General features: G+C 48.3%; 2 protein-coding genes and 1 long non-coding RNA gene across 8 annotated transcripts; 1 reads left to right on the top strand and 2 right to left on the bottom strand.

The window, feature by feature from the left end:
* Nucleotides 1-34217: 34217 nt before the first annotated feature.
* TOM1 (target of myb1 membrane trafficking protein) lies at nucleotides 34218-75719 on the bottom strand. 2 transcript variants are annotated; one of them, XM_061417253.1, is made up of 16 exons: nucleotides 74798-75719; nucleotides 56884-56968; nucleotides 54230-54308; nucleotides 52946-53095; nucleotides 52531-52665; nucleotides 52274-52420; nucleotides 48955-49071; nucleotides 46621-46754; nucleotides 44583-44616; nucleotides 44095-44188; nucleotides 43315-43435; nucleotides 40745-40820; nucleotides 37457-37510; nucleotides 36202-36261; nucleotides 35231-35270; nucleotides 34218-35152 (listed from the first exon to the last, which is right to left on the bottom strand). In XM_061417253.1, the coding sequence occupies exons 1-16, from the start codon at nucleotides 74847-74849 to the stop codon at nucleotides 34998-35000; spliced, it is 1533 nt and encodes a 510-aa protein (XP_061273237.1). In that variant the 5' UTR covers nucleotides 74850-75719; the 3' UTR covers nucleotides 34218-34997. The 2 variants fall into 2 exon arrangements, with proteins under 2 accessions (XP_061273237.1, XP_061273238.1); XM_061417254.1 differs by lacking the exon at nucleotides 37457-37510.
* LOC133247883 (uncharacterized) lies at nucleotides 75157-79474 on the top strand. The gene is made up of 2 exons (XR_009736546.1): nucleotides 75157-75217; nucleotides 75651-79474. It is a non-coding gene; the product is annotated as an uncharacterized LOC133247883 (long non-coding RNA).
* On the bottom strand, nucleotides 78259-113974 carry HMGXB4 (HMG-box containing 4). Of its 5 annotated transcripts, XM_061417249.1 has the most exons (12): nucleotides 113868-113934; nucleotides 113247-113356; nucleotides 109022-109121; nucleotides 108229-108377; nucleotides 107894-107972; nucleotides 106150-107108; nucleotides 91846-91927; nucleotides 90820-90884; nucleotides 89498-89603; nucleotides 88873-89042; nucleotides 80852-80974; nucleotides 78259-80382 (listed from the first exon to the last, which is right to left on the bottom strand). In XM_061417249.1, the coding sequence occupies exons 3-12, from the start codon at nucleotides 109050-109052 to the stop codon at nucleotides 80338-80340; spliced, it is 1809 nt and encodes a 602-aa protein (XP_061273233.1). In that variant the 5' UTR covers nucleotides 109053-109121; nucleotides 113247-113356; nucleotides 113868-113934; the 3' UTR covers nucleotides 78259-80337. The 5 variants fall into 5 exon arrangements, with proteins under 5 accessions (XP_061273233.1, XP_061273231.1, XP_061273235.1 ...); XM_061417247.1 differs by lacking the exon at nucleotides 113247-113356 and having other exon boundaries at nucleotides 113868-113965; XM_061417251.1 differs by lacking the exons at nucleotides 109022-109121; nucleotides 113247-113356 and having other exon boundaries at nucleotides 113868-113974.
* Nucleotides 113975-134395: the final 20421 nt, after the last annotated feature.

Below are 134395 nucleotides of genomic sequence, written 5' to 3'. Positions count from 1 at the left end.
GTGACATGACCAAGGATACACATAAAGCAGGAAAACGGGACCCAAACTTCAAGTCTCTGCCTGTCTCCTTCAGGCCCTCTTAGCACTTGGTTCCCAGCTGGACAATGATGTTGGTCATCCAGACCACCTCCCTGCTCACCTGCATAGGAGCTCATTGAGTCTGAGTTATCTCATCCTCATGACTCAAATGATAAAGAATCCGCCTGCAATGTGGGAGACCTGGGTTTAATCTCTGGGTTGGGAAGATTGCCATGGCAACCCACTCTAGTATTCCTGTCTGGAGAATCCCCATGGACAGAGGAGCCTGGCGGCCTACAGTCCATGGGGTTGCGAAGAATCAGACATGACTGAGTGACTAAGTGCATATGTGGTACCCACCCGGGCCTGGAACAGAGCTGGTCCTGTGATCAACTATGGAATTGATACTGCATGAGATTGATCACTTAGGATCAGGGGAAGCAGGTCACTGGGCAAGCCCAGATGACAATGCGAATGACAATATCAAAGTCTCTTCCCAAAGTTGCAATTCTGGATTCTAGATTAACAAAACAAACAAAGAAGTTTAACTTTGACTCAGGACAAGGATGTTGTTTGGAAAAGAGGTAGCAAGTGCTCCACTTCTGAAAGAATGTGAGTACAAGCTTGAGGCCGGCCAGCCCAGCCTTCAAGCACGGATTCTTGGATTGAGGGACTACAGCGGCTGAGGCGGTCCTTTCTGGGGGTAAGTAGAAGTCTCTGATGCTTGGAGACAGTCTGGAAGAACCAAGCAGGTACTGGAGGTCAGTGTGTCCATCTGACCCAAGGTCAGAGCTCTGGCCCATGATCCATCCTCTTCCAGGATCACTGACCTGAACTTCAACCACCAAATCAATCTAGAGACATGGGGGCTGCTCAGTCTTCTAGAGAGGGGGGGCTATGCCAAAGAATCTAGCTCTTGGTATAAATTATATATCGACCTTCTGCTTCGATGAACAATGATAACAATACTAATAGCTAATATTCATTGAGCCCTTCCTGTGCGTCAGATACTATACTAAACACGTGTATTAACAGATTGCTACTGCTACTGCTAAGTCACTTCAGTCGTGTCTGACTCTGTGCGACCCCATAGACGGCAGCCCACCAGGCTCCCCCGTCCTTGGGATTCTCCAGGCAAGAACACTGGAGTGAGTTGCCATTTCCTTCTCCAATGAATGAAAGTGAAAAGTGAAATTGAAGTCACTCAGTCATATCCGACTCTTAGCAACCCCATGGACTGCAGCCTATCAGGCTCCTCCATCCATGGGATTTTCCAGGCAAGAGTACTGGAGTGGGGTGCCATTGCCTTCTCCATTAACAGATTAAATCCTTGTAATAACTCCATAAGGCTGTTACTGTTATTGTCCCCATCTTACAAATGAGGAAACTGTGGCAGAGAGGTGAAGATAACGGTTTGAATCCAGGCAGTCTAACACAAAGATTTCAAAAGTTCAAGGTAGGGTCTTGAACTTTTGTTCTTGGTCTTGTCTCAGAATCCAGTAGAAGGTGAAACAAGCCAAAAAACAAACCATGGTTTTTCCCGCTAGAGCCCAGAAGTCACCTCCATGTTTGTCCTTGAAAGCCTCATTCTACAGAGGATGGCATTTACCGGTTCACAAGATTCACAGAGGTAAGGACTAGAACTGGAGCTGCTAGCAGATTTCAAAAAAGAGTTGCCAGGAACTTTCTAGAAAGAAGGATTATTAGAAACAGATATCTCCATTAGAATGTAGGCTCCAGGACGACAGGGGTTTTGTTTTGTGAATCTCCAGAGCCTGGAACTGTGCCTGGTAAGTAGCAGACAATCAACATTGAATGAATGAATATATGCCACAAGATCTCTTTCTGGTAAACATGATCATACAGCTAGGTTGCCAGAAAGAGTTGGAATCAAGCTACAAGTTTTGATCTTAGTCTGACTTTACTGATCACTTACTGTGTACAGAACCCTTATGTGTAAGACTGCATTTAATCCTGGCAAAAGCCCTGTGATTTTCATCTCTGTTTTGTCCACGTAAATACTAAGGTACAAAGAGGTAAAGTCGTTTTCCCAAGTCACATAGCTAGTAATAGCCAAGCCAGGATTCAAAGCACAGCACTTGGAAGCCAGAATCCATACTTCTGACCCCCATATCACATGCCCTTTTATGGGAGGCCAGTCTATCTTCCAAGAGTTTACAGGATAAGAGTGGGAAAAGTCTGAATGCTTGCCGTCAGCCTGTCCATTCAGAAAGCCCAGAAGGTAAAGCTCATATGATCTGCCATTCTCATACTTAACATGGGGGAGCAGAAGATCCAAGAGGAGAGTGACTTCGCCAGGCTGTGCCCCACACAGAGCCTTCAGTGGCCCAGGGGTCCTGGTTCCAAGTCCAGGCTCATTCCTCACTACAGCTTCTTCCGTGGGAGCCCCTGACTTAGCCAGAACAGACCCCCCCACCCCACCCCACCAACACACACACACAAACACACACAGACAACCCTAGGGCGGAGGGGGCTGGATAGGGCTGATCTAGTATCTTCTGTCCCAGTGTTGAGCCTGTGACCTTTCCCCATGCTGATTCAGCTTCCTGACTTCCTCTTCTCTGTTCTCAAACAACTGGAATGATTTAAATATTTCTCCTCCTGTGGTAGGCTAAATAATGCCCCCCACCGTGTCTACATCCTAATCCCCAGAACATCTGAATATGTTACTTATTTTACATGGCAAAAAGGATTTTGCAGATGGGATTAAGTTAAGCATCTTGAAATGAGAAGATTATCCTAATAAGATCAGAAAAGTCCTTATAAGAGGGAGGCTGGGAGGTTACAGATACAGAAGGTGATGTGATGAGGGAAGCAGGACAGAGATATTGGAAGATGCTGTGCTGCTAACTTTGAAGACGGAGTTAGGGGCCACGAGCCGAGGAAAGCTGGTACCCTCCAAAAGCTGGAAAAGTTGAGGAAGTAGATTCTCCCCTAGAATTCCAAAAGGGATGCAACCCTGCCCACCCATTTCAGGACTTCTGACCTCAGGAACTCCAGAGAATAAATCTGTGTTGTTTCAAACCACTGTGTTTGTGATATTTGCCACGACAGCTTCGGGAAGCAGGACGGGGTGGACAGAGAGATCCTTCCTGCCATCTCCCTGCATGATGCCTAGCATTCCACCATTAAAGTGTTGTTGTTGTTCTTTAGTCACTAAGCCATGTCCAACTCTTTGTGACCCCATGGACTGGAGCCCGCCAGGCTCCTCTGTCCATGAGATTTCCCAGGCAAGAATACTGAAGTGGGTTGCCATTTTCTCATCTCGGGGATCTTCCTGACCCAGGGATCGAACCTGCGTCTCCTGCACTGCAAGCAGATTTTTTTACCACTGAACCGCTTGGGAGTTCCCTGCCCCTCAAATAAAGCTTAATTCCATCAGAGAACCCACCACCCTCTCTCTGGATTCCCTTGCAGAGTCAAATACTTGAGCAGCTGAAATGGGCCAGTTTTATTATGTGTGGAGCTGGAGGTACAAAGCTGAAGAGGCTAGAACCCCACTTTGACAGAACATGGGTGCTCAGTGTCCTCATGAAGTCTGGGCCCAGGGAAATTATCCAGAAAGGGGGTAGGTAGCAGCAAAGCCATATTTAGATGGAAATGGGAAAGAAACACTGGAGTTTGCTCTGAGCCAAGCTTTCTCCCAAGCAGGGTCCCATTTCATCCTCCCCATACCCAAGAGGTAAGCATTTATCTGTGGTAAGCAGAATCATGGCCCCTCAAAGATGTCCTTGCCTAATCCTTACAACCTGTGAATATGTTCTGTTATCGTCGAATAGGATCATTACCCTTTGCAGGAGGCCAGTTGTAAATGTCTAACCTGAAGCCTATCTCCTCCTCAATCACCCTTTGCACATGTAATTAAGGTCACAGGTCTCAAAGTAGGGAAATCACTGCAGAGTCTCTGGAAGGGCCCAGTCTAGATGGGCCCAGTCTAGCCACATAAACCCTTGCAAGCACAGAACTTTCCCTGGCTGGAGATGTCAGAGAGATGTGAAGTATGGGAAGCAATAAGTGATTGTGATGCTAAGTCAGTCAGGTCAAGGTGGGCTCCACAGGCTGGGAGGTGTGGGAGGATCATTCTTTGGGACCACAGGAAAAAGTCAGAGTTGAGACCCCAGGTGGCCCAGACCTGGCAGGGACAGGCAGCAGCCTGGAGGTCAGCATGGCTGCAGCAGAGAGCGGGAGGGGACAGGTGGAAAATGGGAGCAGGAGAGACATGTAGCCTGTGAGGCCTGCAGGCCATTGCTAGGACCTTTGTAAGTAGGGGAGACCCAAGGGCTGGGAAGGGAGGAGTGCTGGGGTCTCACTGGGTTTTCCTGGGATCAATCACTGGCTGCTCTGGGTGACACAGGACATTGGCAGAAGGCAACTGACCACACAAATCCAAGGAGAGATGATGCTGGCTTGCAAAGAACAGAGAGGTAAGTGGCCTAGGGCATGCATATTGTAAAGGCAGAGCTTTACATGTTAGGATTAGAATAGGAAGTGAGTTGTGAGTAAGAGGAGCTGTCAAGGATTAACTCCAAAGTTTGAGTTCAACCATCTGGGAAGATGGAATGATCAGTTGGCTGTGATGGGAGACCTTCAGCAGCTCAACCTTGGACACATCCCTTTTGAGATGTATGGGACAGGGCTTTGCAAACGCGGTGCAAAAACTGGAGTGAAATGGGAAGCGTCTACCCTTTTCTAGAAGTTTCACTTCCTCCTGCCAGCAGGGAAGACTGCCCTTACCTAAGCATCCAGCTGGAGGCTGAGGAAGCAGCTGGGGTGACTCAGCAAAATCTGCCTTTCCTGTCTCCGCCAGTCCCCCTCCCAACCATGACACAGCAGAAATGGCACGAGGGGAACGTGGAAACCGAGACTCAGCCTTCCGAAGGCGCCACCCCTCCGCCCGCCTGGAAAACGGAAGCGGCATGGGCTGCAGGGAGGGGCTAGGGCTGCGGCTCCTCAGGCACGAAAGTGAAAAACCAAGGCGAGGCCTCCGCGGAGGCTGGGAGAACACAGGGTTGGGGGTGAGAAATCTTTAGCTTCAGCTGGACCGGTTTTCCAGGCGAATCAGTGGACTCTTTCCTGGGTGTCCTCAAGCAGGGGTAGCCAGACCGCATCCATGCCCCGCACGGATCAAAGAGAACAAGCAAGTCCTTAACCCAGGGAGTGTAGGGGGATGGGGTGGAACGGGGAATGCCACGGTGGTGTGCAGGCTACATAGAGCCCAGCCTTGGTCTCCGCAAGGTAGACGAGCCCCAAATCATGAAAACCATCCTCAGTCTGGACTGCAAAACACTGAATCTTTCTAGGTTGCAAGAGGCCTGATAAACAAGATTGACACCCCAGCGACAGAATGGGAGAAAAACGTTTGGACTTCTTGTAACAGACAAAAGATGAACATGGCTAATAAAAGGGCTCCTTATAGAGATGTATAACTGAATCACTTTGCTGTCCACTTGAAACTGACACAACACTGTAAGTTAACTGTACCTTAATATCAATAAAAACAAAGCGGAAAAGGAGAGGGGAGGGAGAGCTCCCAGAAGCAGGAAGACAGTCACCAGGAAATGTTAGCATTTAATAGGAGTTGATTATCATTTCCCTTCTGGGAGAACTGGGTACCCCCATGAAAGAGCAGGAGAAGAGGGCCTGCCCGGGCGCAAGATGAAACACTTGTTCATTCCTTATCTCTTCTTCTCCTCCTCCTTCTGATTTGGCTGATAAGGCAACTGAGGTGCTGGCAGCACTTCTCTGGTTAACACTCGTGATTAGCTCCACGTAGCCCTTGGGATAAAGTGCAAGCTTTTCAGTCTAGCCCTCTGCCCTCAGCCCAGGCCACGTCTCCAGTAGGAGGGATCCCACCCGTCTCGTTTCCTTACACCCTGTGTGCTAGTTTCAGGAATACCTGACTACTCCTGAACTACAGAAGCTCCCATCCCTCTGGGCCTTTGCTCCAGTGGTCCCTCTTGCCTAGAATGTTCTTTCCGGTGCTTTTGCTTGGCTACTCACCTTTCAAGACTCAGCCCAGAAATAGACCTCCAAGAAAGAGGTAAACCTATAAAGCATACAGAATAAAGCATAAAGGAAAAACTTACTGACCTCAGATTTGGCAAAGATTTCTCCAATACAACCAAAAGAAAAGAGCAGAAAATATTAAAAAAAAAAAAAAACAAACAAAAACCAATAGGACTTCATTAGAATTTAAAACTTTTGCTTTTTAAAAGACACTGTGACCGGGACTTGCCTGGTGTTTGAGTGGCTAAGACTCTGTTCACACCGAGTGTAGGGGGCTGGGGTTCCATCCCTGGTGAGGAACTAGACCCTGCATGCCACAACTAAGACCCAGAGCAGCCAAATAAATAAATACTAAAAAGAAAAAGATACTGTGATGCAAAAAAAAAGAGGTGTCTTTTAATAGACACCTATTCTATTTAATAAAATAGAAGAGAATATTTGCAAAAATACATTCAACAAAGGATTTGTCTATAGAATATGTAAAGAATCAATATGATTCAATAACAAGGCAAATAAGTGAATCTTTTAAATAGGTAGAAAGTTTCAGCAAATAATTCACCAGAGAAAATAGATGGATGCTAACTAAGCACATGAAAAGACATTGAAGTTCATAGGTCATTTTGTTGTTGTTGTTGTCCAGTTGCCAAGTCATGTCCAACTCTTCTCAGCCCCCCAGATAGCAGCACAACAGGCTTCCCTGTCCCTCACCACTTCCCAGAGTTTGCCCAAGTTCATGTGCATTGAATCAATGATGCCAACCAACTATCTCATCCTCTGTCGCCCTCTTCTCCTGCCGTCAATCTTTCCCAGCATCAGGGTCTTTTCCAAAAAGTTGGCTCTTCACATCAGGTGGCCAAAGTATTGGAGCTTCAGCTTCAGCATTAGTTCTTCCAATGAGTATTTAGGGTTGATTTCCTTTAGGATTGACTAGTTTGATTACCTTGCAGTCCTAGGGAGTCTCAGGAGTCTTCTCCAGCATCTCAGGTCATTAGGGAAACGAAAGTTAAAACCGGTATGACATACCACTATAAACCGATTCGAATGGCTAAAATTAAGGGCTGACTCTTCCTGCTATTGAAAATGCAGACAAAGGAGAACGTTTACTGCTGGTGGGAACATGAAATGGTACTTGCCAGAGGCCAAAGGCCAGAGTGTGCCCCACCACACTCTGGTGTAAGGGTTATGCTACTTTGGTATAAGGGTTGTTTTGAGCTGAAGACAACTGAGAAACAACAAATGTCAGAAAACCACTTCTCTGCTTTTCCCCTGATTTGTCTGAAAGCAGGCTTAGACAACTCTAGACTCTTAGCCTAGGGATGGCACCCCAAAGAACGGGCATAACAAACCTTTCCAAATTAACCCTTATCTTCCACGAGTTTCCCCCGTATGCTTACCTTCCCGCTGCTTGCTGCCCCCAAAGCCTAAACTCTTTTTTTTTTATCTTGTCACCTCTCTACACCCTTATTCTGTTAAGATGCTACATAAGCCTCAGTTCTAAGGATCTTCTGACTAATTCACCACAGTGTTTCTCCCACATGAATGAACCCTCTGCGTTTTAACACACTCTGCTTCTCTTGTCAATTTATCTTCCCTCAGTTTAATTTCCAGGGCCCCAGCTGGAGAACCTAGGAGGGTAGAGGGAAAGGTTTTCTTCCTCCTATACAGTACAACCACTTGGAAAAACAGTCTGGCAATTTCTTAAGAGCCTAAACATACACCTGCCATTCAACCCAGCCATTCCACTCCTAGGTATTTATTTGCAAGAAATGAATGCATATGTCCATACCTGTACATGAATAATCACAGTAGCTTTATCTGCAAAACCCCAGACTGAAAACAACCCATCTACAGGTAAATGGGTAAACAAACCGTGGTACGAACATGCACTGGATTATCAGCAATGAAACAGAATGAGCCACCACTGATCCATACAACATGAAAAAATCTCAAAAGGATTCTGCTGAGGAAAAGAAGTCAGACCTTCCCCTAAAAGAGTACTTACTGTATAATTTCTTTTATATAAACTTATATATAAATAGGGCATTCCTGGTGGCTCAGATGGCAAAGAATCTGCCTGCAATGCAGGAGACCTGGGTTCAACCCTTGGGTCAGGAACATCCCCTGGAGAAGAAAAATGGCAACCCACTCCAGTATTCTTGCCTGGAGAATCCCATGGACAGAGGAACCTGGCAGGCTATGTCCATAGGGTTGCAAAGTCAACACGAATGAGTGACTAACACTTATATATAAATTATATATGAAGTGTATATATAAATACATAAAATTCCGGGAAGTGTAAACTAATATAATCAGCAGTTCTCTTGTTGCAGGGGAGGATAACAAAGAACGGTGAGGAAACTTTTGGGACTGATGAATAAGTTCATTACATTGATTGTGGAGATAGCTCCCCAGTATACTCATGTCAAAATTCATCAGTTTGCATCCTTTAATATATAGAGTTCATTGTATGTCAGTTACATCTCAATAAAGCTGTAAAACAAACCAACTTGGCTCAGACTTTTCCTGAAGTTCTTCCCCTTGTCTTATGGGTCCCTGGCTGAGGTCCCTGTCCCCCAGTAGCCTCCATCCTGACTGTAAGATCCTTGAAGATAGCAAGGATCGTGACACTCCCTATATCCAGTCCCTTCATATTAAATGATCTTTTCATATTAAATGAAGGAGGCTTAGCAGGGTTAAATTTCCTGCCCGTGGTCACATAGCTCACCTGAGACATGAGGGAGGCCAGGTGTGGCTGGCTGTAAAGCATACTGGAGTTCTACAACAATGAACTGTCTAGAAATCCTGGGCCTGAGGTGGTGAGGAATGAAGAAAGACTAATATCTTTTTCTAACATTGCCCAGTCTCCATTAACACAGGTCCAGGGACTGAAGACCACAGCCAGACCAGGCAGCAGTCCAGTGTTAGGGAGCTCAGACTGCTAAAAAGCTTGGCCAATATGGAGCCTGACTATGGCTCCAAGACCTGGTTGGACCCGGTTCAGTCTGATCACAGCACTTCCACAAAGGACTGTAGTCATATCTGGGATTCATGACTTATCATGTATATATTTTTCAACACTAAGCTTTTATTTCCTTGTCTGGCAAAACAAGGAGTCATAACAGCATCAGCTCAAGGGGATGTGGTGAGAATTAAATCAGTTCAAGATCTGTAAGAAGCTCGAAGCTGGGCCTGGCACAGGAAGCCTGAAGTGAGTGTTAGCTGTTGTTTGGTCTGAGAGTGGCATCTAGTTCCCCTTTCAGGGCCCCCAAGAGCCTTTTTCCTATCTAAAAGTTTCTGGATGGTTCTGAATAGGGTCAGGCTCACTAATACCTGACAAACTTTGCTGTCAGTTGGGAGTTTTGAACAACAGATTTCTCATCTTTTTTCTCAAAAAATCATCTTTGAAGTAATTCCAAATACACAGAAGTTGCAGAAATACTACAGAGAATTTCTGTATGTTTTCACGGAGATTCACTAGTTGTTAGGTTAGAATTTGGTCCCTTTTGTTTAACCATTCATTCTCCCTCTCTTTCCATTATATATATGCTCTTTTTGACATTCATCTATGAATTTTTTTTTTCCTGGCTCATTTAGCATGTAGTATATCCAGAAGACTGTCTCTGGTAAGCTGCGATCCAATTATAAACATCAGGAAATGTGACTTTCACACACATTCATTATATTAAAGCTATGTTCAAATTTCAACAAGTGCCCTCAAAGGTCCTTAACTGCCCTTTCCCTCAGTCCAGGTTCTAACCCTTGCATTTAGTTGTCCTGTTTCTTTGCCCTCTGCCTTCCTGTGTTCCATGACCTTGTCTGGCCATGATCCGGACCAGCAGTTTCGCAGACGATCCAGCTTTTGACTAGAGCCCCATCTCTTAAAGAGGACCATCCCGCCGACCCCACTGGGCTCTGCAATCTAAAGTGTGAAGCCCCCAGAGCTGTTCCTGGCCGCAGGGAAGTGTTAAGTTTCCTAAAACAGGGATGGGAGGGAGGCGGGCTGGGGAGCCGCGGGAGGGGGGAAGGGGAAGAGGGCTTGCTGGGGGCGATTCAGCCGTCAGCCAGGACCGGCTTGATCCTGGGAGTCGCCGCTGCCTGCCTAGTAACTGGGACTTTGCCCGCAGGGATTAAGGCGGGAGCAGTTGGAAACCGTGACTCGGCGAAAACAGATCTCGGGACCGTGACTCAGCGAAAAGCTGCTGGGGACCGTGACTCAGCAAGACGTGCTGGGGAAAGGATTGCTCAGCAGGGCAGGCGGAGCCCGGTCACGTACGCTGGCGCCCAGGCCGTCCGCAGGAAGGGGACAGCGTTCTGCCCTTGACCCCCTGACCCCTCCTTACCACCTCACCTTCCTGAGCTCAGCTAACACCATCGCCAAACGCACAGGCCTGGCTACTGGGAGGCTTAAATGAGCTCAGAATGGCAGGGGTTCACAGGGTACCTTAACAAATGACCTGGAGACAGTAACTTGGCCATTCACTGCCTCCAGCAGCGTGGGAACTGCTGGAGCCCTGGGAAGGTGGGGTTGGCACAAATGAGTGATCAGCGATTTCCTTCTGCCCAGTTCAGTAAACACTTGGTTGTCTCTCTGGGTCTTCAGTTCCTCCATTTTAAAACTGAGGAACAAAGATAAACTCCCTTCACTTAATGCCATTTCATGAATCTGTTATCATCTTTGAATTTTAAATAAATACATTTTTTTAAAGAATCTGTTTTTACCTATCAGTTATGAAAGTACTGAGCTTCCCTGGTGGCTCAATGCCTGCAAAAGCTGCCTGCCATTGCAGGAGATGCAGGTTCGATCCCTGGGTGGGGAAGATCCCCTAGAGAAGGAAATGGCAACTGTCTCCAGTATTCTTGCTGGGAAATCCCATGGACAGAGGAGGCTGGGGGAGCTACAGTCCATTGGGTCACAAAAGAGTCAGACACAACTACAGCAACATCTGAAAGCACTGCACGGCCACTTGGCTCACTGAAGTTTATAATTTCACACTTGGAGAAAATTAGAGTTAGTATGCTAGGCAAAGTGTAGCATACTCACAAAGGAGTAAATATACAATATGATGAAAGGTAAAAAACAGTGACCACAGTTTAAGAAGTAGGTGTCTTTCTTTACAGCCTTTTCCTATGCAAATTCTGTATGTTGTGATAATGTCTATTTTGTGCCTCCCCCCTTTAATTAACTGCTTTCTCAAATTATCACAACCCGCTTGTAAGCCTCATTTCAAAGGCTACACAAAAATCCACTGAGTGGACATATTCATTCCTTCAAAATATAGTTAATCTAAATAGCCAGCACCTACAATAAACCTTTGGGTTGCTTTCTGTTTCTTTTCTCTTTCTTCCTCCCTGCCTCCGTCCCTCCCTCCCTTCTTTTCGTCAGAAGGGAAAGATGAATATTTAAAACAAACAAAAATAACCTTAGTGGATTTCACATCCTAGAGGAGGGGCATAATTCATATCAGAGATTTGCCTTTTTGATTTTTGAGCACACTTTGCCTGCCTCACACCCATCCCACAGGGTCTGAAAGGAAAAGGTGAAACAGAAGGAGAAAGAGTGAAGAGGGAGGGGCTTCTGAGAAGGTCCTTCAGCCTCAGCTGGAAAGTCAGCCCACGAAAGTCAGAAAACAGTCCTGCTGCCACATTGAGGTTTAGGGTGAGAAAGTGGTGAGTGGCCACTGGGCTTGTGGGCAGAGGCAGCAAATATGCAACTTTAAGGCACTGCCTATGCTGTGTGCCCTGTAATTCTCTACCACCACCACAGATCCTCAGGCACAGGTTCAGGCACAGGTCTTGGTAGGAATGAAGGAGAAGAAAAGAGATGGCAGTCGCAGAAGCAGGAAAGAAAGGCAAGAAGGCTGGCTAGGGGGACTGTGAGCTCCCCCAACAAGCAGTGCCTTGGGTGGAGCGGGGCGGCGCTGGGAGCTTTGCATTTGAAAATTAGAAAATAGGGTGCTTCCATATAATCCAAGAAGTTGGGGTGTCAGGGAGGTACAGGCTGGGTTACCTAGCATTGTGAATATCAACAAAAGGAACATCTTTAGGCAAAGTGTTTCCTTATATAAAACAAGTAAATGACAAGGCCCGTGAAGCACAGGGACAAGTCCACACTGCAACTAGAGTAGCCCCCGCTTTCCACATCAAGAGAAAAGTCTGAATGCTGCAAGACCCAGCACAGTCAGAATAAATAAAGGAAAGAAAGATACCTGAATTATAACTAGGCTAAGAAGGTTCTTTGGGACACCATCTCGTCTGCTGGATTTTCAAGTAAAGTCACTATTCCTTGCCCCAGCAACTTGCTTCTTGATGTACTGGCCTGTTGTGCGGTGAGCAGTATGAACCTGGGCTTGGTAGCACGTGGGGAATGTTGTGTCCCTCCAGAATTCATATGTTGAAGCCCTAACCCCCAGTACTCAGAAGATGACTGTGTTTGGAGATGAAGTTAACACGACGCCTGTAGGGTAGCTGTAATCACTGTGACTGGCGTCCTCCTAGGAAAAGGAGAGATACACAGAGCCCTGGGGGCACACAAAAGGAAGGGTCACCTGCAAGCCAAGGGAGAGGCCTCAGAGGAAACCAGCCCTGCCGACATGCCCTTCCAGCCTTCCGAACTGGGAGAATGAGTGTTGCCAGCCAGTCTGTGAACCACGGTCCTGGCATCCTTAGCAAATGAACACAGGGTCCCAGACTCTAAAACCCAAGGGACCCTGAGAGATCAGGCTTGTCCAGTTCCACCTTCCTCTACCTCTTCTCTCCCCATGCTCCCCCTTGAAATTTTTTTAAAATGTATTTGGCTTTGTTCTGTCTTAGTTGCAGCACGCCAAATCTTTGTTGCTGTGCTCAGGCTTCTTTAGTTGTGGCAAGAAGGCTTCTCTCGAGTTGTGGCGTGCAGGCTTAGTTGCGTTGTGGCATGTGGGATCTCTGCTCCCTGGTCAGTTATCGAACTTGTGTTCCCAGCTTTGGAAGGTGGATTCTTAACCACTGGACCACCAGGAAAATCCCTCTTTCTCCCTTAAAAAATTTTTTTAAGTCTATTTTTTTAAGTCTTTATTGAGTTTTGTAAGTCTTTATAATATTGCTTCTGTTTAAAGTTTTGGTTTTTTGGCCAAGAGGCATGTGGAACCCTGGGGCCTTAGTTCCTGAACCAGGTGATCAAACCAGCACCCCCTGCATTGGGAGGTGAAGTCTTAACCTCTGGACTGCCAGGGAATACCCTCTTTCTCCCCTTTCATTGTGGAAGCATTTCAGACCTCTTAAGAAGCTGAATAGAACAGCATACCCTTCCCTGAGGTCACACACTGGTGACACTTTGCTGCTTTTCTTTCTCTCCCTCCTTTTCTCTTCTACAGCAGAACTTGGGAGATCTTTGCAGGTTTGGATCCGGATCACCACCATAAGGGAAAGATTGCGATCATGGGAGTCACGTGATTTTTTGGGGTTTTCCCAGTGCATATCAGGGGCTTCCCCGGTAGTGCTAGTGGTAAAGAACCTGCATGCCAATGCAGAAGACATAAGAGACATGGGCTTAATCTCTGGGTTGGGGGGATACCCTGGAGGAGGGCATGGCAACCCAGTCCAGTATTCTTGCCTGGAGAGTCCCATGGACAGAGGAGCCTGGCAGGCTACAATCTATAGGATCACAAAGAGTTGGACACGACTGAAGTGACTTAGCCCGCAAGCTCGCACAGTGCGTATCAGGTTCTAGTTACACTGTACCGTAACCTGAGTGTGCCATAGCATTATGTCTTAAAAAAAAAAAAGATGTATAAACCTTAATTTGAAAATTCTTTCCTTATCACACTAAGTGAAATAAGTCAGAGAAAGACAAATACCATATGATGCCACTTAAACGTGGAATCTAAAATATGACACAAATAAACCCATCTATGAAACAGAAAGAGACTCACAGAGAAAATGGACTGTTGCCAAGGAGGGAGAAGGTGTGCAGGAGAGATGGAGAGAGAGGTTGGTGTTAGCAAAAGTAAGCTTGTACATAGAGAATGGATAAATGGCCAGGCCCTACTGTACAGCACAGAGAACTACATTCGATATCCTATGATACTGACATATGTACACTACTATGTATAAAATATGTATAAAATTTCCCCTGTATAGCACAGGGGAAAAAGAAGAAGGTACAATCTGTCTTTAGGACATAAATTCAGTTAACCTTAAAAATGCACTCCAGGACTTCCCTGGTGGTCTAGTGGTTAAGACTTCACCTTCCACTGCAGGGGGTGTGGGTTCAGTCCCTGGTTGGGGAGCTGAAATCTTACATGGCCAAAAACATAAAACATAAAACAGAAGCAATATCATAGCAAATTAAATAGAGACCTAAAAAATTGCACTTCAATAGACTCTGAAATTGAATGTGTTAGTCGAGTCAGTTCAGTTCAGTTCAGTTGCTCAGTCGTGTCCAACTCTTTGCAATGCCATGGGCTATATAGCCTGACAGGCTTCTCTGTCCAATGGATTCTCCAGGCAAGAATTCTGGAGAATTTCCTTCTCCAGGGGATCTTCCTGACCTGGCCTTGCAGGCAGATTCTTTACCATCTGAGCCACCAGTGAAGCCCATAGACGTTAGTTGCAGACAAATACCGTTTGATTCCACTTCCACAAGATTCCTAGAATAGTCACATTCATAGAGTCAGAAAGTACACTGGTAGATGCGGGAGGCCAGGGGTGGGAAGTTAGTGTTTAATGGGGACAGAGTTTCAGTTTAGGAAGGAGATGGATGATGGCAAGAGTTTCACAACGGTGTGAATGTACTTAGTGCCACTGAACTGTACAGTTAAATATGGTTAAACAGTATGTTTTATATTATGTGACTTTTACCACAATAAAAAAATTTTTAAAAATCCTGTGATAAACCATAATGGAAAAGAATATTTAAAAAGGAATGTATATGTGTGTATATTTATAATGCTAATTTCTTAGCTTTACAAAAAATATATAATATATATAAAATATATATATAAGATATATATATATATATTCACTCTGCTGTACAGCTAAGAAATTCACACAATATTGTAAATCAACTATACTTCAATGAAAAAAACACTTTCTTTCTAAAAAATGCTAACCATCACTTGACAACACAGGGTTGACACAAACCTTCAATTTGAAAAAAAAAAAAAATGCAGTATCTGCAATCCCAGTGAAAAGAGGTATGCCTGTACTTTTTTCCAGCACTGTTTATAAGTAATTGAAGATCTCATGACCCTTTATCTGTGAGAGCAAGGGGTCACAGTATCATTATCGCAATAAAGTGACCACTGACTCTGTGACGTCCTTCGTCTGTCCACATTCCATTTCCCCAGGAAGCCCCCAAAACAGTCCTTTAAATTACAGCTTCCTCCCTTCTAACCCAGTCAAGGTCCACGTCTTCCTCTTGGTTGTCTTTTTAGTGTCTTTTGTGACATTAACTCACAAAGAATTGTTTTGAAGGGTCAGGTCAGTTGCCTTGAAAATGTATGTTTCGTGTTTTAGATTTGTCTTTTTTTCTCCTGATTAGATTCTGGCAAGAAAATTACAGATACCAAGGGAACATTTCATGCAAAGATGGGCTCGATAAAGGACAGAAATGATATGGACCTAACAGAAACAGAAGATATTAAGAAGAGGTGGCAAGAATACACAGAAGAACCGTACAAAAAGATCTTCATGACCCAGATAATCACGATGGTGTGATCACTCACCTAGAGCCAGACATCCTGGAATGTGAAGTCAAATGGGCCTTAGAAAGCATCACTACGAACAAAGCTAGTGGAGGTGATGGAATTCCAGCTGGGCTATTTCAAATCCTGAAAGATGATGCTGTGAAAGTGCTGCACTCAATATGCCAGCACATTTGGACAACTCAGCAGTGGCCACAGGACTGGAAAAGGTCAGTTTTCATTCCAATCCCAAAGAAAGGCAATGCCAAAGAATGCTCAAACTACTGAACAATTGCACTCATCTCACATGCTAGTAAAGTAATGCTCAAAATTCTCCAAGCCAGGCTTCAGCAATACGTGAACCGTGAACTTCCAGATGTTCAAGCTGGTTTTAGGAAAGGCAGAGGAACCAGAGATCAAATTGCCAACATCCACTGGATCATCAAAAAACCAAGAGAGTTCCAGAAAAACATCTATTTCTGCTTTATTGACTATGCCAAAGCATTTGACTGTGTGGATCACAATAAACTGTGGAAAATTCTGAAAGAGATGAGAATACCAGACCACCTGACCTGCCTCTTGAGAAACCTGTATGCAGGTCAGGAAGCAACAGTTAGAACTGGACATGGAACAGCAGGCTGGTTCCAAATAGGAAAAGGAGTACGTCAAGGCTGTATATTGTCACCCTGCTTATTTAACTTATATGCAGAGTACATCATGAGAAACGCTGGGCTGGAGGAAGCACAAGCTGGAATCAAGATTGCCAGGAGAAATATCAATAACCTCAGATATGTAGATGACACCACCCTTATGGCAGAAAGTGAAGAGGAACTAAAAAGCCTCTTGATGAAGGTGAAAGAGGAGAGTGAAAAAGTTGGCTTAAAACTCAGCATTCAGAAAACCAAGATCATGGCATCTGGTCCCATCAGTTCATGGGAAATAGATGGGGAAACAGTGGAAACAGTGTCAGACTTTATTTTTGGGGCTCCAATATCACTGCAGATGGTGATTGCAGCCATGAAATTAAAAGACGCTTACTCCTTGGAAGGAAAGTTATTACCAACCTAGATAGCATATTCAAAAGCAGAGACATTACTTTGCCAACAAAGGTCCATCTAGTCAAGGCTATGGTTTTTCCAGTAGTCATGTATGGATGTGAGAGTTGGACTGTGAAGAAGGCTGAGCACTGAAGAATTGATGCTTTTGAACTGTGGTGTTGGAGAAGACTCTTGAGAGTCCCTTGGACTGCAAGGAGATCCAACCAGTCCATTCTAAAGATCAGTCCTGGGTGTTCATTGGAAGGACTGATGCTAAAGCTGAAACTCCAATATTTTGGCCACCTCATGTGAAGAGTTGACTCATTGGAAAAGACTCTGATGCTGGGAGGGATTGGGGGCAGGAGGAGAAGGGGACGACAGAGGATGAGATGGCTGGATGGCATCACCAACTCGATGGACGTGAGTTTGAGTGAACTCCAGGAGTTGGTGATGGACAGGGAGGTCTGGCGTGCTGCAATTTATGGCGTCACAAAGAGTTGGACACGACTGAGCGACTGAACTGAACTGAACTGAACTGAATAATTTTGGGCATTGGCAAAAATACCATGTGGTCTTGTTAAACCCATAAGGTAACATAAGGAAACTGAGACCTGGCTAGTTGGTGTCAGAGTTTAGATACATCTTATTATCAGATTCTTAATTTGCCTTTACTAGCTCTATGATTGATTACATAGGACTTTCAGGAAGAGTGCCTTTGTGTCAAGTGGGAGATGCTCACTAAGCAAAGGAAAATAGGATCTATTACTATAAACGATGCTATTGCTTCCTTATAAAGCCTGATGGTTAAACATATCTAGACCATATTACCAATTATGAATTCCATTAGTGATAAGCTGCGTGATCTAGGCAAGTCTTTTATGTCTTTGTGCCTGGGTTTTTTTTAAATCCGTAAAATGAGGATACTAATAGTGTCTACCTCTTAGCTTGTGTGAAATGAAGTTATCCATGTCAGATATTCAGCATTGTGGCTGACTTGTTGCAATTGCTCAGTAAAAAGTAATTATTTCTGTGGATGTGTTTTTTTTTTAATTTTTAACTATTTTCTTTTTAATAAAAAATGACATTAAAAAAAGTTTTTAAAAGAAGCTTTTCCACATGATGGGTCAACTATTTTTTCCCTCAATCACCTCATTCTGGGACTTCCCTGGTGGTTCAGTGGCTAAGACTCGTCGTTTCCAATGCAGAAGACCCAAGTTTGACCCTTCATCAGGGTATTGGATCCCATGTGCTGCAACTAAGACCTGGCTAAGACAAATTAAAAAATCACCCCATTCCTTTAAGCTATTTTTTTTAGGTTTAATATTTTTAATTGCAATATAGTTGACTTACAGGGTTGTGTTAATTTCTGCTACACAGCAAAATGATTCAGATATATATTAATATATATATAAATACACATTCTTTTTTAAATATTGCTTTCCTTTATGGTTTATCATAGGATATTGAGTATAATTCTCTGTGTTATACAGTAGGACCTTGTTGTTTATCCATTCTATATATATGTGTGTGTGTATATATATATATATATATATATATAAAATGGTCACATTGTACACCTTTAATACAAATGTCTGCCAATTATATCTAAATAAAATTGGGGGAAAATAAGTAAAACAGTGGAGTGGCTGAGAGGAGGGGTTGTTTCTTACCTCAGCGTCACCTGGTCCATCCTGATACCCCCATAAACATCGACACCCTTTTCCCAGGGCCTCTCCTCCTGGCGGCTGCCTTGTCTCTCCTTCCTCTTCGTCCTCTTCAGCCCACTTCTCTCCCATGCTGCTCCCCAAGTGCCTTTCAACCTTCACACCTGCAGCTTCCCACACACTCAGGGGATGGGACCTCAATTCTGCCTGCCACAAGGAGGACTCCCATGTTACAGAGGAAGAACCTGGTGAGGAGAGATGGAGACAGGAGACCAGGGGAGACAGGGGGTGTGGTGAGGGGCAAGGACCACGTTGCATTCGTCTGTGTCCCCCACAGAAGGGCACGTTTCTGACTGGACAAGGCACCCGACTGGCCATCTCCTCAGTCTTCCCAATGAACCACCTGCTCCCCTCCCCACACAGGAGGGCCCATGTTGCTGCGCATCAGCAGAGCCCGTAGGGAGGTTCTTTAGAGGATTGGGGTGGGCCCTGGGCAGCACCCCTGAGATTCTAGATCTTTCTGGTCCCAGATGAGTTACTTACTGGGAAAGTCACTCACCTTTTGGGCTTCATTGAACTCTTCTGTGACACAGAGATTTTGGATTAGATGAGAAAACCTGAACTCAGAGGCCTCCAGGGGCCCGGGGGCGGTGCCAGTAAGGGAAGCTAAGGGTTGGGATGATTGCCTATCCAAAGCGAGATGGAACTCAGCTCCAGCCAGCTCATCATGAGAGACATCCTCATTTATGTATTAATTTTTCAAAGACGAATGAGAATTTTCACTTTTTCATGTGTGTGTGGGGGGAACATTGACAAAAAACCCAGTTGAAAAAAAAATCCCCCTGTAAAAGTTGACAAGGCCTACAAATTGCCAGTGTGAACCCCGAGTTAGCTGGGTGTTTCATTTCCTCTGGTCTCCATCCGGTTTTTTGATTGTTTTGTGGGTCTGTGATTCCTGGGGGGGTCAGGTGGGGTTGAACTTAGATAAGATTTCAGAGATGGCAATTCCTGCCTCCTGTCCTTCGGCACATCCCCAGGCTGTCCTGCGTCACCCATTTCCAGGAGGCCACAGGCTGCACCCCACAAACATTCCAGGTGCTTAGTGTTCAGGAACCAGAATTGTCCTGTGCCGTTGTCATCATTTCAGCTAGGTGACGTCTTCAGGGCTGAATCATCGTGGGCCAGCCTTGCAGGCCTTTAGGGCTGGGCCAGGTTTCCTGTGGACTGGAGGCCTGTAGCTTTGTACCGAAAAAAGGAAAAAAAAAAGAAGTCCTAGTGTTCTCTGTGTGTCTGGGACGACAAGGGCTCTGACTTATTCCTTGAGGCATCTTTAGAGCCTCAGAGCCTAGCGCATAGTAAGCTCCTTGCCGGGGAGGGTCACAGTGACTGTACTCCCTTCAGGGCAGAGGCAGGACTTGAAACTGGAATTATAAGCCCAGATTTCTTAGCTGGGGGGACAAGACTGAACGAAAACAAATCAGGATCAAAGAGGGTGAGGTGCACCTAAGGGTTTGCCTTAACTGTTAATTAGATTTTTTAGAGTAACCTTTAAATGGTCACTTTAAAAGTACTCCAAGTCACACAAGCTTATAAATTGTGAAGCCCAGAGGCAATGCACTTTTAAAAATTCTGATAAAAATACATAACATAAAATTTACCATTTTAACCATTTTAAAATATATTTACTTATTTGTCTGTTTTGGGTCTTAGTTGCAGCATGGGGGGGATCTTTGATCTTCGTAGTGGCATGTGGGATCTAGCTCCCTGGCCAGGGACTGAACCGAGGCCCCCTGCAGTGGGAGCGAGAAGTCTTAGCCACTGGGCCACCAGGGAAGTCCCTTTCAACCAATTTTAAGTGTAGCTTTTAATGGCATTAAGTACATTCACATTCTAGAGCAACCATCACTACCATCCATCTCCGGAACATTTTCATCATCCTAAACTGAAACTTTGTTTCCATTAAACAATAAGCCAATCAGATTTTATGGCTTAATGGTGGGTCAGTGTTGGAGATCTGGCCAAGTGACATGGGCTTCTGTGGGAAGTGGCAAGTGTCCTGTTACTAGGGTGAGCAAGCAAAGACTAGGTGTCAGATTAGGGCTTAGCTGATGGCAGTGGTCTATGACTCCATACTGGTCTTTACCAGGATTCTGTCTGAGGATGAGATGAAAAATCTTACTTGTTGCTAACTGAGTTGGGAGGTTTTGTTGTGTGGGGTTTTTGTGTGTTCTAGGGGACGTGATTTCACCTGCAGTTTTGTTGTTGTTCAGTATCTAAGTTGTGTCCGACTCTTGGATACCCCATGGACTGCAGCACGCCAGGCTCCCCTGTCCTTCACTGTCTCCCGGAGTTTGCTCAATTTCATGTCCACTGAGTTGGTGATGTCATTTAACCATCTCATCCTCTGCTGCCCCCTTCTCCTCCTGTCTTCAGTATTTTCCAGCATCAGGATCTTTTCCAATAAGCCAGGTCCCGATGTTCAAGCTGGTTTTAGAAAAGGCAGAGGAACCAGAGATCAAATTGCCAACATCCGCTGGATCATGGAAAAAACAAGAGAGTTCCAGAAAAGCATCTATTTCTGCTTTATTGACTATGCCAAAGCATTTGACTGTGTGGATCACAATAAACTGTGGAAAATTCTGAAAGAGATGGGAATACCAGACCACCTGATCTGCCTCTTGAGAAATTTGTATGCAGGTCAGGAAGCAACAGTTAGAACTGGACATGGAACAACAGACTGGTTCCAAATAGGAAAAGGAGTTTGTCAAGGCTGTATATTGTCACCCTGCTTATTTAACTTATATGCAGACTACATCATGAGAAACGCTGGACTGGAAGAAACACAAGCTGGAATCAAGATTGCCGGGGGAAATATCAATAACCTCAGATATGCAGATGACACCACCCTTATGGCAGAAAGTGAAGAGGAACTAAAAAGCCTCTTGATGTTGGTGAAAGTGGAGAGTGAAAAAGTTGGCTTAAAGCTCAACATTCAAAAAACGAAGATCATGGCATCCGGTCCCATCACTTCATGGGAAATAGATGGGGAAACAGTGGAAACAGTGTCAGACTTTATTTTTCTGGGCTCCAAAATTACTACAGATGGTGACTGCAGCCATGGAATTAAAAGACGCTTACTCCTTGGAAGGAAAGTTATGACAACCTAGATAGCATATTCAAAAGCAGAGACATTACTTTTCCAACAAAGGTTCATCTAGTCAAGGCTATGGTTTTTCCTGTGGTCATGTATGGATGAGAGAGTTGGACTGTGAAAAAGGCTGAGTGCTGAAGAATTGATGCTTTTGAACTGTGGTGTTGGAGAAGACTCTTGAGAGTTCCTTGGACTGCAAGGAGATCCAACCAGTCCATTCTGAAGGAGATCAGCCCTGGGATTTCTTTGGAAGGAATGATGCTAAAGCTGAAACTCCAGTACTTTGGCCACCTCATGTGAAGAGTTGACTCATTGGAAAAGACTCTGATACTGGGAGGGATTGGGGGCAAGAGGAGAAGGGGATGACAGAGGATAAGATGGTTGGATGGCATCACTGACTCAATGGACGTGAGGCTGGGTGAACTCCGGGAGCTGGTGATGGACAGGGAGGCCTGGCGTGCTGTGATTCATGGGGTCACAAAGAGTCGGACACGACTGAGCGACTGATCTGATCTGATCTGATCTGAGCCAAAGTATTGGAGCTTGAGCTTCAGCATCAGTATTTGCAATGAATATTCAGGACTGATTTCCTTTAGGATTGACTGGTTTGATCTCCTTGCTGTCCAAGTAACTCTCAAGTCTTCTCCAACACCACAGTTAAAAAGCATCAATTCTTCGGTAGTCACCCTTCTTTATAGTCCAACTCTCACATTTGTACCCTACTACTGGAAAAACCATATCCTGACTATACAGACTTTTTTTGGCAAAGTGATGTCTCTGCTTTTTAATATACTGTCTAGGTTTGTCATAGCTTTCCTTCCTAGAAGTGTTTTTTAATTTCATGATTGCAGTCACCCTCTGCAGTGATTTTGGAGCCCAAGAAGACCTGCAGTTTACCCATATGAAAAACAAGCTGTCCAGTAAGGCTCCGTTATACCTCACACAGCCCACAGTCTCCTCAGGCCAGTCTGAGTCCAGCCCTCAGACATGGTGAGTTCATTCATGCTCTTATATTGGAGTGGGCCATTTCCTAAGCCAAGGGACCTTCCTGACCCAGGGATCGAACCTGAGTCTCTTGTGTCTCCTGCATTGGCACGCAGATTCTTTACCACTGTGCCACCTGGGACGCCCGCCCATTCCCTCCCCTTCCAGAAATAGATGCTAGCCCCCTCCACCCTGCAAGAGGGTGCAGTGTATGGTAATACAGCAGACACTGTTGACCGTCTATTCAACAGCCATCCCCGCCGTCCCCTCAAAGACAGACCTCCACTTTGGGATTCAAATGAAAACATACTCAGGGAAGGTGTGCCTAGCACCAGGACATGAATCATGATTATTCTAAGGCATGGATTCCAAGCCATCTTGTGATTATTCCATTCCTCTTTGCCAGTGTAATCGGTGTGGTAAATTCCACAATGAACGGATGACTTGGTCAGGACTGGCTTGTCTGAGGTGAGCGCTGAAGGGTGAGTGAGTTAACCCGGGGTTGGGGTGGGGTGGGGCAGTTCTAGAGAGGACAGCATGTACAAAGGCCCTGTGGTCAGTAGGGTGTGAAACTGCTGAGATGAGAAAACCAGCCTGGGTGTCAAGAATGCAGAGGATCTGGAGACTGTGGCAGGGCCCAGACCCCAGGGGCCTTGCAGGTCAGGCCAGGAAGTGGGCCCTAACCTGAGAGCAAGTGGAGGGTTTCGTGTTTGTGTTTTGGGGTTTAGGAGTGCAGGTGTTATAAAACATGGACAGATTTGCCTTTTACAATTTATTTTGGCTGCATATGAGGAATTCACTGGGCGGAAGGCAGAGCTGCTGGGTTTAACACTCTAACTTTACGTCCAGTAAAAGTTCAAAATCCTCCGAAGTTTCAGAGATTCTTGGACGCTTATGTTTTCACCACTTCCCCTGTCGTTCTCGCTTCTCCCTGAATGATTTCTCCTCAGTATGGTGCTGACTCAGACATGAAACTTGGTCCCTTCTCCATTTCCATAAAAATCCCATCTTGACAAACACTTGTGAACGGAACATAAAGATCTTGGGATCACAAAGAGGGGTGAAGTCCCACACAGAAGGCACTGCAGAGGGCATCTTAGATAGGTCTGTTCTCCTGGAACTTTCAGGGATACTCTGTTCCTTCCCCTCCCCCAGTCCAGTAGTTCATCTCCAGACCTTCCTCAACCCTTTGTCTGGTCACCCTGGCTCCTCTCTCCTCCTCCCCTCCCCTCACCCTGGGCTTCCCTTCCTCTCCCCCTGGGCTCCCCTCTCCTCACTCTGGGCTCCCTCCCCCTCACTTTGGGCTCCCCTCCCCTCACTCTGGGCTCCCCTCCCCTCACTCTGGGCTCTCCTCCCCTCACTCTGGGCTCCCTTTCTCTTCACTCTGGGCTCCCCTTCTCTTCACTCTGGGCTCCCCTCCCCCTCACTCTGGGATCCCCTCCCCCTCACTCTGGGCTCTCCTCCCTTCACTCTGGGCTCCCCTTCTCTTCACTCTGGGCTCCCCTCCCCTTCACTCTGGGCTCCCCTCCCCCTCACTCTGGGCTCCCTCCCCCTCACTCTGGGCTCCCCTCCCCCTCACCCTGGGCTCCCTCCCCCTCACTCTTGGCTCTCCTCCCCTCACTCTGGGCTCCCTCCCCCTCACTCTTGGCTCTCCTCCCCTCACTCTGGGCTCCCCTTCTTTTCACTCTGGGCTCCCCTCCCCTTCACTCTGGGCTCCCCTCCCCTCACTCTGGGCTCCCCTCCCCCTCACTCTGGGCTCCCTCCCCCTCACTCTGGGCTCCCCTCCCCCTCACCCTGGGCTCCCTCCCCCTCACTCTTGGCTCTCCTCCCCTCACTCTGGGCTCCCCTCCCCCTCCCCCTGGGCTCCCTCCCCCTCCCCCTGGGCTCCCTCCCCCTCACTCTGGGCTCCCCTCCCCCTCACCCTGGGCTCCCTCCCCCTCACCCTGGGCTCCCTCCCCCTCACTCTTGGCTCTCCTCCCCTCACTCTGGGCCCCCTCCCCCTCACTCTGGGCTCCCCTCCCCCTCACCCTGGGCTCCCCTCCCTGTCACTCTGGGCTCCCTCCCTCTCCTGGAGCGGGCTGTGGACATTGGAATGCGGGATTTGTCTTCCTCTGTTAAACAGAGCAGCTCTGCTCTCCCCAGGCCGCCCTCCAAGCTTGCAGATCGGTCACAGTTCACAAACCTGACTGTGACTTTTGCTCATTTTCTCCAACCCCTGCCTTTGACGGTGCCCAAAGTCACCTTTGCAGCCTTTTCGACACTTCCAGCAGTTTTGTTAACTTTTTTACTTTTTATTTTTTGGCCAAGCCTCTGTAGCATGTGGGAGCTTAGTTCCCCAACCAGGGATGGAACCCACCCCCCTTGCAGTGGGAGCTTGGAGTCTTAACTACTGGAGCCCCAGAGAAGTTCCTCTTGTTACTTTCAAGCATGAAAAGGTTCAAAGTTAAATTTCTCATCCAATTTCCACTCCGCTCCTGCTCATCCCTCAGCTCCAAGGTCCTTGCTGCAGAGATTTGGAAGGGGTGAGGTGGCCTGCTCCTTCACCCCCCACTTTCCTCTGTTCTCTGGATCCCTTTCTTCTCTGGTGGGCTATAGTGGAGATGAGAAAGACAGAAAGGTCCTCATCTCTTGTCAGTGGCTGCTGCCGTGGTCCTTACCGTGTGATGTCCCTGTGTCTGTGGCCCTCACTGGGGGCCCTCGATGTCCCCTGTGTGGCAGGCATCTACGCAGTCTGGATAGACGGTGATGGAAGCAAAGAGGCTATGCTGCCATTTGTGTTGGATGAACAAATGGAGCGATGGTGTACGGACCAGTGGTGCATGGCTAGAGAGATGGAGACGAGGCTGGACGGCATTGGGCGTTCTCACCTGGAGGTCTCTGACCACCTGCCTGGTCCTCAAGCACCTTGGCAGCATCTGAGAAGGCTCAGCAGCTTCAGTCTTGATCCTCAGTGGGTGGGCAATGGGTGGAGCTCTTGGTGGGAGAGTAACTGGAGAGGGGCAGAAGGGGTGGGGCTTCTCACCACAAGTCCTGGTCTAAATGCGGAGGTTCCCGAGTGTCACGGAGGGTAGGACAAATGAGACTCAAACAATTTGATAGCCTGGGTTTGCAGGTGTCATGTGTATACGTGTGTTAAGCTGCTTGTCCAACTCTTTGCGAGCCCATGGACTGTAGCCTGACAGGCTCCTGTTTATGGGATTCTCCACACAAAAATACTGGAGTGAGTTGCCATGCCCTCCTCTGGGGAATCTTCCTGACCCAGGGATTGAATCAAAGTCTCTTATGTTTCCTGCATTGGCAGAAGGGTTCTTTACCTCTAGCGCCACCTGGGAAGCCCCTGCAGGTGTCAGAGAACAAATCTGACTCCATATTGGATCTGTTTCTTCAATTTAACCTCTGTGTTCTATTGCTTTTGCTACAAGTTAGTCACTAAAAGAATGCTGCCTGTAGCCTGAAATATGGGATAATCCATTCTCAAGACTCTGACCTTTAAAGGTATAACACTTTTCCATTCATATAGAGATAAAAAGCTGCAGAACAGAGAATACATTTGTCTTGGGACTTCCCTGGTGATCTAGTGGCTGCTGCTGCTGCTGCTGCTAAGTCGCTTCAGTTGTGTCCGACTCTGTGCGACCCCATAGACGGCAGCCTACCAGGCTCCCCGTCCCTGGGATTCTCCAGGCAAGAACACTGGAGTGGGTTGCCATTTCCTTCTCCAAGGCATGAAAGTGAAAAGTGAAAGTCAAGTCGCTCAGTTGTGTCTGACTCTTAGTGACCCCATGGGCTGCAGCCTACCAGGTTCCTCCGTCCATGGGATTTTCCAAGCAAGAGTACTGGAGTGGGGTGCCATTGCCTTCTCCGGATCTAGTGGCTAACACTCCTCAATCCCAATGTAGGTAGGTGGCCTGGGTTTGATACATAGTCAGGGAACTAGATCCCACATGCCACAACTAAGAGTTTGCATGCTGCAACAAAGACCAGCAAAGCCAAACAGATAATAGATATTAAAAAAAAATTATTAGCAAGAGACAGGCCTGGAAAGAAGGGTCAGGAACATAGTCTCTGATGACTGGGTCTGGAGGCAGGTGAAGGAGTACTTCCCCTAAAATACAAAATACACACAAAACAAACAAATAAGCACATTTATTTTGTTGGAGGTTTATAGGAACATCGTGACCAGATGCATAAGCTAGAACAAAGGATTCCAGTACCAAGAAGTTATCAACACTCAAACACACCCCCTTCTCTTTCACTAAAAAAGAAGTCTGAATTCTAACTCAGGTAAGATGGTTCTTTGGGACACTAGTCACCACCTTCTTGGTCTGCTGGTTTTACAAATAAAGTCACTATTCTCTGTCCCGACAACTCCTCTCTCAATTCATCAGCCTGTTGTGCAGTGAGCAGTATGAGCTTGGACTCAGTAACAGAGTCGAGGAGGGAGGTGGGGAGCAGACTGTGTCCACGAGGGACGGGCCAGTGCAGAAGCTAGGGGTCAAGAATGGTCATGTGTGGCAAAGGTGAAGGCCAAGACCTGTGGGCGCCTGGCATTGTGCAGTAGTCCTCAGCTCCTGCTCTTCGGGTGGTGGGGCTGCCCCAAACAGTGGATGGGCCCCGGAGGGCTATTTCTGACTGGAATGAGAAATTGCCTCACTATGTGACACAGTCTGATTATGACACACAAAAGGTAAAGCATTTACTCCTCAATGCATTGCAAAGTGTTTTGTAGGCAAAAAACCGAGACCAAAAAAACTTGCAAGTCAGGTCCTGGAGAAGCAGTGATAAAGGAAGTCCTTGGTGAGTGGTTTTGTACAACCTGCGGCCCAGTTGGTCTCTGAGGTTTAACATTCTGTGGGAGCTGGGGTGCAGGGAGGGTCCAGGAGGTGTTTCCACGGAAGGACTCCCAACTGTTGTCCTCTCCCCACTTCCTGCTGGGCCCGATCTGTGGGCGACCTGATTTCTAATCCTGGTTGTAGCACAGATTTGTTTTGTGACTTTGGCCAAGTTTCTGCATCACTCTGGGCCCAAGAGACTCTGCCTCACCCTGGCAGCCCCCTTCCCACAGGTGACCAGGACACTCCTGCAGACTAAATGGTACATCCAGCCCACTTTAGGGGCACATAGACATTTATTTGTGCAAGCATGCACATGTGATGCACACACACTTGCACACAATGACTCTTCTAGTCCCAAAGCAGCCCTAGGCATTGCCCCAGTATCAGAATAAAATGCACCTCATATGACCCCCAGTAGGACTCTATCCTCCAAGAAGAGGAGGACTCAGTGGGGGCAGTCCACTTCCCAGCAGTCTAACCCTGGATTGAGTAGTTGACCTTTGAGTCACTTCTCTCCTCCACAAGATGGACATTCTTTTTTTAAAATTTATTTTTGTCCGTGCTGGGTCTTCACTACGGTGTGCGGGCTTCTCACTGAGGTAGCTTCTCTTGTCACAGAGCATGGGCTCTCAGGTGCGAGGGCTTCAGTACTTGCAGCATGCGGGCTCAGTAGTTGTGGCTCCCGGGCTTCAGAGCACAGGCTCAACAGTTGCGGTGCACGGGCTCAGTTGCCTGGATCAGGGATCGAACCCGTGTCTCCTGCATCAGCAGGTGGATTCTTTACCACTGAGTTACCAGGGAAGCCGTGATTCCTTTCCTTTCCATCTCAGGAGCCCCAGGACTGGGCTGCTCCCACCCCTACCCTGTGCAGCCCAAGGGCAGGTTGCTCTGCTGCACCACTAGCTTCCTCTTTTCAGGGGCTATCCCAGGGCTGGGGCGGTGGGGGTGGGGGTGGAGGGAGGGTGGTGAGTGCAAAGAGGTTTGTCGCAGCTCGCAGCTCGCAGCTTGGGTTTCACTTCCTTTCTGCCCCTGGGGCTGCCAGCTCCTGGAGGGCAGTTAGCTTGGCCCAGGGCCTCACCTACCTGCTCTGCTGTCCTGGTCGGCAGGTGTTTTCCCACTCGTGTGTGTCCTGGAGTAGGAGAACCCTGAGACCCCATGTGGCTACCTCTGTTATTAGGATTTCTAGCCTCATATATGTATTTTTTTTCCTTTCAGAGGGAGGATTGTGGAGTCTGGGGGTTGAGGGAGCAGAAGAGCAGAGTGGGAGGGAGTCCCAGGATCACTTAGTCAGTCTCTTGGGTTGACAGCTGGGGATACTGAGGCCCTGGGAGGGAAGGGCTTGCCTCAGACCACACCGTAAACCAGTGGCGGTGTGAGCCAGCCACTGTGTCTGCTGACTTCCTGCCAGGGTTAGCCCTGCGCAGCCTCTAGCCTGACAAATAAGGCCTCCTGCCCTGGCCTTCCTGAGCTCCTGCGGTGGGCTGGGAGCTGCCTCTTCCTGGACAGGGAGGCAGTACACCTACACAGACAGGCCCCCTCCCCTCTCTTGGCTGCTGTTTCCCTGTCGGTGATAACACAGTGGCCCAGCCAGCTGTAACTCGGCATGAAGCCAGCTGGACTACAGGGGAAAGAGGTGCAGGCTGGCCTCGGGCAGGGGCTGGGAGAGGCCACGAGTCCTGAGGCAGAGGCAAAGGGAGAAGAAGGGGCCTGGTCCAGGGCCCCCAGGGTGGGTGGAAGGGAACCCCACCAGGTCACTCCCTTGGATCTGCTCTAAAACACAGCAGGTGGCAATGGGGCCCAGGACAGCCCCTGGCCTAGGCTCTGGGTGTCTGTGGTCTCCTTGCTTCCAGCTCCTTCCCGCTCTGCTCTGCCCCTGGCCCCCACGGCTGCTTTCTTCGACCCTCAAGGCCAGACCGGCCCAAGGATGGATTAAACTGCCTTCGAACCCCTACCAGGGGAGGGGACATGAAGAGGGTGGAGGTGGGCGTGACACATGGTCACCCCTCTGCAGAGCTGGTGTGGGTCATGGGTGATCCTGTTCTGGGACAGGGGCCAAAGCAGAGCAGGCATGCCCTAGGAAGATGGCCAGAGGGACTCTGTATATCTGAGCACGTGGATTGAATTGTGTCTCCCTCAAATTCATCTGTTGAAGTCCTAGCCCCTAAGACTTCAAAATGTGACTGTATTTGCAGACAGGGTCTTCAAAAAGGTAATTAAAATAAAATGAGGTCACTAGTGAAGTGTGAGACAGATTCATGCCTGACTTTTTGCGACCTCATGGACTGCAGACCTCATGGCCCTAATCCAGTATGACTGATGTAAGAGGAGATGAGGTCATAGATACACACAGAGGGAAGATGGCTGTCTGAAAACCAAGGAGAGAGGCCTCCAGACAAACAACCTGTTGGCACTGTAACCCCCACGGCCTGAAACTATGAGATAAAACACTTCTGCTGTTTAAGCCCCCAGTCTGTGGAACTTTGTTATGGCAGTCCTAGCACACGAACTCACTAAGGATTTTTGTGTTTTGTGATATAAGAGGTAGGCAATGGTAGTTTGGAGGTGTAAATTCTAGATTTGTGCAAACTTTTGGATGGTTTGTGGGGACAATGGGACTCACACATCACCTTGGAGAGGCTTTCTCTGACCATCCTTTTTTTTTTTTTAAAACCTTTTTGGCTGTTCTGCGTAGCATGCAGGATCTTAGCTCCCAACCCAAGATCAAACCCGAGCCCCTTGCAGTGGAAGCAGGGAGTCTTAACCACTGGACTGCCAGGGAAGTCCCTGACCATGCTTCTTAAAGTGAAATCCCCTCTTTCTCTTCCGTCCTGAGTAATTGATCCAAAGTCATTAGTATCAGGCAAGGCAGGAAGCAGCCGTGATGGGGCTGTGCTGCGGTGGCCCCAGGTAGGGTGGAGTCTGAGCAGGGGTTCTGGTGGTCCATCCAAGGATGTCCGGACGCAAGGAACGTGAGGACACCTTCAGGGCTGGGCTGGTGCGGGCAGAGCGTGATTGGCTACCAATGGGCCTGAGCAAATAGGTCTGTACATGAAGGGCAGTGGGAACCAGGCTCTGCAGTTAAAGGGGGTGCACAAGGAATAGAAAACTGGAGGCTATCTGTGGTGTTGGGTTGTGACTGTATAAACTTGTGCTATCATGCGTATACTGGTAGAACTAGAAACACACGTGGATCTGCATGCTGCGTCCACTGAGCATCCACACAGGAATGAGCGCACCCTGTAACTTCGTAGGAGGTACTCACAGCCTTGGGGAGCTCAGAGGGCCATGGCTCTGTGTTGCCCACCCAGGGCTCTTTTGCGGGTTCTTCCTCTTGTCAACTCAGAGGCGCTGGCCCCACTGGCCCTGGGACATGGAGTACTGCTGCCACCTTGTGGTCACTGTAGGACACTGTCCCGAGCCACAGTCACTCCTGGAGAGGGCGGGGATGAGATGGGGGGAGGGCTTTCCGAAGTGCCCGCCATGAGTCAGCAGGACCATCCAAGACCAGTGGGCAGATCCTGCTTCTCTTCCACTGCTGGCATCAAGGCACCATGGCCCCACTCAGGGGCAGCAGCTCAGACCCAAGAGAGGAGCCCGAGGGCCCTGTTGTGGGAACCCAGGTTGTCTGGGAGGCAGCCAGCACCTTTAAGAGCTGGAAAGGCAATACTGGAGGCTGAACTGGAGTCTCTGAAATTACAGGGCAGTGCGCCTGGCTGAGTGTCTGATGCAGAGGCCATTCTGGATGGAGGTGGTACCATCCATGACGACATGTTGGAACACTTCCTTGACAGATGTTATGCTACTGGTCCTCTTAATTAACCCTCGTGTAACAGCCCTATGAGGGAGCAACTGCCCTTAGCCTATTTACAAGTGAGAGAACCAGAGCACAGGGAAGTTAAGTTATTTGCCTAAAGCCACACAGCTCAGAAGGGCTGCACCGTGACTGGCTATTGTATGACAATTGGAGAGGTTAGATGTTGACACTGGGAGCGGGGAAGTGGGGTCACCGTCCAGGCTCAGGGTTGGGTCTGGTGGGTCAGGGAAGCCAGGAGGGAGCAAAGGGGGTGGAGGCTCTGCCAGTGGGCTTTGAAGGCAGCTCTGGTCAGTACTTCCCCTCTCCCTACCCACCTAACTGGGCTCCACTCAACCTCCCCAGGCCCCTGGCTGGGTACCATTTCCGAGGCAGTTGGGCTCAGTAGGAGCCACTGGCGCCTGGATAATCCTGCCCCCACCCGCAGGTCAAGGCCCCCCCTGCAGATGGTCCTCATTTAAGTGGGGCCCCGCGGCTTCCTGCTGCTGCGACTGACCTGGGGCCTGCGGCCTCAAACAACGCCTGGTGCCAGGAGACCCAGCCTGGCCAACGCTGGTAGCTTCTGCCAGGGTTCCCTCACCCATCGCAGCCCCAGACACCTTCTCTCTGGAGGGGCCCTTAAGGTGGGGCTGCCCTGTGCTGCCCCCTCCAGGGGAAGCCTGGACACCTTTGAGGCCAGGCTCTCTAGGGCAGGCCTCGGGCCCTGACCTCCAGGCTCTGTTCTTGGCATCGTTTTCTCCACGTCAGAGTAGGTGGTTCGTGTGGAGCTTACACCTGTGTCTACTGCCCCCTGCCCTCCCGTGGCCTGGCACATTCACCTCTGAGTTCTAAGTACACAGAACCACATCTGGTGTGCCACTGGGGGTACCCACACACAGGAAAGAATAGGTGACTTTAGCCATGCACAGGCCATGAGCCCCTGGAGCTCCCACTGAGGGTTTCCTGGCTCGCCGTCACTCACCTGGAGCAGCGGGGGCAGAAATGAGCAGAGGCAGCAGCGCCCAGAGCACTGGGTCCCACCCTTCACTCCTGGCTGACTCCACAGGACCGTTGTGAGGGGTGGAAAGGCCCAGGCCAGGGGAGGGCCCCAGCCTCTGGGGGACCCAGGTCAGAGGCCTGGAGGCTCAGTGAGCAGGTGGGACACCTGCCAGAGCTCAGCAGCATAGCTTCCCGCCCCCACCCAACCCCGCTCCGCCGTGTGTGTGAGTGTGCCTGGCAGCAGTCTCGTCAGGCCAAGGGTGGGGGGTAACCCACCTATTATCACCACAGTCCTCTTATCTGACCACCAGAGGCTCCCAACCTCATGATACAGGTGGGTATTATGAAAAAGATGGTCATAAAACGCAGGTGCTTTGGGGCCTTCCTTCCACACAGAATTCAGCTACCACCCCAGAGGCTGGTGGTCTGGTGCACTGCTGCTGACCACTGGCCAGAATAGTCCAGTAAGGGGCCTCTGGAAGCCATCTGCTGTCCTGATAGCTGTCGGGGGGTGGCAGCCCGGCGAGTCGGGCTGCGGTCCCCAGCACCCGGCCACCTCTGCGTGATGTGAGGCAGAAGATGGAGAGGTGCTGGGGACTGTGTGCCGGCATGGTACACCAACTCTGGCTTCTCCCCCATTCTGAGTCTGAGCATCCTTGGGCAGGGCTGGCATGGGGGTCACTGCCAAGTAGCCAGGCAAGCCTGGACTGCATCCAGGAGATGCTTAATATTAATCTTTTGAGAACCAGAGCCTTCCCACTACCTGGGCGGACACAACTAATTTATGCAGGATGCAGGAGGTAACCTTCAGACCAGCTGAGCTTGGTGTGACTGAAGGGTGGGCGCCTCCATCTCCTAAAAAGTTGCCAGACCAGGCTGACACTGGTTGCCCAGGGACTGGGACACAGCTGCTCCCCAGGGGGTGGTGGGGAGAGAAAGGTGGTTCAGGCTGGGGAGACGGGTCAGAGGTCACATTCAACCGTCTTTCTCCAGGCTGGCTTCTCGTCACGCTCTGAACCGTGGCTTGGACAATGAGCCCCCTCCTCCCTGCCTGGAGTATGGACAAGCCTTTGGTCCCATGTACCTGCTTTGCAGCTACTCCCCTTGCCCCAGCTCCTCATGAAGGGCTGGCTGGGCCTGGTTTCCTGTGCGTCCAGCTCCAGGCCACACCTCAGAACACACAGCCTACCTGTTGCTCATGGGAGATGGGGGCTACTGAGGCCCCTGGACCCACTCTGGTCACTCAGCCCCCAGGCCCAGGCATTCCAGCTTCTGTTCTTCTCCACAGGCTGACCTTTCAGGCAGGTCAATTGTTCTAGCTCCACACCAGCCCCCTTCCCTTCGACCACCGAGGGGTTGCTGGGTTGGGGGCTCCCATGTGCCTCAAGCAATGACTCTTGGAGAGCCTGGTGTGAAGATTCCAGACCGGAAAAGGCTGTGCTCTAAGACCAGGGCACCTGAGCTGCCACAGAGATGAGAACTGACACCAGCACCTGACCTGTGGCCCAGCTCCTGAGCCGTGTGCCAAGGCCTCCACACTGAGCCTCAGTGTTGCCATCTGAAAAATGGGGATGATGTACTGATGCATGAGGAAGTGCCCAGCACCTGATAAACAAGTGCATCTGGGACGGTTCACAGGACCCACTGAGTCAGAGACTCAGCCTCTGGAAAACGAGATGCAACTTTGCTCCACCCAGGATTGTGGATTAGATGCCATGAGCTCACGGAAAGCCTTGCACCCAGGCCTTGGACAGGATGGCTGCGTCCTCCCTGCAGGCCGTCGCCTGCCACACCCACACCTGCTCCGTCTGTGATCACAGAGCTCCTGCTGCTGGGCAGGGGCTGGCCTGAGGATGCGGACAGGTCACCCACAGAGAGCAACGGGGCCGCCTGGCGGGCAACTGGTGGCGGAGCCTGTGCTGGTGCAGTGTGGCTGGGTGCCCAGTCCTGCCCCTGCATCTACCCCATCTGCAGATGTCTGTCTCGTGGGCGGCCCTCAGCCCAGCCCAGCCCAGCCTTGGTGAGGCCAAGTAGCTTCCTCCTGGAGACTGAACACTTTTAGGGTGCTCTTCTACCTTTATTGGGGATACGAAAGGCACCTCTCCCAGTCAAGAGGATCAACCGACAGGTGGGGGGCCCAGTGCCTGGTGGAGCCCTGTGAGGGAGAAAGAGAGGAAGGAGGGCAAGGCAGTGGAGGTCACGGCGGGGAAGGGGGGGGGGTCCCAGGAGCCACAAGCATCGGTGGAAGCCCCCTGGCGGCCTCGGGCTGGCGAGGTCTCCCCCTGTCACATGCAGCTTATCTGGACAGTGCGCTCTCAGTAGAGAGCCACAGGCCCTGCCCTCAACAGCTGGCCAACCCTTCAGGCTCCATGGCAGGCACTGGGGAACGGGCCTGAGGCTGCGAAAGAGACTTCTGCTGTCTCCAGCCTCTGGCCAGGCTTCGACTGGCAGTGTGGGCTCTGAAGAGGGCTCATCTGGGGGGGGGTGGTGGGGTCCCAGGAGGGGATCACCCAGGACAAGGGGAGTCACGTTGGGCCACCAAGTGACCAGCCTCTCCAGCCTGGGGCATTCCTGTCCTCAGCAAAGTTGCAGTGGTTGGTGGGGGTGGGAGGGGAGGCATGAGTGCCCAGGGCCCCTAAGTAGAACTGACTCACTCCCCCAGTTCATCCATCTGCCTCCCACACTCCCAGGCAGCACGGCCCCAACCTCAAGGGGAAGAGAAGGACTTATGTGACAAGCCACCCCCAAGCAGCCTTAACACCAAAGGAGGGACTGGCCCCCGCAACGGGGTGTGGGAACAACCAGGGCTCGGGCAGCAGGGCACCAGGCCCCACACTCATAAGGCAAACAGCATGTCGTCGTCTTTCTCCTGGGTCTTCTTTCTCAGGGCAGTGCCAGGTGGGGGGCCTGGGGGCCCCTCGGTTGAGGGACTGGAGAGGTTGGGCAAACGATCGGCCACTTTGGCACGTTCTTCCAGGAACTTGTCGAATTCTAGAGCAACGAGAGGGAGGCTGGGGCTGGGCTCCGAGGCTGGAGCAGGGGAGGGGGGGCAGGGCCAGGGTCTACTACCTTCACTGGTGACGCCCTTGGGCTCCTCCACGTCATTCCCCTGACAAGGCAGAAGGAGGGAGGTTAGCTGCGCGCACGGCGGGGCAGGGCTCAGCTGCTGACCCAGAGACCTCGGCCCCACCACTCTGAGCCAATGGGCCTTGGGTGTCACTTGGCTTCTCTGAGCCTCAGTTCTCTGCTTGGTGACACTCACGGGGTTGTTGGCAACCTAAGGCGGAGGACTTCCGGAAGAGTGCAAGGTGCAGGGTGTGGTGCCCTTAAGGGCACTAGTTCCTCCTCTTCCGGTGTTCAAAGAGATGGGCAGACTCGCTCATGGTGGAGAGGCTGACACCCAAGTCTGTGTCAGCTACACACGCTCAACTGGGGGCCGGGGAGGGGGTGAGCCTTCACCCAGTAGGCAAAACAGATGGACCATGGGCAGAAACATGGTCTTGGCCACTTGCAGAAGGCGGCCTTGGAGCTAGGAAGTGCCCAGGCACTTGGTCCTTGGTGCTCAGGATGAGGGGTGGGCTGGCAGAGACTGGGGAAGAAACCTGGAAGGGGGCCTGGACTGACTGCCCCTCCTGCACACTGGGGGCTCTGGAGGATGCTGGGCCCCCTTCTCCTGGCATAGCGCTCCTGACAGTTGCCCATCAGTTTCTGCTCTGCACAATGGGGCTCCCTCTGGCACCACTCCTTAAGCTACCCCAGGTGCCGAGCTCAGGGCTCTCATGTCCCTGCTGCCCTTGGGCGGCCCGTCTTGCCACAGTGGGCCCTCATGCGGGCAGCAGGCTTGGGCAAGGGGAGGCCCCAGAGGCTGCGAGTGTGAGGCTTCCCCCTCTAAGGCGAAGTACTGGGGAAGCAGCAGGGGAGGGGACACTGACCCTGCTGACGCTCTCTCACCAGCTGCTCGCCCTGCCCCCACACCGGTCACTTCCTCATGGGAAAATGGGAGCCCCAGGTGAGGTGGGTGAGGAGCGGGCCCCACTTACCACGTCCGTGGACAGCCACTTCTCGATATCCTCCATGAGGCAGGCCTGGGTGACGGGGATCTGGAGGGGAGGGCAGGGGTGAGGCGGGAGGGCAGTGCCCCTCACCACCCTGAGTCCACCGGCTATGGCCCCAGAGGAGTTACCTAAACTGAGCCCCTCACTCATGGGATGGGGCCAGTTGACCTGCCCAGCCCCCTCATGGCAGTCCCTCCAAGACAGCTCCGGCCCAGCTGCCTGGGACGCTGAGGTCTCCCTGAGTTCTGCCCACTGTGCCAGGCTGTGGGCGAGGAGGATGGGGGTCAGCAGGCTGAGCAAGGGATGGAGAGGGGCTCCTGACAACTGGCACATTATTCAAAGCCCAGGAAGTGGGCAGCCAGCCAGAAAGGCTGGGGCAGGGGCACGGCCGCAGGCTGTCCCCACAAGCCTCCGCAGACTTGGAGTTCCTGGTGGAAGTTGGCAGAGGAGGGCCAGTGAGGAGGCAGGGGCCGAGCCGACCAGAGGAGGCCAGGCTGGTGGGCCCAGAGGCGATGTGTCACTGTGAGTCTGCCACACAGCCCTGCACAGGGTGGGGGCTGAGGGCTGGTGTGGGGTCTTCCCATTCGAAAAACATCTGAAGAATCCAGCCGGAGGTTAGGGGCAGATTCCGGGGTCAGAGAGACCGGAAGCTGGCTGGGTCCCTGCACCTGGAGCAGGTGACTTAGCTCCTCTCACCCTCACTGCTCATCGTTAGAGAGGATGACAGCACCTACCGTCTAGGTCCAGGTCGTTGTGAGGATTAAAGAGACGAGGAGATAAAGAGTGCACTCTGCGCCCAGCACAGGGCAGACGCTTGGGAAATGCAAGCTACCACTCAGCTACTCTGAGAAACAGAGGGAGAGCGAGTCCTCCTCCAACCAAAGCCAGCTCAGGCCCCAAGCCCCGTACTCAGCACCGAGACCCCAAGGGGGCGGGGGTACCAGAGAAGTGGCAGAGCTGACTTCCCAGCAGCACCAGCAGCAGCAGCAAGTTCTCTGGGCTGCACCTTCCAGCTCCCTCTGCCGGCACTTAGCCCAGACCCAGACATGCCCCGGGTACCTCCCAGCTGCCAGAACTTGCTGCGAGGCAGCACCGAGGGGCCGTGGAAGCGAGAGCAGAGGGAGTGGGACTGTGCTGGGCGCTGGGTGGGGCCCGCAGGCCCTCAGTCGACCCTGTGCTCCTCTGGTTGTGATGCCGGCGCCACTTGGGCCCCCTGCGAGTGCGCCTGGCCCATCCTCACCATGCCTTGTCTCACCATCCAGTCACTGAGGCTCTTCTCACTGCCGCCTCCCATCTGGGTGAGAGAGAGTCGCGCTGAAGGTGGTGGGGATGTCAGGCCACTGGTGTACTGGGAGCCTCATCCAGCACAGGCCTGCTACTGCCTCAAGAGGGGTGTGTGTGTGTGTGTGTGTGTGTGTGGTGTGTGCGTGTGTATGTGTAGTGTGTGTGTTTGTGGTGTGTGTGTGTGTGTGGTGTGTGTGTGTGGTGTGTGTGCGCGTGGTGTGTGTGTGTGTGGTGTGTGTGTATGGTGTATGTGTGGTGTGTGTGCGCGTGGTGTGTGTGTGTGTGGTATGTGTGCGTGTGGTGTGTGGTGTGTGTGTGTGGTGTGTGTGTATGCTGTGTGTGTGGTGTGTGTGTGTGTGTGGTATGTGTGCGTGTGGTGTGTGTGTATGCTGTGTGTGTGGTGTGTGTGTGTATGGTATGTGTGCGTGTGGTGTGTGGTGTGTGTGTATGCTGTGTGTGTGGTGTGCGTGTGGTGTGTGTGTGTGTGGTGTGTGCGCGTGTGGTATGTGCGCGCGTGGTGTGTGTGTGGTATGTGTGCGTGTGGTGTGTGTGTGTGGTGTGTGCATGTGGTGTGTGTGTGTGTGGTGTGTGCGCACATGTGTGTGTGTGGTATGTGTGCATGTGGTGTGTGCGTGTGGTGTGTGCATGGTGTGTGCGTGTGGTGTGTGTGAGTGTGGTATGTGTGCGTGTGGTGTGTGTGTGTGTGGTGTGTGTGTGGTGTGTGTGTGTTTGTGTGTGTGTGGTGTGTGTGTATGGTATGTGCGTGGTGTGTGCGTGTGGTATGTGTGCACGTGGTGTATGTGTTTGGTGTGTGTGTGTGTGTGTGTGTGTGTGTAGTATGTGTGTGGTGTGTGTGTAGTATGTGTGTGTGGTGTGTGTGCACGTGGTGTGTGTACATGTGGTGTGTGTGCACGTGTGTGTGTGTGTGTGGTGTGTGTGTGTGTGGTGTGTATGGTGTTTATGTGGTGTGTGTGTGTGTGTGTGGTGTGTGTGTATGGGGTGTGTGTGTGTGTATGGGTGTGTGTGTGTGTGTGTGGTATGTGTGTGGTGTGTATGTGTGTCCATGTTTGTGTAGGTGTGGTGGCCGGGGAAAGGGAATAGGAAAGGTGTCTTCCTGTGGGGACACGCACACACATCCCTGGATGGGTGGGGCAAAGCCTGGCCACCTACTTTCACCCCACAGATCCCGGTGGGTGTGCTGAGTAATCCTAGGATGGAGTAGGCAGCCCTCCACTGGCTCTCAGGGGGGTCTGATGGGCACCCAGTGTCAGGAGCACTGCTGTACCTGTTTCCCGTCATGTTTGTTGATGGGCAAACAGGAGATGCCCAGGGCACCAGAGCAGACGGATGGTGGAGGAAGCCCAGGGTCCTGGCTCCTGGCCCATCAGCCTGTGATCGTCTTCCCCAGCCAGACAGACCCAGCCTGGGGCCTGGCACAGGCCGTCCAGCATCCTCACCTCCCAGGACTCATCAACCCCTGGGGGCAAACACCGGCGGCCACCTACAGGGTCGACGCTTGATTCCTTCGGTACTTTGCTGCCTGGAACCTGCCTGGAATTCCTTCGGTACTCAGCTGCCTTTGACAGCTGAGAGGGAGAAAGCCTTGGCCCTCAGCCAGATCTGAGTATCTTGTGAGCAGATGTTTATGATCTGCTTTATTACTTCCTTTGGAGGAAGTCGTACCATGATTGGTAGAACTCACTTAAATCTCAAGTCACCAAAGATGACCGGGCAGAACTTGTCAGCATCTGCTTTTCTGCAGGCAGAGGTGTGTGTGTTTCCGCCCCAAGGCTGACGGCAGGTGGGGCAGCAGCCAGGAGCCCTCGTCCCAGTGCTCGTCAGGTCCCTGAGCTGCTCTGTGCCCCTAGCAGGTGACATCTGTCCCCCACTACCCCAATTCTGTAACAAGAAGGCACAGGGCTGAAAGGCCAGTCTCTGCCCACGAGGACCAGGTGGTGGCGGAGGGATGTGCTCCCTACTGTCCGCACTCATCTGGATTCTTGGGAGCCAGACTGATGGCCCATGGAAAAGGAAGATTGAGCATCGGAGCAACTCTGTTCCTTGGAGCTCTGCAGGTCATCTGGGGCTCTCATTACCAGCACTGGTTTCCACGCTGGACAGACCAACGGCTGTGAGATCGTGGGCAAATGACCTTGATTCTAAGCCCTGGTGTCTCCTCTGTAAGTGAGGACGACCACACTGCAGTGCTCTGAAGGTAAAACGTTTCACTATATGCCAGGCACTGTGCGAAGGACGTGAGATCTCTGGTTTCACTCACTCCTCTCTGGGACCTGGCTTTCTCATCTGCAAAGGGGACCCCTTCAGGGTTTGGGTAATGACTTAGTAAGTGGGGGACACAGAATGCTCACTCAGCAGGGGACATAGGGTCCAAGTGGGAGGCTCTGAGACTCAGGGCATAAACGCACTCCGCGTGGTGGCAGATCTATAACACACCCAAGGAGGCATCTGAGCCCTTTGCTGGTCCTGCCCTGTTCTGACTTGGGAATGACTCCTGGGACACTGGGGATGCAGCTGGGAATCCCTCCCGCATCTCCTGTGCCCCCCTTCCCACTCCAGAGGAGAGGGCAGCTTCCACAGCCTCCTGACTGCTCTCCAAGCTTCCAGGCTGGGTCCTTCTAAAATGAAGCCAGATAAACGTCCCCCTGCCAACCCCTGCTCCAGACTGCCCAGGGCTCCCACCTCAGGCAGAAGCCAGTCCTCCCAGTTGCCCCTCAGGCTTCACCTCCTAGCACCCAGTCCCACCTGCACCTCTGAAGCCCTGGGCTGTGACCAACCCCCTCCTTGGCCCTGCTGTTCATTGCCCCTGCCTCTCCAGCACCCGGGTCCTGCACGTTCTAACCACCGCTCTCTGCCCAAAAGGCGCCCAGAAACAAATTCAAAGGCAAGGGAACTGTCCTTGGAGCTCCTGCCGAGGGGGCAAGTGGCTGGCAGAGCATGCTCAGGGTGGGAGGTGGCTTTCATTCCACATATGCCAGCAGTTAAATGGATACAAGTGGCACCTTTGGGTGCCTCCCTATGGTTTTAGGGTCTGTCCTCCAGCCCCTCTCTGTCCACATTCCTACAGATAACAGGGCTCTGGAGGGGCAGTGAGGCTGAATACTAGCTCAGCTCCAAGTCAGTGCTGAGCTTCTCCCATCCACACTCTCACACCTCCTGTCATAAACCAAGGGCACCACCAGGCAAGCACTGCCTAGCCTTCCTCTGGACAGGCCCCTCTGCTTACCGCTCCAGTGCTCTGCTGCCGGGCGTCCAGGGCTCCAGCCAGGCCATCTGTTGCTTGAGGGGCTTCATATTTTACCCTGAAATACAGAGGCCACTGTGGCCATTACCTGCCACCCTCACCGAACCAGACATGCCAGCCGATGTGAGGAGGGAAGGGGTTGGGTGGGCAAGGGCTGGACCCACATCCTGTGTGGACTCAGAATGTGCCTGGGCAGGGGCCCTAGGAGGGGCACCAATCTGTAGGCCTGCCTTGAGATGGAGGAAAAGGTCTCCTTTCCTGCCTTTGGGAACCTGGTCAGACATGTGACCTGCATGACAGGCAGAGCAAGGCTGGAGAAGCGAGGTGTTGGGGGCCAGAGACCAAGACCACCGACCTCCTATTTCCGGATTTGGCCACACTACAGGGATGAGCACAGCGTCCCAGACTCCGTGGTCATGGAGAGCTCGTATCTAGACCCTCTCCAGAGCAGCTCCCACAGCGTCATTTCAGAATCTGTGGTTCTGTGAAGGCTGTGTGTGAACGGGGGAACCCCACTCTGCAGCTGAAAACAAACCTGCAGACGGCGGGTGAGGATCTGCATGTGCTCGGGGTGCCAGCCCTGGCGACTGGGAGGAAACGCAGTGGACACTGTACCCTCAGGGCAGAGGAGGATGGGGAGGGAGGGATCCGCTGTGTCTCCAGTGAAGGCTCAGGGGGAGTGGGAGGAAAGCCCGTGCTAACAAGCGGGCTGGTGTTTCTCTGGCTACTACAGAGGGGGATATCCAGGGAGGCTTGGGGACGTGGTCCAGCAGCTTGGGAAGAGCTGTCATTCTTGCCCTGAACTGCTGGCAGAGAGGAGGTGAGACTGGGTCAGTCATTTTTTTTCTGGTGGTCATCCTGTGATATGTGGGATCTAGTTCCCTGACAAGGGATTGAACCTGTGTCCCCTGCATTGGAAGCATGGAGTCAATCACTGGACCATCAGGAAGTCCCTGGGTCAGTTGTTGAGGCGAAGATGAGAATCTTGGAATTCTTGCCTCAAAGGAAGGCCCTGCGCCATTGGGGAGGAGGGGTCTTTTTCCAGGTGGGGTGGGTGGGGAGCACCTCACACTCTGCTGGAGCTGGGCTGGACCAGCGCAAGCACAGCACATGTAGCTCTGATAGCGCCAACCTGCCTCCCTGTGGACTGGGTAGGCTGGCACTTAAAGGGGCCTCTAGAATAAACCCCGAAATTCTCAGGCAGCCTCTCTGAAGAACGGAGGTAGCCAGGAGGGCACGGGAATTGGCGAGTTAACCCTGTCACATGGCTCACCACGCAAGGGGGCTGCAGCCAACCGGAAAACTGGGTGTCTTGTGCTACCCCTGCCTCTGACCCTTTGCACGAGCTGATCCACAGCCCAGAGCTGCACAGCAGCAGTCCACAGGCAGGCTACCTCCCACCCCCAAGAGACTGCAGGCTCTGGAGGCAAGCTCGGGGTGTGCTTTTCTCTGGCCTTCAGGGCTCCCCAGAGTAGGGACAGCATGGCAGCAAACCTCAGCCGGGCCGGGGCTCTCAGGTGGCCACCTTCTGGCGGCAAGTCCCACCAGGCTCATTAGCCTCCAGTCCCCCAGCAGCCTCACCGCGCCCTACCTCCAAGGTGACCGTGAGCCGCTGGTCCCAGAGCGCCTGGGCTTGGGAGCACAGACTCCGCCCCAGACTCATGGTTCGGCTCACAGTGCAGGGCTGGTCGGCCAGTGGGTGGGGCTGTGAGCAGCCCTATGACCCAGGCTGGCTACCGCCTGTCAGGTTTCACTGGGACTGGCCAGTGTGGATGGCGGACCCCTGGGCCCTCTGGAGGCCCATCAACAGTTCCCAAGGAGACCAGAATGGAGTCTGCCGAGAAGTTCCCTTAGTCCAGTGCTTTCCTTGGTTGTACATCCTGGTTGCCCCGGGGTTACAAGCAAAAGGCTGACAACAACCCCAAGCAAACCCTGTCCCCTGACCAACTTGTATGGAGCCAGTCCTGGGAAGCCAGCCTGGTGGACACTTGGCCACATGGCCTCTGCTGCTGAAAGTATCTCCCTGAAAATGGACAGTCCCAGGAAGCATAGAGCCCCAACTTGAGAGCAGGGCAGGCAGACTCGAGTGGGATAATGCGACTTCTGTGGAAATTAAGGCTGGTTGCAGAATAGCAGAAATCACTGGACCAGTCCCTGAGGGCTTGGTACATGGTGTACAGTGCAGTGGGGAGCTGGGCTGGGTTGGAGACACTGTGTTTTAGAACCAGACAGTCTGGGATTCCCAACTCTATCAGACATTAGCTGTCTGAGCTGGGGCAAATGATCAGCCTCTCAGAGTCTCTGTTTCCTCATCTGCTTGGCTTGTGTAAGATTCTGGAACAAAGCTGGTCATCACCCAAAGGGCGTCCCTCCCTCATCCATCCCAGGCCATGTAGGACTGACTCAGGGGGAAAAACTCTGCCATCCTGAGGGGGTGCAGGCAGGGGCTGGTGTGCCCACCCACACACCGAGCTCAGAGACCTGGAGAGAGGCCCTCCCCCGACAGCGGTTGACCCAAACTGCAGGAGCCCAGGGTGGGTTTCAGCACTCACTCTTTGCGTTGGTCAGCCAGTGAGCTGCCCCGCGTCAGCGCAAACATGTCAAACTCATCTTCCAGTCGGCCAGAGGCCTCCAGAGACTGCAGGCCAGCCCTCACGCTGCTGGAGCCCAGGTCTGTGGGGACAAAAAGACCACATGAAGGGTCTGCCTGGCTGTCCCTGGACACTGAGTTGCGGCTGGGCTGTTTCCTGGCAGGCCCAGGTTGGTTCTGGAGAAGCAGGGCAACTTGGAGTGGGGGCAGGGAAGGGCAAACGGATGGGACAGGCCACCTGCTGGCTGAGGGACACCGGGCACCTCACCTCCTCTCTCTCAATTACTTCTGAGCAGGCAGCCGATAACACTTAACAGATCAAGTGACGATGGTGCTGATGGCTGACGTGTACCAGGAGCCCATTCTGGGCCTGGCCTGGTCTAAGCCCACTCTGTGCGTAAGCTTATTCAGGAGAAAAGGGGCCCAGGGTGTCCACGTGATGTGTCCAAGTTCACCAGATGATCCAGGGGCAATCACACAACAGCAGGGTTTCTGAGATCTAAGAGGGCTCAGGAGCTATGGGGCTGGGAGGGAGAGTCTCCCATGTTTTATCCCAGCTGTGCAGCAAGATTTGAGACCCACACCAAGATTCAGCAGGGGACCCCGGGGAGGTGGGGGCTGGGCCAACATTCTGCTGTGGGCACTCCAGCCCCAACTGTGGAATGAGAGGGCACCCCAAGAGCTGCAGGGGTACCCATGGTAGGTAGCATACCCTGGCCAGAGCCCCCAGTGCTGCACTTACTCATTTCTGCCAGCTGGGATGAGAGATTGCCGGTGGCTACAGGGTCAGGGCCCATGTCGATCAGGTCAGGGGCCGCCTCGGCCTCACTTGGGGCCTGTGGGGAGGGGAGAGGCCACCATCACCCTCTGACCGGAGGTGCAGCCTCATTCCCTTCTGCCCTGAAGCACTGGTGCCTGCATTCTTTGCCTGAGGGTGTGTCATTAGACTCCCTCCTCCCCTCCTCACCCCCAGCAGCTATGACCGGGAGTCAGGGAGTCTTTCTTCCTCCCCTTGGCCTCTAGTTCAGCTGGACCTGCTGGGAGGTTCATAAGACCCTGGGGCATCAGCTGGTGGCAGAACCTTGTTTACCCTAAAGGGACAATGACAAAAAAACTTAGAAGAAGCCTTTTCTAAGAGCCTGGCTAAGAAGACACATTCTGGCCAGGATACCTGGGGAGGGAGGTGGGCACAGCCCTTCCTGTCATTAATATGGAGAAGCTGCCTCTTACCTTGGTGGTCTGGCCTGTTCGGAGGCGTTCAAACCTACGGGACAGAAAAGACCTGGGTCAAGGAGACAGACCAGGCCAGAGCTTTGCCCACTGCAGGTCTCGAAACCCACGGAATGGGTCACAAGCAGGATGGTGACTGGTCAGGTTTGCCCCGGACAATCCAGTGTATGCCCTAGAGGAGTATTAGCAGGGTGCCTCTTACACTAGCAACTGTCCCAATTAGATGACCAATTATTTAGTTACAACTAGCATTAAACAAACAACAGGCATAGACTACAGAGGAAAATGGAGAAGGCAATGGCACCCCACTCCAGTACTCTTGCCTGGAAAATCCCATGGATGGCGGAGCCTGGTAAGCTGCAGTCCATGGGGTCGCTAAGAGTTGGACACGACTGAGTGACTTCACTTTCACTTCTCCCTTTCACGCATTGGAGAAGGAAATGGCGGCCCACTCCAGTGTTCTTGCCTGGAGAATCCCAGGGACGGGGAAGCCTGGTGGGCTTCCGTCTATGGAGTCGCACAGAGTCGGACACGACTGAAGCGACTTAGCAGCAGCAGAGAGGAAAAGGAAAAGGGGGTGCATGCACATAGTAAAGGTATGGATTTTTTGGGGGACTTTGTTTGATAACATACATTTGTGCATGTGGTGAGTGTCTAAAGTGGGGTAAGGAGGACACATATCTCTTACACTATTTCATGGAGACACTTAAACCACCCTAGACAGGCCAAGTTGCTGCTGGGTGGGCTGAAGACCTCGGTCTGGGATCTGCTCTTGTCCTGGTTCTGTCCCTTCCTGTGTGACCCCAGGTGAATTACATCACCTCTGAACAATTAACAAGGGGGTGACAGTGCAACCTGCCTCCCAGGTGTGAGGATCAAGCAAAGACACTGAGGAGTGATTATAAACCGGAAACAACCAGACACGAGGTCCGATGAGTGAGTGTCAGAGGGGTCCTGGTCACCTCGAGATTGGGCCCGTGGGCCACCCCCCAGCCCACACCCTAGTAGCAGGGGCTCTTAGCGCCACTGGTCCAGTGAGCAGGAAAGGCTGGGCAGATGTTATCTGCTGCAGTCCCATCCCCATCACTTGATTCAGAATCACTGAGCAAGTGTCTGCTGATGGATAAACATATGAAATGAACCGGGAGCTGGAGGCAGCAGGCTAATTAGCACCCTGTGCAGACAGCCTGACTGACAAGGCCCTTACAGGAATAACTGCATGGGCTGTCGGTTATCTACAAGGGATCACAGCTTCGTTGTACAGACAGAGAAAAGAGTGGGGGTGTGCTGTCTCTGCAGGCCCAGCACCTACATGCTCCTCTGGGGAACTGCTTCCCATTTCCTGTGCCCCTGGTGGGCCTGCCAGGATCAAGGGGGCCTCTCCCTCCTACTGTGGGCACAAGGAGGCTGAGCCAATCGGAGTGTCTCCCGGGGTTCTGACTCTTGGACAGAATGATACCTCCCAAGGCGGCAAGTGTTTGGAGCCCACGTATTCAGGGTGACACCCTGGGATCATGGTCCAGGCATTATTGTCCCAAGACCCCTGAGCCATCCTGGCATCTGCCCTTCTCTCCCCTTAGGAAGGCTCACTGTTTTATTCTTCTCTGGGCTCTGAAAGCTACCCATTCAATAAAAGCTGTTCTCCTAATGAATTTTTTCTGCTTAAGTTAGCCAGAAGCGCTTACCGAGTTTGCAATCAAGGAGCCCCAGAGCCAGGCAGTTGGGCGTGGGGTAGGGGTGGGGGAGCAGGGACAGAACGGGCCTGTTTGCCTGTGGGCCAGCCGCTCAGCCACCACCGGTGCTAGCCCGGAGGCGGAGGCGGGATGCAGACACAACACACCGGTGGCAGGAGAGGAGGGGTGGAGGGAGGGCGGGCACTGTGGCCTGCGCTGGATGAAGACAGTTTAGAGTGCGCACTGGGCAGCTGGCCTGGTGTTTGGGAGGGAGATGAAAGGTCAGCGGGTGTGAACAGAGGAGATGGCAGGGGCCGCGGGCTGGAGCGGGGCAGGCGGTGGGGCGGGGCCGGAGGCGGGGCTACCGTTCGTGGCGCAGGAAGACGTTGTTGAGATTGTCATTGACGATGAGCAGCTCCTCGGTAAGCTGCTCATTGGCGATGCGGGGGATGAGCTCCAGGACCCGCTGCTGCATGGAGCGGCACGTGCGGTTGAGCTCCTGCCGGGGAAGGAAGGGAAAGAACTATGGCCACTGGACTGGGAGCGAGGCCGTCCCTTCCAGATGCCTGGTCCTTGGCGCGCCATGGAGAAGCAGCGGTCTCCACACTGGACTTGAGGTTGCAGGGAACAGCTTTTGGGGTTCTACGGACGAGCACCGGCGTCTCATTTCTAAGTGTGGAGCACACTGGACACAACCAAATGGGAACTGCGCTGTGCGTTTACCTGGCTCTGTGCCGACCTCTGGATGGAGCTCCTGCCACCATCTCCGATTTGGGGAAAGGTTGAGCTGGCAAGGTGGCTGGTGAAACACCTGCCACATGTCATGGGGCAGTTAGGTTTTTTGTGACCAAAGCATAAAAAATGTACTGGATGATCCAACTATTATCCACAAACCCCGACTCCAAATTTCTGCCTCTCTAGTCTAATTTCTTTTTTTAATGCCTTTTATTTTGGAAGAACTTTAAATATACAGAAAAGTTCCCAAGGTAAGAGAGCACAGGGGTTGCTGTAAACCCTTCACCCAGCCTCTTACCTTAGTTTGGCACTGTCACAAGACCTTAACACGGGTACACTGCTATTGACTAAACTACGAGCTTCACTCAGGTTTCACTAGCTTTTCCACTAATGTCCTTTTCCACTCTGTTCCAGAGTCCCACACTGCATTTAGTCACCAGGTCACTGACTGATTTTTAATCAGTTAATGTTATGCATTTAAGCTTGTTTGGGAAAAAGAAAAAAAAATGAAGCTGCAGCATCACAGGCTTTTCATTTGTAGGACTGAGCACTTCCTTCCTCAGGGGCCTGCCACCAGGTGGACAGGGGTCCAGGTTAGAGTCTTGAGGTCCCAACAGACAGCTGTTGGGCACTATGGACTCAGCCACAAGCCAGACTTTTCTCCAGGCATCATGAAGACCACTGACTTTGGTTCTTTGCAGACCCTGTTGCCCCTCCCCGAGTTAGACCCTCTCCTGGGATTTCTTCTGCCCACTGAGCATGGGGCAGGGCAGCCCAGACTCCAGCATCCCATGGGCCTCCCCTCTCCTCCCCCCATGACTAAGCTCACTGTGGCTTTGTTCCCACTCCCTCTCAAGAGAGGAAAAGCAGCAACTGGAGCCAGGGCCCTGGGTTCATAACCCAGCTCTGCTGATGACCAGCTCTGTGACCTGGGCATGTCCCATGACATCTCTCTGCCTCAGCAGTTTGCTGACCTGGGACATGGAGACAGTAAGGGTGCCTACCTTAATGGGGGGGAAGGGGAGGATTGAGTGAGTGACCCTGTACCACGTGTCCACATCAGAACCTGGCACATGGGACATGCTCGGCATCTGTCAGTTGTCCCAGGGTCACCCCTGCCTGCCAGCCAGTCTCCTGAGGCCACAGAATCACTCACCCCCGCATGGCCCTGGCATGAGACACCTGAAATTAACTGCACTACAGTAATCCTGTCGCTTCCCAACTCACTCAGGCTTCTGTCATTTACTCTTCATGTTTGTGGGTTCACTCAACTCTGAGACTCCGACTTCACCCCTCCCCCTGGCTCCTGTAGTAAGGTAAGGACCACATAGCTCAGGTGGGCCCGGGGACAGAGAGATGAGAACGACCCTGCTCCGCCCACCAGAAATGCGAGGGTCCAGCAGGAAAGTCACCAGATGAGTTGATCACATCAAGCCCTCTGTCCCCTCACAGGTTCAGGTGGCTCCTGGGCCTCGGGGGTCCCCAGGGATGACCTCCATGGGGAGGGTGCCTTTCCCCACATACAGCCCCTTCATGCCCAGCTGGGGGTGGAACCCTGGGGATATCACCTGACATACGGGAGCCCTGGCCCGTAGATCCCAGCTCACGCCTACCTGCTAGGCTTCCTCTTCTGATGGCTGGAAACCTCACCTTCCAGCCTTCATCAAGACACTGATTGGGAGCTATTTGGAACCAGGCACAGGAAGGAGTGTTTACATGCAAAGCCTTATTTAATTCTCATGTCAAATGTATACCATAAAAGGAATCTTACATATGAGGAAACTGAGACAAGAGGGGCTTTACTGTTTATACCATCAAGTGGTAGAAGCTGAGTTCCAATCTGATGGAGCCCAAAGTCCCTGGTTTTAACCTCTCCCACTGTGACCAAGGAGCTCAGAGTCGCCATGGAAACTGCCCTGGTGGTGGGAAGCGGGGAGGCTGAGCCAGGGGCAGTGGCCACTCACCTGTAGCAGCTCCAGGTCTGCTGGCTCCGTCTGGGTGGGCACCAGCTCTGTCAGCATCTCTGACATCACCCTCACGTTCCCGCTCACCATCTCCAGCTCACTGCGCAGCTTCCCGATCTGGAATACATGGTTGGTCTTGCTGAGTGAGGCCAGGGTCCAGAGCCGCTGCTCCTCCCACAGCCTGGCACCACTAGCCCAACCTGCTGGCACCCTCTCCAGGCTCCTGGACCATAGTCTTGTGCCAGGAGGCCTGTGGGGGGCTAATTTCCATCCTCACAGACCAGCTTACAGAGGTGCCACCAACCGTTACCATCTCCAAGCTGGGGTGCCTGGAGCAGGGAGAGGCCAGGAGGAAAGAAGCTGAGCACTCCAGCATCTCATGGATGCTGGCGCCTAACGAGGCCCTGAAGGGCAGTTCCCCTGAGGGGAGAGGAGGGAGGCCGTCCTCCTAGGAAGATGGGGTTCTGTCTTGCTCCGGCCTGCTCTGGCGTCCCAGATTCTACCAAGGGTAAGTCCCAGTGCCACCCCCCACCTGAGTATGCATGTGAGCAGATTCTCAAAGACCACGGTACCAGTCCTGGCTTGGGAAACAGCTGCACATCAAGTCGCAGAGTCTTAGCACCCAGGTGAGGTGATGGAAGTGCCCTGGTGTAGCATCTCACACTGTGGGCTCTGCGGGGTGTCTTGTGTCCTCATGGACAACGTGGACACCGTGAACGCCCAGAAAGGGACCCTTGTGGACGTTGCCAAACATGACCTGGCTGATGAACCCTTTGATCACGGGCTATCTCATGAGACTAAGATTTAGTGGCCTACATTTTGGGAAATGCTGGATGTATTCTAAATTGGGTGACCCAGTTGATTTCAAAATACAAGTGTTATCATATAAATTCACGGTGCCTGTGAAGGCAGTTGCCATTCTGATCACCTCTTAAGTGACAAGCACTTACCGTATGTTGCTAGTTAACCCTGACCACAGTCTCATGAGACAAGTATCACTACCCCCCACCCCTTACAGATGAAGAAGTGGGCCTGCAGACACAGTCTACTGCAGTCTGCCAGCACCTTCCAGACCTGTGAAATGTTTGGTACATTTGTCCTGTTTAATGAAGGCTCTTGGTAGAAGCGAGTGGAAAAACGACTGATCACAAACCCCGCGTGTCTGGGTCAGATGGGACCTAATTACAAGGAGTATGGGAGTTACATCAACGTGTCTCAAAAGACAGAAGGGCCCTCTGAAATTAAACTACTCAGACTACTCAGTCTTGTTTAGCAAGAACCTCTTCCACTGGACATAATCAGTCTTAATCTACACAGAGGCCAGACTTCAGGCAAACTGGTGAAAATTATAACCAGGTTAGATCAGTTTTGTCACCCTGCTTATTTAACTTATATGCAGAGTACATCATGAGAAACGCTGGGCTGGATGAAGCACAAGCTGGAATCAAGATTGCCAGGAGAAATACCAATAACCTCTGATATGCAGATGACACCACCCTTGTGGCAGAAAGCAAAGAAGAACTAAACAGCCTCTTGATGAAAGTGAAAGAGGAGAGTGAAAAAGTTGGCTTAAAGCTCAACATTCAGAAAACTAAGATCATGGTGTCTGGTCCCCATCACTTCATGGCAAATAGATGGGGAAATAGTGCAAACAGTGGCTGACTTTATTTTGGGCTCCAAAATCACTGCAGATGGTGACTGCAGCCATGAAATTAAAAGACGCTTATTCTTGGAAGGAAAGTTATGACCAACCTAGACTTGCCAACAAAGGTCCATCTAGTCAAGGCTATGGTGTTTCCAGAAGTCATATGTGGATGTGAGAGTTGGACTATAAAGAAAGCTGAGCACTAAAGAATTGACGCTTTTAAACTGTGGTGTTGGAGAAGACTCTTGAGAGTCCCTTGGACAGCAAGGAGATCCAATTAGTCCATCCTAAAGGAAATCAGTCCTGAATATTCACTGGAAGGACTGATGCTGAAGCTGAAACTCCAATACTTTGGCAACCTGATGCAAGAGCTGACTCATTTGAAAAAAGACCCTGATGCTGGGAAAGATTGAAAGTAGGAGAAGGGGATGACAGAGGATGAGATGGTTGGATGGCATCACTGACTCAATGGACATGAGTTTAAGTAAGCTCCAGGAGTTGGTGATGGATAGGGAGGCCCGGTATGCTGCAGTCCATGGGGTTGCAAAGAGTTGGACACGACTGAGCGACTGAACTGAACTGAGATCAGTTTTGGATCACAGGGTGATTTTACAACATTTATGCACCTTTTATTATTGGGCCTATTATTTATTAGGAAACTTTTCTAGTAATATTTGTAACTCTGGGGATTGACTTCATAACTTGCTGCTGCTGCTGTTGCTAACTCGCTTCAGTCATGTCTGACTCTGTGCGACTCCATGGACTGCAGCCTACCAGGCTTCTCCGTCCATGGGATTCTCCAGGCAAGAACACTGGAGTGGGTTGCCATTTCCTTCTCCATCATAACTTGCTAGAAGTACAGAATTAAATAGGTTTGAATGTGAAGCTGTTGGTAAGCTTATTTGTTTCTGAGGCTAAATAATACGCAGACATTTATAAACACCTCAGAAGTGATACCCGTGGTGCACAGGCCACGAACGACTCCCAGCCACAAGTAAACTGACCGAACACCCAGAGATGCTGGGCATGGCCGTGGATGTCCCTCGTTGGGCAGAAGCAATGGCGCTGGGCTCAGGGACAGGAGGGACAAGTGGCATGGTCTGAAGAAGGAAGCCCTGCAAAGCTACTCGTGGGGCGCCAGAAAAGCCTGCCCAGGACTGGCCTCCAGGGTCTTACACTACATACAATCCCAGTCCTCTTCTTAGGGCTTGATGGCAAGTGTCATGGTGTGAGACAAAGCTTTAACATTTTTGCGGTGCAGATGTTTGAGAATCATTATTTTAGCGAGAACCTCTATTCAAATGAAATCTTGTGTGAGCACCTGAGCAAACCCTAGCAGGGAGTGGAGCTGCTGTGGATGAGGGGCCGTCTGCTGAGTTGTTCCTCTTCCTGGTGTTGCCCAGAAGGCTCCACAGAGGAGACAGTGTGGAGAAGGGCCCGGGTGCAGGACAGAGCCTGCCTGGAGTCACAGACTTGAGCTTGAATCCTGGCCCTGTCTTCATTGGGCTGTGTGGCTCTGGGCAAGTTAACTGACCTCTCTGAGCCTCATCTCCCAAATAATGAGCCCCTATGGGGCTGCCTGAGGACTGGCTGGAGTACCTCCACACTGCCAGGGCCCCCTCCGTAACGTGCGGGGAGGTGCTGAGCCTACGGCTGTGACCCAGGTTTGATTACCTGCTCAGGGGTCGGCGTAATGGGTGTGTCGCTGGGGAGTAGGGCCGAGGTGTGCAGGGGTGTGGTCTGTTGGTTGGAGTCCCCTCGGTGGCTGGTGTCAGTGCCCACGGAATTCTGTCCTGACTGTGTCTCTGAGTTGAACACAGTCTAGAAGGCAACAGGCTGAATCAGCAAGGCTGGAAGGTCAGGGCCCCCCAGGAAACAGCCGCAGAACCCCCTCTGGAGTGACCCCCGCCACCCCTGCCACTGCCCCTCACCCTCTGGGGCGTGTGGATGGGCGACAGCATGTCCAGGTCAGTCATGGGGAACTCCAGGCCCTTCCTCCGCAGGTCCTCGTAGACGGCCACCACACCTGTCAAGTCGGGCGAGCTGCGGAACGCGTCAGCCCAGGACTGAGAGGGGACAAGGGGACAGGGCTGATAATCGCTCCTCAGTGGCTCCTCTGCAAGCCTGCCTACCACCCCAGGGAGCAGAAATTCCCTCCTGGACTCGCTGGTCCTTTGGCAGCATCACCCGGGCAGCCAGGCCTCTGCCAACTAGGCTCCCTCATTTAGAAGTCCCGTCCGCAGATGAGCAAGATGCTCCCAACGAGAGAAACCGAAGTAGACAAACAAAAAGCAGCACTGATGGGGGCGCCTTCTTCCCCGCCTGCCCTGGGCTGCCTGCACGCACCTGGATGAGGGTGAGCACCTTGTCGTGCACGATGGTGGGTGGGTTGTTTTTGGGCAGGATGGTCCTCACCAGCACACCCTCCACAAAGTCCTGGCTGGCCACCAGCACGTGGAAGCGGTGCCCACAGTTCTTGACGCAGGTTTCCAAGACCTGGATGCCGTGTGGTGCCCGTGAGCACCTGGCAGGGAGGGGGGGCACCCAGGACCCCACCCTCACCCCCGACCCACGTCCCATCATGCAGACCCCGCAGAGGGTGCGGCTCTCTCCAGTGAGACCCAGACATGGAGGAGCAGGGACGACGCTGGATTCAGGGTCTGGGTAGCTTGGGGTGAGCCTGCGGTGGGCAGAGGGCTGAGTACTGGCTGGAGATCCCTGGCTGAGTGGCCTTGGTGCCCACAGAATCCTGTCCTGAGGCCTTCTCTGAGCTGAGCACAATCTAGAGGGAGGTGGCTCTTCAGGTGGAAAGCAGAGAACTTTCACTGAAATGGTGACCCTGTGGCCTAGGAAAAAGGTGTTCAACTTTCTTCCCCACTCCTGTCCCCACTTCCTGGCAGGAGCTGCCTTTGACTTTCAGTTTAGTGGATTAATCCAAATATAAGTACTGCCTGGGGGAGGCAGAGACAGAGTCCTTCCAACCCCACTCCCCAGCCAAACCCACCCTGACTGCCAGCTCATGTCTGTCCTGCCCTGCTGTGGGCAAGGACTGGCCTTGGCCTCTGACATTTGCATTACATTCATTTTTTCAGGGCCAATTAGTCCAAGTGTCAATTGGAACTCAACTTGGGTACTGCCCGCCAGAGGCCTGTGCGCACTGAGTCTCTGTGTCACCAGGCAGGTCCTCTGCCCAGGTGTCCCACGACAGGCCCTAGAGGGCTGTGGGCCTCCGTGTGTCTGTTCCCCACACCAGTAGGCTGGAGAGAACTTTTCCAAATAGCCTCTCTTGTCACTCCATGTTGGCCACCTGTGTAGACAGGCCAGTGCTTTGCTCACAGCCCCGTAGCTTGTTTGGTAAAGAATCTGCCTGCAGTGCAGGAAACCTGGGTTCAATTCCTGGGTTGGGAGGATCCCCTGGAGAAGGAAATGGCAACCCACTCCAGTATTCTTGCCTGTAGAATCCCACGGACAGAGGAGCCTGGCAGGCTACAGTGCATGGGGTTGCAAAAGTTGGGCACGACTTAGTGACTGAACTGCTACCACCTGGAAGAGGGGCCCCAGGGTGGCTGGGAGTCCCGCCAGGCCCCTGGTGGACTGTGATCCTCATGGATGGAGGGATGGGGCACTCACCGTGAGAGCTAACATCACCTCGTGGAAGTTCTTGTTTCCCACGATTCTCTTCTTCACGGCTCGGAAGGCATCTTTGGGACTGGGCAGAAGGACAAAAGAAAGGATGGGCGGAGGATCAGAACCTCTTTATCCAGCAGGGAGGCTGCGTGCCTGAGATCAGGAGGTGCTGGGAGACGGGAACGGCTCTTATCCACCCAGGGGGAGGCGGGTGGGTGGGTGTGGAAGCCAGGGAAGCCTCCTCCTTCTCCAAGGCCTGCAGCTGAGTGTGAAGGGTGGGATGGTGTCAGCTGGAAGGAGCAGGGAAAGTGGTTCAGGTAGTAGAGGCAGGAGTCTGGAGCAGGCCCAGGTGGGGAGGAAATGAAAGGAGGCCATGCGTGTGGTGGCAGGTGAGGGAGGGGCTGGCGAGGCCTGTGGTCATGGTGGGGAGGGGAGCGCGGCAGCCGCTCTCCCTGCTCCACCTGTAACCCCACGGCTGTCTGCACGCCTCACCCCGTGTCCTTGTCCCTCAGCCCTGTGCAGGGGAGATCCACACTGCTTGGACTGCTCCGGCCTAAAAGCCTCTGTGGCCCACAACTTGCACACCTACTGAGTAAAAGCCCAGCTGAAATCCTGCTGATTCATGACCCTTTCCCAGTCCTCATCTCCTGGCTGCATTTGCCCCCCGGGGCTGCCCAGCTAGAGAGGACACCCCCTAGAGGCCGGGGGCGGCATTCTCCTCTGACACTTTGCCTTCCCAGAGCCCAGTGCACTGCAGGAGCTCAAGCAATACTTCTAGGCTGGGGAGAGTGGGGAGGGGGCTGTCCTGCTGTTGGCTGGACGTGTCGGGCTGTCAGTGCCAAATCCATCAAAGGCAATATAGGAGAGTCGGGAACCCTGACGGGGGCTCCGTGCAGGAGTGAAGGAGGCAGCCAAGGCTTCCTGGGAACAGACCTGCGTGGAGGGCGGTGGGGACACAGGTGACACAAGGGGTGAAGGACCGAATGGCCCTAGCCGGGGAGGGACCCTGCCCCTGGGGTGTGAGGGCAGTCTTCAACCCAACGCCCTGGGGCAGCTCCTCAGCCGCCCTCGGGGCTCCAACCTGGGAGAAGCTGGTTTCTGTTCCTGGCTTGGCCGCTCACCTGTGGCCACGTCAGCGCTCTGAAGGGACGAGTCTCCACTTCTTACCAAGTGACCAGAGAAGGCGCGCAGCACAAGGAACCAGCAGTTCTGGCCTGTGTCCTGTGGCTATGGGTCTACGAGTCTAGTTCTAGTCTATGGGCCTGCAGGTCTAGTTCTCTGCCAGGGCACAAAGTGGATGACAAGAAGGCTGCAACCCAAGGTGGCAGCAGACAAGAGACAAAGGCTTAGATGACAAGCTCAGTGAGGTCAAGGGTCATGTCTGCCCCGCTCACTGCTGGATCCTCTGGGCCTTGCGCAGAGCCTGGAACTCAGGAGGTACTCGCATCAACAGCACCTGAACGAGTATGACCCCAGTTCCGCCAATGTCTACAGCTAGATGGGGACTTGCTTCTCTAAGGACACGGCAGTGACCTCCAGCCTCGACATTCACGACCGGGCTCCGTGAGGTTTTCTGCCTCAGTCCTCTTGGGGACCCCACCACCTGCCCACCTCCTCACCCCCCGCCACACTCAGGAGTCCAGATGCAGGAAGGCATGTCCCCACCCAGCACCTTGGCGAGCCCAGGGCACACGGCTGGGGAACTGGAAGGCTCTGGCAGCCACTGAGCGCTCCTGACTGGCCCTGACTGTGTGCCGCAGACGCCTACAGCCTCCTTAGCTCTGAGGTTGGTGCTGCCTGTCTGCTCCCTCCACACGGTGAGGGAGCCCTTGCAGGGCAACTGGACCACTGCAGGGAGATATGGGGGGAGCGCTGAGAGCCTGCTCCAACTCCTGAGCCTCATTTTCCAGACAGAGGCCTCCTCTGGTAGTTCCTCCAGCTGGCGGTGGTCATCACACCCCTTCCATCTCATCCCTGGTTTTTCATGAGAAGGACAGTGACCCTGTACCCTTCTCTGCTCCCCTCAGGGCCTTGGACAGAAAAGAGCTTTGTCTCTGAGGACAAAGACCTGGGGAGGTACAGTGATTTGCCCAAGGTCAGATGCTGGTGAGCAATGCTAGTCAGAGGCCAGGAACTGGGACCACGGTGCCTGTGCCACACCACGTGCTTCAGTGGGATGCCCTGACCCTGAGCAGGAGGCTGTGCCCTGTGCTCCAGAAACACTAACTCTGCCCAGTCTCTCTCGGTTCCGCTGCATGTTCACTGGCCTCCTTGTAATCCCAACCCTCCGTGCTGCTTTCAGATCTTAAGGAAATGAAAGTCTGTCCCTGCTCACGGGGGAAGCTAGGTATCCTTGATGCACAGTCCGTCCCACGGCATGCAGAGGGGGCTTGGGGCCACCTCCGGATTCTAGGAGCCTCCGGCTGGCTTTGTCCTGTGAAGATGCCGCACAGGTGATGTCCCTGGAAGAGCCAGCAGGCTGTGCTGTGGCCGCTGGGTGGGAAGCATCCAGGGGCCAGCTGACCGGCTGCACACGTGGCATCTCTGGGCCTCTCACCCACCTGATGAGATGGTCAGACTAGATCACGGTTCTGAAATGTTTCAGATGAACTGCAGTGGCCGCCTCGCCCGCTTCCCTCTCCCCCTGCGGTCCTCACCCTTCCTCAGTCTCGTTGATGATGTCACAGATCTCCATGTTGAGCGCCCAGTCCTCGCTCTGCAGGGAGCCATCCGTGGCTTTCTCTGAGGACAAGAAATCACAGGTCACAGAGGTGTGCGGGGGTCCCGGATGGACAAACTCAGAGAGCAGGAGTGGGGAGGACAGCGCCTCTGGGCACTGAGGTGGGCCAGCACCATGTATATGGTATCACCTTCACTGTCCCATTTCGTCTCTTAATTCCTATAGCAGCCATGTGAGGCCAGGAGGGAAGCCCCGGCTGAGTCTACCACGTAGGCAGCGGATGGATTCAGAGGCCTGGCCTCAGTGTGCTTGTTTCTGACATGACAATATTGAGAACAGGGTTTGGTTTTATACTTGCAAGTAAGTGTTCTTTCTTGACTTTTTAATTATCTTTGGACTTGGAAACACTTCTGAGGTTCAAAGTGTAAAAAGTTCCAAAAACACATCGAATGGAGAGTCAATCTACCTGCCTTCCCGGCCCCTAGCTCCCTTTTCCTCAGTTTCCTCTCAATTCTCCCAGTGATGTTCTTTACCTGCACAGCCAAGGACACGGGGTTTTAAATCCTGACTCTGTTACCACAAGGCCTGGCCACGGCCTTTCCCTTTGTGTCAGCTCATCTACAGAGAGGTGGACTCTGAGGTGCCCTGCAGAACCACCCAGGGGAAGCTGGTAATGCAAACCAGCATTGACAGGATATTTGGTGCCAAACGGGTGCTTCTAAGTGGTGGCAGGTCTTTTTCTTATTAAAATTGAGGCAAAGGTCACACAAAGTAAAGTTCACCATTTCAGTGGCATTTAGCATATTCACAAAGGTGTCCAACCACTCTGTCTGGATCTTAGGGTGAGGTCTCCATGTAGCCGGCTACGAGACTCTCCAGGCCTGGAGAGGCCGTGTTTAGAGGTCCTTTGCTGTAAAATCTGCTCAGTGTGCTCCAGCGTGAGAGGTGGTGGGTGGACAATGAACGCAGGAAGAGAAAATCCTAGGACGTTCAAAAACATTCTTTAAGAGCGAAGTGCCAACCTGCGTTCACACTGCCTGTTTTCTCTGACCTCTGTACCTTCTAGGTTCCATCCACATACAGACCTAGCTTTAAAAAAGCTCCAGCGGATTGCATATACCCTGCTTGTCTCAGGCAAGAGTCTGCCCTGCGCGTTATCCCTGCGTTTCTGTCAAGCACGCACCTGAGTGTTTACCACTGGCTGGATCACTGGTTAGGACACTAGTCAAGATCCCCCGTCATGGCTGAGTTCTCAGCTTGAGAGCCCAGCTCCAGGCTAGGAGTGCTCCTGTCTGTAGCCTCGGTGCACCCCCAGGCACTGCACAGTGGGGTATCTACCAGGAGCCCCCGTGGACCAGGCACCCAGACCTTATTACACACGATGGTGCAGGGGAGGTTCCCGCACCACCCTGCTCATGGGGTGACATGCCAGGCCTGCTCTGGGCACCGGGGGTGCAGTGTGGACAGGCGGACATGGTCCCTGCCTTGTGGTGCTCAAAGAGGCCGAGCTCTCAGGACAGATGAGTAGGCTCTGTGAGACTGGTCAGGGCTCTCCTCCAGCCAGCAGGCAGTCCTATCCTGTGGGGCAGAGCCTGGGCTGGGCTGGCATAGTCAGATCCCTAGAACAGTGGCTTCCATGCTCTACGTTTGGAAACCAGCCTGACTTTAGCTCCACCCTGGGCCCCCTTGGGTCCTGCAGGCTAGATGGAGGCCTGGGTAGCTCAGGACACGGGCCAGGCAGCCAGGCATCCAGGTATGGACCTGGCAGCAGGCAGGTTGCTTGGCTCCTGGCTTAGGCCTGTGAGAGGGGTTGACAAAGGGCTCCCTTTAAAAGGGTGGAAGAGGGACTTACTCATCCCACAAGTATGTCCTGGGTGTGGCTTCTCTGGGCCACACTCCCTACCCCTGGGACTACACGCCTACTGAACCACATATGAAGAACCGAAAGAGCTGACAAGTGACCCCTGGGCAGGGGAGGGCTGGGTCTTACTTTTGAGGGTCTGGGGGGCAGTGGCTGATCAACCATGCAGAATAGCACCTCCTTCCGAAGCCACGTCTCAGTAACCCCGTCCCACGGCGGGAAGGGCTCATCAACCCAAGTCCTGACTGCCTCTAATGATCCACTGAGTTCTGCCAGTTCCAGCCCTGGACGCTCTCTCCATCCCAGCCCCTCCCTTCCCCGCCCTGCTCTCTGCCAGCCAGGGCACCTCCCCGCCTTGCTCCCCTCACTCATTCTCCATGCTAACCCAGAGTGAACTTTCTGGAACCTGAGGTGTGATTGTGTCCGTCCATTCCCAAATCCTTCAAAGGTCCCTTAGCCCCCGGCTGGACCTACAAGGCTCTTCCACAGTGGTGATGTTTTCACTTCCCAAGTTATATTGCTAGGTAACACTCAGCTGTTTACATCAAGAAGGTGACTGGGGCCCTGGCAGCTATAAGGTGCCACTACTGCCCTTGTCTAACTAATGGGGAAGCTGAGGCATGGAGAGGTCACACGGTGGTGAGGGAGGGTGGCTATGGCTGCCTCTGCCCTTATCTCCCATCGGGCATTAGGCACTCTGCTTTTCCAGAAGGATGCGCCCAGAGCACTCAGCCCATCTACCCCCTCCTTCCGGACCCTGGCTCCACCAGCAGCCCTCGGTGGTTCCTCCATTGGTTCCTCCCTATGACCTCCCCAGGGACTGCTGAAAACCACGGCACCTCCCTCCTCCTGGGGGAGAGAGCGGCAAGGTCTTAGAAGGGATTATGATCATTTAGAAAGGCAAGCAGCTGTTGAGGGGGCAGATGGGGCATTTATGAGCGAGAGAAAGCCATCCTGAGGAACCAGGGTGGGTGCAGTGGGACCCCTGGAACGCGAGTCTGACACCAACCTGAGCACAGGGCCAAGCTCTTTAGTCCTGAGTGCCAGCTGTGGGCGGAGCCATTCGGAGGATGGAGCTTTTTGTAGGGGGTTTAGGGTAAAGGGGGCTCTGCAGTCAGTCTGAGCAGGTAGGAGGTAAGGAAGAGGCAGAAGGGAGACAAGAAACATCTGAGCAATTCCAGCAGAAGGGAGGTGCGCCCAGACCCCTCCCTTCAGGGCTGGGACAGTTCTAGGACTTCCTCAATAAAGATGTCCAGAGACTTCCCTGGTGGAGTGGTCCTGTGGTTAAGACTCTGTGCTGCCAATGCAGGGGGCGTGGGTTCTATTCTGGTCAGGGAACTAAGACCCCATAAGCTGAGCAGCTTGACCAGAAGATTAAAAAAAAAGAAAAGAAAAAAAGGTGCAAAACGGTCCAAGGGGTAGGCATGCTCTATTAAGGGCAGAAATTTAAACCCACAGGAATCTGGGGATGTGTGTTTTATTTTTGGTTTTAACCGCAGAAGCAACTCAGCTGGTTATTTTAAGAAGGCGGAATAAAAACACTGACAATGGTTACTAGTTCCAAAAGAATGACAGCTGACTTCTCGAGCTCTCTGCTGTTGGCTGTGACCTTTTGAGGCCCTGGGGCAATCCTACCCTTGTCCCCCAGCTCTGGAGGAAGCCGGGCCCTGTGAGTCACCTGCTGTCGTCCGGGCGGGCAGGTGGAGGTTGGGGATTTTGGGGCGTTTGTCTGTCTGCTCAGCAGTCTGTCCTCTCCATGTGGGGCTGGTGCCGGCACAGCCAGAGTGGTGGCATGGCTTTGGAGTGGGACAAGCCTGGCCTCACCTCTGAACTCGGAGACCATGGGCAAGGCTCTGAGCCTCAGAGTCTTGGTTTCCTCATCTGTGAAGCTGGAAGAAGACGGCCGCCCCTACAGGTGATGGGACTTTTCAGCCTGACAATGTGCAGTGCGCCAGCTGAAGAGCAGTGGCAGGTTGCTGCTGAGTCCCACGACCATGACCCGGGATGAGAGCAGCAGACAGTGGCCACCGCAGTCTCCAGTTGCAGGCCCCTGGAGCCAGCCTGCTCGACCCAGGGGCACCCTGAGTTTCTGGAGAGCCCACCCTCTCAGCCATGGGGGAAGCCCTGCTTCATAGGAGGCCATTTCTGTAGAGCTCAGGGGACCTGTGGGTCACCGTTGTGGGTGCCCGTCCCCCTGACTGCCTCCTGCCAGGTCAGCCCGAGGGCAGCAGCCTAGAGCTGCCTCCCCACCACCCTGCACGTTCCGTCACCAGGTCCCCAGGGGCCCGGCTGCTCAACGTGTCTCTGAGGTGCCCACCTCTGTCATCACGGTCGCAGCTCTGGTTCCGGGCCTGTCTCCCACCTAGCCCTGTACCATCACCTTCACACTCTCCTCTCCCAGCATAAATCCAACCAGTGCTCTTCTCTGTATAAATATTGTCTATGATACCCCACTGCCCGAGGATCAAAAACCAGATCTCTTTAGGGGCTTAGAGGGACATCTGAGGCTGAGCCCAGCCACAATCCGCTGTGGTCTCCTCCGTCCCTCAGCTGCCCTTGTTCTTTCATGCATCAGGGCTTCTGCTTGGGGCGCCTGGCTCCCCTCCAGGCAGGCACCAGGTCACAGGTGACGGTCAGACCTCAGCCCTCACCACCAACACTTGTCGGCTTCTCAGCACAACCAAGCCCCAGGCCCTGCACTTCTCGTCAGCCCCACTGCGCTCACCACAGCCCCTAAGGCAGAGGGCGGAGACACTGAGGAGCAGAGAAGCCAGTGGCTTGCCATGGTCATAGAGTGTGCGTGTTGCAGAGCAGAGGTTCGAACCCCAAGAGTTTCTTAGCTACTAGGCTGTGTGCCTCTCAAACATACTGAACACATGTCATCCAGGCCCCGGGAGACACTGGTGAGCAGAGCTGGCCAGGTCCTGCCTTCAGGAAGTCTGCAGCCTGGTGGGCAGCCACCGTGGCATCACAGAAGGGAAAAACCCCTGGATAGAAAAGAGCAGGTGCTGAGACAAGCACAGGGGTGTGCGATTCAGATGTGCCAATGGGAGGACCTGTAAGGCCCTACCCCAGTGTTAGCCCCGCAGCGTACCTCCAGCCAGGTGAACCGTGCCAGGCTCATCCTGCCCCTCCGCACTGACGCTGTGGACAACAGCAACCAGATGACCGGCCTTCCCTGCCCGTCAGCCTGGGACCCTCCTCTCCTGTCACCACCCTACAGCCCATACCACGTGCGGGGACAGCTCACACCCACACCCGGAAGTGGAGAGTGGGGATGCAGAGCCGGTCTAGGGGGGTCTGGACCTGTGAGCTCCCCCTCTGCTCTGCTCCCGCCTGCCTCAGCTGGATGCCGAGCTCTGGAGACATCTCTCTCTCCGGGCCCACCCTCTGGTGGGACAGAGAGTAGAGGTTCAGCCAACGTTTGTGGAAGGACCAGCCGAGGCTCCAGGGCACCTCGCTGCTGAGCACCCGTCCCCACTCTGTCCCGGGGAAGACTCCTCATGCTTCACTGACCTAAGCTCCCTTGTCCACTCTTGAGCCCCTCTGCTGCTAGGATGTGGCTTACAAATAACGACCTGTCAGAACTCGGTAGATTTTTCTTTCTAGATTCAATGAAATATGGTTTGCAAACAGTAATGAAGTGTCTTAAAGGGTGAGGCCGACAGCTCAAGTCCCACCTTGACCGTGACCACGCCTGGGGCAGGGCTCACCGACCTGGGATAGAAGGTGAGGTAGCTGACCATGATCAAGCAAGCAGTGACATGAGGCGCCAGCTCGACCCAGAGCTCCCACGGGCTCTCTTTCCAGATCCTCCTCCTATGACCAGCTCCCCTGTGAGGGTGCCCACAGGCCACCTGATCTTCAGGAACTGTCACCTTTCCAGTGTTCAAGGCCACCTACTCATATCGCTCAAAGGAGCCATGGTGAACCCTTGAGATTTCCCTTCTAGTCTTCACTGTTTTCAGGATTTAAAAAACACATCAGCATAATTTTTTTAAAGATGTGTAATGGTACTGTGACTATGGCTCATTTGTTTCTAACTACAATTCCTGTTCCATACCCTTAAAAGACACAGAAATATTTATGAGTGAAATGATATGCTGTTTGGAATTCACTGTACCCACCCCTCCCTCTGATCCCTGCCCCTCTCCCCACCCACGTCTGCCTCCATCGCTGGCCCAGTGCCCCTTTGCCCCCTTTGCCCACCTCTCCACTGCCTCCCAGGTGCCCTCTTCCTGCCCTTCTCTTCTCTCTCCCACGACACACTCTGAGCGGCTCCTGTTCGTCCAGTCCTGCACCAGGTGCCAGAGGGGCAAAGATGAACAGAATCCCTGCCCTTGGGGAGGCCCAACAGCAGTCAGTGAAAACAGCTGGAGAGATGTGTTTAGAGGAAAAGGACAAGTGATGTGACTGGGGTCAGTCCAGGGCACCGGGGAGCCGCGGGGAGGGGTCAGCACCTACGGGAAGAACCGGGAAGGTTCCAGTGAGGAGGTACCTTCTGGGCTGAGCACAGGGCATGAGCTGCTGGCCTGGAGGAGATGAGGAGGGACATTCCTGGGAGCGGAAGAGCATGAGAGTCTTGCAAAGACTCCAAGATGAAACCTCAGGGGTGAAGAGGAGAAGAGGAATGACAAGGAGCTTGAGGGTCAGTCTGAAGGGCCCGAAGGAGGGAGACAAGGCTGTTCTGAGACCAGGAAAGATCCAGGAGCTGGAGGTGGGCTGAGGGTCCTGGAGGGAGCAAGGCAGCCAGAGGAGAAGGGCAGTGATGCCAACGGCCTGGAAGACCAGTCCTCGGAGCAGGACAGAAGGAATCAGGCATGGACACCCCTAGCCTGCCCCCTAGCAACTCCTCCCTCGTCCCTACCCAAAACAACAACCCCGCTACCCACTGGCAGTGCCCAGTCCAGGAGTGGGCAAGCCACCCAGTCCTGATCCCTGGGGAGCATGGGGTGTCTGTGGGGCTGCACTGGGGAGAGGAGAGCTTTGTCTCGCTCATTCCTTCCTTCGCTTCTGGGAGCCAGCACGGGAGCATGGCGCCTGGAGCTCAGGCTGAGGGGGGACACGCTCAGGCTGAGGGGGGACACACTCAGGAGACAAAGCCGGCACGTCCAGGACCAAGAGTCTGGGTGTTGAAAGACATCTCTGAGCTGTCAGACCAACCCTGAAACCTCCCACCTTCCGACTTCTTGCCAGGTAAGCCCAGCATGTGGGGCCGGCTTGGCTGTGTTGGCTGGGTATCTGTCTGTCACTTGCAGCCAGGGTACCCCAAAGCTTGGTGGCGGGATGTAGTGTGGAGCCTGGTCTTCTCCCCGCTTCCTCCTCCCACTGCCGGGGCCTTCTGCCTGGGCCCTGCTTCCTATGGGGCCTGCCTGGATCCCCAGAGGGCCTTGCCCTCTGTGCTAGGCCAACAGGACTCTGCGCAGACAAAACTACAAGCTCTGCTTAGTGTCACGGTAACTTTGCAGTATTTACTGCTTTGTTCCTCCGTCTCTTCCATTAAGCTGTGAGCTCCAGGGTGGAGATTGTGAGTCATGGAATTCTCTACACCAGACTGGATGACCAGGCCTGTGAAAAACCTGCAGGACGTGTTTGATGAATGACTGAATGAAGGATGAGGCCATATTCACAGGACAATAAGCCCTTAGAGCACTTTAATTTAAATAAACTACTCCCACCCTTTGGCCCTCGTAGACCCTTTAGTAGCGGCTGTGTAGAAATCCTAATCTTCCTTCCACTTGGCAGTCCTATGAACTTTTAATTTTTTTTTTTTTAACTTTTTTGCCCATGCCATGTGGCATGTAGGATCTTAGTTCTCTGCCCCTGGCATTGGAAGTGTGGAGTCTTAACCACTGGACTGCCAGGAAGTCCCAGTCCTATGAATATTTTTAAAAACTACCTTGCGTGTGTGCTCAGTCACTTCAGTCGTGTCAGACTCTTTGTGACCCCATGGACTGTAGCCCGCCAGACTCCTCTGTCCATGGGATTCTCCAGGCAAGGATACTGGAGTGGGTTGCCATGCCTTCTCCAGGGGATCTTCCTGACCCAGAGATTGAACCTGTGTCTCTTATGTCTCCTGCCTTGACAGGTAGGTTCTTTACCACTAGTGCCACCTGGGAAGCCCTAAAAAGTACCATGTCCCTCTTTAATCTGACCTCCGCGCTACATCCTCAGTTCCTGTGACCACCCCACTCTGGATGTGACCTCCAGAGCCTTCGCCATTCCCATCATCCCCTTGGGACACTGGCCAGCTGTGCTGTCCTCCTGGAAATGCAGCATGGGAACTCACGTACCTGTCCACATGGGAGGCGGTATCCGTGTTAACTCACCCTGGGACTACATGAGATGTTTACTCACTCCACCGTATGGACCTGACCCCCACAGAGTCTGTTGCTGTGAAAGATACTCTCCACTGCTGTACTCTGTTTAGGTGTTCTAATCTCCCTTGCAGTCAGAAGAGGCCCTGTGACCCAGTGCTGGCCTCTGACGTTAGTGGAACTTTCTGGCGGCTCCCAGCGAAGGTTTTCCTGCCCTGATAACAGAGGCAGTGCTGGCAGGTGCTAACCGTGCTCTGTCACGTGCAGTCCAGCAGGAGGAGGAAACCTACGCGCTAAAGGCTGGGGATGCGTGGGTGCAGAAATGCAGAAAGAAGAATACGAACAAACTCAAACTACACGCATTCTGGACCCACACATTTCCACTGTAAAGGAAACCTGCCAGGTCCCTGTCAATTCTAAGGGGAAGCAATCAGGTGGCAAAGTTAGGAGAGTGGGATCTGGACACAGACAAACCCCAGTTCAAGTCCTGACGGGAGCACTCGCTGACTGTGTGACCTGAGTGAATTCCTTAACCTCTCTGTGCCGAGTTCCCCTCCTGCAGAATAGAGGAAAGGATAACTAAAGCACCGACCCTCAGGGTTATGTGAGGAGGAAATGAGAGAAGACACTTCATGTGCTCCACGTCCCACCCAGCACAACAGCCAGCCCCCAAACAAACATTACCAACTAGAAATATCAATCCCCAAATCATTGCTTGAAAATTTCAAGCATCCCCAAAAAATAGCTTTTTAAATCACATACATGCAGAAGCCGTTCTTTTTTTCCCCCAGCCAGCAAACTGTCCTGAAGCCCACTTTCCAGTGAACAGCTCTTTCCAGACTCAGCATGGAAAGTTCCATCATTCTCCTGAGTTGCTGACCCATCCTTCCCCAAAACCCTGGCTGCCTCTCCCCTGCCATTTTGTAACCACACGCCACAAGAGGAACTCGAAAATACCTCACCGAAGGCATAACTTTGGCAACCCACAATTTTGAAGTTGATACAGCTAACTATAGTACCTAACTGAAGAAAATTCCAGTTTGCTGAAAGAAGGCTTTTGAAAAACTATCCAGGTAAGAAGGAGCAAAACTGTGAAAACAGAGGTTTGAAGGGACTGGCCAAGGCATATATGACATTCTTTTTTTCTTCCCCCAACTCATGAATGCAAAAGATGTATGTATGACGTATGTAGGCATGTACATTATTATTTATGTACCTATCTATCCATAGAGAGATTTAAGGGATTTCTTGTGCTATTGTGGAGGCTTCAGTATCAGTTCAGTCGCTTAGTCGTGTCTGACTCTTTGCGACCCCATGAACCACAGCACGCCAGGCCTCCCTGTCCATCACCAACTCCCAGAGTCCACCCAAACCCATGTCCATTGAGTCGGTGATGCCATCCAACCATCTCATCCTCTGTCATCCCCTTCTCCTCCTGCCCTCAATCTTTCCCAGCATCAGTGTCTTTTCAAATGAGTCAACTCTTCGCATCAGGTGACCAAAGTACTGGAGTTTCAGCTTCAACATCAGTCCTATCAATGAACACCCAGGACTGATCGGATCTCCTTGCAGTCCAAGGGACCCTCAAGAGTCTTCTCCAACACCACAGTTTAAAAGTATCAATTTTTCGGCTCTCAGCTTTCTTTATAGTCCAACTCTCACATCCATACATGACTACTGGAAACACCATAGCCTTGACTAGACGGACCTTCGTTGACAAAGTAATGTCTCTGCTTCACCCATTCCAATCCATCTTAGTTCGCTGATTCCTAGAATGTTGATGTTCATTCTTGTCATCTCCTGTTTGACCACTTCCAATTTGGACTCATGGACCTAACATTCCAGGTTCCTATGCAATTTTGCTCTTTACAGCATGGAACCTTTCAAAATCTGCAGGACAGACAAGCAGGAGACAGATGCAGTTCAAGTACAGAGGTCATCTGCTGGCAGCATCCCATCTTCTGGGGAGGCCAGTCTTTCTTCTATGCAACTGGTCAGATGAGGCCCATTCACATTATAGAGGGTAATCTGCTCTTCTCAAAGATGGACTTAAATGTTAATTTCATCTAAAAAAATACTTTCACAGAAACATCTAGATTAATGTTTGGCTAAATATCTGTGTGGGCTTTCCTGGTGGCTCAGCCAGTGCAGGAGATGCAGGTTTGATCCCTGGGTTGGGAAGATGCCCTGGAAGAGGGCATGGCAACCCACTCCAGTATTCTTGCTTGCAGAATCACCTGAACAGAGGAGCCTAGTGGGCTATACAGTCCATGGGGTTGCAAAAGAGTTGACACAACTTAGTGACTAAACAACAACAACAAATATCTGGGTACCGTGACCTGGCCAAAATCGACACATGAAGGGAACCAACCCAGGGTTTATCCTGCATCAGTGTATTCAAGCTCCAGGTGAACAGAGGACATCTCTGCCTGTCCTTCGTTCTCCTGGTCTCAATCTCTGTAACCTGGCTGGCTCCTCCCTCCCGATTCCCTCCTTCCCTTTCCTGCTTTCCCCACAGGTGTAAAGCCCAATTCCTCCCATGGGTCCTGCATAGCTGCTTGGCTCTTCATGGCACTCTGGGGTCTCTACCAGTTCTCAAGTCTTCCATGTCCATGGAAGCACAATCCCCTTGGAGGTTCTGTCACTTGCCTGGGGACATGGCTGGGGAGGGGAGGAGCTGGTACTTGAACCCAAATCTTCTGAGGCAGGGTCTATGTTCTGAGCCTATTCAGACTGCTTACATCTGAGTGGCTGAAATGTGCCATCTGGGATCACGAGCAAACCTGGGATCAGGTGGGATCATGAGCAAACATAAAGACATTTTTAGAGTTGCCTATTTAATGTCGAGCAGCTTGTCAAAGTCATGACTTCAGGATGTAATTACACAGGATAAGGCCAACTTTAAAAACGTAAGTGAACAAAAGGAAGACACTATGAAAATACAACTAAAGGTGGGACACAAGGGCAGAAGTCTGGAGAGAGCCAGAGACTTCCGTGATAAGGAGGTAAAGAGTTAACTTGTCCTGAATCCTCAGAGTGATGGCCCCAGGCTAATTAGAAGACTGAGGGTTTTTGTTTTTTTCTGAAACCAGAAGGGCGGAAATGTGGGACTTTACTCTTATTTCTTTAAGCTCAGGGAGGAAACAAAACCTATTCACCAGTTCCATCTGTACAGTCAGGCAAAGGCTTTAATTCCCAAGTGAAAACCGGCTCCACCCCACAGCCTGAAACCTGACCTGTCTGTGACTGTGGCTGCCACCCAGCCTGCGACTGCTCATTCCCAGTAACACCAAGACCAGATAGAGGCTGTGCTGGGACCAGGGCCCTAGGTGGGTACCCTGGCTCCCCGGTGACCTTAGATTCTGCCCCATCAATGATAATAACACCTGGGGAAAATCACAACAGCTGACAATTATGGACAATTACTGTCTGGTGGGCAATGGGCCAAGTGCTTCACAACGTGACCATATGAGAACCTCCCTACATGGCTGAACCTCCCAATCCTGACTGATCCCTGCTATTATTATCCTCATTTTTAAGACAGGAAATTGGAGAACAGAGAGGTTAAGTAACTTGCTTCAGGTAACAAAGCAGACGATGGATAAACCAGGATTTGGACCACCTGGTCTGACTCAGGAACACACCCCGTGTGGCCATCTGACTCAAAGCCCTTTCTAGATATTAGTCCCTGTTATCCTTAAGAGACAAATTTTGGGTTCTAACCTGGTGCCAGCACTTACAGATCAAGGAATCGGAGCTTCAAGCTGCAAGGGCTCCACATAGCAAAGAGCGGGAAGTGGTAGAGATTCTGAATCGGGGGATCCAGAATTGGAGCGTTCTCAAGCATCTCTAACAGGGATATCTTGGGACCCCATTTTGAAGCACAATGCCCCCCATCATTCTGCCTCTGGCCAAGAGGTCAGCAAACTATAAACTCATGTGCCAAAAGGAGTCTGCTTTTGCATGGCCCACAAGCTTAGTCTCTACAGTTTCAAATGGTTGAAAAAGAAATTCCAAAGATCATTTCATAACATGAAAATTACATGAAATTCCCATTTCAGTGTCCACAAAAGAAGTCTGAACACAGCCATGTCCCTTCACTGACACTGTCTGTCTGCTTTCGTCCTCTGAGGGCAGAGGCCAATAGATTGCAGCAGAAGCCATACGGCCCACAAATTGAAAATATTTACTCTCTGGCCCTTTACAGAAAAAGTTTGCAAATCCTGGTCTAGTCTACCCTGCCAGCCACGCAACATCCTGCTTACAGCCTCCCTCCCCTCCTCACCTCCAGTGATGGGGAGCTCACTACCAAACTGCGCCCAGTCCCGCTGTGAACCGTGCTGGCACTGAGCTCCTTGGAGTGATGGAATCGGTTCCATCACTCCTCCCCAGTACCCAGCCATTTCTTTCTTCTCTCTAATATCAACCTTCCCCTGTCCTCACCGTCCCCTCAGTTGTTCAGTCCTCTGTAAATGAGGGAGAGTGATGGCCCCTAACAGAAAGTGGTGAGAAGGAATGAGACACAGTCAGGAGCGAACGTGAGCCGGACCCAGGTCTCCTGCCACCTAGCCTGGCATTCCCTTGACAACACGCCTGAATGTCCGGTTTGGTTTCCACTCATTGCTCCCCAAAGGGCAGCCCTGAGGGCCTGTGGGGCTCTCTTCCTGCTAATGCCTGTTGTCTCCCACCTATGATGCCTTCTGGTAGCCCCCTAGCTTGGCCTTTGTGGGGCTAAGAGCGGCTCTCCCTGACCTTTCACCTCTCCTGTCCACCCCAGGGCTCAGTCTTAGGCTCTGAGCTTTCCTCCTGCCCCATGACTAGGGGGTAGTCCCCAGGCACTGCCTGTGTCTAGAGTCTCTGCTGTTTGCAGCTGGCTCTCCTGGGTCAGCTGCACCTCCAAAGTGCTGGGGTGAGCTGACAGCTGGAGGTGGAAAATTGGGTTTTTAAAACAAGGCCAGCCAGGGCTGTCCTCAGAAAATACCTCAGATGGGTTTTTAAATCCTTGGAAGAAAAGGGCTGAGTCAACACCAGCTAGTACTCACTATCTGGGGTCCTTTCAGCCAGAGGCTGCTGCCCACTGGAAGCTTTCCTGATAGATAAAGCATCACCCACCATTTCAGTAAACAAAAGCACTTGTGGCCATCAAGCCTTTGGTTACAGCGGCACCCTCCCTTCACCAAAGTGCACCTGAGCAGAGTTCAGGATGGAGAAAAAGAGTATACTGGGCCTAGATAGTGAAGATGCACACCAAAGGAATGACTTCAAAACGCCCAGACTCTTGCCTCTTCCCACACAGAGAAAAGCACTAAAATCATTCATTTGTGATGTCTGCTTTTTGTGATTAGCAGTCATCTTTTGCTGTCTGACTGTGTGTCCCCCCACCCCCCTCCACCTGCCTTCCCCCAGCAAAAACTCCTATATCTCCTGGCTCCTCCCTGACCTCTTTGGAACGGTGCCTAAGAGCTATCTGAGAGACTGCCTCCCGGGCTGTAGTTCTCAGTGTGGGCTCCAGACAAAACAAAATGCTCAACTTTTAGGTTGTGCATATTCTTTACTTCACAGTGGATTCTTTAGTGACCTGGAGGAGGAAATGGCGCCCCTCTCCCGTATTTTTGCCTGGAAATCTCATGGACACAGGAATCTGGTGGGCTACAGTCCACGAGGTTACAAAGAGTTGGACATGACTGACTTGACTGAGCACGAGTGACCTGGAAACATTCAGGGCCCAGTAAGCGCCACAAGCAGAAAAGCTGGTCTGTGGGTCAAACAATAACTGTGGCTGCTGGAGGGCTGGGTTGCTCCAAATTCCAAACAGGTATTGACCAGCCAGGGGCAGGGTGGTGAGGGTGCAAGAGAGGACCTCAGTTCTGCAGGCAGAGAGACCTGGGTCTGGGTCCTGACTCTAGGAAGCTGGGAAACCTTGGGAAGTGACACCTTCCTTCAGATTTACTTTTGATGATTGGAAAAAATAGCAAAACCCTGTAGGCTTGAAACCGACTCCCCCTAAAACTGAGTTCCTCTGTCAAGTTCATATTAATTTCTTTATTCAAAACTTTATTCCCTTTCTTGTCCCACACCTGTTGCCCCCAAGACTGAAGAGTATCAAAGAAAAGGGGGCTTTGAAAACCACTGGTATCCTGCAGGGCCCTTCTGGGTACGAAAGCTTTTCAGTGTCCCCCGTTTCTTGTTTTTGCGGAAAAGGCGTCTGTCTCCTAAATCTTCCCTGAATTCCAAAGGGCAGATTCAGTTACTCATTAGGGGAGGGAGGGAACCCAGAAACAAAGGAAAAGCAGTCAAGAAACAAGAGTGCAGCAATAAAAAAGAGTCCTAGTTCCTTCTCAAGGGATTTACTTGACAATCTGATACTCATCTCTGAGTTCTACTATAGGAGCTGGGGCCCCACCCAGGTGGATGATGGTGACTTCAGGTCTGCGCAAGCAGGGAGACCCCAGACTAGATGGAACCAGAAGGCTGATGCCTAAGATTCCTGGAGCCCCACCTTGTTACCTCCCACAACCAATCAGGAGAAATTTACAAACCCTGGAGTTCCACCCTCCTCCTAATTTTGCCTTTAGAAACTCCTCCCTGAAAACCAGTGGGATTTTGGGTCTTGTGAGCCTGCATAGCCCAATCTCCTTCCTGGGCCCTTGCAATAAACTTTTCTCTGCTCCAAACTCCCGCTGTGGTCTGTTTGGCCACACTGCACACCCAGCACACAAACCTGGGTTTGACAACAGGACTGCGATGCGAGTATGGCACCTGGTGTTTGCTCACAAACTGTTACTTTCCTTTTTTCCTTTCTTCCCTCCAGTCATGTGTCAGCATGATGCTAAGTACCCAGGGTCTGGATCAGTCAGATTCAGCATCTGCTCTCACAAAGCCTAGTCCAGCAGGGGAAACACACGCACAATTACTAACAGAATGCCACAGCGCTTTATTAGTGTGACGTTGGTGAAAATAATAAAAATGATGACGATGTTTCCTGCAAACTGATAATGTGCCACGCCCTCTCCAGAGAGCATCTCACTTCACTCTCACAACCACTCTGAGAAATGGATGCTGCCATAACCACCATTCCACCCAGGAAGCAGAGCCCAAAGGCAGACAGGGAGTGAGCCTGAGGAACTAGGGTGATGGGAGGGCACAACAACAATGGCTGGATCTGAAGGGGTCAGTGAAGGCCTCATGGAGTAGGTGATGATGCCTGGAGCTTTGAAGGAGGCACTGGCAGCAGGCATTCCAGGCAGAGGGAGCAGCAAGCAGAAAGGGGTGTGGATGGCTGACTGCAAACTTTCTGAGTCGAGAGACACTGCGCTCTGATTTACACCATCAGGACCTACTGTGCTCAGCGCTGCCAACTGGACAGGGCTCTATGCTCAACTGGGGGATGAAGTTGGCAGGCTCGAGAAGAGATTATTTCAATCCTGCAGTTTATAGAAATGCAAGCAGCTCATACTAGGTCATTAGTAATTACAGCTGATCAGGGCTGTTGCTCCCCCACACCCCGGGAGTGGAGGTGGGGGGAAGAAAAGAAAAGGAATACTGAGGGTATTAACTCAAATAGCAGACATTATTCATTTAATCGTACTTTTAGAGCCTCTTCAGCTTTGGTTCAGATTTCAGGGACTCAGAGGGGTCCCTGAAATCTCAGCTTTCTGACCACGTCACTGGGGTCTTGGGTGAGTCCTATTTTCCACCTTCCCTCTCTTGGCCTCAGTCTCCAGTGTAGAATGAAGGGGATGGGCTAGAATGGAGGTTTTCAATCTGGTGGCCACCTCAGATCTACAGTCATAAACTCTGGGGGGGTGGGGCCCAGCCTTTGATGCTTTAACAAGTCTTCCAGGGGATTCTGATGATAGCCCTGGATTAGAAGAGCCCCAGGATAAGGACTGTTCCTGCAGTAAAACATGGTCTGTGCTCTAAGGGACTAAGAGTTTAGTAGCATGCTCTTCGGATTGAATATTTCTTGCCCAAGACAGGTAACCCTTCAGGGTAAGAAGAGAAGCTTTTTTCTTTGACTACCTCAAGCCTGGAGTCCCAACGAGCTTTTCTAGAAAGCCTCAGGCATATTTGGCTGACTGTGAACCAGAATTTTTTTCTTTTTTGGGGGGTGGGTGGGTAGGAAGTCTCAAACTTGACATGTGATAAAAGCAGAGGTTTCTGCAGTTGGAGAAATATAGACAAGAGATGAGCTGCCTTCTCTTCAGCTTCCAAACAATGACTCATCAGTGTGTGTGTGTGTTTGTGTAGCAGGTGGGTGAGGGTCCTGAGAGAGCAGCTGCCCCTCTCAGGTCCAGGAGCTTCCTGGTGTGTAAAGTCTCTACTGACAGCATCCTCTCAAAACATTTGATTACAACACCTCAAAAGAGCCACAAACAGCCGCAGGGGGAGATTTCAACACAGAGCTGGGTTAACAGACTTAAGTGAGGTTTGACTTCTAAGACAGCAAGAATGAAAAGAATGTCTTGTCTAAAAGATCCAGTTTTCCCAGTCTGGACTTTAGGCTAAAAATCATCAAAAAGATAGAGAGACGCTTTCACAGTACTTCCCTCGGTTTATTCAGGCGACGAAGCACACCCAGACTGTTCTGGTGAAGTGTCCGGGCCATGGCCTGTGGGTCCTCTCTGAGATGGTGGGCAGGAATCAGTGTCTGTGAGACCAACTGTCCAGCCATTCTCAGGATTTTGGAACCCTCACTTGGTGGTGTCTCAGTAACAATAATAAATATTACCACCTTCTTTTAGAGAGCATCTGCCACGTGGAAGGCACTAAATCCTTCACACTTATGAACGAGTTTAACCTAAACAACAACCCCAAGGAGGCAGGGATCATTATTATACCCTCATCACTGGGGGAGGGATCCTCTCTACAGACAGCCAACGCCGCACCATTAGTAAGTCTCGGGTCAACAGGTGCCAAGAGAATCAGGAGACCTGGGCTCTGAGTGAGCCTGTGTCTCGCCCAGAGGGCTTGGCCCTCCCAGCTGCTGAGAAATGAGGGAGGCCGAATCAGGTGGTTTCGAAGATGCCTTCCAGCTCCGAGTCTGCGACTCCACGCGGTCCATTCGGTGCCGGCCGATGAGGCGGCTACGGCCGGCAGTTCCTGAGGCGTTGGCCTGGCCTTCTCGTGGGGTGGGCTCCCCAGCGTCTAGCCCCGGCTTGGCGGAGGAAGGGCTCCCAGCCGCCTGCCCGCAATATGCCCGCCCGGCCGCCAAGCCCCAGCCTCCTGGTCCTTGAGAATGGACTTCCAGCCCTTCTCAGGTATCAGTGTTCGCAGCTCCAGACGAGCCAGGAAGGAAATGGCAAGAGCCCAGGTGGTGTAACCCGTGCAGGGGAGGCGACGACAGAAACCATCGAGGGACCCAAGGACTGCAAAAACCACGCAGTCCCTTTAACCCCCCAAACTTTCTGCCTGGATTCGCGACCCCAGCAGCTGCACATTGGCTGAGCCGCGGCCACGCGGGCCCGCCTTCTCTCTTTATTTATTGGCTGCCGTGGGCATCCATCACAATCCGAGGCCTCCTAGTGGACAGCGGCTTTTGTCAATCAAAGCAGGCGGGAGGCAGGGCGGGGCCGGGTCTGGGAGAGACACGCCAGCCTCACTCCCCTCCCTGCCTCCCTCCGGTGTGTGACTCGGGACCTGGAGGTACCCTGGGGGGCCGGGGTCGAACGCGGAGTGGTGCGTTGGGGCTGCGCGGGGCCCCGGGGACTCACCGATGCGCTGTCCCACCGGAGAGCTGAACGGGTTCCCCAGGAGAAAGTCCATCGCCACTGCTGCCGCTGCCACCAAGCCGGGGAATCAGCTGACAGCAACCGCCAACACCGCGGACCCGTCACGTGACGCGCTGGACCGTCCTCGAGGAGGCGCGGCTGGGGCGGGGCAGAGGCAGTCTGGAGCCGAGCCGCAGGCCCCGCCTCGGACATGGAGTGTCGGCTCCCTGAGGCGGAGGGTGATGACCTCACTGCGGTTAACTTGGCGTCGGTGGACATCACGCAGTACGTAGGGCGACTGCGGACCAGGGGGCGTGGGTTTCGCTAAGCCACGCCCTCCATGCGTGCTTAAGGATTTAGGGGCGTGGTCTTTGAGCTCTTCACGTCTGGAAAACCCAATCTCAGACCCGGGAAATGACTTGGGTAAGGTTACCCAGCAAGCCATGACCAAAGCTCTAGCTCTTAGTCTAAGCTCCCGGGACCTCAGTATGACTACACACCCGGTGCTGGGGTTGACAGCCTCTCTGGCCTGTTGCCTCCCTACCCAGAGAGGACGCTTCCTGTTTGAGGCTGAGGTCTCCTGGCTGCAAAATGCGTCATGTTTGCAGCCCAGATTCCCTTACCTCAAATAGAAGGCAAGAGCCAAGGATTTTCGAGACCTTGACACTGAGAGACAACTCAATGAATTGCAGCTAGTGATGGGCTAGAGCTCAGGGTGGCAGAAAGCATACAAATGTTGTGAGTGGGTCCTAGGACACATCTCTGCCATTCATTTACGGTGTGATTCAAACAGCAGGCTTCCATTTTCTCTGAATTCTGGAATTAGATCAAGGACTTCTAAACTTTATTTTTTTAGGTCACAGGATCCTTTGAGAAATTGTACAAAGCATTCGAGCGTTTCTGAAGAAAAAAGGCAAGATAGAATTGTACCTCAGAGGGGTTCTGGGGTCCCTGAGGTACATCAGTGGACCCCAAGCTAAGAATCTCAAAGGCTTTCTCCAGCTTTGTAATTCATATATCTTCTTCCATGTTCCCGTGTGCCATGTTTCAGCTGTGTCACTTACTCATTAGATATCTTATCTATTGGTTATATTTTTTTGCTTCTAATGACATGCACTCCAAAAGATACAATAACCACTGCTTTGGTAGTCTGAGCTACTGCGAGGTGATTTAGTATTTATCGAACATATTTGTGAATTTTTAATTTGAAAGGCTAGTAATTTTCAAATTTAGGATGATAGAAAACCTGAATTACAACTTTATCACTTCTGTATGTTAACTGTTAACAGTCAATAGGGTCTGACATCTTTATTGTACCATATAAAAGCTTTATTGAAATCATGTACTCCTGTGCTTTGAAGTGTTTTAATAATGCTCATGAGACATGTTAATATATAACCAGTCCCCCAGTAGTCTAGATGCTCCTTGAGGCTGGGATGCTATGTCTGTTTCTCTCACTGTTGTCCAGCACGATGACTAATGCTTGAAAATTTAAATTAGCAATGGCATTTAGCCTATAAAGGGGGGATGTGCACTTATGATGATTTTCATGTCAGGTAGGTACCTTCCATGTTTTTTTTCATTTAAGCATATTGCTTGTTAGTATGGCAAGTATTTAGCATGATTTTCCTTTGGATTCTTCCATTAACCTTTAATATCACTATGTTGGATGACTGGAAGTTCTTGCCTTCTTGCATCACTCTGGTTTGAAGTGATTATAGGCAGATCTTGGCTTTACTACAGAGAATAGAACAGCCATAAGTTTCATCCTTCATAGTAAGAAAGCAGCAACAACCCACATACCCCCAAACAGGGAGTGAAATTATATTAACTCCATGCAGACAGAAAGTTGTACAGCTATTAAATTAGAAATGGAAGTGTGTAGATTTTGTCAATACAATAAATAGTAATATAAATGGAAAACATTAAGTGCAGTACAAACTATGTCTTCAAACTATTTCCTAACAGAACAAACTCATTTAGTAAATAGTCTGTTTTAATTTTTCCTTTTAAGCATTTTAGCAATATCAATATCAAATGCCTTACTATGGATAAAAATGTTGAAATCCCTCAAGACTGACAATGCATAAATGTAATATAATTGATTATAACCTTTAAGTACATTTAAACAAAAAAATTAAGATACTCTGCTTCCAAAATTTAAAGACCACAGTATGACAAGAAAAGTGAGATCCCTATAGTAAAGTCCAGCTAGGACAAAAGAACATTTGGACAATGAATAGTTCTGATAGTTTTCCTGCAATCACATTTGCTCAGGACTGCAGATAATGGAGAAGGATTCCGATGAATTACATACACAATTTAAATTCGAAGGTGGCTTGGGGTAGAAGAGCAGAGAAGGCAATGGCACCCCACTCCAGTACTCTTGCTTGGAAAATCCCATGGACGGAGGAGCCTGTTAGGCTGCAATCCATGGAGTCGCTAAGAGTCGGACACGACTGAGCGACTTCACTTTCACTTTTCACTTTCATGCATTGGAGAAGGAAATAGCAGCCCACTCCAGTGTTCTTGCCTGGAGAATCCCAGGGACGGGGAGCCTGGTGGGCTGCCGTCTATGGGGTTGCACAGAGTCAGACATGACTGAAGTGACTTAGCATAGGATAGCATGGGGTAGAAGAGAACCTCGGCTTTGGGGTTTGCTGTTCCAGTGTGCTTATTCTGGCTTTGCCATTTACTTAGCTGTTTAAACTCAGGGAAAGTGCTTTCCTGTACCTGTCTCCTTATTTGTAAAAGGGGATAATATTTATAAATCTTTGGGGGAGGATTAAGTGCAATAAAATATGCAAAGCACTCTTCAGCAATATGGTGATCTCTTTCTTGCTGCCTCTCTGTAAGAAGTGAGCCTTACAGCCAATCATAATATTTTATTATTTATGACTATTAACACCTTATGTTTGTGTTGAAAATTTTACCTTGAAAGTTCTAATCTCATATATTAGATGTTCACAGTATTACTAAACATACATGTCAGGCTGGCTGGCTGCAAGGCTTGGAAACAGGGAAGTGACATTAACACTTTTATAGACAGGACTGCAGATACCTATAAAATTAAGTGATTTATCCAATCCAGTGTAACTCAGCAAATCAGGACAGTACTGAAACACATGATTTAGCACACAATTTGAATGCAACTCTTATACAAGACTGATAGATATTTGACTTAGGCCAACAATGTAATGTGCATACAATTTCATTTGCCAGTGAATATAGCTACACTTACAGAGCCACTGGCTTTGCAATTAGCAAAAGAGAAGATGAAAGTCCTCAATGTAAAAGTTAATAGAAACAGAGCAAGATGTTTGTTAGGAAGATAGCTTTGATCAGAAACTTGACCTCTATTCCAGATGGGCTTTTTTTTTTTTTTTTAATGTGAAAGACAGGTTTAAAATTTCATAGGCACTTTGGTTGCCACAGGAAAAAGATAGCTGACACTGGACTACAAATATTAAAAATGTGATTTTTAATAATATAAGTACAAAATTTTATTTCTTTATACAACTGTAATGGGATTTGGATCAAACTGCTAGAATTTATTTAAAAAACAAAATAAAACAATGATATAAAAACTGCAAGAAGGTCTGAATCCAAAGTTTTTCCTCTAATAGTACCAAATACCACAAGGAACAGATTATTATACAAATGTTTACAAATTTTAAATACAAATACAATAGGGTTGGACTTTAAAGGAAAACAAACAAACAAAAAGCAGGCTCTCGTCAAGACGTCGTTAATGTGTACAAATGACGATGGTGGGACTGGCTTCTTTCTGTACTCATCCATGTCTCCGAGGCCCCTTCCCTGATACCCTGTGTCCAACAGGAGATGACCTGGGTAGAGAGGAGGTGTGCGACAAGCGCTGACACACGAAATCAAACCAGGACGTCTGCTCTTCGTAGTTTGGTTCCCAGACATTCCTGTTCCCTTCTGTTTCCCCAGTTCAATCTCAAAACTGCTCTGAGGTGAGAAAGGCATTCGGCAGCCAGAATACCTTTAAGGAACACAGTCCTGTGACCGTATGGATGGGAAGGAAGAAGGACGGAAGGAGTTACACAGGATGCAGGCTGGGGGCACTATCCTCAGAGATCGACTCTGATGCCTCTGCTCCATCCAGGCCAAGGGAAGCAAGCAGTCACCTCAGAGCTTGGTTTTGATGTGGACTCTTGCACCAAATTTAAAAACAACCCTGAAGGGCTCTACTGTTTTCTTTGGAACTGGAAGCAAAATCTGGTTCTTTGGAAATGAGGGCAGCTGGGAATGGTAACATTCCTTTTTATTTCACTTTCTTGACATTATTTAATTGTAAAGAACTAGAATCCCAACATAATGATTCCGTCTTGAGGCACAATACCCTAAAGAGTGGGTGATCTGGAGTTTGCAGAGGAGGCCAGAGGAAGGAGGGGAGGAAGAAATGACAAATCTAGTCTCTTCCACATGCTGTTGCTGGTGGAGGCTCTTGTTTTTTAAATTATATATACAGAAATTTACAGGATAAATTAAAATCTAAGGGAGTTTAAAGAGTTAAATACACATAATTAAAACACATTCATACTCGCACATAAATAAACCTACATGAGAACACAGTACTTTTTTTTTTTTTTTTGCAATTCGCTTATGTGTGGAATGCGAAACGCCATGTATCTGGCCAGCAGGGGAGCCAAAGAGAAGATCCCAGGAATTAGGCTGGGCAAAGTTCACCTTCTACATCCGCCCAACAACCAAGCGGGAGAACTGTGAGCTGAGCTGATGCTGCCCATGGAAGATACCAGCTCTTAGTGCTGCTGACCAAATGCTCTGGGTCAGTTCACAGTACAGACTGTGCAACTGGTGACACTGATGACTTTACCCACTCCAGGGCTCACAAAACTCCTTGGCCCAGACAGAGGCTGCCAATGGTACCAATGATTACAATAAGTTTTGAGACATGGACACCGATAGAGCAGGAATTGGAATGAACCCTCTACTAAGTTCACTTAGGCCATCACAATAACTTTCAGATGGGAACGATGTTATCGCCTCCCACCTAGGTCACTTCAAGTTGAAAAGCTTTGTATTTTCAGTTAACTGACGTCTTCCCATAATCTTTCCCATTACATTTCAGACTGTAAGACAGGTAAGGCAAATGGTCAGTGATGGGTCTGGAGGTACAACTGAGTTTGGAAAAAAATCACATTTTAGCCAACCTTACCATGACGCACTAGGCATCCAAAACTAGCCCCCAGCCCCCAAGTTACATTGATTTTTAAGGCAGATTTATCCACCACAGGAGAAGAAAGAATTCCAAGCCCATATTCATGCCAAGGTTTCGTCTTGGCTAAACCTTTGCCATTTCATAAAATTATTAAAAGCAAAGTACTTACAGTCCTATGTATATATTTTACATTTTACATATATATATATATATGTGCATATATATAAAAATTTAAAACCTACACCCAGAGGCCAGTGAAGGGATCTGGAACAGTCACATACACACAAGCCAGCAACAGGGCAGGAAAAGGTTTCTGTCCCAAGAGTCTTTGCTGTCACAGTCCAGGCATGATGTAAGCAATGTTGTCTAGTGTGTTTGACTGCAAAACAAGGGGAAAAGTTTCAGTCGAAGAGTACTTTACCTTAGTTCCCTGAGACATATTTCTTTGTTTAGGGGAGAGAGATCAGAAAAGGAGTCTGGAGTTAGAGAAAACGGGGGAGAAGATGGTATTCTGTTGTCTGTTTGCTGGGAGCTTTTCTGCTGACATCTCCCATTAATCCTAGTAAAGCAGTGGCAGCAGACTCGCACTCTCTTCATCTCTGGAAGAGCAAATAGGAAACACAGGCGGTGCAGTGCCTTAGGGGCTACGCTGCTTCTCTCCAAAGGAGAGAAATCTTAGGAAATGGCGTGTCTGCGATTTCACTGAGGGTCCAGCACACATTCAGCAGTCAGTGTCACGCTCCGCCGGCTGACAGCAGTGCGGTATCCAGGGAGCTTTAAGAGGTTGTGCCTGACAGGGCTCCCAAGGGTCTGGCCCCTCCTAAATCCCAGGAAACAAGGAAACTTACCAAGACCTGTTTGGGACAGCCGTTCAACTCAGGTAGTTGTGTGGTCAGACACGCCAAGGGGCCAAGCGCACAGATTATGGAGTCCAGAAGCACGGACAGACTGCCGGACACAGCCACCATGCCCTGAAAGGAAGAGCATGAGAGGAGGAGGTTGCGGCCTGCATCACACTCGTGAGGCTCCCTCCAGGCCCTGGGTACTTCCTCGCATGGCTCTCTGAGTCTGGGGCAGTTCCAGGAAACTTGCGGCAGAAATGGAAGCTTTCTGCTTTGGCAACTCAATACATTCCAGGTTTCCTGTCTATATTTCTAAACCGTTGTATCCTCTGTGAGACCTTGGGTTGGTCACTTAGGAAGAGTGGGGGCTGGGAGGGGGGACAACCCTACACTTAAAAATATTTAAAAAGGCCCCACCTATTGTGGAGAACTGCTGGCAAGATTTGTAGAGGTCATGAATGCAAAAGTTATTTTCTCATGAACTCCACAAATATAGCTCAAATGTGATAACCATGAGAATTCTACATACTAATGATTAATATAAGCACACACACACACAAATTCTCCACATATGTAGCTTTTTGACAGGTGAGGATACCACTTTTCTGTTCTTTTTAAAATTTAACCTCTTCTAGAATTCATATCGTTTGTTATCTCTGTGATTCAAAGAGATAAGAAATAAGATTGCTTGCTGCAAATACTGCTGCCGAGCTCTTGTGTAATCTGGTTCAACTAGGAGTACTGTGAGGATATGGGACCTAGAAGGCAGTGTAGCAGAGTCCATCAGAGAAGGAGCTCTGGGCTTCAGACAGCTGGGTTCAGAACCTGGCTATCCCACTCACTGAAAGGGGCAAGTTACTTTCTATGCTGTGCCTGTAACAGACAGTACTAACAGCATCTGCAGCAAGGAGGGGATTAAGTGAGATAACAGATGTAAAGTACTTGGGGGTGGTTCTTGCTACCTGGTAACTGCTCAGAAAGTATCCATACTGCTTACTAGTATTACCAACATCTTCATCTCCAAAACTGCATTTCAGGCTTCCTGCTAGATCTTCCGTTTTGGGTATTTTTCAATCTCAACACACTGTAAAGAGAAATAACCTACCGTTCCTCCTAGCATTCCTTCCTCTGCTAAAGTCATCATCACTCACACACCTGCCCAGTCTCAAGGCCATGCCACCACTGACTTTTCTTTCCCTTCATTCTCCTCGTCTAATGTATCCCCCTACTTCCAAGTCAGAAAATAAAGCAAAGGGTTATAAGAATGGGCCCTGAGGTCATGCCACCAAACTCAAGGCTCCATTTCAGCACTTAGGGGCTAAATTTCAGACAGAGTTCCTTAATCTGAAAGTCTATTCTTCCTTCTGTAAAATAAGGGAACACAAATTCTGTTTTACAAAACATGCAATGTGAATTAAACGAGAGACTCCATGTATAGCACTCACAAAGCTGCCTGAGTGAGAGTTCAATGAAAGATAGCAATTAATAGTATTACTCCATACTTTTACAGTTAATTATAGGTAATATTTTTTGTCTGACTCTCCCAATAAGCATCCTGAGGGCAGAAACCAAGTCCTATTCTTTTTTATATCCTCCCAGTAACTACTGGGGTTCTGTATAGTGTAATATCCCCCAATAAATATTTGAATTAAATTCAAATCTTTGTCATGTCTAGACTATTGTTATAACTTTTCCCTAATTCTGGTGTCTTCACTCTCAATCTAAAGTAGAAGATATTCTCAAAGAAAATCAGATGAGAGCTGTGATCATTCCTTCTACTCAAAACATCCCCAAAGCTGAGCTGTCATTTCCTTCCGCAACTTGTGCTGGGCCCTTCATAGTTCAGCCTTCCCCCACCTTGGGCGCTGGATGTTCTAGTTTTTCATCATTTAAGCAATAAAATCCTTTGAAAATAAAACCTCAAGTGGAACCCTAATACATAAAACAGTTAAAAGATCTGGTGAAGGTAGGAATGGGGGTTGAGAGCCCCACTGGGTCTCTTCTGACCTATCTTGGCAGAAGACGCCAGGGCTGAGAAGCACATGTGCACTGTGGTCTTGGTTTAGGATGCTATCTCCATGATTCAAGTCCTGCCTGTCCTTCTGGGTCCTGATGGAACCCCACCTCCCTTTCAGAGCCTCTCCTGACCCCCTCACTCTGCTCTCGACTACTGCTCTAACTGCTTCAGGTGGCAGAGCTGTAGAATGACAGCAGGCTGCACAGTGGGGCAAGCTGAGCCTGTTCACAGTGAGTTGTGCAGACTTATGATAACGGTCACAATTTTATTAGGCTTCAGGTATTCAATTTTAAACGAGCAACTATATATAAATCAATGCTCCTTAAAGTGTAGTAGTTTACTAATTTCAGGTGGCATACAGGTGAACATTAATCGGTTGATAATGCACATCCATTTTTCCAATGTACATTAGAAAAAAGATTAGAATACCACACTTGTGATATCCAGGATATCACTGTGAAAGCATGGATAAATGTATTTAAATAAAAATACAAAGTAGATAACAGTATAAGTGGTCTGAGGAAATTGCAAACTTGTGAAGATATATGCAAATGATTAAAGTCTGGGGAGAAGTGGATTAGAAGGGGAATTACTGCTTACTGCTGACACACTGTTGTTGTTTAGTCACTAAATTGTGTCCAATTCTTTGCAACCTCATGGACTGTAGCCTGCCAACCTCCTTTGTCCATGCAATTTCCCAGGCAAGAATATTGGAGTGGGTGGCCACTCCTTTCTCCAGGGGATCTTCCTGACCCAGGGACTGAACCCTTGTCTCCAACAATGGCAGGTAGCTTCTTTACCGTTGAGTCACCAGGGAAGTCCACTGCAGATACATGTGGGGTCTCTCTTGGGGATAGTGAAAATGATCTGGTATTAGACAGTAGTAATGGAGCCAGAAATCTGTGCATATACTAAGCCACTGAATTCTACATTTTAAAAGGGTAAACTTTTTTTTTTTTGGTGGTTCCATTTTTTTTTAATTTAATTTCAGGTATACACGTGCTCCCCACCAAAAAAAAAAAAAAAATGGTAAACTTTATGGTTGTTGCTGTGTTAGTCACTCAGTTATGTTCAACTCTTTGTGACCCCATGGACTGTAGCTTGCCAGGCTCCTCTGTCCATGGAATTCTCCAGGCAAGAATACTGGAGTGGGTTGCCATTCCCTTCTCCAGGGATCTTCCCAACCCAGGGATTGAACCTGGGTCTCCTGCACTGAAGGCAGATTTTTCATAGTCTGAGCCATGACAGTTATATCTCAATAAGACTGTTTCTTATGTTTTTAAAAAAAGTGGAATAGAGGGTCTGCAACGTTCTTTTCCCTTTTCCAGTCAATATGGACATGTAACCCTCCCATGGCAACTGCTCACAGAAGCTAGCTTGTTTTATTTGCTCATTTTGTATCTATTTTATCTTTCCAGTTACACTGCAAGTTTCTTGATGATATGAAATCATCAGGAAGCTATTAGGAATTCTCCTCCTCCCAGTTTTTGGAATTATGCCTAAGTATTCAACAAGTATTTGCTAAACTAAAAGGAAATGGCAGGGAAAATCTGTAACATGGGAGGTGAATTTTATTGCTGTTTAGTCGCTCAGTCGTATCCAACTCTTTGCAACCCCAAGGACTGCAGGATGCCAGGCTTCCCTGTCCTTTATCATCTCCCGGAGTTTGCTGAAACTCACATCCATTGAGTTGGTGATGCCATCCAACCATCTCTTCCTCTGTCATCCCCTTCTCCTGCCTTCAATCTTTCCCAGCATCGGGGTCTTTTCCAGTGAGTCGGGCTCTTCGCATCCGGTGGTCAAAGAACTGGAGCTTTGGCTTCAGCATCAGTCCTTCCAACGACTATTCAGGATTGATTTCCGTTAGGATTCACTGGTTTGATCTCCTTGCAGTCCAAGGGACTCTCAAGAGTCTTCTCTAGCACCACAGTTTGAGGGCATCAATTTTTCAGTGCTCAGCCTTTTTTATTGTCCAGCTCTCACAACCATAAATGACTACTGGAAAAACCATAGTACTGACTATACAGACCTCTGTTGGCAAAGTAATGTCTCTGCTTTTTAATACACTGTCTAGGTTTGACATTGCTTTTCTTCCAAGGAGCAAGTAACATTTAATTTCATGGCTACAGTCACTGTAACTTTTTAGGAAACATAAGAATATCTAAATACGAAAAATAAGTAAGGATTCCAGAATATTTTCTTCTAGAAATATCTATATCCATTCAAATATCCTAGCCTACCAGGAAGTGTCTGTTTGTGACACTTACTAAATTTTGAGAAATTAGCCAAAGAACTTAGACAAAGCTTCATTTCTCATGGCCTCTGGCGTTTTATTTGTTGAATAATAATTCAACTTTCACATAAAAGCCAAGTGGGTAGTTTTATATTTTTACGCTGACTTCTCAGCTTAAAAATGGCTTTAGGAACGGAGACTGATTTCTTTGCTGCAATGTCCTACTAGGACCCAGCAGAAACCTGAAATCCTACACCACTGAGTGAGCCAGGGGGCAGTATGGTTAGAAGTGGAATATGCTAACAGAAATGGGACATGACAGTTTTGCAGGTTAAGTGATTTTGAAACTGAAGCTTAAAAGGACAAAGATCTCCTTAGGGTATACAACACTGTATAATTCAAGTGCAGAGTAATGAAGAGCTTGGACACCTCAATCTCCCCGTTTGCTACCTATTTTCAAAGCTGTAGAGGAACTCTGACTCCCCTGGATAATCTAACCTATCTATTCAAATCCTTGCTGGAAATGCACAGAAAAATCCAGACTCTCTTGGAAGTAAAAATGATGAAAGTTTCCATGGGATTTGGACTCATTTTTCAAAAATAAAAGTGAGTTGTAGGGTTATATGTCAATTATTTCTCTATAAAGAGGGGAGGGAGAGGAAGTGTCAGGGTAATTTTCTTTTGTGTCATTGTTTCAATAGAAAAGTATCAGTGTAAGCTTTGAGAGCCAGCTTCCAAATCTTTCAGTTCAGTTCAGTCGCTCAGTCGTGTCCGACTCTTTGTGACACCATGAATCGCAGCACTCCAGGCCTCCCTGTCCATCACCAACTCCGAGTTCACTCAGACTCACGTCTATCGAGTCAGTGATGCCATCCAGCCATCTCATCCTCTGTCGTCCCCTTCTCCTCCTGCCCTCAATCCCTCCCAGCATCAGAGTCTTTTCCAATGAGTCAACTCTTTGCATGAGGTGGCCAAAGTACTGGAGTTTCAGCTTCAGCATCAGTCCTTCCAAAGAATACCCAGTACTGATCTCCTTCAGAATGGACTGGTTGGATCTCCTTGCAGTCCAAGGGACTCTCAAGAGTCTTCTCCAACACCACAGTTCAAAAGCATCAATTCTTCGGCGCTCAGCCTTCTTCACAGTCCAACTCTCACATCCATACATGACCACAGGAAAAACCATAGCCTTGACTAGACGGACCTTTGTTGGCAAAGTAATGTCTCTGCTTTTGAATATGCTATCTAGGTTGGTCATAACTTTCCTTCCAAGGAGTAAGCGTCTTTTAATTTCATGGCTGCAGTCACCATCTGCAGTGATTTTGGAGCCCAGAAAAATAAAGTCTGACACTGTTTCCACTGTTTCCCCATCTATTTCCCATGAAGTGATGGGACTGAATGCCATGATCTTCATTTTCTGAATGTTGAGCTTTACGCCAACTTTTTCACTCTCTTCTTTCACTTTCATCAAGAGGCTTTTTAGTTCCTCTTCACTTTCTGCCATAAGGGTGGTGTCATCTGCATATCTAAGGTTATTGATATTTCTCCCGGCAATCATGATTCCAGCTTGTGTTTCTTCCAGTCCAGCGTTTCTCATGATGTACTCTGCATATAAGTTAAATAAGCAGGGTGATAATATACAGGCTTGATGTACTCCTTTTCCTATTTGAAACCAATCTGTTGTTCCATGTCCAGTTCTAACTGTTGCTTCCTGACCTGCATACAGATTTCTCAAGAGGCAGGTCAGGTGGTCTGGTATTCCCATCTCTTTCAGAATTTTCCACAGTTTATTCTGATCCACACAGTCAAAGGCTTTGGCATAGTCAAGAAAGCAGAAATAGACGTTTTTCTGGAACTCTCTTGCTTTTTCTATGATCCAGCGGATGTTGGCAATTTGATCTCTGGTTCCTCTGCCTTTTCTAAAACAAGCTTGAACATCAGGAAGTTCACGGTTCATGTATTGCTGAAGCCTGGCTTGGAGAATTTTGAGCATTACTTTACTAGCATGTGAGATGAGTGCAACTATGCGGTAGTTTGCGCATTCTTTGGCATTGCCTTTCTTTGGGATTGGAATGAAAACTGACCTTTTCCAGTCCTGCGGCCACTGCTGAGTTTTCCAAATTTGCTGGCATATTGAGTGCAGCACTTTCACAGCATCATCTTTCAGGATTTGAAATAGCTCAACTGGAATTCCATCACCTCCACTAGCTTTGTTCGTAGTGATGCTTTCTAAGGCCCACTTGACTTCACATTCCAGTATGTCTGGCTCTAGGTATTTCTATCACCATCCCATTTCTTTAAAAAATTTTATTTACTTTTAATTGGAGGATAATGGCTTTACAATGTTGTGATGGCTTCTTCTATACAACAGTGTGAATCAGCCACAGGTATACACATCTCCCCTCCCTCTTGAACCTCTCCTCCACCGCCTACCTCATCCCACTCCTCTAGGTTGTTACGGAGCACCAGGCTGAGCTCCCTGTGTTACACGGCAGCTTCCCACTAGCTATCTATTTTATGTACGGTAAGGTATGGGGAGAAGGCAATGGCACCCCACTCCAGTGTTCTTGCTTGGAGAATCCCAGGGACAGGGGAGCCTGGTGGGCTGCCGTCTATGGCGCACAGAGTCGGACACAACTGAAGTGACTTAGCAGCAGCAGCAGGAAGGTATGGGGAAACAGTGGAAACGATGTCAGACTTTATTTTTTTGGGCTCCAAAATCACTACAGATGGTGACTGCAGCCATGAAATTAAAAGACGCTTACTCCTTGGTAAAAAAGTTATGACCAACCTAGATAGCATATTCAAAAGCAGAGACATTACTTTGCCAACAAAGGTCCGTCTAGTCAAGGCTATGGTTTTTCCAGTGGTCATGTATGGATGTGAGAGTTGGACTGTGAAGAAAGCTGAGCGCCGAAGAATTGATGCTTTTGAACTGTGGTGTTGGAGAAGACTCTTGAGAGTCCCTTGGACTGCAAGGAGATCCAACCAGTCCATTCTGAAGGAGATCAGCCCTGGGATTTCTTTGGAAGGAATGATGCTAAAGCTGAACTCCAGTACTTTGGCCACCTCATGTAAAGAGTTGACTCATTGGAAAAGACTCTGATGCTGGGAGGGATTGGGGGCAGGAGGAGAAGGGGAAGACAGAGGATGAGATGGCTGGATGGCATCACTGACTTGATGGACGTGAGGGTGATGGACAGGGAGGCCTGGCGTGCTGCGATTCATGGGGTTGCAAAGAGTTGGACACAACTGAGCGACTGAACTGAACTGAACTGAAGGTATGTATCTTAATTCTGCTTTCTCAATTTGTCCCGCCCTCTCGTTGCCCTGCTCTGTTCACAGGTCTGCTCTTCATGTCTGTGTCTCTAGTCTTGCCTGCAAACAGGTTCATCAGTAACATTTTTCTAGATTCCATATATATGCATTAATAGATGGTGTTTATTTTTCTGATGTACTTCAGTCTGTGTAATAGGCTTTAGGTTCACCATCTCAGTACAACTGACTCAAATTCGTTCCTTTTTATGGCTGAGTACTGTTTCACTATATATACGTACCACAACTCCTTTATCCATTCACCTGTCAGTGGGCATCCAGGTTGCTTCCATGTCCTGGCTATTGTAAACAGTGCTGCAGTGAACACTGCCACCCCTCCTTATCACTGTATCCTGAGCACCTGGTATAACAGCACACAGCAGTCGCTCACTGTGTGGATGTGGAATGAGCACACGGGTCCAGACTGTACCAGCAGCTGGAGCTTGCCACTGACGGTGCCCTTACCTCAGTTTCCTGCAGGCGGTGTCCGATGAGGCTCAGGGACTCTCCCAGCAGCTGGAGGTGAGCAGCCACATCAATGGGCTCTGTCTCAGGAGCTTTGGCTGGCGAGGCAGGTAACAGCATGGCGGTGGGTGGGGATTTCTTCTGGGGTGACAGTACTCCCATAGAAGAAGCTGAGAACAGAGAAGAAACAGAGCGATAAAGCTTGCCCAGGGCCTTGTACCACAAAACTGTTCTTCCCGGTTTTCCCTTTCTATGAGCTCCACCAGGCATATGATAAAACTGTAGACTATGGGTTGGATCTGGCTAATAACTTACTTTGTGTGGCCTGTGAGCTAAGAATGATTTTAGATTTTTAAACGGTTGTTGTAGAAGAAATAAAGAAAAATACGTGACAGAGAATGCATATGGATCTCAGACCTAAAATATGTATTCTCTGGTCCTTTACAGAAAAGTGTACTGCCTTCTGACTTAACATTTTCTAAATATTGGGGCCAACCTTTATTATCTGGTATCTGGATATCAAGATCTGCTTCTAATATAGGCCACTCTCCCCATTTCTTAGTAAAGAAGCAAAATTCACAGAGCTGTGGGGAAGAGAATGAAAAGAGAAGGATGTAGTCATTACCTTTCACTTTCATTGAACCTTCTGAGCTGGATGCTTTTCTTTTCACAGTTGTAGCTTCTGCTTTGTTCTGTTTGTGTTGTAGATACTGAGCTTTTTGCTTCCAAACCTGCCATCAGATCAGGGCAAAAATAAATTTCAAAGGGCAAAAAACTGAAAGGGAAAGCAGTCATGGAAGAACAGAATGAAGAAAAGAAAAGGAACAGTGGAGGGGAGCAGACAGAGGATTAGCGTTTCTTTTTAAGCTGGAAGGTCACTGCACAGGCTTCAGCAGTGGTGACAGCAGCATCCCAGGCGAGGACTAGGCACGTCCTTCAGTGCTACTGCTCAGACGGCAGCATTCACTCTGCGATCCCTCTAACTAAGGCTGGAATGTAAAACCACATAGGAAACCTCTGGCTCACCTTTATGTCCATCTGGTTTAAATATTTCTTCTAACCTGTAGGCTTGCAACACCAACAGTAGGATAACAATTACACAAAACTCAGAAACTAAAGATAATCTACCTGGGTGAAAAATATATGTCATCTCACCTAGATGAGCAGTACCTTAAATAAAGCAAAATGGAAATTCTAATTCCTAGACCACCTTTGTATCATCTAACTGTAAGTGACTGTGAGTGATTCAGGTATGACTATTTATCATTGTCTTATTAATGTTTCGATAGGGCGGTATATTATTTGGTAATGGTTGATGGAGGTGATGACCCAGAACCTATCTTCCTAGTAAACACTGTCCCATGTTTTTATTATTTGCTGTGACTATGGACCTCTTTCCTCAGTTCTCAGACCACAGCTAACTACTAGCTATAGTCAGGGGCTCTGACTTTAGATCCTCTTTTAACACGTATCATTGCCCTAGGTAGGTCATCTTTTGGCTCAAATGTAAGGTTGCTGAGAAAAAAAATTAGATGAGGTTAGAAGACAGCCTCCCTGCAGCTAAATCCTCACCTAGAGTGAACTGGCACCAACTTGTTCACTGCCCTCTAAGCCATTTTCCACCAATCTATAATTTTTCTTTTTTTCCCTATTTTCAGTGTTTGGGATTTCGGGCTTCCCCAGTGGCTCAGAGGTAAAAGAATCTGCCTGCCAATGCTGGAGACATGGGTTTGAGTCTGGGGTCAGGAAGATCCCCTGGAGAAGGCTACGGCAACCCACTCCAGTATTCCTGCCTGGGAAATCCCATGGCCAGAAGAGCCTGGTGGGCTACAGTCCATAGGGAAGCAAGAGTCAGACACGACTGAACAGCTGAACAACAACAACACAGGAGGATCACACACTGGAAGGACAGAGCAATGAAAACGTGCCTGTGATAAGTCTGCTTACCAGTTTGTCCTTCTCTGGCAACTGCTTCCACACCTCAGCCAGTTTTTTACTCAGTTCCCCAAAATCTGGCACAAAAGAGTAAAAAAAAACCCAGGAAAACTGAATACAGTAAAGGTTTAACCATAAACAAAACAGAAGGCCGAATAGAACAAAAACTAGGAAGAGGGTTTTGAAGATCAGATTTAAATAGCACAAGATTCTTTCAGAAAACCAAACCAAACCCCACAACTTCCCTTGGGTCTTTCATAGAAGGAAGAAGCTGTTTGGGTCGCTATGAGACAGGCTCAAAATCTCACACATCTACTCTTTAAGGATTTATGCCTGAAGCATCGTATTGGTATCTTTTAATATGATCCCATGAAACATGGCTTATCTACTTAGGTTAAAGAAAAAATGTTATGTAGAATTTGATAAGAAATGTTAGGTTTTTACCAAATTTCTGAGAGCTCAGAAACAAAGGAGAATTTCCCTAGAGCAGCTCAGAAGCAATCTTTCAGATGTGTGATACTGTGCTCCCCACATCGTAGAGCAAGTTCACACTTTATAAAGCACATCCAAGTCTTTTCTGGTGCTTCATGTGTGCCTCACAGCAGCCCTGGTGAGAGGGTTGAGAAGCGAGTCCACACACCGGGCAGATGAGATTTGTAGATGTTACCTAACTTGTCCAAGGGCTGAGGTGTAGTGTTCTCACCTTACCAACTTCTGATACAGAGACAAATAATGAACAATGTAATATGTCATCTCCATACCCAACTCCAACCCTATACTCCAACTCCATACCCAAGAGGCGGCTGAAGGAAAAAGTCAACTATAGAATCTTGGAAAGAAACAACTGTATGTTTATATACTGTGCTTTTGGACGGGGCGTACTAAGACAAAATCTAAAGAGACCTGTGCAGTTGAGGAGAGAAATGAGATTTGTGTCCTTTTCAGACCATGGGAAGAACTTTGCCTGCTGATTGGATTAACTGCCTTGCTTCGATACACATGGAAAGTAAGAACACTAAAAATGAGAAATGTGCTCACCTATGCCTGGATGGTCAGCCACAATGGTTACACGGTACTCCTTGCAGAACACTTGGTAGGCCGACATGTTCTTCTTTTTTGGCTAGCACCACATAAAAACAGAGCACGGTAAGACTTAATCAGAAGCCAAGTTGAACAACTTTGTGTCTATGAGAACAAAACAGAAAAGTGACCTGCACTTTTTCCTCAAGTGTCCTAAGTTGCCAACCAGCTTTCCTTAAATAGGATAATTATTAAACCATGTTACATATGACTCAGAGATGAGTGTAAGTTTTACCTTTAGAAGGTAAAAACCAGATGCTGATTTTTAGATTTTTCAGGTTGTTGCAGCTACTTGATAATTGTTTGTAAAGCTCTTCATTCGTCCTACAAATGTTACCTAATTCTTTTAGAATTGAGTGCTAAGCAAATCTTTACCTCTCCTGGGGTAGCTATTTTTTGTCTTTAAAATAAGAACCACATAACTTTCCTTTACTTTGGGGCTAGAAAATCAAGAACCAAATTTACGTTCATATTGTGCCTCTGGTTTTCATTTCTTCTTCTTTCTTTTGGTTCTGCGGCACGTGGGATCCTCGTTCTCCAACCAGGGGTCGAACCTGCACCCACTGCACTGGATGTGGATCCAATGGATCACCAATGGATCACCACTGGGTTACCAGGGAAGTCCCTGGCTTTGATTTCTAATGTTAAAATTTTCTTGATCCTGCTTTGACTGTCACTTGTAGTTTATTGTTATTTTATTATTCACGTTCTTGTGGTCCAAGGTGAAAAGTAAATAAATAACCGAGGACAATTCTTTGGTACTCAACGTAAGGTGAACCTTTTCCACATCAACCAAGTGCTTTGTACTACTTGAAGTATGTTTATGCTTCACTGAATTATGACAATTCCAAAAGCAACACAGGATTTTTGAAAAACAAGATTTTAAAATCAACCAAGTGTATATAAAACAGAAGGTATTATACATTACTATGCATTCCACTTTATAATTAACCATAAACTTGGAACAAAAAAGTTTTCCTACCTGAAAAGGCACATTAGATAGCACCTGTCCAACCCCCTCACTTTGAGGATGAAGAAAAGGAAACTCAGAAAAATAGTGACTTGTCTGGGTCCTGCAGCTATGCCGGTTTTAACACCAGAATGGCTACAACCCAAGCACCTGACCTTTAGGGCTATGCACTATGGGCCAAGGGAAAAAATACATTGCTTCCTTACAGAAAAAGTTACTATTTCAGAATAAACGATTATCCCTTTATAATTTTTATCTAATATACTGAGATGTTTTCAGTCTGGCTTTCCTTACAACCTCATTTGTAAGTATCAGAGTACGATGATTGGTCCTCCACCTCCTTCCAAGATAGTCCTTTCTGGTCCTGCAAGTTATTATAATGACATGAATGTTTGGTGCTTTAAAAGCTGCTGGAAACTTTTGTTTGCCTCAAGAGTCATATTTTACAACCAAAACAAAACAACAAACAACACCATCCCTGTCTCATGACTTCAGAGCTGCACCTTGTTTAAAACGAAGTCTAATCGCGCACTTTGGGTTCACCTGATTTAATTCTTAATACTGTTTTCATAAAACTGCTATCCTCAAAGACCAAAGGCTAGGCAACACTTTTGTTGTTGTTCAGTCGCTCAGTTGTGTCCAACTCTTTGTGACCCTATGGACTGCAGCATGTCAGGTTTCCTTGTCCTTCATTATCTCCTGGAGTTTGCTCAAAGTCCATTGAGTCGATGATGCCATTCAACTATCTCATCCTCTGTCACCCCCTTCTCCTCCTGCCCTCAATCTTTCCCAGCATCAGGGTCTTTTCCAATGAGTCGGCTCTTTGCATCAAGTGGCCAAACCACTGAAGCTTCAGCTTCAGCATTAATCCTTTCAATGACTATTTAGGGTTGATTTCCTTTAGGATGGACTGGTTTGATCTCCTTACTGTCCTAAGGACTCTCAAGAGTCTTCTCCAGCATCATGGTTCGAAAGCATCAATTCTTCAGAGCTCAGCCTCCTTTATGGTCCAACTCTCACATCCATACATGACTACTGGAAAAACCATAGCTTGAACTATATGGACCTATGTTGGCAAAGTGATGTCTCTGCTTTTTAATATGCTGTCTAGGTTTGTCATAGCCAACACTTAAGACAATAAAAAAAGCTGTGTGACAGCTCTGACTTGAATTCCCAAAGGAATTCTGAAACCATTTTTGAAGAATGGAAACAACCCTGAGACATCTCCCAAAGTACCTGCTCTGAATGAGATAGCACTTCTTTGGCTATAAAAATTATGGCATGTTTGTTGTAAATTTACCTTCAAAAATTTCAGACCAGTCTTTTAAAAACAGCTTATTCATAGGACTGACATTTGGCCATATTATAAAACTTGTAAGGAGTTTTAACAATGTTTCCTTAGACAAGTTGTAAGACTGTGAAAGGTTACTGCCCTCTATTTCACAAGGCTATCTACAGCTATAACATAAAACTAAAATGACTTTCATAGAATGAATCACAACTCTTACTCAATACACTAGATCCCAATCCACATCCTGAAGAAAGGAGTTCCTCTCATAGCTCTCATAAGGACTTTATTCAATTGTGTAGAAAATAAACCTGCATTTTTTGAGTACCTGTACTGGGTATAGTGAGTAGTTAAAGAGGATGAGCTTTTGAAGCCCAGATCTTATTCTAAGGCAGTCAAGCAGCATAAAATGGAAAACTTTTGAAACATAAAGTTTGAAGGCCCACCATCTTTTCTCAGCTTCACCTTATACTAATGATTTGATCCTGAATAAAACACAGGAGAAGTGGATAGCTCTTCTGACATGTGCCATTAAAAGTATTTCAGCGGCAAAGAAGGAAAAGCAGAGACTAGACTAACAAGGAGGAGATTGCAAAGGAAACAAAGTAACCCATCAAAGTACTGTTATTCATTTCTTAATATTTACTGAGCATCCACTATATGCCAGACATTGGGAATACAGCCAAGAACCAGACACAGAATCTAACAGAGGAGACAGATAAATGTGTCATCATAATACAATGTGACATTATTATAGGGGAAGTACTGGCTGCTACAGGAATACGCAACAGGACCGCCTCACTAATCAGGGAGTTGAAGAAGGTCCTCCTTTCTGGAGGAAAGGTCATTTAACTTAGACCCTAAAGCTGGGTAGAATTAGCCAGGTGAAGAGTGGTACAAGTGTTCTAGGCTCTCAGCGTGGTGATACTCATCAGAGAGGAGGTAGGAGATGACGCCAGAGAAGCAGGGAGTGCTCAGAGATGGATGACATGTAAACTGTATTGAAGAGTAAGGGTTCTATCTGAAAGAGGCAATTATTTCAAGCAGGAAGTCACTAGGTCAGATTGCAATTTATGACCATGGAGAATGGACTGGAGGCAGGGAGTCCTGTGGATATGAGAAGGCTGCTGCAGGAGCACCCGGGAGGGGTAGATGAAGGCCCATGGCCAAGTCAGGGGTGTTGGAGAGAAGCAGGTCAATTGAAAGGGAGGGAAAAGTTAACAGGATTTATCAGACACAATGTGGTAAAGAGAAAGACCCTGGGCTTTGGGGGCCGACATAGCTAGGTTAGAATCTAACTTTAGTTTACCTGTAAGTAAAACCTGGATGATACCACTGAGCTTGGATAATACTGTTTCCAGAGGTGGGAATTCATCAGTTTGGCACTTCAGGAGGTACTCAGTCATGTTATCTCTATGGTAGGCAGGATCCTAAGATGGCACCCAAGATTTCTGCCCCTCTGGTGGACATGCCTTGTAAAACACCCTCCCTCGACTATGGGCAGGACGGGTGAATACCAGAGGGTGTCACTCCCATGGATCGTATTATGCTATATGGCAAAAGGGGATTTTTTTGCTATTAATTAAGGTTCCTAAGAACCTGTCCAGATGTAATTAAGGTTCCTAAGCGAATTGAATCCGAGTGAATCAAAGAGAGATTATCCTGAGTGGGTCTGATGTTATCCAGTTCAGTTCAGTTGCGTCTGACTCTTTGTTACCCAAGATATTATTCAGTGAGACCTTAAAAGAGGTGAGACCCAACAGGAGACGCTCCCCTGCTGGCCCTGAACTTGGAGACAAGTTGCCATGAGTTCTACAACTGAAAGGAACTGAATGCTGCCAACAACCTGGCAGAGGACATCTAGCCTCAGCCGAGAACCCAGTTCTAGCCAACACGTGGACTTAGTCTTGTGAGAAACAGAACAGAGGGCCCAAAGGAGCCCTGGCTGGACTTCTGATCTATAGGGCAGTGAGGTGATATTAACAAATGGATACTGTGATAATTTGTGATGCCATAATAGAAAAGTTAATTTCTATTCCATTTTTTTCTTTTCTTTTTTTTTTACAATAGAAGTTGTAGCATCCAAAAAGCCAATGTGTGTTTTCTTAAAAATAGAAATTCTGGTGAAGGGGGATAGGGTGAATCCATCTTAAATCAGACAAAGAAAACAGTGGCAAGGCCTTTAAACATTTCATTTAAATAGTAAAGGTCTTAGTTTTAGTATTCTTCTGATGACGCCAGTCCTGTTCAGAGATGCTACAGGAGTGAGTTCTGGGTGCTGTATCTCCTTTATTAATTGAGTAACAGCCTCATATCCCCAGACGTGCTAAGTATTCTACTCCTTTCAAATCTCCCTTCATTGGGCTCAAGATAAAATGAAGTGGCATTACAGAGAAAGATATGAGTTCACAGTTCTATATTTGGCCATGAGAGAGAGAGAGGGAGCTATGGACTGATTAGTCTGGGTGATTCTGCTCTGAGAACCCAGTCCTTGGAGTGAGTGTGACAGAAAGCATAAATCTGCTTTCCTCAGACAGTTCCTGTATGTCTCTCTCAGTGTGTGCACCTCGCTTCCCAAGGGTAAGTCTGATGTTGGAGCTGACATAATTTAAAAAATAAAATTATGGCTTCTCAATATACATCAATGACTTCATCTGGTGAAGAATGGGCTGACATTCTGTTGGACTGAGCATCTACTGGCCTTCAGCTTTCCTAAGGGATTTAAATTTTCACCTTATGTGCTGACCTTAGAACCTAGCCTTTGTGTTATAACATGCAACTCCAGCCTAAGGATCCAAAGTTAGGAATTCAAACTTGAGGGTTAAATTTTTTTCCAGGGCAGAGCCATTTTTTTCTAAATTAACAGTCAGAAATAAAACAAATAATGGATGATCTCCAGATAAACAAAATATTTCCGTATGATTCTAAGTGCAAGGCCAGTAATTTCACCCTAGAATTTTTTTCTGCTGCCCCACACAGTATGTTAGAATCTTTAGTTCCCCATCAGGGATTGAACCTGAGCCCCCTGCACTGAAGCTCAGTCTTAACCATTGGATCCCCAGGTAAGCCCATACCCTAGACTTTTTATTTTTATAGTAGGATTTTAATATTCAATATTCAAGTTTAGCACTTGCTATTTACAATAAATAACCACCTCTCCCCCACTCCCAAACTGGTAATGGAGAAGGAAATGGCAATCAATTACAGAGTTCTTCCCTGGGAAATCCTATGGACAAAGGAGCCTGGCAGGCTACAGTCCATGGGGTCTCAAAGAGTCAGACACAACTTAGCAACTAAATAACAAACTGGTAAACCATTTTTTTTTTCACTTATTATACAAATATTCAATCCCTCTCCCTACCCCCAAAGTCTTGTGACTCATAGTGGTTACATCTGGAATAACTGGGGGCTCTCCTTTAACAAAATGTTAATACTTCAAAAACTTGGATACTTTATTACTAGCAGCAAATAACTACAACAAATCCACTTAAGCATGACTCAGGAGGTTGTAATTTTACAGCCAGACCTCATTTTAAATGTTTGAAGACATGTGTCACAATATCAAGACCTTCCAAGAGCAATTTCTTAATGTGTTGTATAAAGCAGTCATGCTGAACTCCTTTAGAGCACAGAACTCTTTGTGAAAGTCTGATAAAAATCGCTGTTTGAACCCATCTAGGACTCTAGTTTAAAAACCTATTTTTAAAGGGTAAAATACCTGGGGGTTAAGGCAAAACAGCTTCCCTGGTTGCTCATTCGGTAAAGCATCCGCCTGCAAAGCGGGAGACTGGGTTCAATCCCTGGGTTGGGAAGATCCCCCTGGAGAAGGCATGGCAACCCACTCGAGTGTTCTTGCCTGGAGAATCCCCCTGGACAGAGGAATCTGGCAAAACATAATTTATGAGTTTTCTAAATAAACTTGGCTTTCTTCTGCTGATGACGGAACCCAATCTCTTCACTGATGTTAATACTATGCAGGAGACAGTTACCAAGGCTTTACCTGTGGAAACTCTTTTACCGCTCCCAACAATCCTACAAGGTAGGTTTCATCATTCCTGGCATTTTAAGATGAGAACCAGATACTTGAGGCATTTACCCAGGAACTGGCAGGGCCACCATCTGATGTTCCTCTGAACTAACCTCACTGAGATCTCTAAATCTGTACTGGCCAAAGGAAAGGGTGCTGGAGCAGTCAAGTTTTCACACCAAAGCTTCTGTTTTAACCCTTCTCAATTGGAATCTAATTCTGCTCTCTCTCATATTACATCACTGAGTAGAATTTAAACATTCTTTCTGTGTCCTGTCATCATAAAAACTTGGGGTCAAACCCTTGTACTGCCACTAAACAGGTATGCATCCAGGGGCAGGTTATTTCACTTTTTTGAGCTCGTTTCTGTGAAATGGAGATGAAAATACCTACACCTCATTGGGCACTTGTGGAAATTCATCAGTACACCATAGATTAAAAAACTTAGTGCAGTTCTTAGAATGTATGAGCAACTCCATAGCAAAGTTCTTATTACCACTGTAATTTACTAACGCCTGCTTCCTGCCTTCCACACGGTTTTTACCTTTCGGCTGGCTGGACTTCCTGTGGTTCTCTGAACACCCTACCACCTCTCGTGCCTTCACACGCATTCTCCACTCCTTGACTGGAATGCCCACTCCTCCTTTCCACCTGTCAATTCCTATCTGGCCTTAAGATTCGGTTTTGGTGCTGCCTGCCCCTGAAAGCTTCCTGGTCACCCCTAGGCTCTCCTTGGCACTCGGCATGCATCTCTGCTGAGGTTCAATCCACTGGGTACTTTTCAACCCCTCTTACTACATCGAGAGCTCTTTGAGAGCTGACACTGTATCTGATCAGGGCCTGGCACAATGTAAGTGCAGAATAAATATGTATTTTATGCATAACCAAGTGTCAGAATTGTGTGTGAAAAGCACATTCATTTGTATTCCCTCATCTGCTTCTACATGAAGCAGGCTGGGTGCTTGTTCATTAAGACTGTGCAGAAAAGAATAGGACCAGTGGCCCCTTGATGCACCTCCAGTTGATGTTCCCCTTTCCCCAGCGCCCATGAAGTGTTCCAAGGATCTGTTGTAAACTCGTTCTGTAACATCTGCTTTTGCTCCTTAGGGACCCTGTTTTCTTTCTGGTTCTTAACTGCTTTCCAAATAGATGTTAGTTGCAGAGGTGGCTTCCTAAAAGGTGGGTGTTATTATGAAAACAAAACAGAAACAAAACCATAAAAGCAGCACCCCCTTGCTTATTCTAATTTGTGAAATGAGTGGCTGAAAAAAAAGTTTTGTTTTCAAGAATATTTTATGCTTCCAAGGAACTTGGGATGAAAACAGTTGCTGTAACAGAAGCTCTTGATTGAGACATGCCCTGTGCCAAGCATGTTACTCATTCACCTGATTTACTCTAAGTAGCCCCTTTCACAAGTGAGCAGGGAAGCGAGGAAGCCATCTCCAGAGAACAAGTCTAGTAAGTAGCAACTAGAACAAGACCTCCCTGGAGTAGGAAATGGCAACCCAATCCAGTATGCTTGCCTGGGAAATCCCATGGACAGAGGAGCCTGGCAGGCCACGGTCCATGGAGCCGCAAAGACTTGGACATGACTGAATGATGACTGAACTCGAGTCCAAGCTTTCAGCCACTTTATTACAACATCTGTCTGTCTCCATAGGGCTGATCTCAGACACCAGCGCACTGTATCAGTCTCAGTTCCCCTAGGACCTACATTTAGCTTTGTTGAAGGCTTACTGTGGCACTGGGTAATCATCTTCAGTATTGGAAAGGCATGCACTATAGTGGAAAGAGTACAACATTAGGGTTAAAGAAACCTCTATTAAAATTCTGGCTCCATGTCTTGTCTTCTCAGCTTCCTCCTCTGTGAAAGGGAGCTAACCATACCTATCACTCAAGACCCCTCTGTGTGCAAAAAGGCCTCAGACAGCCTGGCACATGGCAGGACGTCAGAGATGGTGCCTCCTTACTGGTACCACTTCTGGCTATTGTGACTTGTTTATGTAATACCACGACAAGACAAGTCTAGTTATCTCTCTGAATTTAGTTTATTAGTAGATCAACAGCAATGTCTGAGCGTGCCAGGCACTAGGCCAGCCTTCATTTGCTTAGAGCAAATGAGATCACTCTGGAAAGAGAGATAAGTGAAGACATGCCTCTGAAGTGGCAATGTCACAGATTTTATTTCAAGTGGTAGTGAATGGGGTTTTACTGATTTAGTAAAACCAAAAGTAAGGTATCTTTGGACTTCCCTGGTGGTCCCGTGGTTAAGAATCCTCCTTCCCACACAGGTGCCATGGGTTTGATCCCTGGTCTGGGAAGATTCCACATGTTTCAGCACAACTAAGCCCATGCACCTCAACTACTGAACCCACACGCTGCAACTACTGAAGCCTGAGTGCCTAGAACCTGTGCTTGGAAACAAGAGTAGCCACCACGATGAAAAGCCCGAGCATCACAACTAGGGAGCCCCCACTCGCTGCAACCAGAAAAAGCCTGCACAAAACAATGAAGACCCAGCACAGCCACACACACACAAAAGGAAAAGAGTCTTGGAAATGCTACCATATTCTGCTCGTCCAATATAAACCAGAAGACCCCCACTCCAACAGCATGATCTTAAAGGGGAAATGATGCAGCAAGGTACCACCTCACGATTTCGCTCTTCCTCTTGGAAAGCAGGATGCAGTAACAAAGAAGCAAAGAAGCGAATAAAAAAGCTAAAAACCTCCTCCAAGATAAAACTCCACACTGAAAGCGTGTCCATGAGGGAGACAGTCAAGTCTCCCTTATTTGTATCGACAGTCATGGTTCTTTAGGAAGAGCTCCCCCCATGTCACTTCTCATTCTCATGGGAACTCTGCCAACCTGGCTTCCGCTCCCATTACACCTGAACTTCTGTCTTTACTAGGCCTCTCTCGTCTTTCCTCCAGCACCCACAGCCTCTCTTTCCCCTCCAGGGCCTTTGTGTGTGTTACATGATTCTGCTTTGGGCTTGATGACCTCTCATCCACTCACGTTTCGTTTACTGCCCACGAGCACCCAACTTCTAACCCAAGTTTCAGGTGGTCCATCAACCTCAAAGGCCTCACTTTTCTAGTGCTCCCTGGAAAACCTCCTGAGATGATGACTCGTCACTGGTGACTTGTCAGTGACAAATGATAAGTATCGAGTGCTCTTTGGCTAGCTTGCCGAACACCGTGCAAAGTCGAGGGCTTCCAAACTTTGTTGGGTCACGGTGCCTGTGCAGGTCTTCAGGTGGTATAGGTGTTTTTTTTTTTTTTTTAATTTCCTTGTTTAAAAAACATATTTATTTTTTTAGCTGTATGGCATGTGGGATTGTAGTTTTCCAACCCGGGATTGAACTTGTGCCTCCTATGGTAGAAATCGGTGTCTTCAACACTGGACCACCAGAGAGTATATGCTTTTTATAACAGCAATCACTGAAAACCTAGCTTTGAAAAGATATGGCATTACGGAAAGAAATGGAGTATAAAAAGATGTTGAAACTGAGAATTACTTCACTCCAGTAGTTCAGAAGGTACTTGACAGATGGCATATATGGCTGTTTCTCCTGAAATTTTAATGTTGAAAAAAATCCCATGGTACCCCTGTGAGTTTGCTATTGGTGCCCCAGAGGGCCTTGGCATACAGAGGCCCTAAACACCTCTCCATGTATCACCTTACTGAACCTTAACAACCCTACCAGGTTGGTCCATCCTCACCCCCAACTTATAGATGGAGGAGTTATGCAACATGTCCAGCACTGCACAGCTTCTGAGTGGCAGAGCCAGGAATGGAGCCCACGGGGCTGGCTCCATGGCCTTGCTCTTCACCACTTAGCTTCACCACACACTTAGCTCTGCTGAATCTCTAGATTCCTGTCTTGGAATCTACACCTAACTTTTCTTCTTCTTCCAAATCAGACATTTTCTTGCTTCTCCATGTTTACTGCTGTCCTGGTCACAGAACCTAGGGTAGAAAGGGCACACGGAGGCCTACCACACTTCCACAGTGAGCTCCTCATGTGTATTTCCTGCAGGCCAAGGGAAAGCTGTTCCTGAAGCCTTCCTTTCTATCTTGAGGTGAATTTTCAGATAGTTCTATTTTTTTTGGCTACACCGAGTAGCATGCAGGATCTTAGTTCTTCAACCGGGGATCAAACCTATGGACCCTGCAGTGGAGGTGCTCAGTCTTAACCACTGGACCGCCAGGAAAGTCCCTCAGATAGTTCTTTTTTTATACTGAAACAAAGCCCAGGGAAGGATTTTGTATTTTTTTCAAGCTCCATGGAAATTTTCACACACAGTGAAAACTCAGTGTATGTCCCATAAATAATCTGTTGGAGAAATAAAGAATTACATTCAGAGTAATCAGGTTTCAGCTGTGGACAGTCACAATCAAATACTGATTCATAGTAAGACTTTTTGCTATAAACTCAAATTCATTTTTCACTAGCAACCGCTCACCACTTGGGGGAGTTATAAAAAAGTCCTCACCCTTGAGGAGATTATAATTTTATCTTCCCAGGCACCCAGGTTCAAAACCTAAAGGGACACCTATGTACTCACTCATGTTTCTGGCTCCCCAGAGCCAAGCCCAGCTGCCAGATCTTGTCACTTTTTCCTTCAGAGTCTCTCCTGAATCTGTCTCTTCAATTCTATTTCTAACAGGCTTTCATTACTGACCTCTGACTATAGTAACTTCCTGGGTGATTTGCCTCAAGTCTCTCCTCGGTCTAAGCCACCAGGTATAGCTTCATCATTTTATTCTTAAATTATCATTTACCGCATATTTAAACCCTGCTCAGAACCCAAAGTGCCATGGCCAAATCTCTCACTTTGCATTGGAGATTCTTTACCATTTGTTTACAACCTACATTTTGGATGCTGTTTTCACCCACATATTCATTCATTTGACATGTGTCACAAAATGCCTACCAAGGACATTGAGGAGTTGAAAGCTATCACAGTAGGTGGCTAAAAGAGTCCCTAAGGAGCTAAAACATCCTCAAGGAGCTTACCATCTTCAACAGGGGAAATGGAATACACACAAAGACAAATCCAATATAAAGAAGAAAATAAGTGCAGTAACTGCCCATAGCAAGGGTGTTCTGGGAATTCATTAGTTACTTATAACTGGAGGGTCAGGATATCTTAGAGGAGGTGGCGTTTGATTGGGTCTTGAAAGGGAAGCAGAGCTTCAATATGTGAAGGAGAAAAAATAAGGGGAAGAAGGTCACTGCAAAATACAATCCAAGGAGTGGAGGTCAGACTGTGAGGAGCAAGTCTGGTTTCTGCACAGTTGCATGCAAATCAGACTGCTAGCAGGTAAAGCTGGAAAGCGAGGCTTCAGGCTAGATCACCATTATGAATGCTTGGGCAAGGGTTTGGACTTTGATATTTATTCATTCAACAAGCATTCATTGATTTTTGACAATGGGCCAGACTGCAGATTACGTATTAGGGACAGAGTGGACAGCAAGGCAGACATGATCTCGGTCCCCCTGGAGTTTATGGTTTAACATGAAGACAGTAAAAATTCACTGAGGATGTTGAGCAGACAACTGTCATCATCAAGTGATACTTAAGTTCATTCTGGCATCAGTGTAAGACTAATTAACTGCATGGGTGAAGAGATGGAAAGAGGGCTATTTATTACATTAAGTACTGAGAGAGATGAGGCAGTGGTGATAGAGGGCATAAAAGTGTGGAAGTTATTAAAAAGGAAGAATATCAGGCTCAATCCTTAAGAGGAGGGAAATGTAAAAGTGAACTATAAGGTTGGAAAAAAACATCAGAAAAAGTGGGACTGACTGAGAATGGGTACGAGAAATACCTCTGAGTATCTGTGATGAGGGTAGTACCTGTATCATGATAGAGGTTTGGTCACATAGGTGTGTGAACATATCAACACTCATCACACGGTATACTTAACATTTGTGCATTTTTACCATATGTGAATTTTACCTAATAAAAGCCCAGAAGACAAATATTGAGCTTAAGTTAATGATATGCAAACTGAAGTGTCTAGGGGTGAAGTGTATGATACATACAACTTACTTTAAGATATATTAACAAAGATAAGATAAATGGATGGATGACAAAGCAAATGGCCAAATACTAACTACAGAATCTCAATGGGTGGCATATGGTGTTCACTGTATAATTCTTTAATGCTTTTAGCTTGAAAAATTTCATAATAAAGTACTGAGAAAAATAATAAGCATATAGATTTGAGTCTCGGTTGACTGGTAGGACATGAGGATTATAGGAAGCGATGGAGGGGGAGAGGCAGGCTTAGGGGTCTGGCGATGAGCTTCGTGAGTGACACACGGTCTGAGGTAGCCAAGGCGTTCAGGTAGAAATATTATCAGAGAGTTGGAAACACAGGACCGGAGTTCAGCTCTTTTGCTGTCCTGCTTCCTAAACATCTCTCTGCCTCCATGCCCTTCCGCTGATTAACCTTTTTCTCCTTCAAGCTTTCTGTGATCACCTTGCCTTCCTCACATTTAACTAGGAGATTAATTAATGGCATTAGCATGTATCACTAGAGTGGAAATTCTTGGAATAAACAGTATCTTACACAGGAAATGTATCACTTTGTGAAATAATTTTGGAATAAACAATGAATAAAACCTGCCCTGGAATTTGTCCAGTTCTTGATGATCCTTAGATCAGAAGGTACAGTTTTTTTCTTTCTGATCTGTATATTTTCTTAAACAGCAATCTTACTAGTGGGGAAAATAACTTGTGCCTCAATTATAGGCCGAAATGAAATCACCAATCCTATGTTCTTAATATAGTTGATTTTCTCTTTCTTAGTTGCTTTTTTTTTCTGATTTTACCTGACATTTAACTTTGCAGGGGAAAGGAAGAAAATGGTTGTCCTTGGGTGGTAAAAACTATGATAGATTTTTTTCTACTATTCTGAATTTCTAAGTTTCTAGACAAATAACATGCTACTTTGATAACTGGGGGGAAAAAGTTTATCTTTTAAAGGAAACCTGTAACTGTTAGAAAATTTCTTGAGTTGTGAGACAGAAATCAAACCAAGGCATCTGATTTCTATTCCTTTCTTCTCAGTAAATGGTGAGCTTCCTGAGATCAAGAGCTATAGGCCCCTTGCTCCTCTTCCCACCTCTTAACTCATATGGCAGCACTGGTCTTGGCACACAGAAAGCACTCACACGGTGACAGAACACATCTCTGACACTAAAAAGAACACCGCATCATAGCCAATATCAGTTAGTGGGAAGCCATTACCTTATTTTGTCATTCTAATTTAAAAAATCTGTTTTTCAAGATGAACTCACAGAATGAATACCTTTTCATCTCTCTCAACTGCCTTAGGCAGACTGCACTGCTGAGTAAAAGAAATTGGGTTTGGCTCCTTCTATGAATTCCAAGGGCCAGTCAGAAAAAAAACCTTGGTATTTCTAAACCCATGCTTGGCACAGTGGGAGAACAACTTTCTCATGAAAACCCATGAATAATTAAGATGGCTCCTATTTCTGTACCATTGGTACTATTTTATGAGTGAACGTGTTAGTTGCTCAGTCGTATCTGACTCTTTGCAAACCATGGACTGTAGCCAGCCAGGCTTCTCTGTCCGTGGGATTTCCAGGCAAGAATACTGGAGTGGGTAGCCATCTCTTCTCCAGCGGGTGTTCCCAGGGATTGAACCCGGGTGTCCTGCATTGCATGCAGATTCTTTACCATCTAAGCCATCAGATTTATATTTCAGTAGAACTGTTGCTTCTGTTAAAAAAAAAAAAAGTGGACTAGAGATTCTGCAATGTTCTTTCGTGAGCCACCAGGGAAGCCCAGCACTATTTTATACTTTGCATCGTTCCAGTGGATTTATCTTGCTACATTCCCAATGGTTCACCTGCTTAATTCCAAGTCCACTTACTATGGTCAAGGAAAAAACCTGCTTCACCTCTTGTCCTCCGTCATACTTAAAAACATGCCTTACCTTTTCTCCTCGGTCTCTCTCTCTGTCCTTCTCCTCTCTTTTCTTTTTTTTCTCGTTGTGCCCGTCTGTGTGGAGGCTGGGAAGTGGCGGGGGCGGGGCGGGGGCTCCGGCGTACGGGAGGCTGGGAGCGGGGACAGGCGGCACGGGGACCTCTCCTGCCACCGCAGCAGGGGGAAGCCCCGAACTCCTCTTGGACTTGGAGTGTCGCTTCTCTTTATGCTTCTCCTTGTCCTTCTTCTTTTTGCTCTTCTTTGACTTCTTTTTCTTTTTGATTTCCCGGTAAGAATCATCGATCACTAACTCCCCAGCCTCTAGCTCCCCGCCAGAGGAGGAGTCTGATTCTACCAGGATAGGTTCCAGCCCTGAAAGGTCAAGGTTAGCACTGTGGGATTCTGGGAACTGGGAGGCCTCAGAGCCACAGCCTTCGGGGCCAGGAGATGAACGTGGGTCTGAGGATGACTTGTGCTTCTTCCGGGCTGTTTTTAGAAAGCTCTGTAACTCGTGTCCTAGGAGTAAAGCACCCTGCTCATCCCGAGCTGACTTCTTAGAAGATTTTTTCACAGTCCCTTGTTGAGAGGGGTACTGAAAAGACTCCTCGTCAACGGAGCTGCTCCCCTTCTCCTTGGGCGAGAGGATAAGTTTCATCTTTAAGCCGTCAGGCTCACGGAGGGTCAGTGTCTCTGTGTTCACGTAGAGCGGTTTCATTTTTTTGGATTTGTGGGAACTGCCATCCTCCAGGGACAGCTCCCCACTGCTTCCGCTGACTTTCTTCCTGTGGTGTTCCTTCTTACTCTCCGAATGGCTTGAGGAACTGGACGACTTTTCTCCTATCTTTTTGGAGGGTTTGGCCCCTGTGGCCAGAGGGGAAGTGATTGCTTTCAATAGGTCCATAGCTGTATCAGCAGACTGTGGGCTGGACTTTTTCTTTTTCTTCTGTGACGGCTCCAAAGACGAAATATCTAGAAGTAATCAAGAGAAGTAATTGTCCCTATAGCAGAGTAACTTCTAGCAAGTTTCCTCTCTCACCAAAAACCCCCAACTAAGATGAGGAAGAGGCTAACAGGAATGACTGGAGGGGAGGCCCTTCAACTGATTGTAAACATTCAGAGATGATGCCCACGTGCTTCTTGGCTTGGTAGATCCTGCCTCTGACCCTGAAGACAGTTCTTGCCACTCAAGATGTTTTTCTTCACTGAGTCTTCACAAGCCACCAAAGACAGCATGCTCAGAAGGATGGACTGTGGCTGCGGGGTTACGCGTAGTTACAACTTTAGATTACGCTGAAGACAAAGCCTCATTTGTTTCTGGGTTCAGGACAAATCCATTCTAGCAAAGAGTCGGTCTCGTCAGCTAAGTGCATAATATAGCTCAGAAAAGCTGGTCTTGTGAGTGGATACGCGCTGGAGTGAGAAGGAACCCACAGGCGCAGGCTGGAGGGCCCAGGACTACAAATGGCAAGAGGGATGCTAATAACAATGGGCGCAAGATAAGTGGATGATTGGGGGGAGAAGGAACCTGGTACCTGGTGTATCACAAATGAAGACTGTTCTTCTATGCTGAATCCTCCAAAATACCAGCCCTCCACCTCTCTCCTCCTTCACACTGGTTTATCGGCACTCAGAACAAGAACCACTGTCCTGTTAAATAGGCCACTGAGTCAGCAACATCTGGATCTCTCTCCCCTACCCCGACTCCAAGAACCAGTGAAGCGTCTGTCCCGCCTGCTGCCGCTCCCCAGCCTCACCTCCATAGTAGTAGTCATCGGAGGAGTGCTTCCTCTTTTTCCTGTGCGTGTCCGTCCCCAAGAAGTAAAGCTCACTGTCCTAGAATTCAAGAGGAAGGAGAACTGAGCAACGAATAAGACGATGAGGCACAGGCACTTTGGAACCAATGTTGTTTTCTGACGATTTCTGACTTTGGAAATAAAGTACCACACAGGAAATAGTAAAAAAAAAAAAAGATGTGAATGATGCTTATCTTTCTTTTTAAACGTTTTTCAAAGAAGCATCTTTCTTCGAATACTAGGAAACACGCTATGAACTAGTTTAAACATTCCTAATTCAAATGTTTAGAATTTACCTTTAATTTCTTCTTGGAAGAATTCCTGACCTGAGCAGCGATTTCTTCCTCTTCCCTCAAAAAATCTTTGTAAGAACGTTTCTTTTCTCGTTGGCTTCGGCCAGCAGCTAGCCCTATGTCCTCAAAGCTGTGATCACCATCAAAGCAATCTGAGAAGCACAGGTTCATTTGGGAAAGGAAATGAGAAAGTCAAGTAAGTCACGACTGCATCACCACCCATGAAATGCAACAGTCCCTCCATTTCCGAATTAGAATCATGTCATTTGGTAAGTCCACTGGAACACAGGGCTAGATCCGAGGGGGTGAGCATTATGTCCTGACGAGTTGGCTGCAAATAAGAATCAGACCTGAAGAAACAATGCTTCCATGCTATGCAAAGGCCCAAGGTGCGTCCTGAAACATGGTTTCTTGGTTGTGGTTTGGCAGGTGGACACGGACTTGCAGAGGTAAGGCTGAAAAGAATAAGGATTCATGTGCTGTGCTGCTCTGTGGGCGTCCACTGTGTGGTTCCTATCCCCAGGCTCCTGCACACTGGAGCTGGCAAGGACCACGAGTGCTGCTGGGGATCACCCCATAGACTAGAGACTTATGGCTCAGACTCTCGGGTTAGAACCCTGTCCCAGTTTGCGTTTCCATGGGCCCAGTCTGGGGATGATGTGAAGTTTTACTAGTGCTCTGGGTCATCACTTGGGAGTCCAGGCTGTGATGGCCAGTCCTGGTCTCTATGTCCATGGGCTGCAAGGATTGAAGAGGACACCCTCTTTGGAATGCTTCTCAGGTTAAGGGGTCATACCTTCTTTCTTCACGGAGTCATCATAAGCCATGGCGGTCCTGCAGGGCCTTTGAGAATGGGGTCCCTGTGTCCAGGCTCCTTCCCGTCTACAGGACCAGGTCTGAGAAACAAAGAAGGAAAACCCGCCTGTAATGCGAAATCACTGTGGAGAAGCAACCGTCCAGGTGGAAATGCGAAGTGATCCAAGGGCGGACTGGAAGGGCAGCAAGGAATAAAGGAGGGTCTTGTCACCACCTCCTCTTTCTGTTTGTAAATATACTAGGGATGAAGCTGTAGCAAGTGCATTAAGCTTAATTCGATTTGATTCATGAATTAAAGCTGTCAGTTGGGGAAGTATATAAAATACCTCCCATTAAAAAAAAAAAAAACTTCAAAAATTCATGAGAACTTGTGAAATGCCAACAGGCCTAGTAACACTGAGACAGGGTGAAAGCCGACATGAAGTCAGGGTTAGGTTCAATTACGGTCACAAAATGCACAGACAAAGCAGGATGCAGAGGAAGACAGATCATGCCAGGCATTTGAGACCACAACATCCTACTGGTTGAACTGGTGACAGGCTAAAATCTGTTGTATTGCAGTTTAAGCAGAAATGATGACAGGGATAGTAAAGATCTTGAGAGCATAATTTTTTGGTGTGTATTTTGTTGGGCTCTTTGAATTTGCTCAAAATCACAGAAGTGTAAAAGTAGGCACACTTCTTATATTAGTTGCCCATAAAACAGCTTTAATGCCATCAAGCCTTTCTTAAAGGCTACAGGTGAAAATGGGCTTCCCTTGTGGCTCAGCTGGTAAAGAATCTGCCTGTAACTCAGGAGACCTGGGTTAGGAAGATCCCTAGGAGAAGGGAAAGGCTACCCACTCCAGTATTCCGGCTTGGAAAATTCCACGGAGTGTATAGTCCATGGGATCGCAAAGAGTCGGACACGACTGAACAACTTTCACTTTCACAGGTGAAAATAAGGAGGAATTGCCACCTGTCCACTGGTGATGGAATTTTTATCATTATTAAGATATTCACTAATTTGAAGAACTGTTAAAATTTAAGTGTTCTAAATACTGCTTTAAATTCATTAACATTACTTTTTTGGCATTCAACTTTATATGTCCATTTTGACTGTGAAGATGACAAGCCATAAACTGCACTGGAAGGTAAGGTTCTTCAAATATTTTTAGGACAGGCAATGTCACAATTCCTGCAGGAAAAGTTTTTGCAGGAAGTTTAAATTTTATATACTAAATATATTGAAAATGTCTTCATTCTGTTAGTGAAATGCTTAAAAGTTGATCTGATTATTTACTTATATTTTACCTTCATAACGACAGTGGGGTTTAGAAATGCTGAAGGACACTTCAACGAGATATTGACAATCCCTTTGAGGAAGGTACAGGTAATTGTGAAGTATGCAACTTTTAGGAAAGAAAAGATGAATGAACAAGGGCAACTTTCCTAAGAGTTACATTTAAAATAAACCAAAAGAAAAAAGACCTACTTGCACAAGTCAGATAAGATGCAATGCACAGATAAGTTAATGTTGAAAATAGAAAAAGAAGTATTACCAGGAACGATTTACAAGTAACATTCAGAAATGTAAAAAAGCATTTCTCCACTTCCCTAAGGAATGGAAAGAAGAATGGACTTGGTCAAGGTAAGAGAGGCTTGAGTGAAGTGGAAAAATGAAATGAACTTGGTTCTTTTTACAAATAATTGGAGAACTGCTTACTCAAAGGGCTTTTCACAGGAAATTATGGGGATATGAGGTTGGGTATCATGTAGAAATTCATAATATAGCCAGTTTTCCATGTTCCAATACTAAGCGTTAAACTTTCTCAAATAGAAATTACTGTTGCCCCCTGTCCACCCACATGGTGCAACTCCAGGAGGGGTCAGAGGAGAAGCATCATCATAGGGAATTACATCCATTCATTTAAAAACAGAATATCTGCTCACTGGCACTAAAGCATAGTAAGTTTATTAGAAGAGTATATGGACCCCATTCATTTTCATAGGCTGATAATGCCAAGAAATAGCACAACTTGTGACCTCAAGTTAAATGTTTTCCATGCCAAATGGATTCTGGCTAAGAACCTTTGAGAAATAATGGGCAAAAAAATCTGAAATATTCAACGCCAATGCGGCCACCAATCTGTGGTCAAGAACAAAATGCTCTACTGTATGAAGTGAAGGCAGGTCCTGAGACTTATAACCAGGCCTTCCCTTTGGAAATATCAAAACTAACATAAAACAGAGCTGAACAACTAACAGTCAGAATAGGAGTAAGTAGTTCTGAAGACAGCTCCAGAAAGAAAACAATGATGTCACTTACTGGACTATGAAAAGGCACTCATGGTCTCTTAACTGCTTTGAAAAACAACCAGTGGATGAAAAAACTGTACAAGGGAACAGAAAATTAGGAGCTGATCCTCAGAGGCACAGAACAGCACAGAAAACGTGTGCTGGTGTTGGCATTTTGTATTACAATCAGGTCTGCTACTATTATTCTAAAGACACAGGAGGAGCATTTATAAATTACAAGATTAAACAACCTATAGTAAAAAATGAACGGGGCCTGAAGGCAAGTCCAACTCAGTAAAGAACTGGGACGGTCAAGAGCTTAGAAAACTAAAATTAGATACAATGGTCTCACTCACTCACAGCTTGGGCAGACTGATGGACCCTGAACTTGTAGGTTCTTTCAAGTGAGGATATTATTGCAGCCCAGGGGTTAGTTTTGGATGCTGACTCATAGAAGGAAGATGAAACCAGATAAAGAAGTCTCAAGCAACAGTGTGGAGGAAAGGCAAAGTTAGGGCAACATTTATATAAGATAACTCTCCTGATGTTCTTTCCAGGTCTTGAACATTATCCATGATAAATTCAGAGTCCAGGCTTAGGCAGCAGATTGTGAGGATTAATGAAACTGAAAAATATTAGGCTGGATATTCACATTAGAAAACAGAGGCCATAATTACATTAAATGTTGGCAAATGTAAAAACTCATTTCGATGTTTAAACTCATTCTCCGGAACTCCATAAATTTTGGTGTGTGTAGAATTCAAAACTGTCAACTTCAAAAGGTAGGATAATTTTACAATTATGTTCCTCTCAGTGGGTTAAGAAATGACAACAGAAGTAAAAGTTCATTATTTATGTTGTTTGTGGAAGTAAGAAATATGTCATCATGAAACGTGTACTTTTGGAAGGTGAGAATTATCAAACTTGTGGACTTCTCTTCAAGAGATGAAAAAAGGAGACAGCGCTACTCTTCCACTTGTAGGTAAGTATATGGTGATGTTTAGGCTTTGCTTTCGGAGTTATCAAAGCAATCAGGAAAAAAGGGGAAATCATCAGACATAGTACTTTGTTATTTTGAAAGCCCAAATTAAAAGTACTTTGGAAAAAAAAGTTTCAGGAGATGGTGTTTTGAGGTCATCTCAGCCCCAGCATTCACTAGCAAGCTTCTTCATCCCAAAATGTAAGTGTGTTTTGAAAAAGACAAAGTAAGCCTCGGAAACCCGGGCAGTAAGCGAAATCCTGAGGCGCGGGTCCAGTTCAGGAGGCAAGCCTTTTTCAAAATTTTCAAGATTCCACGTTCTCTTCTTCCAGCCCTTCTTTCAGGAACTCAAGCTGCCAGTCGGTGCAGGAAAAGGAAGATGCACATACAGCTGTTGCCAGTTTCTGAATTGCTGCTGTTGTTACTTTGAGGATAGGAGCAGGGGATGCCTTCTCATTTTCGCCCAGATTTCCTCCAATCTCAGAACCCAGAGCCTGGTAATTCTTGCCACTCCCTTCTCCACGAACCTACCTATGCAGCACTCACAGCCCCTGCCAGCTCTGGAAACTGCAGAGATCCCGACAGCCAGGGGTGGGGATTGAATCCTCTCATTGGGGTGCAATTGAGCGGAACCACGACCACCACACAGATCTGCTGACAACACACATTTCCAAAAAAACCCAGCGGTACAAATTTTGACAAGCCTTATCCAATCAACAGGCTCTACTCTAGATTCAGTGGTTGTTTTTTTTAATTCTGCTATGGGGTAATATAATCAGCCACCAACTTAGCCATCAGGTAGCAGAGAGATAAGATGGTTCTCTTCTGCCCGATAGAAAAATTAAGTGAAACCTACAAGTAAACAGCTTTGGGTTTAAAATGGGTCTGGATGGAGCAGATCCCACTAAGGAAGGCACGTTCAAACTGGGTCGCACGCAATGATTACATACCACACAGGTTATTGCTACAAAGAGCCCCCAAGACCACCATTTTTGTGGTCCCCACGGCAAACCAACGGGATTCTCTTGGCAGTTTTGCAGCAACAGCTAGTTCAACAAAGCTGGGCGAAGAGGGGAAAAAAAAAGAAAGCTCGTCGCATCCATTCCTGCCAGCCGCGCCCCAGCCCTCCCGTCACCCCGGCTCCCTTGCCCCTTGACAGCCCAGGGACCGTGTCCCGGGTCCTGAGCCGCAAGGCTGCGACCCGGGTTCCCGCGTCCCGGAGGCTCTAGGCGCCCCCGAGGGCGGAGACGGCCGGGCAGGGGGAGGGGCGGCCTCGGCCCGCGGGCCCCCGGGGCGGCCGCACGCCCCCTCCCGGCCCGCACTTTCCCGCCTTCCCCATTTGAACAGCTCCCGCCCGCCTTCCTCCTTCGGCCCGCTCCAGCCCCTTCCCGGGGGCGGACTGCGGCCGCTACTCCAGTCCCCGGCTCGGCCCCTGGGCTAGGCCGCGAGGGGCCCGGGGCGCTCTCGGGGCGGTGTCGCGGCCCGAGGCGGCGGGTGGCGGCGGGGCGGGGCCGCTGCCGCCTGGGGGTGGGGGCCTAGCTCGGCCTCGTGGGGGCTCCGCTCGCCGCTACCTTCACTAGGCTCGCCCGGATCCCGCCTCAGCGCCGCCGACCGCCGCCATCTTGGAGAAGGAGAGAAAAGCGCGAGCGACCAGGGAGCCTCAGTCGAGCCCAGAGCGCAGACTCTGCTTTGGAAGGGGAATCCCGCTGGTGCAAGAGCGCCGAGCGCATCGAATGAGATGCTGTGCTTGCTGAGCCCCGGAGCTAGTCTGTAATAAGAATTAGTTCTGCGTCAGGCTTGGGCTAGAAGCTTTACGAACAGGACAGCATTTGATCCTCACTGCATCTCTGTGAGGTAGGTTCCGTCACATTTTACAGATCAGAAATGGGGTTCAGAGGGAGGGGTTAAGTGACTTGCCCAAGGATACACAGGTAGTTGGAGTGCAAGACAGGCTACCAGCCACTTCTAAGACTTTTGAGTTTTACTGAAGTGCTCTTTCCGAAAAACCCTGCTGTTTCCTTCAAGATATTTTTATACAATAACTTCTGTCTTTGCAAAATCGTGCAGATTAATACCAGTGCTGCTTGTCTGGAATTTAGCATCTGCATTTAGAAGATTGGCGTATTTGGGGTGAGGTAGGCAGAATGTATCTTTATAACAATGCACTGAAAAATAATTTGCACGGCACATCATCTGCATTTCTCCCCATAAATCGTTTGCATTTCAAAGTTAGAAACAGTTTTCAGAGAAATGAAAAGTTGCTACACAAAGGAGGGAAAGGGTTTTGTTTTTTCCCCATTTTGCTCTGGAGAATTCAGACCAATGGGTAGAAGTTACAGTGTGCAGCTCTTGGTTCAATATGCAGACGAATTAATTTTTCCAGCGCAGTTCAGTTATGTTTGACTACTTTGTCAGGTAGTGAGCTCCCTGTCACCAGAGGAGTCCAAGCAGAAGCTAGTGTCATAGTTTCTGTGGAGCAGGGAGTTTAGAGATATAGAATGACTTATCAGTTCAGTTCAGTCGCCCAGTCGTGTCTGACTCTTTGGGACCCCATGAAGCACAGTGCACCAGGCCTCCCTGTCCATCACCAACTCTCGGAGTCTACCCAAACCCATGCCCATTGTGTCGGTGATGCCATCCAACCATCTCATCCTCTGTCCTCCCCTTCTCCTCCTGCCTTCAATCTTTCCCAGCATCAGGGTCTTTTCCAATGAGTCAGCTCTTCGGATCAGGTGGCCAAAGTATTGAAGTTTCAGCTTCAACATCAGTCCTTCCAATGAACACCCAGGACTGATCTCCTTTAGGATTGACTGGTTGGATCTCCTTTCAGTCCAAGGGACTCTCAAGAGTCTTCTCCAACACCACAGTTCAAAAGCATCAATTCTTCAGCACTCAGCTTTCTTTAGTGTCCAACTATCACATCCATACATGACTACTGGAAAAATCATAGCCTTGACTAGACGGACCTTTGTTGGCAAAGTAATGTCTCTTATTTTTAATATGCTGTCTAGGTTGGTCATAACTTTCCTTCCAAGGAGCAAGCATCTTTCAATTTCATGGCTGCATTCACCATCCACAGTGATTTTGGAGCCCAGAAAAAACAGGCAGCCACTGTTTTCACTGTTTCCCCATCTATTTGCCATGAAGTGATGGAACCGGATGCCATGATCTTCGTTTTCTGAATGTTGAGCTTTAAGCCAACTTTTTCACTCTCCTCTTTCACTTTCAACAAGAGGCTCTTTAGTTTTTCTTCACTTTCTGCCATAAGGGTGGTATCATCTGCATATCTGAGGTTATTGATATTTCTCCTGGCAATCTTGATTCCAGCTTGTGCTTCCTCCAGCCCAACGTTTCTCATGATGTACTCTTCAGTTCAGTTCAGTTCAGTCGCTCAGTCGTGTCCAACTCTTTGCAACCCCATGAATCGCAGCTCGCCAGGCCTCCCTGTCCATCACCAACTCCCAGAGTTCACCCAGACTCATGTCCATTGAGCCAGTGATGCCATCCAGCCATCTCATCCTCTGTTGTCCCCTTCTCCTCCTGCCCCCAATCCCTCCCAGCATCAGAGTCTTTTCCAATGAGTCAACTCTTTGCATGAGGTGGCTAAAGTACTGGAGTTTCAGCTTTAGCATCATTCCTTCCAAAGAAATCCCAGGGCTGATCTCCTTCAGAATGGACTGGTTGGATCTCCTTGCAGTCCAAGGGATTCTCAAGAGTCTTCTCCAACACCATAGTTCAAAAGCATCAATTCTTCGGCGCTCAGCCTTCTTCACAGTCCAACTCTCACATCCATACATGACCACGGGAAAATCCATAGCCTTGACTAGACGAACCTTTGTTAGCAAAGTAATGTCTCTGCTTTTGAGTATGCTATCTAGGTTGGTCATAACTTTCCTTCCAAGGAGTAAGCGTCTTTTAATTTCATGGCTGCAGTCACCATCTGCAGTGATTTTGGAGCCCCCCAAAATAAATGTACTCTGCATATAAGTTAAATAAGCAGGGTGACAATATACAGCCTTGACGTACTCCTTTTCCTATTTGGAACCAATCTGTTGTTCCATGTCCAGTTCTAACTGTTGCTTCCTGACCTGTATACAGGTTTCTCAAGAGGCAGGTCAGGTGGTCTGGTATTCCCATCTCTTTCAGAATTTTCCACAGTTTCTTGTGATCCACACAGTCAAAGGCTTTGGCATAGTCAATAAAGCAGAAATAGATGTTTTTCTGGCACTCTTTTGCTTTTTTGATGCTCCAGCGGATGTTGGCAGTTTGATCTCTGGTTCCTCTGCCTTTTCTAAAACCAGCTTGAACATCTGGAAATTCACGGTTCACATATTGGTGAAGCCTGGCTTGGAGAATTTTGAGCATTACTTTACTAGCATGTGAGATGAGTGCAATTGTGCAGTAGTTTGAGCATTCTTTGGCATTACCTTTCTTTGGGGTTGGAATGAAAATTGACCTTTTCCAGTCCTGTGGTCACTGCTGAGTTTTCCAAATTTGCTGACATATTGAGTACAGCACTTTCACAGCATCATCTTTTAGAATTTGAAATAGCTCAACTGGAATTCCATCACCTCCACTAGCTTTGTTTGTAGTGATGCTTCCTAAGGCCCACCTGACTTCACTTCCCAGGCTGTCTGTCTCTAGGTGAGTGGGAGTGATCACACCTTCATGATTATCTGGGTGGTTAAGATCTTTTTTGTGTAGTTCTTCTGTATATTCCTGCCACCTCTTCTTAATATCTTCTGCTTCTGTTAGCTCCATACCATTCTGTTCTTTATTGACCCCATCTTTGCATGAAATGTTCCCTTGGTATCTCTAATTTTCTTGAAGAGATCTCTAGTCTTTCCCATTCTGTTGTTTTCCTCTGTTTCTTTTCATTGATCACTGAGGAAGGCTTTCTTAACTCTCCTTGCTATTCTTTGGAACTCTGCATTCAAATGGGTATATCTTTCCTTTTCTCCTTTGCTTTTTGCTTCTCTTCTTTAAACAGCTATTTGTAAGGCCTCCTCAGAGAGCCATTTTGCTTTTTTGCATTTCTTTTTCTTGGGGATGGTCTTGCTCCCTGTCTCCTGTACAATGTCATGAACCTCCGTCCAAAGTTCATCAGGCACTCTGTCTATCAGATCTAGTCCCTTAAATCTATTTCTCACTTCCAGTGTATAGTCATAAGGGATTTGATTTAGGTCACACCTGAATGGTCTAGTGGTTTTCCCCACTTTCTTCAATTTCAGTCTGAATTTGACAATAAAGAGTTCATGAACTGAGCCACAGTCAGCTGCTGGTCTTGTTTTTGCTGACTATATAGAGATTCTCCATCTTTGGCTGCAAAGGATATAATCAATCTGATTTCGGTGTTGACCATCTGGTGATGTCCATGTGTAGAGTTTTCTCCTGTGTTGTTGGAAGAGGGTGTTTGCTATGACCAGTGAGTTGTCTTGGCAGAACTCTGTGAGACTTTGCCTTGCTTCATTCTGTATTCTAAGGCCAAATTTGCCTGTTACTCCAGGTGTTCCTTGACTTCCTACTTTTGCATTCCGGTCCCCTATAATGAAAAGGACATCTTTTTTGGGTGTTAGTTCTAGCAGGTCTTGTAGGTCTTCATAGAAGCGTTCAACTTCAGCTTTTTCAGCATTACTGGTCAGGGCATAGACTTGGATTACTGTGATAATGAATGGTTTGCCTTGGAAACGAACAGAGATCATTCTGTTGTTTTGAGATTGCATCCAAGTACTGCATTTCGGACTCTTTTGTTGACTATGATGGCTACTCCATTTCTTCTAAGGGATTCCTGCCCACAGTAGTAGATACACTGGTTATCTGAGTTAAATTCACCTGTTCCAGTCCATCTTAGTTCCATCTTACAAGAAGTCCATCTTAAAAGAATGGCTTCTAGAGTTGTGAAACCCATGAGACTATATGCAAAATTATGTGTTTGTGCACGTGTGTATTTTTCTGGGGTTTAGATCCTATTAAAGATTAGGAACCTCTATCCTAGCCGGCTGTCCATTCCAGAATTGGACAGGTGCTTGAAGATGATATAGTCATTCTTATCACTTTACAGACTTACAAATTGAGGTCAAAAGGAGCAGGGGGATTTGTCTCAACCCATGCTGTCAATTAGTGATCAGATTAGGATTAGATACCAGGTTATTGGACTCTTGGTTTTCACTGCCGTTTTCGCCATATCACTCTCTCTCTTCCTCTATGCTATGTAGAAGATGAGATTCTGTTTAATTACTGTTCTTACAACTGTGAGATGCTGAGATGTTAAAACACTTGAGACAGAGTTGTTGAATATATCCCTCAAGTGTAAACACCCACACATGCACACAAAATGACTCTGGCATAATGACCTTCTGCACAGCCCCTATCCTGCTCACCAAAAAGACTGGCAATGAGTTTCACCAAATGGTATGGGATTGCACTTCTGGGACACCTTACCTGACATTAGCATCCTTGCTAAGTATTTAAGAGCCTCAGGAATGTATATCTCTCTTCTTCAATATTGGTCAGGATGTTTCTAGTTGTAAGCGACAGAAACCCAATTCAAATTAGTTCAGCAGGAAAGGGGAATTTATTGGCTAACATTATTGAGGTGTCCAGTGCATTCAGCTGTGGCTGGATCCAGGGAGGAGCTCCAGCTGCTCTCTTGACATCTCTCTTTGGTGCTTTCTTCTGAACTGGCTTTATTCTCAGGCTCCAGGTGGTGACTCCAATAGTTCCAGGCTTTATTATCTTTATTGCTAGCAACATCCCTGGAGAGAAGGTTTCTTTTTCCTGTTTGTTTGGTAGGTATCATGGGACTGACTCTTCTTTCCTGAATTGGATCATATGTCCAAACAGAAAGCAATTGGTATGAGTAAAGGCATGGGGTACGCTCATTGGTTAAATTAGGTCACATCCTCACCCAGGAGTAGGTCAGGCAGAACCTTAAGGAAAATCAGAGATTGTTGTCAGAAGAACTGTAGGGAGAAACAGACAAACACAATTATGTCAGAGATTTCAACAACTGTCTCTCAATAACTGATAGAATACCTAAATAGAAAATCAGAAATGCAACTAAAACCTTGAGCAGCATGTTAATTGGCTTCGGTTCAGTTCAGTTGCTCAGTCGTGTCTGACTCTGCAACCCTGTGGACTGCAGCACCTCAGGCCTCCCTGTCCATCACCAACTCCTGGAGTTTACTCAAACTCATTTCCATTGAGTCATTGATGCCATCCAACCATCTCATCCTCTGTTGTCCCCTTCTCCTCCTGTCTTCAATCTTTCCCAGCATCAGGGTCTTTTCAAATGAGTCAACTCTTTGCATCAGGTGACCAAAGTGTTGGAGTTTCAGCTTCAACATCAGTCCTTCCAATGGATATTCAGGACTGATTTCCTTAGGATTGACTGGTTTGACCCCCTTGCAGTCCAAGGGACTCTCAAGAGTCTTCTCCAACACCACACTTCAAAAGCATCAATTCTTTGGTGCTCAGCTTTCTTTATAGTCCAACTCTCATATCCATACATGACTCCTGGAAAAACCATAGCCTTGACCAGAAGGACCTTTGTTGGCAAAGTAACGTCTCTGCTTTTTAATATGCTGTCTAGGTTGGTCATAACTTTTCTCCCAAGGAGTAAGCATCTTTAATTTCATGGCTGCAGTCACCATCTGCAGTGATTTTGGAGCCCCCCAAATAAAGTCTGCCACTGTTTCCACTGTTTCTCCATCTAATTGCCATGAAGTAATGAGACCAGATGCCGTTATCTTTTTTTCTGAATGATGAGCTTTAAGCCAGCTTTTTCACTCTCCTTTCACTTTCATCAAGAGGCTCTTTAGTTCTTCTTCACTTTCTGCCGTAAGGGTGGTGTCATCTGCATATCTGAAGTTATTGATATTTCTCCCGGCAATCTTGATTCCAGCTTGTGCTTCATCCAGCCCAGTGTTTCTCTTGATATACTCTGCATATAAGTTAAATAAGCAGGGTGACAATATACAGCCTTGACATACTCCTTTTCCTATTTGGAACCAGTCTGTTGTTCCATGTCCAGTTCTAACTGTTGATTCCTGACCTGCATACAGATTTCTCAAGGGGCAGGTCAGGTGGTCTGGTATTCCCATCTCTTTCAGAATTTTCCACAGTTTATTGTGATCCACACAGTCAAAGGCTTTGGCATAGTCAATAAAGCAGAAATAGATGTTTTTCTGGCACTCTCTTGCCTTTTCACTGATCCAACGATGTTGGCAATTTGATCTCTGGTTCCTCTGCCTTTTGTAAAACCAGCTTGAACATCTGAAAGTTCATGGTTCACGTATTGTTGAAACCTGGCTTGGAGACTTTTGAGCATTACTTTACTAGCGTGTGCCACCCAACAACATACATGCTTTGTAAGAGCACATGGAGCATTTACCAAGATAGACTATATATTGAGCCATAAAAAAAGCCTTAATAAGTTTAGAAAGGATTCAAGTCATGTGAAATATGTTCTCACTATAATGGAACTAAGCTAGAAATCAGTGACATAGGGATAATGTCTCTATGGAAAATTCCCAATTATCTGGAGATTAAATCATGTACCTTCAAATCCTGCAGACATCCAAAAATGAGTCAAAAGGGAAATATAGAAGTATATTGAACTGAATCAAAACAAAAAACACAAAACATATCAAAATGTGTGGGATGCAGTTAAAGTAGGGCTCCGAGGAAGATTTATAGTACTAAAATCTATGGTACTAAATCTGTCAATAAAAGACAGGTCTCAAAGTTTCAAGTCAATAACATCAACTTTCACTTTAAGAAATTATCAGTGGGTTGGGGGCTTCCCTGGCAGTCCAGTGGCTGGGACTCTGTGCTTCCACTGCAGGGGTATGGGTTCGACCCCTGGTTGGGGAACTAAGATCTCACATGCTGCACCATGCAGCCAAAAAAAAAAAAAAAAAAAAATTAGAGAAATTAATTAAAATTAAAGTCAAAATAAGCAGAAAAGAGGAAATAATAGAGGAAGGGCAAAAATCGTTAAAATGGAAAGCAGACAAATGATAGAGAAAATAAATAAAACTGAAAAACTGATTCCAGGGTTGGGGAAGAGAAAGTACAAATGAGCCCGAAGCACGCTGTAGTACCAGAAAATAAGAAGAGTTCTTCAGAAAGAGAAACGGAGGGTGTGTGTGTTTGTTGTGTGTGTGTGTGTGGGGTGGGGGGGAGGCGAGGGTATGTCAAAGGGACAGACGAATTGACCTGAAAGAGCTCCCGATGGTCAGAGCTGGAGCAATTCAAGAAACTAACTAAATGGTATCTATTGGATCATAACCAAGGTTATAAAATAAATATACAGGAGTTGATAATGATGTAAATGATTGAAGAGATAAATAAATAGGGGAAAAGAGACAAATATGCATTGTAGAAAAATCCCAAATAATATATGCAGGCACTCCTGGCCCCCACCAGGAGGTTGAGCTTAATTCTCACCTTTCCATTTGAGAGTTGGCTAGACTTAGTGACTCAATTCTGAAGACTGTAGTCACGGAGAGAGAAGGTAGTAATTGTAGATGTCGAATTCTGTCACGTGCTGCCTTAACCAAGTGATACTAGTTACCTTTGATATGACAGGATGAGAAAGACTCTTTACCTTGAGGTATTCTTCCCCTGGCTTCTCAGGTGGCTCAGTGGTAAGGAATCTGCACGTCATCGCAAGAGACGTGGATTTGATCCCTGGGTCAGGAAGATCTCCTGGAGTAGGAAATGGCAACTTGCTCTAGTATTCTTGCCTGGAAAATTCCATGGACAGAGGAACCTGATGGGCTACAGTCCTTGGGGTCACAAAGAGTCAGACACAACTCAGCGACTGAGCACACATTCTTCCCTTAAATCCATCACTCCAGCCAAATCATGATAAAATACATCAGATACACACCCAAATTGAGGGACCATCTCCAAAGCACCTGACCAGTACTCCTCAAGTCTGTCAAGGTTGTGAAAAATGAGGGAAGGTTGAAACATAGTCACAGACCAGAAGACACGAACACAGCAAAATGCAAAGTGGTAATCTCTACAGTGTAATGGATCCTAGAACAGAGCGAGGACATTAACAGAAAACCTGCAACATCCAAAGTCTAGAGTTTCATTAATAGTAATGTGTCTTTGTTGGTTCCTTATATTTTGACAAATATACAACAGTAGTGTGACATAGTAACACAAGGGGAACCTGAGACTGCAGAGTGAGTGGTGTATGAGAACTTTCTCAGCTATCTTTGCAAGTTTTCTGTAAGTCTAAAATTATTCCAAATAAAGGTTTATTTTCAAAAGGTTGTCCTTTGAGAAGATCTATAAAATGGGTAAATTTCTAGTTGGACTGATCAGAGAGAAAAAAGAAAGAAGGCATGAAATAGTAAAATCAGAAACCCAGCTGCAAAATGCACACACACAACTTTTGCCTTCGCTGTCCATCTGTGTTGACACACGTACATGAAGTGATTTATTTTCACAGCTGCATAGTATTCTATGGTGGCAGTGTACCAGATTTTATTTTTTCATTCTCATCACTTTGGGCATTTACATTGTATCCATTTAAAAAATTATTAGAGACTTCCCTAGTGGCCCAATGGCTAAGATTCAGAGCTCCTGATGCAGGGGGCCTGGATTCAATTCCTGATCGGGGAACTAGATCCCACATGCTGCAACTAAGAGTGTGAGCGTTGCAACTAAAGATCCTGGATTCCAAATCTTACACATACCGCAACCGAGACCCGGCACGGCCAAATAAATAAATACTTAAAAATGGTTGTAAGCAGTAGTGCAGCAATCTTGTTTGAGTGCCCTGTGCATTTGTGTGAGAGCTTCCTCGAGAAGTCTTCTAGGAGTGAAAATGCTACTACGCGTGTGTGCTAAGTCGCTTCAGTTGTGTCCGACTTTCTGCGACCTTATGGACTGTAGCCCACCAGGCTCTCTGTCCATGGGATTCTCCAGGCAAGAAACTGGAGTGGGCTGCCATGCCCTCCTCCAGGGGATCTTCCTGATCCGGGAATTGAACCCTCATTATGCCTCCTGCATTGGCCGGTGATTTCTTTACCACTAGCGAAGTTCTTTACCACCTGGGAAGCCTGGAAGTACTATAACCTAGTGCATATCACTCTTTACCGATATCACCAGGTTACTTTCAAAGTGGTTGAATGAACTTCTGTGTTTTTCCTATGTTGACTTCCTGAGTTCTGTTCTGTCTCAGCTTGGGGGCTTCCATCTCTCTCCCTCCTCTCCATGCCTTTCACCTATGAGATGACCAATTAAGGTTAATCCTAGATGATGGAAACACCCAGACCTCCTGAAATACATTAATAACCTCTTGAATTTTGCTCTTTCAAAATATGATCAAAGCTTCAACCTCCCAGTGAAGTCCAGTGTAAGAAAAATTAACATGGTGTACATATCTGGCAATTTTCTGTACGACCCAATAAACTGAAGGACCCGTTCATAGACACGAAATCATTTGCTTGGTCATTTGAGACATACATTGTATTCTCGTAAATACTCCTTTTGTACTGGCTGGCCTCATCCTACTGGTTTTTCAGATATGAGGAGTGACTTATCCAAGGTCCCATAGTAAATTAATGGCAGTACTGAGATGAGAGGGCTTCCTAGGTGGCTCAGTGGTAAAGAATCCGCTTGCCGATTCGGGAAATGCAGGTTCGATCTCTGGGTTGGGAAGATCCCCTGGAGAAGGAAATGGCAACCCACTCTGGTATACTTGCCTGGAAAATCCCATGGACAGAGGAGCCTGGTGGGCTTCAGTCCGTAGGGTTGCAAAAGAATCAGATATAACTGAGCAACTGAGCACCACCACCACCAACACCAAGATGAGAACTCACTTTCTCTCGACCCCACCAGAAAAGTCATTCCCAACCCCATCTTTGTGTTTGAAGGCTAGTAACTCTGATTCAGTGCCCAGGGATGCAGAGAGTGTATCCTGATGTTCTCCATTTCATGGAGCCAAGCACAGCCTGCTCAAATGGCAACTGCTCTGAGCCCTCAATTTATTTAGAGGGGGGTGATCGTTTTCCCTCTGGTCTCCTAAATGCTCAGAGGTCCTGTCACATACCCATGATTTGGCTTTCATCCTGCCACTCCTGGTCCCCAATAGCTCTTCCTGTTCTCCCACCTCACTGCCCATTCCCTGTGACCCTTGCTTTGCCTTCCTCCTTCTCTCTGTGTTATGCTCAGCCGGGGAGTCACATGGGTCCCCAAGGGTCCCAGCTCTTCCGTGATGAGTTCCCAGAGGATGATGGCAGCCTTGTCTTGTCCCCCTGGCACACCCACAGTGCCAGTTGGCTGGACCATCACCTCTCCTCGAGGACAGGATCTCAGTGCAGAGTCTAGTCATTGCTTCATCCTCATGCTCCTCAGTTCCCAGCCCCTCACTGGAAGGTGAGCTTCCTTCCAGCATCTTCCTTTCCAGCAACCAAGCTCCAGCTGGCGCTACCCAGTCTGTAAGACATGTTTTAATGACTTTAAACTACAGAGGGAAGGGATCAGAGTTCTCTTCCTTATTCCTGTGGCTACAGATAAATAAAATGCAAATGGGAAGGATGACATCTTATTACTTTCCATTCTGGCTCTAAATCCCAGGTGCTTGCTGAGCACTGTCTTCCTGTGACTTTAAAAATATACTTTATTCTCACCAGCTCCCAAACCCGCTCACCTCCCAATCTTTCTTACTGGCCAAATTGGTGGCACCATTTGAGGATAAAAATAAACAACAGTAGTAGCAGATTCGCTGGAGGAGGGCATGGCAACCCACTCCAGTAGTCTTGCCTAGAGAGTCCCCATGGAGGGGGAGCCTGGTGGGCTGCAGTCCATGGAGTCACAAAGAGTCGGACATGACTGAGTGACTAAGCACAGCATAGCATAGCATAGTAGCAAATACAACCCCATAATAAAGGAAGAATCACTGAGTCCACTGATAAAGGTAAGTACGTAAATTAAAAAATGGGCTAGAAGAGAAAGCTCTGCCTTATGAGAAAAACCAAATAAACAAGAGAAAAAAAGATGGCATTAGACAATCATTCTTTGGCAACTATTATAGTTACAACTGAGGTGAGAGTGGGCAAGGGATGCTGATATAGTGGGCAAAGTTGGGGGGTGATGGATGTTACACAATCTCAAATTAGCTCTCCACAAGGTACTTATTATTTACAAAGGAAAACCCAGCAACATTACTGGGGCAACCTGGCAAAGGCCACTTTAGCCAGGCATCAAAGATAACATCACCAGCAAACGGACAACTTGACATCGTGTGCTTCTCAATAGAAGGCACTGAGAAGAAAACATCACTCTCGTGTTATTTTTACCAAAGATGCACAACCCAAATCTAATTACGAGGAAACATCAGACAAATCCAAAATGAAAAATGTTCTACAATATTAGCCTGTCCTCTTAAAAATGTCAATGCCAGGGAAATCTCTGTGCCTCCCTCTCAATTTTGTTGTAAGCATAAAAAAGCTCTAAAAAAGTCTTAAAAAAATGCCAGTGTTGTAAAGTATGTATGTACACGAGATTGAGAAACTGGCTCAAATTCATGGGCACAAAAAGACGTAACAATTGAATGTCATGCATGATCCTGGATTTTCTTTTGTATTGCTGTTCAGTTGCTAAGTTGTGTCTGACTCTTTGCAACCCCATGGACTGCAGCATGCCAGGCTTCCCTGTCCATCACCAGCTCCTGGAGCTGCCTCAAACTCATGTCCACCGAGTCGGTGATGCCATCCAACCATCTCATCCTCTGTCGTCCCCTTCTCCTCCTGCCTTCAATCTTTCCCAGCATCAGGGTCTTTTCCAATGAGTCAGTTCTTCACATGAGGTAGCCAAAGTATTGGAGCTTCAGCATCAGTCCTTCCAATGAATATTCAGGACTGATTTCTTTTACTATTGACTGGTTGGATCTCCTTGCAGTCCAAGGGACTCTCAAGAGTCTTCTCCAGCACCACAATTTGAAAGCATCAATTCTTTGATGCACAGCCTTCTTTATGTCCCAATTTTCACATCTCTACATGACCACTGAAAAAAACCATAGCTTTAACTGTACTCACCTTTGTCTCTGCTTTTTAATATGCTGTCTAAACTTTTCATAGCTTTTCTTCCAAGGAGTCCTTTAATTTCGTGGCTGCAGTCACCATCTGTGGTGATTTGGGAGCCCAAGAAAGTAAAATTTGTCACAGTTTCCACTTTTCCCCCATCTATTTGACAGGAAGTGATGAAACTGGATGCATGATTGGGTGAGTTGGTAAAACTGAAATAGGGTTTGTGGAGTTGATAACATTTATTGCATTTATGTTGATTGTCTGTTTTTGATCACTGAACTGTGATTATAGAAGAGCCTGTCCTTGTTCTTTTTTTTTGGTTGTGCTGAGTCTTCATTGCTACGTGCACGGTTTCTCTAGTTGCAGCGAGTGGGGATTTCTCTCTGGTTGTGATGCTTGGACTTATTGCGGTGGCTTCTCTTGTGGAGCACAGGCTCTAGGCCCGCCAGCTCATGTTATTTAATCTTAGAACCACCCTGGAAGTAGACATTTAATTTAATCATATTCAGATACATATTATTTACAGGAAAGGAGATTGAAACTCAGAAGTGTAAGTTACTTGCCTCAGACTCAACTACAGGAAACTGTACATCTAGGTGCTTATCTCTGAGCCTCTAGTAATAATTACACAATTCTGGGGTCAGTAGGTGAAGGTGATGAGAAACTTTTGGGAATCCAACGGCGAAAACTGGCCTGCCTGGCTTTGTTGGTAGCGGAGTCGGAGCTTAGGGGCTCTCTAAGGCGTTCCTCCACATGTCCACTAGAGGGCACTGCTGGCCCAATTTAGAAGTATTGGTACCCGCTTTCCAGCTTAGGTGTGGTCAGAGTACAATTGCTATTAAAGCCCCGAACGCTTAAGCTTCTGGGTCTCTCACTTGCACAACCCCCTTCTACTTTTGTACGCAGTTTTGCATTCATAATTTTATATTATTTTTCCATGATAGGATTCTCTCAATAAGCTTCAGACTCCTCCAAATGTGAATTTACTCCAACTCTTGCAAGTACTTTAATAATTAAGGGCTGGGAGCTTTGGGACACTGATGCTCATGAGCAGCACAGAAGGTCTCTCTCCATGGGATGAGGCTGTGCCCTTGGGGACTCTGCCCTATCTGACCCTGATTCCTGGTCTGTAGCACACGGTAAGCTGTCTATACATGTTTGTTGAGTGAATAAACGAGGGGCGGACATCCACCAGTGCCACAGATTTTCTCTTTTCCTCTTTCTCCTCTTTGGGTCTCAGTTTCTCAACTTCAGAAGTGGGAGGATGAGATCTAGAATTCATATGAGGCTTCTTCCTTCCAGTCAGAGATTTATTCTCGATTCCCTCCCTCTTCTCTCTCCTTTTTGCCCCTCTGCTGCCTCCCATCTGACTTTTTATTTCTCTATTTCTGCCCTCTTCCACCTCTACCCTCAGCCTGTGCCTCCTGGTGAGAGACCTCTTCCTGGTTTGCAAACAGTTGCCTTCTCTTTGGTCCTCATATGGCAGGAAGGGAGCACTGGTGTGCCTTCCTCCTCTTAGAAGGTCACTAGTCGAATCATGAAGGCTCTACCCTCATGACCTCATGTAAACTTAACTATCTCCTAAGCAGATAACTTAGGAGATAATTAAAGGCGTCAGCTCCAAGCATCATCACATTGGTTCAACATAGGAATTTTAGGGGGACATGATTCAGTTCTTAGCAGCTTGTTAAATGATGATGGTTTATCTCTGTCCATTAAAATCTGTTTCTACTTCTCTATTCCTTATCTAGGGAAAACAGTCACTCTTTTCATCCCTGATTCCCTCCTCCTCTCATGTCCAATCAGGTGTCAAGTCTTATCAATTATATCTCCTAAGCGTCTCCCACATTTTCCCTTTTTGTCTCTCTACAGCTTCTCTATGTCAAACCCTCAGCATTCACATCGGCTAGGATTGAGTACCAGGAGACTCTGTTGCAGTGGCTTTAAGAGGTAAAGGGTATGTTTCTCATGTGCAAAAGGAAGTTTGGGACAGGCAGTTCAGGATCGGAACAGAAGCCCAAGGATGTCACCAGGGACCCTGGCTCCTGCTTTTTCTCTTCTGCCATCCTCAGTGTTGGTATTGGTTCTCATGACCACAATATAGCTGCTGCTTCTCCAAGCGTCACATCCACATTCTGGGCTATCACTTCTAATTGAGAGCCTTTGTCTTTTTATTTGGGAAGGGAGTTTCTCTCTTCCATCTATGTCTCATTGGCCAGAACTGTGTCACGTGACTCCCCCTGGTTGCTGTGTTTCACTTTCCAGGCTCTACAGGAGAGGGAAGCAGGGGAAAGAGGGATGCATATGGCTTCAGGTAGCCAATCTTGGCATCTGCTATGTCATGCCTCAACCTAGCAGCCTCTGAATTGATCTTTCTGTCTCCACTCTCACCAGAGTGTTCCCGTTGACAGTATGTCTGTCTTAGGGGCATAAGAAACCATTATATCCAGCAAATCAATTAAAGTACAAATGCAACAGTAATACTTATGGCAAAAGTCTATTAGATGTGTCCTGGTGTGTCAAATGAGCTTCCCTGATAGTTCAGTTGGTAAAGAATCCACCTGCAATGCAGGAGACCCTGGATCGATTCAGGACCCCAGTTCAAACATTCAGGACTTGTGAGGTGTAATCCTAAAAGTCACTTTATTATTGTCTCTCCCTAGCCCTCTAAATTTGGCTTTGTCCCTTCTCTTCCCTGGAGGAAAACTCTGGTGGTCCCTTATGGCTCTGCAGGTCAGCTGAGGAAAGGGAAACCCCTATGGTCACTTTAAGTACAAAATAGAGCCTTGGTTCAGAAATTGGAATGTACAGTCTGAGCTTCCCAGGTGGCTCAGTGGTAACGAATCTGCCTGCCAGTGCAGGAGCTACAGGAGACCTGGGTTTGATCCCTGGGTTGAGAAGATCCCCTGGAATAGGAAATGGCAACCCACTCCAGTATTCTGGAGAATCCCATGGACAGAGAAGCCTGGCAGGCTAAAGTCCATGGGGTTGCAAAGAGTTGGGCACAACTGAGCATGCATTCACTTACATACATCCAGTCTAGACCTATTCAATATTAGTACTTCAGTGGGTTTCCAAGGTAAGTCACCTCCCTCTCCCTCCGCCATCCAGCTGGATTGCAGACAGGGCTCTGGCTTTGGGAAGGGGATGGTCCTTCTCTTTTCTTCTTATGGATAACTGTTATTTCTGGCTCCTCTGGGGCTGTGGAGCATTGGGTAGGGGAATGTGGAGGGAAGAAGGAAAGGGGATTCAGGGAAGGTCTATTTGCCTGGTAGTGTCATCACATGCCTTCCTGACCTTTGGACTGGCTGATGGAGCTGACCCTCTGCCAGACGTTGGATAGATTTTCCGGGGATCCCCCTGCTGCCCTCCACTCCTATTCTGTTCCCCTGGACATTGCTGCCCCATCAGCTCCTGGCTTTCCCATGATCAACTGCTGCAAACCCTCATGGTTGGTAGAAGGCTCCTGACTGCAAACCCTGTGTCCTTTTCCAGAGGCAGACACTGAGATCAGCCTTTGTATCCACATGGTTTATTAAGGAGATGCTCCCTGGAGAAACCTGTAAGCTAGTAGGGGAAAAGTGGACAGGGAAGGGGAGGAAGACAAAGTGTGGGTGAGAGACGTCGGGAGAAACCCCAGCATCAGTCAGGTTCCGTGGGAAGCTCTGGAGTGGATATGAAACCTCAGAGCACTTCCCCACTCAGAGCAAGATGCTGGTCTTTAATAGCGTCACACCAGAGAGCAGCCTCCGGTCCGGGGTGGGACGCTGCAGAGCGGCAAAACTACTCCAGTAGCCCAAGGGTGGTCTTCCAAAGAAAGTTTGCACTTGTAGCCTTTATAATCAAGGCATCTCGCAACTGAGAGGTGGGCACACAGGTCAGGTAAGAGCTATCTCCGTGTTAGTGTTAGTGGCTTCAGTCATGCCTGACTCTTTGTGACCCTGTGGACTGCAGCCTGCCAGGCTCCTCTTGTCTATGGTATTTCCCAGGCAGGAATCCTGGAGTGGGTAACCATTCCCTTTTCCAGGGGATCTTCCTGACCCGGAGTAGGGCACCAACAGTGTCCCCAGTACCATCCCTACTTGGATGGTTTTATTTTATTTCCCAAGTTGTTTGTCCAGCGATCAGCCCCCTTGTTTATCCTCATACCTCAGCCCTCCCTGGCATTTTACTTCCAAAAACCCTCACTAGAGACTGAACCCACTGGAGGAAAAGCCTGTCATGAGCCTGAGGCCACCCCCACCCCCACCCTTCTCCCAACATCTGTCACAACTCATCACCTTCCCCGTAAACTCGGACATACACTTTGTGTATTTCCATAATGTTGTCAGCTGCCCATATAGCATCGAGAATGTATTTCCCCATTTTGGAGTGCTGGTAACTCAATTTACAGCGATTTATTCCACAAAAGCAGACAGTAACTCAACTGATGAGAGGAGGGGCGAAAACCCTACCAACCCACCACCGTCTCTCTGCACTGGAAATCAAAATGGTAATTCATGGAATAGATTACGGCAAGTAATAGGCTTGGTCTGGAGACGTGCAAGCTGAGTTAAATGCCTTTTAAGTAAATCTCACTGTGAGTTATCTGTTCACTCAGACGTGCCTGCATGGAGACAGAGGGAGGCTGTGTGGACAGACGGGCACACGCTGTAACTTTCATTATCACACATTGAGGTTCTTTGTTAATAACCGCAGTCAGAGGGACTGCACATCTTCTGATCACTGTGACAGGTGGCTACCAGCGTGAGGTTGAGGCATTCATTCGTTCATTCGATCATTCATTCCCCAAGCCTCTGGGAGGCCCAAAATACCCTAGGCATTATGCTGGGCATTGGAGGCACAGAGATTCAGAGATGGATCGACCAGGTCCAGCCCCTGCAGAGCTTACAATCTGGTGGGAGGAGATGAAATAATAAACAGGTCAGGTGATCAGATATTCATGTGCTATGAGATTCGGCAAGGTCACAGGCTCTGGCATCAGACTGCTAGGATTTGAATCTGAGTCCTGCCGTTTACTTGGGCAAGATACTTACCCTCAGTTTCCTCATCTGTAAAGTGGATAGAAATAGTGCCTATTTGATAAAGTGGATAGAAATAGTGGATGGGAGGTTTAAATGACACATACATGGCAGACTGCCTGGTGACACTTAGTGCTCAATAAACGTCTTTTGCTGCTGTCAGGATTGCTGATGTCTGGGTAGGACCAGCGTCAGAAGGGTTCAGAATGTTTTGATGGAGTGGGTGATGCTTGTTGGGAGATTTGAGTGGTTCTAGTGCATCTAAGCCAGGAAAGGGACCTAAGAGCAGGGAATCAGGATGAACAAAGTTCAGAGTGAAGGGTAGGTGGTGGGGCACTTTAGGAAGGTGCTGCTGTCTGTCTTAGTCTGCTCGGGATGTCATAACAATGGACCACAGACTGGTGACTTGAACAACAATTATTTTCTCACAGGTCTGGAAGCTAGAAGTCAATGATCAAGGTTCTGGCTGATTTTGTTTCTTAATGAGCACTCTCTTCCTGGCTTGCAGGTGGCTCCCTTCTTGCTGTATCCTCCTATGACCTTTTCTCTGAGCAGGTGGGGAGACAGAGGAAGAGACATCAGTGAGGTCTTTCTCGTTGATGTCTCTTCCTCTTCTTATAAAGGATACCACTCCTGTAGGATTAGGGCTTCACCCTTATGACCTAATTTAACCTTAATTACTTCCCTCAAGGCCCCATCTCTGAATACAGTCATACAGTCATTAGGGCTTCAACATACAAGTTTTGGAGAACACAAACATTCAGTCTATAACAGAGGCGCTGGAAAACTGGGTCTAAGAACCATGTTTCTCCATTTACTAGAGGTGTGGGCTTAGGTCAATTATGGCTAACTCTTGGGACTTTTGTATGAATTAATTCAGGTAATATTTTGTGTGTTGAAGTGGCAGAAAATGTTGAAGGCTGTGGTTTCTTAGTTGGAATGGTAGAGATACGGCTTTCAGCGGAAGGATAACCGTGCAGGGGCAAGAGTGTTTTCCACGTCCACTGGTGCCAAGGTCACCCAACCCAGTGGCCCATGGACCCACTGTGGAGTCCGAGCCTGGTGTCTGCAGCAAATCTAACTTCTGTTGTGGGATTTCCCAGGTGGTCCAGTGGCTAGGATTCTGTGTTCCCAACGCAGGGGGTCTGGGTTTGATCCCTGGTCAGGGAACTAGATCTCACACGCTGCAGCTAAATATCCCGCATGCTGCAGATTTTTGAAGAAGATTGAAGATCCCACATGCTTCAACTAAGACACAGAACAGTCAAATAAATAAGTAAATATTAAAAAAAAATCTAACTTCTGCTGCAAATCCATCCAAGACTTCGTCTCCTGATGCTTTGGATGATGTGTGCTGCATGAATTCTTGGGGCTTTCTGTATCACAAGAGACTGTACATGTCACTGCTGATCAAAACCACACACAACAAATCTCGTTGGTGTTCTGTCCACTCTGTACATCCTGTCTTACTGCCTGTCAGTAAGTATGTCCTTCCTTAGCTAGGTCATGAATAAAACACAAAAAGGAAATTTGGACAATCTAACAAGACCAGACAACAAGCTGCCTGGGGATCAATGAATCTCAGGGATGACTTTTAAGTTTGCAGTGTGTCGAGCTAATTCTACAGCATTCTCATTTTGCATAAGACTGGCATCTCAAAGATATCATTGCCCATTGACTAATGCTATGGCCTCCTATGAGGTTAAAAACATCGTCACTCATATAAATTGTAGGCCACTTTTTCTCTGTTCTCAACGGGAATCCCATGCAAAGAATGATCTGTCCAGAATCCAAAAGTAATTGAACAGGCAATTTAATTTTTTATTGCAATCCTCTTGAGAAAATAACAAAAGAAACTGGCGTCAAAAGGCATAGCAAAACTTCTTAAAGCTCCTTTCTTCTTATTTCTTATACTCTTCCTGTCTTTCATATACATAAAGCTCCCCTCAGCCCAATCCTCTCTGCTATAATGACCCTGTTACTTTTGTCCCCTGCCATCCACTTCCATTACTATTTATTTATTCAGTTTTGCATTGAGTCTCTCTTATGTGCCAATTTCTGAATATAATGGCAGACCAAAGGCTCGTGGCTCTTGCTTTCTCAAATTTGCATTGCTTTCCCCAGCTCTTTCCAGGTCTGTGTCCACCATTCCCACTGTTGTCGCTCACCTGCTTGACACCAGTGACCTTAATTTCTGGCCTCTTCTGCCCTTGCCCTGTGGATCTGCTGTTCAGACTGCCTGTCTGGGTTCTTGTTTCCAAAGTTCTCCCTTCTTTCCTTCTTTCACTTTGTTGCACTTCCCTCCCTCCATCTCCCTTTGTTGAGATATGATAAAGTTTATATTCTTTTTTTTTTTAATTTAATTTAAAAAATTGTTTTGGCTGTGCTGCATGTGGGATCTTAGTTCCCTGACTAGGGATCAAACCTGCACCTCTTGTGTTGGAAGCACATAGTCTTAACCACAGGACAAACAGGGAAGTCTCAAGTTTGCATTCTTTGATAGAAGACATATAGTTCCTTTTCCAGTCTCCCTAGATGATCCCTGGAAGCCTCTAGTCCTACGTGAAATTTGTAATGGGGAAAGGAGCATCGGGACAAGAAAAACAGATCTGCTGTTTGGAAGGAATTTTAGAGATTATCTGGTCCAATTGGAAAGGGTTCTTTCAATCTAGACCCTCTCTGCAGTATTCTTGGAATCACCCAGACTTTGCCTTGGCTTATCCAGCATATCATTTCCAAGGGTAGTTAACTTTCTATAGTGTTCCTGAGAGTAATGCAACACCTGGAGCTGTAGGTGCCTGGTGAGTAATCGTTGGCTTTTGGATAAATGGGGAACTTCTTTAGAAAATGGGGAACTCCCCTCAAGGAAGTTCTTCCCAATTGTTGTTGTGTTCAATTGCTAAGTCGTGTCTGACTCTTTGTGACTCCATAGACTGCAGCACACCAGGCTTCCCTGTCCTTCACTATCTCCCAGAGTTTGCTCAAACTTATGTTCATTGAGTTGGTGATGTCATCCAACCATCTCAT

The sequence above is a fragment of the Bos javanicus genome, chromosome 5, assembly GCF_032452875.1.
Source record: "Bos javanicus breed banteng chromosome 5, ARS-OSU_banteng_1.0, whole genome shotgun sequence".
Classification (NCBI taxonomy): domain Eukaryota; kingdom Metazoa; phylum Chordata; class Mammalia; order Artiodactyla; family Bovidae; genus Bos; species Bos javanicus.
This window is presented reverse-complemented; position numbering and strand designations above follow the sequence as displayed.

Coding starts and splice junctions, on each gene's coding strand:
- HMGXB4 (XM_061417247.1), bottom strand. CDS start 109,052: ATGGCTTATGATGACTCCGTGAAGAAAGAAG. Junction 89,043..89,497: donor AGGTTCAATGAAAGTGAAAG/GTAATGACTACA, acceptor CTCTGTTCTCAG/CTTCTTCTATGGGAGTACTG. Junction 80,383..80,851: donor GCTGTCCCAAACAGGTCTTG/GTAAGTTTCCTT, acceptor CTTGTTTTGCAG/TCAAACACACTAGACAACAT.
- TOM1 (XM_061417253.1), bottom strand. CDS start 74,849: ATGGACTTTCTCCTGGGGAACCCGTTCAGCTCTCCGGTGGGACAGCGC. Junction 43,436..44,094: donor ATCCCAGCTGGCAGAAATGA/GTAAGTGCAGCA, acceptor TTGTCCCCACAG/ACCTGGGCTCCAGCAGCGTG. Junction 35,153..35,230: donor CAAGGGCGTCACCAGTGAAG/GTAGTAGACCCT, acceptor TCGTTGCTCTAG/AATTCGACAAGTTCCTGGAA.